This window comes from Leopardus geoffroyi, chromosome B2 (genome assembly GCF_018350155.1).
Source record: "Leopardus geoffroyi isolate Oge1 chromosome B2, O.geoffroyi_Oge1_pat1.0, whole genome shotgun sequence".
Lineage (NCBI taxonomy): Eukaryota > Metazoa > Chordata > Mammalia > Carnivora > Felidae > Leopardus > Leopardus geoffroyi.
This window is the reverse complement of record NC_059332.1, coordinates 36,281,417-36,423,553: the sequence shown is the minus strand read 5'-3', so window position 1 is coordinate 36,423,553 and position 142,137 is coordinate 36,281,417. Positions and strand designations below refer to the sequence as shown.

The following is a 142,137-nucleotide window of genomic DNA, read 5'->3' as shown; positions in this document are numbered from 1 at the left end:
TACACCCAAGGAACATTACCCTTCCTGCCTCATCCTGCCATGGCACCACTATAAGGGAAGAACGTTCATAGTCAACCAGCATGTACTGAGTCTTTTCTGGGCTCACTGTCATAAGCTATTTTATTTGATACCTTTCTATAGCACCCTGTGTTGTAGATAGTAGCATCCCCGTTTTACAGCTGAGAAAACCAGGGTTCAGAATAACTTGTTAATAAGAGAATGAGAACTTGGACTTTTCAGTTTGGAGCTTGGCGTGTATTCTGCTGTAAACAACTTTGGCGGAAGTCAGAATACGGGTTGCCTTGGGTGGGGGATATGGTGGGATAGAGTACTCGGGGGTCTTCTGTGGCTCTGAAGGGCCTTATCTTGATTTGGGACATCCACGTATGCCTAGGTAAAAAGTCCCTGAGCCTTACATTTAAGATTTATGCAGTTTATTGTTTGTAAGCCATACCTCATTTTATCTTATTTAAAGTTCATTTATTTTGAGAGAGAGTGAGGAAGGGAGGGGCAGAGAGAGAGAGACAAAATCCCAAGCAGGCTCCATACTGTCAGGGCAGTGCCCACCATGGGGCTTGAACCTACGGGGCTCAGATCATGACCTCAGCTGAAATCAAGAGTCAGGCGCTTAACCGACTGAGCTATCCAGGCGCCTCTGTACCTCATTTTAAATAATGCAAAAATAAAAGCCCTGAACAGACACAAAAAACCCAAAATACTATTTGACTTCATTTATGTGAGGTATCAGGAGTGGTCAAACTCCTAGCAACCGAGAGTAAATGGTGATTGGCAGGGAGAGGGGGGAGTTGATGGTTAATGGGCACTGAGTTTCAGTTTTGCAAGATGAGGTTCTGGAGGTCATTTGCACAATAATGTGGATATAGTTAACACTACTAAACTACACACTTAAAAAAGGTTAAGATGGCAAATTTTATATTACGTTTGCCTTATCACAAAAGGAAGATTAAAAAATTAATCTCTCAAAATTTTGCTTTGAGATGTTCCACAGATTGAAAAGGCACTGTGGGATCAATGCTTGCCCTTTGAAAGTGCTAACCGGCGATTGGCCTCCTGAATGAACTGGCTAGAACTTTGGACGCTTGAGGTCAGAGAAGGCAAGCCTTCCCATCTCGTTCTTGAACTCTCTCCTACAACATCCTTGCTAGGTGGTTTCCAGCCCACACCTAAACACCTTCTGGTTTCAAGGCGCTCACTCCATCCACACTCAAGACCAAAGCAGTAATACTAAATAATGATGGAAACTCTCTAGTTGAATGAAACTCTCTCCCCTGCCCTTTGGTTTCTATTCCAAACCTTAGGGCTGTAGAGAATGAATGACATCTTGCACAGGACTGCCCTATAGGGTTTCATTTTGTTTCCTGTTTTGTTTTGTTTTTGTTTTTTTTTTTTCAACATTTATTTATTTTTGGGACAGAGAGAGACAGAGCATGAATGGGGGAGGGGCAGAGAGAGAGAGGGAGACACAGAATCAGAAACAGGCTCCAGGCTCTGAGCCATCAGCCCAGAGCCTGACGCGGGGCTCGAACTCACGGACCGCGAGATCGTGACCTGGCTGAAGTCGGACGCTTAACCGACTGCGCCACCCAGGCGCCCCATTGTTTTTGACTCCGTATATTCACACTTGTTTTCTTCTCCATTAGTCACATACTTCCAATGTCAGGCATACAGGACACACACGTATGGACTCTGGCCTTCTGACTCCGCCCAGTTATGTTACATTGCTGAATGGATGGAAGGAATACTCCTGAATGTCACCCCTGCACCAGGACAGCTAGCAATAACACAGCTATGACGTGGAAGTGACTGAGAATCAAATAAACATGTCCACTACACCCATCCCAAACTTAACCTAGTTTCTTCTGAGCTGGATCCCATAAATGCCCACAGCCACTAGGATACCACATAACATGGAGGAAAATGTGAGGAGGGGAAGTCAAAGTGGAAAGAGAAGGGGATCTTAACAGGTTAGGATTAAAATATCTATGTTTGCAGATTTTACAAAGCTATATGATCATGTGAACGTTTTGTCAACTCCCCTCTGAGAATCTTGGAAGGGCCTATTTAAGTGAGGGGCCCTGAAGCAGCAGCCATATCAGCTCCATGGTGAATCCATCTGTGTCCATGGGTTATGATTTCCCAGAGGGCAGGGCAGCCTGGCAGGTTTTTGAGGACCCTGACCATTCTCCCCTCTTCCCCCTCTTCCCAGGCTTCTATTTTGCTGGTTAAATACGGCCAGTGTCTTCTATGGTTCCTCAAAGACAGGTCCCAGGTTCTTATCCGAGCTGGTGTCAGTTTGTCTACATCTCTCTCTCTTTTTTTTTTAATGTTTTATTTATTTTTGAGACAAGGAGAGACAGAGCATGAACAGGGGAGGGTCAGAGAGAGGGAGACACAGAATCTGAAACAGGCTCCAGGCTCTGAACTGTCAACACAGAGCCCGACGTGAGGCTCGAACCCACGGACAGCGAGATCATGACCTGAGCCAAAGTCGGCCGCTTAACCGACTGAGCCACCCAGGCGCCCCTGTCTACATCTCTTTAAAAGGATCCAGAACTGACTGACAGGCTGTTCATATCACCTGCCAGGGTAGGACACCTAGGTCTGCACGTACACTGTTTCCCCTACAAGGCCTGGGGGCCAGGCACAGTTCCATCCTCCAGTGCAGGATTAATTTAGCAACTATTTCTGAGTGCTTTGTCTGTGCCGGGCTCTGGAGTGGGCCTCGGGATCCAGTGGAGGGCCCCTGTTCTAGGGGTATTTACACCCTCAACTTAAAAAGTTAGCTTTTAGCCCCAGTCACAGGGCCTTCCGCAGATCCTTGACTCAATTTCATCTTTTTTTTTTTTTTTTTTTGACTCAATTTCATCTTATTAGATTTGCTTCACTTGGCCATTCTGCCAAAATCATTTTGGATCTTGCTTCTGTCATGCCCTGTCCCCTCTCTCCCTCCCGGCTTCGTGTCGTCTGTGAATGTGATAAGCCTGTCTGTTATGTCTTCATTGCAGTCTGGGATAACAGTGTTTGACTTCCCAGGACAAGGACAGAGCCCAGAGGCATTAGGAGTTTCCCTCCAGGTGGACATTTATTCCTTAATCAGCACCCTTTGGGGACAGTGGTTCAATCCACTTAATTACACGGTCACCCAGCCACATTTGTCCATCTTGTTCACAAGGACATAAGATGCCTTGTCACATTCCTCAGTGAAGTCCAGACGCACTATGTCTGACACAGTTTTCTTGCCATCAGTCTGGCAACCCTGTCAAAAAAAGAAGAGTGAATTCTGTTCTCCAGCCACAGACACCACACTGTAAAAAAGAAAAAAGAAAGAAAGAAAAACAACAACAAAAAACTTTTTACTGAAGCATGCATTCAGAAACAATGCTAAATCATAAATGTACAGCTCTCGGTTAAAGAAATGGAACAACCCTGCCCCCCCCACCCCCAAGCCCCCTAAGTTCTCCTTCTGGTCACTGCTACCTGCCAAGAGTAACCCCCTTGTGACTTCTCACACCATAGATTAGCTCCTCCCAGTTTTGAATTTCATGTAAATGAATCATAGAGGATGTATGCTTTTGTATCTGGTTTCTTTTGCCCCACACTATCTGTGAGGCTCACCCATATTGTATATAGTTGTGTGTGCTCATTCTCATGGATACGTAATATTCCATTACACAAATACAGCACGATTTATTTATCCTTTCTACTGCTGACGATTGGAGTTGCCTCCAGTTGAGGCAGTTATGAGTAGCGCTGCTATGAACATTCTGTTATTTATCATCTAGTGCACAGATGTACTTGTAGTTTGAGTCTATCCCTAGGAGCGGAATCTCTGGGTCATGATGTATACATTTTATAGATTTTTGCCAAACAGTTTGGGAAAGTCGTTGTATGATTTCATACTCCCACCAGAAACATATGAACATTCTCACCAACATTTGGTTTGTCGATCTTTTTAATTTTATCCCGTCTGTGGGTGGGATGTGGTGGTATCTCATTGAATTTGCATTTCCCTGATGCCTAATGATGTGGAACACCTTTTCTTGGGCTTATTGGCCATTTGTATGGCCTCCTTTGTGAAATGTCTGTATAAATATTTTGCTCATTTTTCTATTGGGCTGTCTGCCTTTTTCTTATTGATTTGTAGTAGTTTCTTTTTAATTTTTTAATTTTGAGAGAGAGTGCGAACAAGCTGGGGAGAGGGGCAGAGGGAGAGAGGGAGAGAATCTCAAGCAGGCTCCACACTCAGCGGGGCTTAATTCCATGACCCTGGGATCTTGACCTGAGCCGAAACCAAAGGTCAGCTGCTCAACTGACTGAGTCACCCAGGCATCCTTGTAGTTTCTTTTTTATATTCTGGATGTGCACCGACTCTACTCTTAACTTCAGCCAATTATTCTTTTGCAGATGAGTGTATCTGATGCTCAGAGACAACTGGAAGGGAACGACTATCCCTTTAGGTGATGTCGGAGCCACACCACCGAGGGGGTGACGTCACAGCCGCACCACTGAGGAGGGTGACGTCACAGCCACACCACCGAGGGGCTGGTAGCTCCAGTTGTCAGTGTTCTGTAATCAGGTTGCTATGTTGCTCTTGGAAAGTGGTGAGGCGAGGTTGTGTGGAAGATGAGAGAGTCCGGAAGCCACATGTGGAAGGGAAGAGGGCAGAAGGGGCAGCCCCAAAGCCTTGGTGGGGGACTTGGAGGGTCCTTGTCAGAAACCCTGAACATGGGCACTGGCCCCACCACTTCTGAAGGTGTTATTTCAGCTAAGCCACTTAGTCTTTTGGGGCATCTATTCTCTCCTCAAGGAAGTACAGACAATACCTATTTCACAGGGTTTTCTGAGGTTGAGAAAGCAGTTTATCAAATGTAATATTCCATGCAAACATCATGTATGTCTTGGAGTTGGGAGGACTCCATGAGCCTGCCTTAATATAGCAGCTGCTCAATAAATATGCATTGTTGAGTGCCTGCTGTATACTAATCTGGCAGTCTGGTGGTAAAGAGGCTCTGATGTCAAATTACTCAAGTTCAAATGCCAGTTCCATCACTCACTTAGCAATGTGTCATTAAGCAAGTTAATTAGCATCTTTATGCTCCAGTTTCCTTATTGATAAAAGAGGGATAGGCTAGTACCTAACCACACAGCGTCAACGTGTGAACTAAATGAGATAATTTAATAAGCAGTGGCTTTATTTTTTTTTTTTCAACGTTTATTTATTTTTGGGACAGAGAGAGACAGAGCATGAACGGGGGAGGGGCAGAGAGAGAGGGAGACACAGAATCGGAAACAGGCTCCAGGCTCCGAGCCATCAGCCCAGAGCCCGACGCGGGGCTCGAACTCACGGACCGCGAGATCGTGACCTGGCTGAAGTCGGACGCTCAACCGACTGCGCCACCCAGGCGCCCCCTAAATGAGATAATTTATGTAAAGACCGGTACCAGGCTCATAGAAAGCACTCCTGTTATAATCAGGAGTTTACATATGTCCTCTCACATAGTCATCCTAAAGAAGCAAGGTGTGCGTTATCATTTCCATTTTATAGGTGAGGAGAGGGTAAGAGAATTGCCAAAGTCATGTGCCCTGTAAGTACCAGTGCTGGGATTTGAACCCAGGCTTCTGTGGGTGTGTTGTTAATCTAGTGCATCTAACTGTACTGCCATCCAGCTCATATTTGTCTGTCCTATTTCCAAAGATATTTGGAAAACCCTCGTCAAATGCTTCCCTGGATTTTTGGGGTTGGGGGAAGACAGGCCTGAGCCTCTGGATGCAGCCACGGGGCAGGTTGGGCCTAACAGGCCTGGTGTGCAGGGAGAGGAGAGTGAGGCTCTGTGAAGTCCAGATGCACTGTGCTGCAGAGCCATCGGGACGGGGAGTCTGCAGTGGGTGCTCTCCTGAGCCCCAGGCCAGGCAGCAGGGAGAGCGTCAGAGCTTTCTGTAATGAGTCTGCCACACGACTGGACAGAGACTTATGACTTCTGGTGGCTGGGCTGCCTCCTCCCACTTGTCCTCCCTGGTTATTTATCACATTTGTCCCTCTGGAGAGGCAGGGACATTGCTTACACTGTCCAGAACAGGAAATGCAATAAAGCCAGTTCTGCAGGAGGCCCTGAGCCCTGTCCCCTTCACTGAGGGGGGGAGGGGCTTGAGGGGCTCTCCTGGTGGGGGGTGGGGCACCAAAGCCAACCTGAGTCCAGCTTCCCAGAAGGTCTCCAGCAGCGTCTCCAGGACCACAGTGATGAACATCATTAGCTGCCACAGCTAAGCTGGCACTAACCAGACCACTAAGCACCCCAACCCCCACTCATGGTATCGTCCCTCCCACCACCCCAGGCACTGCCACCACCAGTAAGACTAACGTCATCTCCAGTGACACCACCTTGAGCTGCCACAGATGGAGATGATGTCACTATCACCAGGATCACTGCCATTATCACCAACAGGAAGATAATTATCAGCCTGGCTTCATTACCCACCCTAGCTTGGCTCAGAGAAACAAGGTAATCAGAGTTTTATGGCTGTTTCTACCTCTGCTCCTGACCTTCATGGCTCCTGGAAGAAGTAGTCCTTCTTGTCTGGCTTTCCTGGTTATATGGAGATAGAATGGGGTCATGAAAAAAGCTTAGCTCTAGACAGACTTGACCTTGAACTCGTCTGTTCAAGGTCAACAGATGAGAGGCCCAGAGCCAGTAAGATGCTTTCCTGTGCCTCAATAGCCTTATCTGTAAAGAGAGGATAGTAAAATTCACCTCACTGTAGGGAATAATTGTAGGGATACCGTAGGGATAACAAAGTGTCTGGACCACTGTAGGTGATCAATACATGGCACATTAAATAACTATCATAATTATCATTACTACAGGATGAAACTGTTTTCTTAGAAACTGCCACTTCCCGGGGCACCTGGGTGGCTCAGTCGGTTGGGCATCCAACTCTTGATCTCAGCTCAGGTCATGATCTTGTGGTTCATGAGATTGAGACCTGTGTTGGGCTCTGCGCTGACACCATGGAGCCTGCTTGGGATTCTCTCTCCCTCTCTCTGCCCACCCCCCACCCCCCAGTAATAAATAAACTAGGAAGGAAGGAAGGAAGGAAGGAAGGAAGGAAGGAAGGAAGGAAAGAAATGGCCAATTCCCAAAATGGCAGGCTCCTTGTGTCTGTCCAGAGCATCTCCTGGACCTCCCATCCTGGACACCTAGCCCAGGACAGTGGCTTCCCTCTCTCCATCCTGCTGCCTGACCCAGTTTCTGTGAAAACCCAAGTTTCTCCCTAAGCAGAGGCAGCAGTCACATCTCCAGGTCTCATCGTCCTATTAGGACAACATCAGTGTAAACATTAGTTATTCACAAACCCAATTACATTTTGATTGCTCTGACCCAACCGAGATTGGGGTTACTCTCAATCCACATTTATTTTTTGGCACAAGCTTCCTAAGGTGCGGGAAGAGGAAAACAACCTCCCTCCTCCTCCGCTGCACCAGGCAGGAATCTTCTCCTGGGCTTCCTCATTCCTTCTCTGTCTGTGCTCCAGAATGTGACCGTCCCTGGGCACTCTGCTGTTGAATGGACAGCAGGAGGGGCTGGGCCAGGGAGAAAGGGAAGTCCAGATACCTTTGGAATTTCAGTAAGAAGGAAAGGAGAGCCTGTAACAGGGAAGGGGGAGGAAGCAACAGAAAGGGCACAGGAGGATGTCTTTGGCCAGCTAGGGGACTGAGAGAGGAGCTGCCTATGTTTGGGGTGGGGGTGGCAAGCTGCTTCCCAGCACCTGGGACACCATGCTCCCACAATCTAGGCTGCACCCTTCCTTAACATGTCCCAACTTGAGCTCTGGATCTGCCCCCCAAAACCTGCTTCTCCCAATGTTTTCTCCATCCTTGTAAGGGATGCCCGGACCAGTTGCCTGGGCCAGAAACTCAGTCCAATTCATTAGCAAATCTTGTTGGCTCTACTCAAAATATGTCTAGAACGTGGCGGTTTCTCACCGCCTCCCCTACTCCCAACCCTGGTCCAAGGCACCATGGTCTCTTGCCTGGCTGACTGTAATAGTCCCCTAAGTGGTATCCCCTTCAGCTGTAGTCTATTCTCAACACAGCCACCAAAGCAGCCCTTCTAAACATGTAGTTGACCAAGTCATTTCCCCATTCAGAATGCTGCAGTGGGTCCCCGTTTCACTCAGAGTAAAAGCCAAAGTCTTAAGTGCCTATCTGACCTGACCTGGCCTCCGGCCTTCTCTCTGACTCTGTGTCTATTATTCTCCCCTCACTTGCTCTGCTCCAGCCACAAAGATGCCAAGCACAGTCCCGTCTCTGGCATTTGCATTTGCAAATGTTTCCTGTGCCCAGGAATCTTCCTTCCAGATATGCACATGGCTTGTTCCTTCATCTCCTTCAGACCTCTGCTCAAATGTCACCTTGTCAATGAAGCCATCTCTATCTGTCAGGTCCCTGCAGAAAACAGATGGCACGCTCAAATTCAGATCCTCTGAAGAGGCTTTACAGAGACGTGGGCAGGGGGGTGGGAAACCATACGGATAGTGCAGGAGCCCTAGGCTATTCGCAGTGAAGAGCTATGACCATCCCAAGGCGAGATGATGGGATACTGCGGTTGGTATGGCAGTTAGGTTGGAGGGAGGCAGCCAGCCCACATGTTTTCCGCCTTCCCTCTGATCTCCTGTGGGGCTTCCGATTGGCCACACTTAACAGACACCAGACAGCAGGGGGTCTGGGTGATGCAGTCCACATGGGTCAGCCTCCAGGGGCACAGCACTAGGTGAAGGGTAGAGAAGGGTGGAGAGTGGGTCTGGAGACGCAAAGGGATGATGGTTAGATCATCACTCATGACTGCACTACTTACATATCACTCCCAGAATCCTGTCCTTCTTCCTGCTTATTCTTCTGTATCCCACTTATCACCTTCTAAAACACCATATAATTTTTGTTTGTGTTTACCCACTGGATTGTAAACTCCACGAGGACAGAGATTTTGTCTGCTTTCATCCACTAATGTATCCCCAATACCTAGAACAGAGCCCGGTAAATCATAAAAGGTTACTACATACGTGATGAAGAAGTGAATGAGTGCGTAAAAGAGGGGAGCAGCGTGGGAAGGGCTAGGTGAGATCCAATGGGGCCTGAGATCCCTGGATTTCACCCTGGGAATTGCCATCTGTAATGAAGAAAGAATGCATTTGTTGTTCAAGTAATTGGTAGTAACTGATGGTAATTTCAAGTAATTAAACACTAATTAATTCAATGAGTCAGTAATGTATTTATTTATGGTATCTGTGTTTGTTTCCTTATAAATATTGGTATTACTTTTGTCACGTAATTACAATTCACTGGGGAAGTCAGTGAGGTTCCCGGGGGTTACAGAGGCTTGGCTTGGTCTGGAATGAGCAGTGGGACCAAGGTTGGGTGAAGGCTGAGGCCGGAGCTCACTTGGTGTGGGGTGGGCCAAAGCAGGCACTGGTAAGGGGTTTTGCACTTTTGGCTGATGTTAGTTTGGGTTTGGGGATAAAGACACTTAACCACAAAATCTTTTCAAACTTCATGACTTCTTTTATTCCCCTCCACAACTCAGAAGTATTCTTTTCAGATTGGAATACATGAGGTCCATGGGGGTCATTGAGTATAGGAGGTCTTTCCCTCCCTGGACTTCTTTTCTAAGAGAACAGCAGTATCTTGAGCTCTTGGCCTTCTGCCTTGAACCCTGATCTCCTAGGCATGAGACCAACTAGTTCTGGGCTGGACAGAAGGTGGAGAAGGAGAGGAAAAGGGGATACCCCAGCTTGTAGGCCCCAAAGGACCCAGAGCAGGATCTGAAGGGTTGAGAAAAATTGTATGGGGGTGAGTGGTGCTGGGGGAGAGCACAAGCTCATAACAGGCAAGTTCAAGGCTCTGGGGGGTTCTCGATGACTTTGGGCCAGGCAGGTATAAGTATCCTGGTCACACAGATGGACAGACACGAAATGACACAGAATGATGGCACCCATAGAAGACACTGCCCTCATTTTTCTAGATTCCCAGCCCACATTCCTCATCAACCTCAAACTGGCAGTGTCCAGCCTTAGGCCAAAATGTAAACCTCCCCTCCCCCATTGTACTTTGCTTTTTAATGTTTTTATTTAGTTTTGAAAGAGAGAGAGACAGACAGACAGACAGACAGAGCATGAGCGGGGGAGGAGCAGAGAGAGAGAGACACAGAACCCAAAGCAGACTCCAGGCTCTGAGCTGTCAGCACAGAGCCTGATGCGGGGCTCGAACTCACGGACTGTGAGATCATGACCTGAGCAAAGTCGGACGCTCAACTGACTGAGCCACCCAGGTGCCCCCATGTACTTTGCTTTTTAGACCCTCAATGGCCACTGGGCAACTTACACTTATTAAGGTTAGAAAAAAGACAAACGGGCATGAAGAAAGCAGAGAAAGAAGTGGGGGGGGGGGGTAAGGGCTGGATGTCTCAGAGGCTATAGTATGTAAGAGATCTCTCTCTTCACGTGCTTTCTCCAACTGCTGCCCTCCTTCCCCCTCCAAAGTGGCAGCAGGGAGGTGTTCAGGCACAGGTTCTGGAATCAGATGACATGGGGTTAGATTCTGGCTGTTTTACCACTTCCTCTCCATATGATGTGTTGGACAAGTTACTTAACATCTCTGAGCCTCAGTTTTCTTATCTGTGAAATGGGGATAATAATAGTATCTCTCCCATAAGAGATGTTTATAATGTTATATATTGCAGTGTGGGAAGGGCAATATATATAACAATACATTGTTATAATGTTTAAATACACTTATGCACATAAAGCACTTAGCCCGTGTAGCCTGGAAGGCAGAAAGTGCTTAATCTGCCTTAGTTATTAGAATAACTAATGTAGGTGTCCAGCCACCATGACTCACTTTTTGAGTTCCAGCTTGGCCTCATCTGTAACCACAAAGAATCTCATATCCCTGTTGGTGCTGACCGGCCCTAAGAATTCTCCTTTCAAGGGCTCGGATGAAAGAGGACTATCCTTCGAGATCTGACCTGGGCATCTTTTTGCAGCAGACCTATGCTCATGGCTCTGCTTTACGCAGAGGCCTTTCCTCTACCCCTGCTTCTCTCCGGCAGCCCGGCCTGTGGAGTAGCCCCAGCTGTGGAGTGACGTCCGGCTTCAGGTTTCTTACTATGTCTCTGTGACTCACCACCATGGCAGTCTTGTTCTGCCTCACTGCCTCTGTCTCGCTGTCTCTGACCCGGTCCTGGCCTCTCTGGCCTGTCTTTCATTTCCCCTTCTCCGTTCCCCCTTTGTTCTCTCTGTTTGTCTCCCGTAATTAGCCACACTTTGGAACCGAAGTGTTTTTATTATGTTTTATTTATTGAATGGCTGTACGTTTCCTGTTCTTAATTTAAAAGGCAGATCGATAAAATGCTTTATAGTCCTTGCTTAAAACAAAACAGAACTAAGTTAAGTTGTTCTTGGTTCATAGGACTCTTTCTTGCCTATTTCTTTTTTCACAGGAAGAAAACGTTCCTCATCCCTATTCCCTTAACTGACAAGAACACTTAATTCACCCACTGGCTCATTCATTCCGTTAATTACTCATTAAACAGCTATTGAGCCCCGTCTGTGTGCCAAGCACTGCGCAGGACTCAGGTGCCACGCAGAGACTTACCAAGCCCTGTTCCTGCCCACAAGGGGCTCCTAGCTCACTGGGGAAACTTGTTTGGGCACCGGCACGTGCCAGGAAATGTTAGAGGTGCCGTGTCAGTGTGTGATAGCATTGGATGTGGCACAGGTAGGGAGTGGGAAAGGCTTCCTGCGTGGGCAGCAAGCTGGGCTACGAATTCAAAGATGAGTCGATGTCCTGATTTGGGCTCTCCCAGAAGCAGACCCGAAGACCAGAGAAGGAGTAGAGGTAGTTAATTCGGGAGGATCCCAGGCTGCACTAGTAGGGGAGTCGATACAGGGGACACCAAGGAGCAGGTTACCACTGTGGGCAACGGGGGCGCCCTCCTTCCAGAGGCTCTGGGAGACGGTGCAGAGCACATCTCCGAGTTGTCTCAACTGAGCAGTGAAGGAGCTGGAGTATTTATACGCCTGTCGACTCCCACCAGTCATTGGTGTGGGCCTCCCTGTGGAAAGTATTGATTCCTCCACACTCCTGACAAAGTGGGCGCTGGTGGTCAGAGAGAGCCGTCACGCAAAGGATGTGGGTTCTGGGAGTTGGGGGTCAGGCTGGTGTTCACCGAGGCGATGAGGACAGGGTAGTGCAGTGGGGCACCAACATCATCTGATACAATAGGTGTTGGGGGGAGGGGAAGGGAATGCTAGTCAGGTGGTAAGTGTGAACACACAAAGCGTGGGGTGACCCTAGGAGCCCACACGTAGTTCTGCACGGATCCATATTTCAAGCCCGGAGATTCTGGCATCGTGTGGCCTGGGCCTCAGCTTCCTCATTTATAGAAGGGGATATAGAAACACCTTCCCTCCTCATCCGAGATGATTTGCACAGACCTCCCAATGTGGACCCTGCAGAACAGGGCCCACGTCAGCCCTTTCCTTGAATTTCTCCACCGTGCCTCCTGCCAGCCTCCGAGGCTCTGGATATTTGAGGCTATTTATGATGCCCTGTCGATATCTGTCTTGGCGGAGGAGCCTGGAGGGGGACGGATGGAAGCTGGGGCCCTATCCATCAGTCACTTGGCTGCAATCTCTAAAGAGATTTTAATTGTGAGCTCAGATTTACTCCAGTCATCAGCAGTGCCCGCCCGCCTCTTTACTGGCCGAGAGCGGGGCCCGCAGGCCCGCTGTGGTTTGCCAAATGGACGTCTTGTAGCAACGTTGAGGAAATATTTGCTGCAGTGAAACAATGTGCCTGGCGGAAAGCAATCGTCCTAAATCGCCCCCTGACAGTGCGCCAGAGCTCTACCGGGGGCTCCTTCCACTGTACTCACAGCTATTTTTCCGGAGCTGTATCCCTGCTACCTGCCCAGAGAACAAGGACAACCGTCTCAGACTGAATTGGAGGGAAACTGAGGCAGGGAGCATCACTCAACTTCTTCTGGGCCATGTGCAAGAGGGGACAGTAGGGGAACAAGGTGGAAGGGGGTACACTGGGGGTGGCATGGGAGACAGAGCCCTGGGTTAGGAAGACCTGTCCCAGGCCCAACCTGGGCAAAAGAGATAGTAAATGTTATCCCCACTTATAGCTGAGGACACAGAGGCCCGAGATTGCACAGCAAGTTATGATGGAAGAAGATGGGAATCTTGAGCATTGGTCTTCTGGGGTTTTGCATAGGGTTTTGTCTGTGGACCCCTGAGTGTCCCTTTCTGAACTCCTTTTCCTACGCCTCAAGGCTTCTTTGCTCCCTCTTCAGAGGACCTGGGCCCTTTCACTCTCAAGATTTGCTCTGGAGCAGTGACCTGCTTCCAGGAGCTTGTCCCTATCAGTGTGTTTAAGTGGCCATACCCCGGATGTGGTCAAGTCTTCTCTCTGCCTGTGGGGTACGCCTACTTGTATCTTCAACGTTTATTTATTTTTTTGGGGACAGAGAGAGACAGAGCATGAACGGGGGAGGGGCAGAGAGAGAGGGAGACACAGAATTGGAAACAGGCTCCAGGCTCCGAGCCATCAGCCCAGAGCCTGACGCGGGGCTCGAACTCACGGACCGCGAGATCGTGACCTGGCTGAAGTCGGACGCTTAACCGACTGCGCCACCCAGGCGCCCCTACTTGTATCTTGATCAAAGGAGAACCTCTGGGGGAGAGGAGAAAGAGAAACTGGAGGAGGAGGAGGAGGAGGAGGAGGAGGAGGAGGAGGAGAAGGAGGAGGAGAAGGAGGAGGAGAAGAGATCCTTCCTAGATTGTGAAGTCACCCAAATAAAACCTCCTATTCTGCTTTCAGGGCTCAGGACTCAGGAGCAGGTCTGGCCTTGGTGAACATTCCCTTTGACCCAAGCCTGTTGTTGCAGAATTTATCCAACAGAAAAAAAAATGCCCACAAGAATCTCATACATGATACCTACTGTCACAGTGCTGGTGATAGAAAAAAAAAAACTAGAAAAATGAATGTCCATTAATAGGAGAATGGTTGACTAAATCATGGTCCAATTTGGGAATATCCTGCAACTATCAAAAAGGAGGAGGGGCAGCTGCTGGCTCAGTAGGTTGAACATCTGACTCTTGATTTCAACTCAGGTCATGATCCCAGGGTTGTGGGATCAAGCACCTTGTTGGGCTCTGCACTGGGCATGGAGCCTGCTTAAGATTCTCTCTCTTCCCCCATTCTCCCTCTGCTCCTCCCCTGCTCATGCTGTCTCTCTTAAAAAAAAAAAAAAAAGAGAGAGACAGAGAGACAGACCTAAAGGTTGACTTGGAAATTCACACAGGAAAAAATCCAGTTGCAGAATAAAGTGTGTGTTTGAATTTCATCTTTAAAAACTTGCATACGTTTGTATTTTGGGGGTTAGGTAAGTAAAAGCATTTGGAGGGTTCAGATAAGGATCAGGTTCAGTTGTGAAAAATAGGAAAAAAGACCACATAGCAATAGTTTTTTTTAAAGTTTATTTATTTATTTTGAGAGAAACAGAGACAGCATGAATGGCTGTGGAGCAGAGAGACAGGGAGACAGAGAATCCCAGGCAGGCTCTGCATTGTCACTGCAGAGCCAGACCCGTGGCTCAATCCCACAAACCGTGAGATCATGACCTGAGAAGAAACCAGAAGCTGGATGCTTAACCAACTGAGCCACCAGGAACCCCTAGTTTTGGGGTTTTTTTTAAAGCTTTCTTTCTTCTTTCTTTCTTTTTCTTCCTTCCTTTCTTTCTTTCTTTCTTTCTCTCTCTCTCTCTCTCTCTCTCTCCTTTCTTTCTTTCTTTCTTTCTTTCTTTCTTTCTTTCTTTCTTTCTTTCTAGAGAAAGAGAGGCAGAGTGTGAGCAGGGGAGGGGCAGAAAGAAGAAAAAGAGAACCCTAAGCAAGCTCCATGCTGTCAGTGCAGAGCCCAATGGGGTTTGAACCCATGAACTGTGAGATCATGACCTGAGCCAAAGTCAAGAGTCAGATGCTCAACCAACCAAGCCAGCTGGGAGCCCCAATAGTTTTTTTTTTAAGTTTATTTATTTGTTTTGAGAGAGAGAGTGAGCACAAGTGGGGGAGGGACAGAGAGAGAGGGAGAGAGAGAGAATCCCAAGCAGGCTCTGTGCTGTCAGCATGGAGCCCAACATGGGGCTCAATCTCATAAACCATGAGATCATGACCTGTGCCAAAACCGACTGAGCCACCCAGGTGCCCCAAAACAATAGTTTTTTTAAACAGGATAAAGTTTACTTCTCTCTCACTTAAGAGTTTTGGAGGTGGGGCGCCTGGGTGGCTCAGTCGGCTAAGTATCCGACTTCAGCTCAGGTCACGATCTCGCAGTTCATGGGTTCGAGCCCCGTGTCAGGCTCTGTGCTGACAGCTCAGAGCCTGGAGCCTGTTTTGGATTCTGTGTCTCCCTCTCTCTCTGACCCACCCCGTTCATGCTCTCTCTCTGTCTCAAAAATAAATAAACATTAAAAAAAAAATTTAAAAAAAAGTTTTGGAGGTAAGTGGTTTAGGACTGGTGTGGTAGCTCTGTTCCTTGAAGTCCTCCAAGTTTCTTCTAGCCACCATGAGTGGCCTCCATTTCCATTTCTTCATCTTATCGCCCAATATGGCTGCTTTAGCTTCAGCCATCATTTCAACATCCTAACCAACTGAAAGGAGGAAGGCACCAAGAGTAGCATGCCTTCTTCACTTAAAAGGTCACTTCCTCAAAGTCTCATATATTAATTTTGGTTACATCCCATTCACCAGAACCTATTCTCATTGCCACACACAACTGCAAGGAAGGCTGGGAAATGTAGTCTTCATTCCCAGTGGCCACCTGCCCACCTAAAAGTCTTTTAGGAAGAAGAGTATACATATAGGGGATTGCCTTTGCCCAGGAGAAGGAAACTTGATATTGATCACTTTAGGGAAGAGGTTTGGGGCATGGAAAGTAGTCAAATATTAGGGTTTTTAAAATAATCTACACTTAATGCTTGACCTATTTGAGTTATTATTAAAAATGCATTACTTTATTGCTTTTGTAACAAAGAATCCCAATAACATATTTCTTTTTTTTTTTTATTTCTTTTTAACGTTTATTTATTTTTGAGACCGAGAGAGACAGAGCATGAACAGGGGAGGGGCAGAGAGAGAGACACACACACAGAATCAGAAGCAGGCTCCAGGCTCTGAGCCATCAGCCCAGAAGCCCAACGCGGGGCTCGAACTCACAGACCGTGAGATGGTGACCTGAGCTGAAGTCGGACGCTTAACCGACTGAGCCACCCAGGCGCTCCCCCAATAACATATTTCTTAAAAACCTCTCTGATTGGGCGGCTCAATCAGGTGAGCATCTGACTCTTGTTTTGGTTCAGGTCAAGATCTCACAGTTTGTGAGTTCAAGTCCCACGTCAGGCTCCACGCTGTCAGCTGTCAGCCTGCTTGGGATTCTCTCCCTCTCTCTCTGCCCCTTCCACTTCTCATTCTCACTTGCTCTCTCTCTCTCTCTCTCAAAATAAATACATAAACTTTAAAAAAAAAAGTTAAAAAAAAAACCCTCTCTGATTGCTTTGTTTCTTTTAGAATAAACTCAATCTCTTAGCATGGCATTCAGAGCCCTCTCAAATCTGCCTAGGCCACACTTTGCAACCTCTTCTGTGCAACTTGTTATGGCCACACTTTTTTTTCTGTGAACCACCCCCTTTTCCCTGTGAACTCCCTCCCTCTGTGACTCTGTATATTCTGGTTCCTCTTCCTACAATGACTTTTCTGCTCTTTGTCTCATCTTTACAGATGCCACTCAAGGAAATCGTCCTTCCTTGCTCTGGGTGGTCGCCCCTCTCCTTGCACCTCTGCGGCCTTCAGTCTCCTTGTGAGCACACACTGTGCCCTCTGGTGATTCATCCCCTCTGCATCCACTTTCCCCATTAGACCAGGAGCCCCTCAAGGGCAGGGGTAGGGACTGTCACTCATTTGCTCCTATCTTCTGGCACTTACTTACAATGGTACTTGTTTCATAGGAGGTGCTCAACGAATGTGCCAGAGATTCCCTGCAAGCATCACCTCATTTCATCTTCATATCAACCTGTGAGGTCAATACCATCATTCTCCGTTTTACAGGAGTGGGTGGCAGTACTGCAGAGTGGTTACAGACAAGGAGCCAGGCAGGCCTGAGTTCATGTAATAATACCTGGGTAAGTTACTTAACTGTCCAGTGTTTCCCCATCTGAAAATCAGAGCTCATGATATAGGTCAGTATACAGTAGACACTCAATAAATGGCAGTAATTATGGACTATCAGATGGCTGGGGCTAGGATCTTTGTCTCTTCCTTCCTCTCTATAGCCCTCCTCCACTCAGGTGGAATCATACCGCCCACATCCTTCGCCCAGCCCTGTGGCCAGGTCCAGGACAGGTCAAGTCCACCCCAGCCTATCCTCTCACCAGCCCTGATGTGGAAGCTGGAGGAACAAGGGGGCAGAAGCTTGATGTCCCTTAAGTGATCATACTTTCTTCCCAGTGTGTTCTCCTATGGCTTTTCCACACCTGGCTCACCAGTCTGGGCAGAGTCTTTGCAGCTGGTTCTGGTTCCCTCCTCATTTAAAAAAACATTTTTTTTTAACGTTTATTTATTTTTCAGACAGAGAAAGACAGAGCATGAACAGGGGAGGGGCAGAGAGAGAGGGAGACACAGAATCTGAAACAGGCTCCAGGCTCTGAGCTGTCAGCACAGAGCCTGACGCGGGGCTCAAACTCACGGACCGTGAGATCATGACCTGAGCTGAAGTCGGACGCTTAACCGACCAAGCCACCCAGGCGCCCCTCTCTCCTCATTAATAAGAAGGGACATTCTCTGTCTGCAGGACCCTGAGTCACCCTTCTGGAGTTGAGAAGGGACATTGGCAGATGTAGTTTTCCAGAACCCTGAAAAGAGCAGGTGCCAAATGGGGGAAGAGACCCTTACCCCATCACCCCCATTGTCGGTCAATACCCACCCTGGCAGCCTGCCTGTACAGCTTCTGGCTGGGCAGCCCTCCCTCCCTCCCATCCTTTGGCACCCATTCCCTGGGTCTGCCACCCCAGGAAGAGAAATCATCCTAAACTGTGGGAGGAGAACAAAAACAGGCTTCCCATGCAGAGGAGCAAGATTCTTCTAGCCTAAGCCTGGGAGCCCTGTAAATTCAGCCTGTAGATGACCTTAACTGGACTATACACACACACACACACACACACACACACACACACACACACACACACTCACACACACACTCAGAGGCTAGCAGTGGCCTCCCTGGGGACCCCACAGCTCCTCCCCAGAGTCCTGTGTGGTCAGAAATCATCAAACCTTCTACCCCATATGTCTAACTATGGCCCCATAGTTAGAGGCCATGCAGAGAAGAAAATGTCTGCCCCTCCTCGTCCTCTGGCTTCTGTTAATATCCACAACCACTAGCTCATCCAATGATACCTTCTGTACTGAGCCAAGTGGAAGTCAGAAAACTGTTGAACCAGTCTCTAACTTTGGTCACACGTGCACAAACAAACATGAGCAGAAGCATTTGGGAGGGGGAAGGTCAGGGAATGAGCACAGAGGATTCTGGAAAGATCTACCATGAGCCTCCACAAGTGGATGATGGTGAGTTCTATGGCTGATTGCCGGGAGGGAAATCTGGGATTCATTCTCCTGTCTGGGTGGGGGAGGTGAGCCAGTAGGCAGAGGCAGATGACCTTTTCCCAGGCAGACCAGGTGACTTCTGGGTTCTGGGGTCTGAAGCCCTGGCTCCCACACCTCATCCTCTTTTGCCACTTGCCTCTTTTGCCACAGCCGCTGAGGCTGTGTGTTTCATGACCAAGTCCTGACTTTCCCTCAGCCAGGTGGGAGCGGGGTAGGTGCAGAAACCTCAGCCTCCATCACCAGAAAGGGGCCTCCTGAAGGCCAGAACCCGTGTCCTCCAGCAGACACGGAATGACTTCTCCTGTCACAGCAGGTACTGATTCCAGAGGATGGACCCTGCCTCCCGCCACCAGGCTGGGCACCCAGCTCTGGCCTCAGCGGCCCTCAGCTGGAGTGGGGGGTTTGGGCAAGAAGAGGCGGCAGGAGGAGACCTCCTGTCTCTGCCCTCTGCCCCCACCCCAAATTGCCTCCTTCACCTTTCCCAGGTTGTGTTTACCTTGGCCTCCTCCTCCTGCCCTGTTCTCCCAGCCGATCTGATTGCTGTAATTAGTTAATCAGTAACTGGCATAATTTCCTCCTGATTAATGCAGAAATAATCACCCGCCAGGGCTGCCAGCAATTTGCTTATCAGAGTCACTTTGAAACAGATTTGAAAATGAACGATTGGCACCTTCCTTGGGGTTAAAATTAGAGCCTGAGGAGCCCGCCCTGGGCCGTGGGCGTCTGGGATATTGGGAGGGGCCCACAGGGGAGCCCCCACCCCACTCCCTGTGCAGGGGCCTCCCCTCTGGTCGGGGGCGGGGCAGGCACACCCTCGGCCTCCGGGGTCTCTCTCGGTCTCACCGGACTGACCTGTGAGCGGTCAAGGTCCTCCAGGCTGCTTCCGGTTAGCCCTGGGCTCAGCTGCACCCCAGGGCAGCACGGAGCTTCCGGAGCTGGCGAGCGCGCCAAGGTCCCCACGGCATCTGGCTCCAAAAATGTTTGCCCATTGGATGGAGGAGAGATGCTGTTCCTGCCACCGCTCCGCCTGCTACACGGGGCTCCCGGAGACACGGGGAGGCAAGGTGCGCTTACTCGCTCACACCTTGCAGCCAGGCGGTCATTTGAAGGGCGGGTGGCGGGGTACTGCGGCGCCTTCCGGGAGGGAGCTGGCAGGTGGAGACCAGGCATGAGGCTTGTCCAGGAGTAGGAGGCTGTTGGCAAAGGGACAGGGCAGGGCGATGGCCCAGAAGGAGGGGCCTGGCCTAGGTGGCAGTAACAACAACAACAGCAATGATAATAATAATAATAGCAGGAGTGAAAGACCACCACCCAACCTCTTATGGAGTACAGGAATTGTGCTACATTCTTTACGCACATTATGTCATTTAATCCTTATGAGATAATAATAAACACTTAATGAGCACATAACTATGTGCCAGTTCTGCTTCATTTTTATCAACTTACTTTTACTTATGGAAAATTTCAAGCAAACACAGAGAGAATTGTAATAGTGAACAACTCCTAGGTACTCAACGCCCAGTTTCTGCAATTTATTAACACTTTCCTAATCTTGTTCCATCTCTTCCACCCTCCATTCTTGTACCTGTTTGAATATTTTAACACCAGTGCCGGTTCTATCGTTTCACCTGTAAAATGAGATGCAGGTAAGGAACATGATCCTCACCGGGTTGTTGAAGGATGTAATGAGATCGTGCATGCGTAGGTCTTAGGACACATATGCACGCCAGAGATATTGGTTATTATTATGTCGAAGCGAGGGAGTGTTAAAATCTCATCTACATCTGTAAGGTCTAGAGGGGAAGCAACAGACAGGGCTGGGGTGTGAGAATCTCCAGGTGCTGGTGCTGGGGTTGTTGAGTCAGGTCTTGGGGTTTGGGGCAGGAGAGGCTGGCGTGGTTGTTGTCAACGTTTCCTGTGTGAGTGAGTCACCTACAGAGCTGCGAATGGCAACTGCGTTCGTGATCACAGGGGCTGCTGTGGCCTTACAGCTGAGCTATGGCCCCTGGGTGTTCTTTTTGGCTCATCAAATGCATGACTCTCTCCCCAGGTCTCCTCTAGTAGCCTGAAGAACTGAAGGAGAGGGGCAGGTGGGTAGTCAGAGGCCCTGGAGGACTCGTTCCAATTCTCTCAGAAGGGGGCATCGTGGCATCAAGTCAGGAGAAAACGGGGCAGTCCCTAGAGTACCTCTATATGCTGGGGCGCTGGGGGTGCTGTGTTGTTGGTCCCAAGTGCGCTGCTGAGTAATGAGGGATATGGGAAAGCGGTGGTGGAAGCCGCTGTCCCCGGCCATTAGGAGCCCACAACCTGGTTGGGACACACTGAGTTAAACGATAATCTACAAGACGCACAACTGTCACATGGTGTGGTGTGATCGTCCAGGTCAGTTCCCAGGCCCGGCCTGCTGGGGACGTCCGAGCACACCTTGGACTCACGCTCCTGACTTGCAAATGCGCGGTCCTGCGCACACATTGTCAAGGGGACACCTGTCACCGAGAAGCTTTTGTCAGGGTAAGAAATAAGCCAAGGTGACTACAGAAACATTTCTCTGTCAGACACGTGGGACTGTATGACTAGCTGCATTAAAAAAAATAGCTCCACAAAAGATTAAAAAAAATTTTTTTTAATGTTTATTTATTTTTGAGAGAGACAGAGACAGAATGCGTGTAGGTTAGGGGCAGAGAGAGAAGGAGACACAGAAGCAGAAGCAGGCTCCAGGCTCTGAGCTGTCAGCACAGAGACCAACGTGGGACTCGAACTCACAAACCATGAGATCATGACCTAATCCGAGGTCGGACGCCCAACCAGCTGAGCCTCCCAGGCACCCCTGGCTCCACAAAGGATTTTTAAAATGGACTTTGTTTTAAGTTTATTTATTTATTTTGAGAGAGAGAGAGAGAGAGAGAGAGAGCGCGCGCACACGCATGCATTCGAGCAGGAGAGGGGCAGAGAGAGAGGGAGAGAGAGGGAGAATCCCAAGCAGGTCCCACACGAACCCAATCCCACGAACCCTGAAATCATGACCTGAGCCGAAATCAAGAGTCGGATGCCCAACCAGCCGAGCCACCCGGATACCCCTAAAATGCACTGTATTTTTAAAGAATCAAGCTGTTTTCCATGCTTGGCAGCTGCCATTGGTCAGTTTGCAGAGAGCACCGGTAAACAAGCTTGAGGGATCAGGCATAGGAGGGGGTGTCTGTATTTCTGAAGGTGAGGCTGCAGCCCCCTCCCCTTGTCCTCCTTGTCACCCTCTCCCCGCCCCTTTCTGGGAGCAGGGTTGGCCTCCTCCCTTTGACTGGCAGTGACACTTTGTATCCATCTCCTTCCTTCTTGCAACTCTCGCTCCCTCCATTTTGCTGACACGGAACTTAGTCACTTCTCCTACATCTCTGGCGGGCCCTCCTCCTCCTCCTCCTTTGCTCATTCCTCCCTCTGCCCTCCCTTTACATGCAGGCAGCCCCTCTGAGACTCCTTCCCTGGCAGAGTTCCATTCTGGCACCACCTGTCCCCGCCTGGTGTGAGCTCTTTGATTCTCTTGTTTTCAGCTCCTGTATTGCCACCAAGCAGACTCCCAAACACATCCCCATCCCTTATCCTGATCTTTCTCCAAGGACGCTGGCCGGCGTTCCCCTCGTGTACTGGACACCTCCACTAGGCTCTCCTGCTGCGACTTCAAATTCAATTTGTCTTTATCAATTTGTCATAATCTTCTTCTGCAAATTAGATTACCCTTCTGCAATCCCTAAACCCTCAACGGGCACCACCGCCCTTTCAGTGCCTTTATCCAGAAGCTCGGGAGTCACACCCAGCCCCCTAAGCATAACCCCCACCCCATAACCATGTGGGTCCAGGGGCTTCCATCCTGGATCTGTCTTCCTCCTCCCTTCTCCTCGCCATCCCCCACTCCCCCACCGCCACCCTCCTGGTCCTCTCATAGGGACTCTGCCTCTCACTGTGTTCTGTCTCTCCTCCACCCTTCAAGCCATAATCAGGGTATAAAGTCCGGACTACTCAGGGAGGCACGTGTGAGCTCCCTGTGATGGGTTCTAACCAGTTCCTTCCACTGCACCTCCCTGTGCTCGCTTCCCTCACCCTGAACCCAAGCATCACCCTGGGTGTGGCAACGTCCACAGAGCAAACCAGGCACTTGCATACATTTGTCCCTCACCCTTCCCAGCCCCGTCTCTGATTTCTACCTCTCCCGTTCCTACTCATTTTACTACTTAACATCAGGTCCAGCTGCAAATAAGAGAGACCTCAAATAATAATGCCTAAAGTTAGATGTTCTTTCTCTTTTATGCAGAAGTCCACATGGAGTGTTGCTTCATCAAGTCCTCAGGGACCCAGATTCATTCTAGTGTACTGGTTTGCCATCCCTAGGATGGCAACCTCGCGATCCAAGAGGACAGCTAGAGCTCCAGCCTTCACCTCTGTGTTCCATGTAGCAAAGAGGGCAAAGGGTATGGGGGGACCTGATCAGGTGGGGGGCAGCGGTGCGGGTGGTGGAAGAATTCGCCCAGTGTAGAAGAAAAGAGAAGTTTATCGAATACACCCCAAAGGAGCAGCCGGCAGGACAGAGAAGGAGAGACTGCTTGGAGGGGCCACAGCTATATGGCAGATTGAGGGGGTATGGGGACATACGCAATTTTCCCTTTCTTGGTAACTGTGCCTGGTTGTAAGTAGCCCATTGCTCAGTTAGGGCCTATGGTTTTCGAGGTGGGTCGCTTCCTGAGCCTGTTTGCATTCGGCGTAGTGGTCAGTGGTCACTGCGGGTCCTTTTGTCTTACTCAGGTTTCCATTGCTCAAGCCTGTTGCCTAAAAGTGGCCTCTATGAAGGGCGTGTGTGACTGTGTTAAAGGAAGGCTCCCAGAGGTACTTACGCTGCTTTTCCATTTATATCCTCTTAGCCAGCTGCAAGGGAGGCTGGGAAATTTATTTTGAATCATGTACCTGGCGAAACCTCTGATCTTGCAATATACTGTAGAAGAAAAGGAAAGAGGCTATTGGGGGAACTATTAGAAGTCTCTGATACCATCTGACAGAGACCCATTTAAATGCCTCTCCTTCAAGTGCTTTCTCAGAGCCCCACATGGAATTAACCACTTCTTCCTGGGCCCTTGCCTACAGTACTTCTCAGAAATTCTCTCCACTGTCTATTGCAGTCAGTGGTGGAGTTGGTCTCCCCTCCCAGACCGTGAGCCCCTAGAGGCAGGGGAAGTGTCTCCTACAACCTCGAGCCTCCTCATGGCCAGTCACGAGTGCGGCAGAGCGGGTACTTGGGGAGCGCGTGTTGACCAGATTGAGCCCTTGAGCACCTCACGTCCTGCCTCCCTGGGGAGCAACAGCATGGTTTCAGAGGTGCCTGGTTGTCGTCAGGATCACAGCCTGCTTGTGGATCTACCCTGTGGCTGTGTTTGTTTGCTTTCACATAATGGCACTTTACTGGGGTGTAATTTATATACCTTCAAGTGCCCTAATCTTAAGTCCAAATCAATGACTTTTGACAAGTGTACACACTCATGTAACCACCACTCAGAGCAAGAGATAGAACATTTCTAGCACCTCTAAAGGCACCCTTGTGCTCCTCCCTAGTAATAGCCCTTGCAGAGGTAACCGCTGTCCAGGATTTTTGGTGGCTGTGGTTTTATGGGTGCTTATATTAACTTCAGCAACAATTGGCTGCTTGGTGGCTGTGTAGAAAGTAGGAACTGGGGTTGGGAAGCGTTAATGTCCCTGCTCCAAGTCTTCTCCCATCTCTCTATGTGCCAATCATACTAGCCTTTAATTTCCTTTAACTCACACAGCTTTCTCTGGCCCCAGAGCCTTTGCACATGTCATTTTATCTTCCTGGAGTATTCTTCCTATGCTCACATGGCCTATCTTATTCCTATTTGATCTTCAAGTCTCAGCTCAAACATCACTGCCTCATGAGGCTGTCCCTACCTTACTCAGACTGGGTTCTACATCCCACAGCACCTGGCACCTTTTCTTTTGTAACAACCATCACCATTGTAAGTCTTTAATTCCTGCATGGCAGACATACCCCAAGATAGCCTCTCACTGAGTCACCTATCTGAGTCACATATGATTTGTTTCTCATCAATAGACTATGTCAAGGGTTATAGGATTTCACGGTGCCAAATCAATTGATTTGGGGTTAATAAAAAATTTATTGTAAGTTAGCCTTACTTAATCATGTTAAATCTCCTACAAAAAGGACGGGGGACCTCCTTGAAGTCAGAGACTTTTCTCCTGGATTCAGAGAAGCAAGTTACCTGGAGTCCCACCTCTATGTTGAAATTCATTTGGTTGATGGAGCTTGGAAGCAGATCTCTCTCCAGTTAAGCCTCTGCTGAGAATACGGCCCAACTGATGCCTGGATGTAGCCTCGTGGGTCTGTGAGTAGAGGACCCAGACAAGCCACGCCTGGACTCTGGGCCCACAGAAACTGTGAGATAACAAATGTGTATTGTTTTAAGCTTCTAAGTTTGTGGTAATTTGTTACATCACAATAGATGACTGCCTTTACTAATACATCTGCCTTGGGGTTCCTGGATGGTTTCCTTGGTTGAGTGTCCGACTCTTGATTTTGGCTCAGGTCATGATCCCAGGGTTGATCTCAGGTCACGAGCCCCATGTTGGATTCTGCACTGAGCAATGGAACCTGCTTGGGAATCTCTCTTTCTCTCCCTCTCTTTCTCCCTCTGTCCCTCTCCTCTACTTACACTCTCTCTCTCTCTAAAATAAAAACAAAAATCCAAAACTAATACCTTTGTCTGCCTCTACCTCTAAACCATGAGATCCTTGGGGGCAGGGACCTTGTACACTGTGGCTATCCCTGTCTTCTGATGTAGAGGTTCTCAAAGTTTCTTGGTTCACAGTATCCTTAATGTCTTAATTTTTTTTCGTGGTGTCTCTAGATCAAAAATACTAACACTTCTGTTAATTCGATAGCTACACCAAACAACTTAAGTATTTCTGTCCTAACAACTTAGTAGCCATTTGCAAAAAAATAATGCACACAGATTAAAAGAAAAATTATATTATTCTATTCTTAACTGCAATTATTTGCTCATAGGACGTGTGTACCTGTCGGACACTGCACAACTTCTCCAACCTTGGAATCAGAGTCGACACCACCACACCACCCTCATCCTGGTTTCCTTTTCTACATTGATTTTCACTCATGGAGTGAAAATCTATCTTCGTGACATCATTGAAAGGAATGTAAGGCAAACTAATAGTTGATGTGAATGTGAACCAGCTCAAGCTAGTAGCTTGCATGATGTACAACAGGTGTTGCTGTGTTATCTTTGAAAACGTCAAATGGGGCACCTGGGTGGTTCAGTTGGTTAAGCGTCTGACTCTTGATTTCGGCTCGGGTCATGACCTCATAGTTCGTGAGATCGAGCCCTGCATCCAGCTCTGCGCCGATGGTGTGGAGCCTGCTTGGGATTCTGTCTCTCTGCCTCTCTCTCTGCCCCTCCTCTGCTCAGAGGTGCATGCTCTCTCTCAAAATAAATAAATAAACATTAAAGAAGAAAAAGAAGAAGAAGAAGAAGAAGAAAATGTAAAATGTCTCACAGCTCCCCTGTGAATTGACTGAGATGCCCCAGGGCTCCTTGACTGGCACAAACCATAAACCTGTATGTGGAAGGGACTCAACAAATGGTTCATGAACTGAAAAGCGACTGACTGCCTGAATGGGTGAAGCATGGTGGGAGGGGGGAGCCCAAAGAAGAAATAGAGCTTTGAGTGAAAAGGCCCCGTTCTTCTCCCCTAGCACAGTGGCTCTAGAGGGCTATCAGTTAGAGTCCAAACAGGAAAGCAGAAGCCACTCTAGATGTTTCAAAGAGGAGGAACTCAACACAGGGGATTGGTTATACAAGTGGTGGAGGACCAGAGAAGATGGACAAGGGCTGGTGAGGTGACTCGGAGATTGGTGAGAGCTGGAAACTGCTCCTACCCTCAGGCTGTAGACACATAGGAAGGAGGGTATTACCCACAGCAGGCCTGTCAGACAGGAACTGGAGCCATGAAGGAGACACAACACTGCTAAAGATGCCAACCGAGGCGGGGGGTGGGGGGGCGGGGCTCTCCCTTCTAATTGCCTTCCAAGCTCTCACCATTGGCCAAACCCAGCAAGACGCCAGGTGGCATAGAGCCTGACAAACACAACCTGTAGGGGTCAGCGCCTGTCAGAGAGAAGAGTGGGGGAAGAGTAAAACAATAGACCTCAGAAGGGGCCCAGGAACTGCTCAAGAGAGGTGGAATGAATTAACTGTGTCTGGGACAGAGACTGGGCTGGGAGGAGGGTCCCTTCACCCTGGCCCTTACCCTGGCGTGGGAACAAGCAGGTATCATTCTGAGAAGGGTCAGCATGTCCAGGACTGGCCTGAAATGGACACCTTCTGTTCTCCTGGACGCCGGGGAGGCCCCTCCTCCCAAATCCAGAACTGAGACCAGGCCCACTATAGACCTTTGGAGACAGACCTGTTGCCAAGTGGCTGAGTGACTTCTGTCAGGTCACTTAACCACTGGAGTTCTGGCCTTCTCACTGTAAAACAAGGGCTCGGACAAGATGACCTCTTGGATTCTTCCTATCTTTAGGATCCTTCGACACATGACTAAGCCAGACTTTGAAGAAGTTCCAGAGGGGCCATTTGTAGATGGGGGAAGGGGTAAGCAAGAAGGTGGGGCCAGATTCCACGCATTTATCTAGGGAAGCAGGGGCTAGAGGCAGGTCACCAGCCTCGCTGGCAGGATCTGGGGGAGTTGCCTTCTTCCTGGAGGTACTGCCCGCGCCCAGGAGCTTTCTCCGGAGGGACAAGAGGCCCCAAACAGTCTACACTTCTTAAAGGGTGGAGAGAACTTGGTGTCTGGGAGAGAGGATCATCTAACTCTGGAGGCATCTGCAGTGATCCCAGGGAGGGGAATAGAGCTTGGGAGATGGATTCAAAGACCCAGGAAGATTGGAGCAGGACGAGGAGGAGTGAACTGGACCAGAAGTTGTCAAGTGACTCATAGACCTGGAGAATGTCAGAACTGGAATGCATTTGACGTATAACCTAGTCCAGTCCTGTTGCTTTCCAATGAGGAGACTGAAGCCTAGAGAGGGAAAGTGACTTGACCAAGACTCCTCATCTATTACTAGCCAGCCTCTGACTCCCAGCTTGGGTCTTTTCTGAAGCATAGCTGCCTCCCACATCACACTCACACCAAAGCTGACTTGATCTGGGTCCTCCTCTCTAAGGACTCTGGTCTGGACTCTTTGTTGCTCTAGAAAGTGAACTGAGCAGTGAGTTTTCATTAAAACACAAGTTTAATATGCAGTCCTACTAGAATGTCAGCCCCATGAAGGCAGGAATGTTACCTGCTTGTTTTGCCTACTGTACCCCCAGCGCCTAGAGCAGCGTCTGCCACGCTGTGCTCCCACTCGGCAGTCTCAGTCCGCCGGGACGATGTTCTGGGCACAAAGTGTAACAAATGGTGGATATTTCCAGGCTTTGGTTGGGGGAGCCGTTTGAGATCCCCCCCCCAACTCAGGAGTGCTATGCTCCTCATGCTCGCTCTGAACAGCCACCCCATGGGCCCCAGGGGAGACTGTTCGAGCTCTCCTCAGCTCCCCCTGCCAGTTTTCTCATCTAAGAATATCTTTAGCCGGATCTGCTTGGTCAGTCTCTCCTCCTTCCCCTTCACTCCCTCCTTCCGAACATCCTGTGGAGCCCCGTGCAGGGGATTAAGAGAACAGTGCCTAAGACCCTCCCTCCCTCTTGGCCCCAGCCTGGCATCACCCGCGGAGCTGTTTAATCTGAAGATGTTTTCTCAAGAGCCAAGCTCACATTCTCAAATGCTCAATAAGCATTTCCTCCTGGATGGTCATCATGGGTTGAATTGCGTCCCCTAAAAAGATTTATGAGGGTACCTGTGAATATGATCTTATTTGGAAATCATGCCTTTGGCAGATGCAATCGATACTAGATCAAGATAGGCTCGGAATCCAGTGACGGGATGTTGTTTTTACGAAGAGAGAAATTTGGACACAGATGCAGGGAGAATGCCATGTGTCAAAAGAGACAGAGATTGGAGTGATGTGTCTACAGGCCAAGGAACACCCAGGATTGCTGGTCAACACCAGAATCTAGGAAGGGGCAAGGGGAGTTTCTTCCTTAGTGCCTACGGAGGGAGCATGGCCCTGCCGCACCTTGATTTTGGACCTCTAGCCTCCAGAACGGCGGGAGAAAACGTTTCTGCGGTTCTAAGTCACCCAAGTGTGTGTTAATTTGCTACAGTGGCCCTAGGAAACCAATACAATGGTTTACTGGTGCCTCAAACTCAACAAACATCCCAAACAGAGATCACCACCTTCCTTGTCAAGGCTGTGCCTCTGGCAGCCGCCCTCCACCCACGCTTCAGGTCTGAGCTCCGTCTCGTCCCATTCCTTGGCAAATCACTGCCAACTGTTGTGGTCTGCCCTGTCCCTCTGTCCCTCTCCTCTCCCCCCACCTTCTTAGTTTACGCCCTCATCTGGATCTTGTGACCCCTGCCTCCGATCCATCTCACACAAGATTGGATGATTAATATTCCATCATGCAGCTATCCCATGATACCCCACTGCTCTCTAGCTAAAAATCCAAACAAACCTCCTTTGTAAGGCACCCCGCTGACGGCCCAGCAAATCCCCTTCATTTGGCATGTGCTCTTATCCCCCAGCTGTTGTGAGCATTGACTGACAATAACTCACAACCGTTCCTTCTTTGGAGAATTGCCCTGGGCCAATGGGAGCCATCTTTTCCAGGAGCTATGTCCTCTGTACCAAGGGCAGCCCGCAGCAAATGACTGACTGATTCAGGGGCACAAAAGGCCAGCCCCCTTGCCTCAAAGCAGGGCTAAATCTGTGGTATAATTCATTCTCCAGAGCTTCCTGGGGGATCAGGCTGAAGCCAGACTCTGGGCAGAGACCATATCCTTCCTTGACCCCTTCCCCTGCCCTACCCTGTTCCCCAGTTTCTCCTGAGAGTTTTATCTCCATAATCACATCACTGAATATGTGTCCCGGGCTTTGCTTTCAGGGAGCTCCCCTAAGATGACCCTAGGTAGAGCAATGGCATTTCTTAGTAAAATCCACACCTTTTTACTTGGCATTCAAGGCCCTCCATGATTACACCCAGAGCACCTATGTTCCCCCCTTGAGTCCCCTCTTTCCCCGTCCCTTGTACTATGCTGGTGCTAAGCATCAGGCGTTCCTCTATTTCTCACCTCTGAGCCTTTTCTGACCGTCCTCCTGCTGGGCCTCCCTACTCTGCCTCCCTCATCCACACACATGGAAGCACTTACCAACTCTTCAAGAATTGCCTTCACCAAGTTTTCCCAGCCCACGAGCAGGAAGTCCCATTTTCCTTCTTTGATCTCCTAAGCGCGTCCTGTCTCTCTCCAATGACATGAATCACTTTCTGCTCAGGAATCGTAGGGTAATACCAAGTTAAGTGGCACAATTTCTGTCTCAGTTGAGGCCCCAAGTTACCAGGTGCCAACTGGCCCATATCCAAATTGGGGTGCAAGACCACTCCAGCAGGACCTCCTTTGTAAAGGAGGTGGCCGAGAGCTGGCCCTCACCTCCAGGCCATCGGACAGATGGGGAGGCTGAGAAGTCGGAAGTTAGGAGGGGCGAGCTATTGGTGAGCTGAGTCTCATGATGGCAGATGGGTCAGCATTTGCAGGGGTTAAAGATGCTGAGGATTTCCCATGGAGCATCTGGGCACCAACTGGGATTCTTTTCAAAGGGATGGTCTAGCAGATGCCCAGAGAGGGGGGCAGATGAAATGACAGCTGGAGAGTGCCACACCCATGTCAGGGAACAACCACAGGTGAGAAAGCCCGGCAATGGGTTCCCACCAGAGGAAGAGGCAGCTTTGTGCACCTGCTGAGCCCCTGGACCCTCACACTACAGTATGTGACAGAACCAGTCAAGCAAAACCTTTCCTGCCCCAAACCTGGGGAGGACAGAAGTGGCCTGGTGATTGGGAAAGGGAAAGGGGGGTCTATCAAGGAAAAGGAAAGGAAGCAAGTGAAATATGTCTCCCCCCTTCCCACAGCAGAGTGAGGCCCCACTTGGGGCAGGGAGCCAGGGAGGCGCTTGAAATGTATGGGACAGTGCCTCTCTGTGGACCGGACTTAAAAAAACACACAAGCTGTATCATGGAGAGTTTCAAACATACCCCAAAGTAAAGAGAACAGTCTACTGGATTCCCACTCGCTCTGCTTCTGTAGCCCGGTTTCATCTGCACTCCTGCTCTTTTCCCTTCCCCTTAATGGACTAGATGTTTTCATTAGCAAACGAAAATTTGCTTTTGTTACACCGGCAAATGAGAACTTACTGCCTAAGAATAGTTTTGGCTCTGTGTGGCCTTGGGATAGTGGTTATAATTACTATAGTGCTATAGTCACTGTGCTATAGTTACTGCCAGGGCATGATCTCCGTCCTTTTTTTTTTTTTTTTTTTTTTTTTTTTATGTTTATTTATTTTTGAGAGGGAGAGAGAGAGAGAGAGAGCAAGCAGGGGAGGGACAGAAAGAGAGAGGGAGAGAGAGAATCCCAAGCAGGCTCCGCACTGCCAGCCCAAAGCCCGATGTGGGGCTTGAACTCATGAACCGTGAGATCACAACCTGAGCCATAAACAAGAGTCAGACGCTTAAGCGACAGAGCCCCCCAGGTGCCCCTGATCCCCGTTCTTCTGACCTGGAAGATGCAGGCCAAGGAGGTCCTCTGGGAATGATTGCATGCCGGGTGGATGGCAGATGGTGATGACAACAGTGGTGACTAAGAGGGTCAATGGATGGCGTGTGTGGTTGGAGTATGGGTGACCCGCGGTTGGGTGGCATGTGGACAGATGCTGGATTCGTGGTAACTGGTTGGAGTGTGGTGACGTGTGCGGGCACACGGCTGGCATGTCTGTGGCATGTAAGTGGGAAACTGGATGATGTGTCGGTTAGCACCTACATGGCGTCCAAGCAAGGAGGTGTGTGGGTGCCAGTTGGTTCGCTGTGGGCTCAGGGTATGTAATGATTTATCTGATTTGCCCTCCGCTGTGCCTCCCCTCCCGGCGGCTGACTGCATCTCATACATACAAAGGTTCTTATCACATCAAGAATTCATAATCATCCCAAAATATTCAATGGAGACATGAAATATTTACACACGAGGCGCCAGACGATGAAATGAAACGAGCCTGTCCCCAGACCCTGATAGAAACCTCTCTCCTGCAGGGACAGGAATGGGGCTGAGAAGCGGGGGCCTCTTCATGGGTTCCTGTTTCTCTCCCAGAGCTCTGGGGCCCACAGGACATATACCATATGTGCCCTTGTTTGGTGGGGGAGAAGCAGATCTCCAGACTCCTCCCTGTTCCCTGTGTGGGCAGGGGATGGCTGCGGGGGTCGTGGGAAAGCCGAGAGCCGCCAGTCCTGTATCATAGGAACCCAGAATCTTGGAAATGGAAGCAATTGCATCATTCATTCACCTTCTCCACAAAATGCTGCAGGGATCCTCATTTTATCTGCTTGCTTAACTCCACCAACAGGAAGTTCAACCCTTATTCAATAGCTAGTGTGACTCATGATTAGAAAGCTCTTCCTTGTATTCCAATGCCTGTAAACTCCATTTGCCAGTCTTCTTCAGCCTGACGACATTTCAGCTCCCTCTGTGGGTCACCTTGTCCATCGCCCTGCCAGCCTGGTCCTTAGTATCTTGAGGCCCCCAGCCCTGCCACCCGCCCTGGGATGGCCCAGAGCACAGATAGGCCCCTGAGCAGCTGTAATGGCATCGTCTGTTTAATTAGCATGCAATTAGCCTAATGCATATTTTAACATCACACCAGAGCTGCTTATCAATCATCTGTAGCCAGGGACAGACAGACAGACTGGGGATCTGCAAAGCTAGAAGAAAGGAGATCTTCTCAATGACTTTTAGGGGCACAGCACCCCCAGAGGGTTACAGAGAAGCCTGAAGGGTTGTGCCGTGTTAAAAGACCCAAAGTCCTTCCCTCTGGCATCCAGGGCAGGAAGATGATGCTCAGGCCTCAGTTTCCCTGGTTGCAACTCTACCCTCACTTAGGCCAGCACTAATGTCAACTTCTTAAGGATACTATCTCCGCCATCAGGCCGGAAATCCTTGTCCTCTTTGAGGACAAGTACCCTGTCTTCTCTTTCCTCCCCTGACCCCTTCTCACTCCGCCTGGAATTCCCAGCTAAAAACTATGATCCAGAACAGAAAGAGCACCGGACTGGGAGTCACTGGATGTGTGTGTTATGTTGACCAAGTTGTGTCTTCTGGCAGAACCTGTTCACACCATGGTGGGGTAGAGACAACAGAGGCTTGCAAGCTTGATCAGTGTTTCATTTCAGCTCTATCACAGGCTAGCTGGGTGACCTTAGGAAAGCGTCTTAACCACTCTGAGCATCCGTGTCCTCAAATGCAAATGGCTCATAATAATACCTACCTTATGGGGTTGGTGGGAGAATTAAATGAGTTAACACAGTGCCAGCACTTATAGTACCTAAGACATGATATTTTCCTCCCTCCCTCTCTCCCTCTTTCCCTTCTATCTCATACTGTCTTGAATTCACACATTCCTCCAGGGTTTCTGGCCACTTTGCTGGTGGGGAGGTGAGACTGGATCTCTGGGGGACAAAATAACCCTTATTGTCTATAAGAGCTCTTGGGTGGAGCCCTGAGTGGGGAGAGCTGGGGGTGGTGCTGAGCAGGCAGAGGTAGCCTTAGATGGGTGAGGCAAGGCATTCCTGACTGACACCTTTTCCATGAGGATAAACTGGAATGTGACATTGTTACTGCCAGATCCTGAGTGGCAGAACACAGAGGAGCCTAAATATTTCATGGTCAAATTCATCAATAATGGAGACGGAGACTAAATTACATAACTGTCACCTTTCTGTTAAATAGTATTTTCTGGAAGGGGTGGGGGGGGGGGGTTGGGAAGGGGCCATGGAGGCCTTTACTGAAAATCATGAATGATTTAGGCCAGCAAATAAAAGGGATCAGGAAGAAAGGAAGGGAGAGGGATTTTCTAGGACCACCTATCTCATCATCCAGGGGTAGCTGGATGGAAGCTGAAAGGTGTGAGGGTCTTGGGGGAGAGGGTACCGGGTATAAGGCTTTGGGGGTTGGGTCACACCTTCCAGAACAGAGTGGGGTGATTCACGTGCTAACCTGAGTTTGACTGTCACTAGATCCTTTTTCATGGAGGTGGACAGAAAGAAGCTCAGAGACAACTATAAATCAGGGTCTCTGTCTCCCCATCAAACTGTATTCTGAGTGTAGGCGCTTGTCTCCATCATCAGACCAGGGACTCCCCGAGGCAAGAGCTTGTCTGTCCCATCGAAACAAGGGCTTCCTGAGGGCAACGGCTGTTTCTCCTTCTTGAAGGCAGGAGCTGTGTCTCACCCCATGAAAAGGGGTTCCCAAGGGCCTGTGCCTTCCTCATCAGAGATCTCCCTGCAGACAACAGCACGCCCTCCTCAGCAGACTTGGAGCCCTCGAGGGCAGGAACTGTGCCTTTCTGACAGACCCAGGGCTCCCCCACCGCATGGGCATGTCAGATCAGGGGTTCCTGGAGGGCAGGCATCCTGTACCCCCCGTCAGAACGGGGCCCCTGCAACCAGGAACTGTGTCTTCACCATCAGACTGCACGCTCCCTGAGGGAGGTAGCTCAGTCTTTTCCTCACCTTCGTTCTTTGTTCAGCAGAATAGGGAAGGCATGAGGCCAAGCGCCCGGCATCTCAGGGCCTCGGCAGCAGGGTGCCCCTCCCCTCCCCAGGAGGGAGCCTCAGTGGGCGTGTGTGCAAACTCACCCTGCACCGTCAGCCCTTCGTGGGAAGGGTGAGGGTTGGGAGCACTATGCCCGCTAAGTGTATAATTACACAGTACTTGGGGTAATTTTCCTCTTCCTCAAGAAGCGCACGTTGGCCCTGATTTTCCTATCTGCAGATTGTAAGCTCGTAATTAGCAGCAAATTACCCACACAAGTGACAAATTTTTGTGCTTTCAAGTAAACAGACAAAATACCCACAGTTCATAAATTGCCTCTCGGTGCCGCAGCCACCTGGCTCCCGGCAATGCCCAGCCTGCCCACACGTGGCAGAGAAGGGGGGTGGAGAGCCAGCGTGAAGGCCAAGGCTGCAGTCAGAGGGATGACGAATACACCGGCTCGCTTTAGAATCAGTCCTTCCCACTCACCAGCCAGGGTGGCGGGTCAAAATCCTTGGTCCAGGTCAGCTTCATGGTGCTCGCTATGGATGTGAAGCACTGGGGTAGCAGCACCAGCCTGGAGGGTAAGAAATAGGTCCCCAGGCCGCCGTGTGTCACCCAGGATTTCATTGAAGCTGACCCCGTGTCTTCTCTCAGCCAGTATCACCTTGTGTAGGTCACACAGGCCTGCTGAACATGGCCTCTTCCTTGTTTGGGAACACAAGTCTTACCTGTCCGGTGCCGTGGATTCTTTGGAGATGGTAATTAAGGTTGAAGGAGGCCACAGGGTGGGGTCCTAATCTGATAGGACTGACATCCTTCTAAGAAGAGGAAGAGACACCAGATCTCTCTCCTTCTCTTTCTCTCTCTCTCTCTCTCCACCCGACCCCCTCCAAGTGCACGCAGAGGAGAGGTCAGGTGAGGACACAGGGAGAAGGCGCCTGATGTAAAAGAGATCCCACCAGGAACCAATCCTGCTGGCGCCTTGATCCTGGGCTTCCAGACTCCAAAACTATGAGACAATAAATGTCTATTGTCTAAACCACCCAGTCTGCAGAATTCTGTCAACGGCAGCCTGAGCAGACTAACATACCACGTGGCTTCTCTGAGCCTGTTTCCTCACAGGCAAGACAGGGGTAAACCGTGGAGCCTCACGTAGGACTGTAAGGATTAAATGAGACAAGGTATGTAAAATTCTTATCAGCATTCCTGGTCCACGGCAAGTGCTCAATTGCTGTGCTGTTATGAATGTAGCAGGATGCTAAGCCCATCAGCAATGACCCCCTCATCCTACAGTGACCTCATGCCCAGCATGGCCCCCTCGCCAAACTTGAAACAATGAGAACCGGGGCTGGCCTCCCTCTTCCCTGGTCCCTGGGAGAAAAGAAGAGTAACATTTACCTTCCTCCTAATTTTGTCCTTTTCAAATGTCAACAGGGAAGGGAGGGGATTCTGTTCCTGTCTCAGCTCCACACGGGCCCTCCCTAGCAGAACACTTCACTCCCTATCTCCTTGTCTGCTTCCGTGGGATGGGGGAGGGGTGTGAGGGCGGATGTCCTCCGGATCCCTGGAGGATCAGGGTGGCTCAGGGGCAAACGAGGCCACCCCTGTTGGGGTGCAGAGAGCTGGGGCGCTTCCTGGAACCAGGTAATGTGGAAAGAGATGTGGAAGGTAATGAGACAGTGGCAGGGGACACAGGTCCATCTGGCCCTTTGCCTCAGGATCGATGGTAGTTCTGCCTATCGACGCATCGTAAAGTAGCCCAAAACTTAATAGTTTAAAACAATAAACGTTTTATTTGGTCACAGTTCTGTGGGTCAGAAATTCAGACAGGTTATGCCAGGGGTAGCTCATCTCTGATCCCTGTAATGTCTCCTTGGGCTAGAATGTCTATGGCCTCTTCATCCACAGGTGGGAAGGCTGGAGGCCAGTTGGAATGTCTTGACTGGGTCGTTTATCTGGCTTCCTTGGTTCTCAGCCATGTAGTCCTAGGGTCTCTTCTCCCCATGGGGCTTTTCCAACCTGGCGTTCTTTCCTGAAAGGTGGCTGAACTTCTTATGTGTGGTTCAGAGCTCACAAGAGTTCAAAAGTGGACGGTATGGGGCGCCTGGGTGGCTCAGCTGGTTAAGCATCCAACTCTTGATTTTGGCTCAGGTCACGATCTCATAGTTCGTGAGTTCAAGCCCCGTGTCGGGCTCTGCGCTGACAGTACAGAGCCCGCTTGGGATTTTTTCTCTCTCTCCCTCCCCTCTCTCTGTGCCTCCCCTGCAGGCGTTGTCTCTCACGCAAAACAAATAAATAAACTCAAAAAGATAGATCCAGAAGTGGAAGCTATCGGGCAGTGGTGTGCTGGTAACGAAACTGGCTTTACAGGAAAAAAAAAGGGGGGGGGATGAAAAAGGAAGGAAGGGAGAGGGAAGGAGGGAGGGAAGGTCCTTGGTTTATAGTATTTGCCAATTTCTGCGGTATACATACTTCCACCAAGACTAATTTCAAGCTACCAACTTGATGTCGATCAACTCATAAAATTCCTCAAAATTTAACGATCAGCTCTTGCAAGCTAATACAGACCAGGGGTGCACGCAGGGCTTCTTAAGGAATTTCAGCCAGGAATTGAGCCAACATCCCTTCTGCCATATTCTACTGGTTAAGGCAGGTCTCGGGTCTGTGCAGAGTCAGTGTGGGAGGGGAGTACACAGGCCATGTTGCATGGAGGTGTCCTCCTTTGGGGACCACCAAAGTAGCAGCTCACCAGGGACGGTAACACTGATCACAGCTATCATTTCATTGTACCAGATGCTCGGGACAGGTATTTTGCAAATATTACCCCTTTCCGGCCTGAGGAAGTATTTAAGATGAAGGCCCTGAGATCAGAGAGGGTGGCAAAGTGCCTAAGCCTTAGATGCTATTGCCTCCAGCAGGGAGGCATCTCCTCTCTAGGAGGGCAGGGATGTTATAGTTATTAGATGGTATTAGGGAGCTTCAGAGTCTTGGGGAGCACAAGAAACAGATTCTTATTAAACGAGTGTTGTCACGTCTGGGAGTACGGTGGGGAGTGACATGAATGAACATGAAGGGGAGGGACAAAGAGGTTATGAACTAACTCACTGAAACCCTATAATATAAAAGAGGTTACCAGGAACAAGTGTGGGGGCAAAACGAGGGTGCCCTCTCCATCCCATCCTAGCACCCCTGCAGCTGGGTAAACTCAGGATTCCAACCAGGGGCGATGCCACAGGTCTGCCGTGTTTCCAGATTTCTGACAGCTACTAATTGGAATCCTGAGAGCTCTTGGAAATTCCTAAAAGCACAAATTATTCTGTATTTTCCAGAACACGATACTCACGTGTTTTAAATGAGCGACAATAAATAACAAACAGCGAATCCTTTTTCTGTCATAGGGTTGTGCTAAACGTTTCAGAGGTCTTTTGTTTCTAAAAAAAAAAAAGATATAATGTTAAATGCATGGCTTATTATTGCTATGAACCAATATATTTTGACAAGATTATATATTTCAATAACATGTAAAATTGCTCCCTACCTGAAATTGACACTTGATAAGAGAAAACATTGAATGAAGAAGATGTAAATATCAACACAAAATTAATGATAAATAAAAATCATTAAAAATTGAAAGATAACAGAAATATTTAACATTTAAAAATTTTCATTCTTGGGGCGGCTGGGTGGCTCAGTTGGTTAAGTGTCTGACTCTTGGTTTCGGCTCAGGTCATGATCTCACAGTTTGTGAGACAGAGCCCGGAGTCTGGCTCTGCAATGACAGTGAGGAGCCCGTTTGGGATTCTCTCTCTCCCTCTCTCTCTGCCCCTAGCCTGTCCTCTCTTTCAGTCTCTCTCAAAATAAATAAATAAACATTTTTTTAAATGTTCATTCTTAAAACATTTTTATTATTTTTTTTAAGTTTATGTATTTATTTTGAAAGAGAGAGAGAGAGAGAGAGTGAGCACAAGTGGGGGTGGGGTAGAGAGAAGGAGAAACAAAATCCCAAGCAGACTCCACACTGTCAGTGCAGAGCCTGATGTGGGGCTTGAACTCTTGAACTGTGAGATCATGAGCTGAGCAGAGATCAAGTCAGATGCTAAACTGAATGAGCCACCCAACCTCATTAAAATTATATATATATATATATATATATATATATATATATCATTAAAATTATACATATATCATCATATATATGATGATAAATATATATCACCTATATCATTTTCATATTTATTTACTTTTGAGAGAGAGAGAGAAAGAGAGAAAGCGCGGGGGAGGGGTAGAAAGAGAGGGAGATACAGAATCCGAAGCAGGCTCCAGGCTCTGAGCTGTCAGCACAGAGCCTGACACATGGCTCCAACTCATGAACCATGAGATCATGACCTGAGCCAAAGTCAGATGCTTAGCCGACTGAGCCACGCAGGTGCCTAAAATGATATTTTTAAAACACACAACACATTATTTGATCTGACAGTCTTGATCTTTGTTTTACAACAAATATTCCAGATACAGAAAAAAAAAATCGTTTTTGTTGACATTATTTGAACCATCAAGCAAATGTTCAAAGTATTTTCAGTTTGGGTGTTAGGGCACACGGTGCTTCATATGTGCTCTCTCTTTTTTTTTTAAACAATGAAAATCTTTGTGTGCCTGCCCTGATTTTTTTTTTTTTTTTTTTTGCCATTGAAATTGATATTGCTTTTGCTCATTCAGATTTTAGATCAGTTTCTAATTTCATGTCTGAGAATTCCACAACATTCCTATTTCCTTCTCTACATTTCTTCCACAGTGAGTAGCTAAGCACAGGCAAATGCCAGTGACCATCCCTGGTAAGTACTTAAAGACGGTAACATTCATATCCTAGCAAGGTTAACAGCACTTCACATATCAAAATTGACAGTTTAAGGGCTTATTTTGCTTCCAAAATTTATTTCTTAGAGTACTGATAATAGGATTTATATGAAGTATACCATGCATATAAACTTCTTAACATTTATTTTACTTGTAACAATGTCTCACCATTGGTAGCACACAGGGCCACAATCACATCTTGATATAATGGCAATAGCTATGAGCAAGTCTGATTGCTTCTCACCTATGAGCTCTTGTCCCAGTTCCCAGAGATGTTGACATTAACCTTCAACTCCATGGTGAAGGACTGTTTCCAGCTCTTGTTTTCAGCTTGACATCAGTTGATCCTTACAAACCGGCAACATCTCTATGCTGATTATGAAGCTTTAGTTCCTGCAGGGGAATTATAACACTTTTTTTCCATTTTTCAGTTTTCTTGACTTTTCTTCAGATTTTGAATTCAAGAGAGAGAATTTCTGAGAAATGCTGGGAAGACACTACTGTGTTGTAACGCTGGGTCTATAGCATGGCTGAAGGGATGTGAGCTCTATCCAAAAAAAGTGAAGTCTTGACATGCCTACTCCTAGATGGGATGTTATGGCCTAGAGGTTGGAAAGGTCATTAAAGAGAGGGCTGGACTCCAGTAGAAAGACCACCCAACCGTGTGGGCTCCCCAGTGCTCTGTCTCCCCTGCTGGCCTCTTGCAAGGCAATGTGCCCCAGGGACCTGTTTTTAGCTCCTTTCTTGTCTTCATCTTCACGCTCTCTGGGGCACCCCATTCATGATCTTGGTTTCGTTGTAATGATGAAACCCAAATTCACATCTCCAGCCCAGACCCCTCCCACTTTTCTACCTAAAGATCCATTTGCAAGTTTTTTGCTTCCAACCACATGATTCCAGACTTTACTGGTTTAGAAGTCAGAATATCCAAGGTAGAAATGCTTCTACGAGGAGAAAAAAATGGTTCCACTAAACTGGAAGTTGAGTTGTTACCAGGCCCTTTTGTTTCTCGTGCATAAAAGGGATTATAACGCTGGTTGGGGCAACTCTAATTATCACTGGGAACCAGTGGGACAGGGAGGTGTTTGGGGCATTTCCTAGTACTTCTAGGTCAAGTGGTAAACGTTAATGGAAGACCATAGCAACCCAAACAGGCAATACCATCCAAGTCTCAGCCTTCTCCAGACAGAAGGTTAAGATTGCCCCCCCACCAAATGAAGAACTCTGAGTAGCTGACATACTTGTGAAAGGCAAATTGGAGATGGGATAAAATGACAAATATGAGCTATGGTCTTGTGATTAAATGCAGAAGTGAGAACTATAGTATTCACCCATATTGTACTCCTTGTTTTGAGATGGATATATTGATCTATTTTATTTTGACAAAATTTCCTTCTTTCTCCCATCCTGATATCCTATTATTTTTATATAGTGACATTTTTGATGGTTCTATTTGCAATTTGTTGGATAGGTTATAGAATATCAAGATTGGATCATGATGGAATTAGAAAAAGAATGTGTCGTAGACTCTGGGTCTGGAGTTCTGTCTTGTCCAGTGAGAGAGTGGGACACAGGATTAACATGCTAGAGAGGCTAATGTCCAGGAGGAGACAAGAGCCCCAAGTAAGGGTCCTTGCTCTGTTTTTGTTAGGATCAGAAGGCTTACAAGAGTGATGGGCATACACAAAGAGACAATGAAACTGTGAACACTAACTCATGGGCGTGGGGGAAAGGGGGTTTTGAAGATATGTGGTCTTAGGGGTTTAGGTTAATATAAAACAAAATTCTGGTGCTGGGTGGAAGGTTGTTTACAGCAGACATGAGGGCCATCTCTGTTTACCTAAACTGCCTAGGGGACAAGAAAGACAGAGCATGCACTTCAAGGTCAACAAGGCACCTTTCTTTTGCTAATTAGGTACCTTTCTTTTGCTAATTAGCTCCACTCTTTGCCCTGTTGTGGCCTAAAGTCCTGTTTACCTATTTTGGTCCTTCTTTCATGTGAAAGTAGCTTTCTGCTATTGTACTAAGCTGGGGGGAGTTTCGCCCTGAACACCTAATCTTGTTTACCTCATTTTTGATGCTTTCATCCTGAGGCTTTTCTATTCTTGTATCTTTGTCCTCTACTGGGGGCCTTTGCCCTCTTTACCTAATCTTGGGTGTGTTCATCCTGTCGCTAATTCTTTATGCCTTGTTAACCCTTTGGTGCAGGCTCAGGGAATTCCTAAGCTTATTCTCCACAGAATGGACATCCCAGTTATCCGGGTTGAATGACTGATGTAAATTTGGGTTGTCCCCCTTTGGGGAGAAGGGTTAAGTTTTCATTTGTGAGGAATTAATTACATTCCATTAGGCAGAAGCAGGTTATGATGGAGACTGCTCATGGTGGGTAAGTTTAAGAATGGAAGAAAGGGGAGGGCCTGCATGGCATTTGGTTAAGCGTCCAACTCTTGATTTCGACTCAGGTTATGATCTCAGGGGTCATGGGATCGAGCCTCGTGTCAGGCTCTGCACTGATAGTGTGGACCCTGCTTGGGATTCTCTCTCTCCCTCTCTCTCTGCCCCTCCCCTGCTCGAGCTCTCTCTCTCTCGAAATAAATAAACATTTTTTTTAATTAAAAAAAAAAAATAATGGAAGAAAGGTGTATGTTGATGTTGGGCAGCCAAAACAGGGATCATAGTGGACCTCTGCCATTCTTCTTGTCTGCCTATATCTTTTAAACTTTCTTCCTTTATCTGGGACTTCCTTACCCACTTTTCCCCTGAGTAGAAGGCAGTAGAGCTCACTTTCCCAGGATGCCTTGCACCAGGCATCTAACTTAATAGCTAACATTTTTTGAGCACTTGGATTGTGCCAGCCACTGTGCTAAGAACTTTTCCTGCTATACCTCAATACTTACAACTACTTTATATGGTAAGTACTATAGCTTCATATTGGAGACAGGGAAACAGACTCAGAGAGGTTAGGCAACTTGGCCAGGGTTAGGTAACGGTCTGACTGCACTGACTGTACTCTTAACCATCTGCCTCCAGGCAACATCTGCGTTCGGTGGGAGAACACACAGATTAATGTCACGATAATCTCAGTGTGTTGAGGGTATTACTCTGGGAGCAAGGAGAAGCAACTAGTGGAGATCCAGGAAGACTTCTGGGAAAAGGCATAACCTGAGCTGAGTCTTGAGGGATGTGGGGAACAGGTTAGACAAAGGGGGATGGGCAGGGCACTCCAGACTGGGAACTGCATGTGCAAAGGCCCAGAGGAATAACTGGCATGACTGCCGTAGCCATATTTCAGTGTGTGGCAGGGAACAGAGGCAAGGAAGGCAGAGTCCAGATTCCTCAGAGTGCCTTGTGCTAAGCTGAAGAGTCTGAACTTGATCCTGGAGGCTACAGAGGGCAACGAAGGGATTTGCAGTGGATTTGTGATTTGGAAATCTCTGGCAGAGCAGCAAGATGGCTTGTGGGGTGTGTGGGCTGGAAGCAGGGAGCTTGAGGAGGCCTTAGCATAATCCAGGTGAGAAATGAGCAGAGTCACACGAAAGAAGCCGCAGTGGTCGGGAGGGGAAATGGACAGAGGGGCTGGATATGACAGACACGGATGAGGTAGAATCTGCAGTTTGGATGTGGATTCTAAAGGGAAAGTTAGAGCTCAGGTTCAGTCCCAGGTGCCTGCCAGGCTAACGGGGGAAATGGTGAACCGTTCACTGAGATGAACACAGGAGGAAGAATGGGTTTTTAAATTTTAAGCAGAAAGGTGGGCAGCCTCAGGGAGCCTCGGGGAGCCCAGGGCTGACGATGCACCTAATAACAGCTAACAATGACTAGGTGCCTACAGCACGCTGGGCTCTGTGCCAAGAGTCAACTTTACAGGGATGTGTAAAGATTAAATGAATTAATACACATGATTAAATGAATTAATATGTGTAAGGTGTTGAGAATAGTGCCTCTCACAAGTAAGCACCCTGGAAGAATTTGCTGTTATTATTACTATTAGTGGCCTTGATTTAGAGGGCTTAGGGAAGTGAGGTAGCTTGCCCAAGGTCACATAGGTAAGGAGCAGCCATCTGATTCTAAGGGCCATCCCCCCCCTCCCCCCCCCCCCCTCACACCTTGCTGTCTGCAGGTCAGAGTGTGGATGCTGATCAGAGCCCCGGGGCAGATGAGCTCACAGCGGCTGGGTGGGTGGGGTGGGCATGGAAAGGACAAAAGCGTGGGCTGATTGCTGAGGCCCATAGGAACACTGATAAAGCTGTCCTCAAAGACCCTCAGCCCATTGCATGCCCTCAGGACCCCCTGGTGCCTGTGCTTTAATGCACACACTGCTCACCTCTGGAACATTTAAAACAATTTTTTTAAACTTTATTTATTTTTGAGAGACAAAGAGAGACAGAGCACAAGCCGGGAAGGGGCAGAGAGAGAGAGAGAGACACAGAATCTGAAGCAGGCTCCAGGCTCTGAGCTGTCAGCACAGAGCCCGACGCGGGGCTTGAACCCACAAACCACGAGCCGAAGTCGGACAGTTAACTGACTGAGTCACCAGGCACCCCATGGAGTGTTTTAAAATAGTATGTTCCTAGCATATTCCTGCGCCCCACCCAAGAACCTCTGCCTCGGTCGTTCTGGAAGAGCCGAAATCCTGGACCGACCTGGAGAGACCCTGAGCTCACAATGAACTCCGTCAGCACAGGAGGGATGCTGAGTACCCTCTGCTGAACGGTGCAGAAAAATGTAGTACCTCTTAGAGGGCTGTGGTGAAGGTCGAGATAATGTTGTACATGTACTCCATAAAGTTTAGTCTTTATTATCATCAGCCATTATTATTATTGCTGTTGGTGCTCAGGCTTGAATCTCTGGGGTTTAGCACAGCTTCTAGGACTTAATACATAACTGCGTAATAAATGTCTGGATCAGAGCACCTCGGTTCTGGTTCTAGCTTCCCTTTGGGTGAGTCACGCAGAGCCTCAGTTTCCTCATCTGCAGCCTGGAGACACTGACCCCACCTGGCAGGGCTCCCTGGCATTAAATGAGAGCACGCAGGTCTGTATTTTGAGGGCTGAGAAGCGTTCCACAAAATGCAGTGCAGTGTCCCTCTCTCTCCCCTCCCTGGAGGTGGCTGGTGACAGACCAGGGGAGGTGAGTGGGAGGCTGCCTTCAACCGGTGGGACGCTCTCGGTTCCTTGTGAAACAAGTGGGGTGAGGCCAGCAGGGTCCTGGGAGGATGTGGGCCAGACGTGGGCCGCCACTGGCTCACCAGGTTCAGGAGGAATCATTGAGGCTAATGGACTGTGGCCTCCCTTATGCCTGGCGCAGCTCACGTCTGACGGTCCGGCATTCAGTGGTGCTGCGTACTAGATGCATGCTTACCTCTGCACACGTGTGTACACGTCTGCACACAAGGCGTGCACACTTAGGGAAGCCTCAAACATCTCCCAGAGCGAAGGGGTGGCAAATATGAAATCTTTGAGAAGCCACCTCTCACATGCAGTAGAGATAATTGGATTTGGATTTGGATTTGTCTGGGTGTCTGTCCTGATATCCGTAAGCCAAACATGTGCACACATGTCTGTGTGAGCTGCTAAACGGTGCCGATGAGGCACACGTGGAAAAATGAGGGGCCAGTGGTGATGGTGAGGCCAGCCCGGTGGCTAATACGCCGTGGCTTACACTGGTGGTAACAATGTCGGTGGTGTTGAGGGTAGGCTGATGCTGGCCTCTTGCCTGTCCCTTTCACACACTGTAGACATTTTCCTTGTAGGTTAGGCCTTTTCTTGAGAAGGAATGGTGATGAGGAGGAGGTTAGGAGGAGGGGAAGGGAGGAGACGCATCCTTAGCACTTAGCACCCAGTGTTCAACCAGCAGTCTCTCCCTGACAATCCAGCTCTTACAATATCAATTTTTTTTTGCGCTAGAAAGCAGTGCACTTTTGCTATGTAATTAGGAAGGTAATAGGTGGGAGCAGCCCCCCTCCTGTGGCATTAAAAAAAAGTTTTTTTTTAATGTTTATTTATTTTTGAGAGAGAGAGACAGAGACAGAGACAGACTGTAAGCAGGGGAGGGGCAGAGAGAGAGGGAGACACAGAAACCAAAGCAGGCTTCAGGCTCTGAGCCGTCAGCACAGAGCCTGATGCCGGGCTCGAACTCACAAACCGCGAGATCATGACCTGACCCTAGGTCGGATGCCTAACCGACTGAGCCACCCGGACACCCCGTGGCATTTTTATCTGGGTGGAATGAACATACTCTGCCTGGGTCTTCCTCTAGACCTTTGCTCAAACTGCTTCCATTACCCAGAATACCCTCTGTTCAGGCTGACATCTCACCCAGCCCTAAAGGCTCAGCTCAAATGCACCTCATTTGTCATGTGATAGAATTAAATTCTCTCTCCTTGCTACTCCTTGGTTGCAAAGATGACTGTATAGTGGTTTTGTGTGGCTCTGAGGCCAACAAATCCAGGTGGGCCAAAGTTACACTAAAAACGTGGTCAATGTCCTTCTCTGGTTTAGACCATAAGTACTTGGGGTCCAGACCATAAGTACTTGGTGTGGCCCGAGACACCAAGGCCTGATACAGTGGTATATTGGCAAAGGTAATGTTTAATAACCAGGTATCTTGGGAGCGGGGGAAGCCCTGATTTGGTCTACTTGCCAATTTCCATGGTATAAATACTGCCACCACATTAAAGCTACCAACGTGGGGCGCCTGGGTGGCGCAGTCGGTTAAGCGTCCGACTTCAGCCAGGTCACGATCTCACGGTCCGTGAGTTTGAGCCCCGCGTCGGGCTCTGGGCTGATGGCTCAGAGCCTGGAGCCTGTTTCCGATTCTGTGTCTCCCTCTCTCTCTGCCCCTCCCCCGTTCATGCTCTGTCTCTCTCTGTCCCAAAAATAAATAAACGTTGAAAAAAAAAATTTAATAAAAATAAAAAATAAAAAAATAAAGCTACCAACGTAACACCACTGCAGGTGTGTTTGGGGAAGAGCTGTATACCATCAGCTCTATGAGCTCGTATAAACTGGTTTCAGTATACAATTGCTGATTCATGTCCTTGCTCCATAAATGTTGACATCAGCTAGTGCCCAGCACATAGTAGGCCGTCAATACATGTTTGAATGAATGGACAAATCAGTGAATACAGAGATAAATGAATGGCTGAAGAACCAGTTGAGTGGGTGAAATTAAATCAGGCGGCTACAGCGGTGGTGACTCATGGCTGGCTTTGGCAGGGGGAGGTAGGAGTAGAGAAGAGGTTGTGTCTGTGTCTCAGGCAGGGGCACCTGCCTGGTGGCCAGCACCAGGAAGATCCAAGGGGTCTCGGTCCCCGCCCAGAGGGTCTTCCTGCCTCCCCCAGGCTTCCCTGCAGCTGAGACTGCTTTGCATTCTCTCATAAATAAACTGTAATGCCGCTGAATTCAGTTTTCTTGTTGGGTCTTTGGTTTCTTCAATCATGACAAAAGCTGTACTAATGAGTTATTGGAAAAACCAAACCCTGCTCCAGGCCAGAGAGGCTGGGTGAGCACAGAGTGGGGGGGGGGGGGGAGGTGCAGAGCACAGCAGCTCAAGCAGGGCTGGAAGCAGAGCCATTCCCCGAAGAGAACTTGCGAGTGCTAGAGAGGGGATTTAAAAAGCCCTAAGAGCTCATATGTGTCCAGGGCTTTCCAGTTCACATAGACTATCTCAAGGAATCCTTCTCCTCAAGCTGCTTGGGCAGGTGTTATCGCTATGCTGCCGCTCAGGTGTTTCCAACTCAGGGCCTTCGCACTTACTGTTCCCTCTGCCTGGAACACCCTTCACCCTTGAGGCCAGATATCTACTGGTCTCCCTCCCTCCCTCCCTTCACTCCGGTCCTTGACTGAACTGCACATCCCCTTAGAGGGACCTTCCCCAACTACCCTGTCTAAAATGATGCCATCCCTTGTTCCCTACCTCCTTATCCCTTTAAATTTTGTTTTCATAGCACCAACTCTAATCCGATGTCTTGGATTGGATTTCCCCAGAGCAGACCCAAGACAAGTAGTTGAGGACAAGTAGTTATTGGTGACTCCAGGAAACATCCATGGGAGAATGGTGAAGTGATACAGGGAAGGGAAGGAAGCCAATAAGGGGCATTTTTGAATCCAGTTACTGTGGGAACTGGAGCCCAATCCTGCTAGGTACTCTGGGAGCTAACGTGGGACACACACCTTGGAGAAATCCTGCCTGAGGGGTGAGGGAACCGGGGTATTGATTGCACCAGCTCTGGGAGTCCCTGGCCCTTCTAGCTGTTATGTGGGTAGGCAAAGTAGACCTTGAGCAACGGCACCCCCTCATCGGGTGGTGGCCGTTAGAATCAGCCAGAGGGCACCGCAGTTAGCGTGAGACGATGTGGGATGAGCACCCACAGCACCTACTAGACCCAATATGATACAACAGTTTTCTCGTTGGTCTTGGAGGGACTTCGTCATGTTCCCTGGTCCATCCTCTGTGCCTGAACAGTGTTTGGTAATCATGACATAGTTGTTGAATGAATGGAGGCCCATTGTACAGATAAAGCTGGTGAGGCTCAGAGGCCTGAAGGACTGTGCCGAGATTAGATTCATGCACAAGAGAATTATTTACTGAGCACCTATTTTGGGTCTAACACTTTAGACGCTCTGACTCCAATTCCTGGGCTTCCCCTTAGGAACTCCCTTCCCCAGCCTGGGTCCTAGGAAGGGGGAGGTGGAATTTTCGTGACTCCATTCCACATCCCTGGCAAGGAAATGCTCGACTGCCTCTGTCTGACCTCATGAGGAGAGGTCTGAGAAGCCATCACTCAAGGCATGAGTTGTATAACCAGGATCTATACTGAGATGTTACTGGGTGTTTTTCCCACATCACTTGGATGACAGACATCTCCCCTCCTCCATCCCAAGAAAAGAACCAAGGTCAGTGTCTTCTTTCTGGGCTTTATTTATTTATTTATTTGCCTCAAAGAGCTTTGGGTTTTGTCGTCAAAGCAGCAGGGGACCACCCTCTTCCCCCAGTTAGGTTTGGGAGGTGGAGGTCTCCTGAGAGGGGGTGAAGAGAGAGAGAGGACTGGAGAGGGATGAGGAAAGGTGGTTTGACTAGGAGAGAGAAGGGAGATGGGCTTCTCCAGCCAGGGGGAGGACAGAGATTTGGGGCCTTTGTCTGGGGCCTTGTGTCCCTCTGGCCAGAGGTGCCAGATGGGGATATTTGTGAAGGCTGGATGCTAAGCACAGAGGCCTGGACGGTGTCCAGGGCCTACTTGTGGTCATTGAGAGGGATGCCACGGAGACCCCAGAGCCTGTCTGGGGCAGCTGAGCCCAACTGAGGTGTGGCTGGGGGTTCAGGAGCCAAGGTGACAGGAGTCAATTACCACGGCAATGACAAGGCCTCAGGCCTCTTTTCCTGGGTCCCAGATTCTTCTATGACCTGAGACTACCCCCCCCCCCCCCCCAAACATAACTAAGGCTGATTTCTCAGAACTCTGGCAATTGGAGACTTGGGATCAGAATTTATTTGACTTGAAAAAATAAAACAGTATGACATTTATTGCATGTGGATGTTGCTGAGTAAATTCAAACCCACTCCAGTGCAAAGGGACCTGAGGGCTTTTGGATGAAGGGCACACACAGGCCTCCTGTCTGCTGACAGGCCTGGCCAGGCAAAGCCAAACCTCAGGGCAGGCCTCCTGGGTGTTTGGAGGGCCAAGGAGGCCACAGGGGAAACACTGGAGGAATTTAATAAAAAAAAATGTATTTGAAAATCACGTTTGTTTATTTCTGATTATAAAAATAATACATACTGCTTGTCGGAAATTGGGGAAAAATAGAAACATATGAAGACAGAAATGCAAATCACCCATAATCCCACCGCCCACGATAATCATTAAAATGGCATTATCTATCCTGCTCATCTTTCTTCTGTATACAGCTTTTTACATAATTGAGACCATATTAATATTATTTATATAATTTATATTCTATCTATCATGGACAACAGGTCCCTGAACTCTGCACAGTGAACGAATGAAGAACACACATACACAAATACTCCCACACAAACACACACCTGTTAATTTGCATAGACAATGGAGAATGGACCAGGAGAAAGGACACTGAATGGTACTCACAAGTCCCTACCCTGCTATTAACCAGCATCATGACCCTGAAGAAATCACTTCACCTTCTCTGTGCCTTACTTTCTTAATCTGTAAAATGGAAGGGTTGATGAAACCCCATTTAACTGCCTCCCAGCAATTTGGGGAGGGTCAAACGTGAAAGTTCTTTATCAACTGTAGTGGTACCATTAGGCCTCGTAAAAGAATTAGGAGCTCCTGGCTTTTGCCATTTAATGTGCTGTGTGGCTTTGAGCCAGTTCCTTAGTTTCTGTGGTCTTAGTCACCTACTTAGTTACATGCAGGGCTGGACTAAGATTCCTAATAAGGAAACTAAGAATTTTTAGAACAATTTATTTTGTGCCAGGCACTGTACTGAGCACTTAGGATGCATTTTCTCACTTAATCCCCCTAATAGCTCCGTGAAGTCAGAACTATTCTTGCCACCCTTTTACCCACAAGGAAATAGACCCAGAGAAGTTAAGTGACTTGCTCACAGTTGCTCAGCTAGTAAGCAGTGGAGCTGGGGTTAAAATTAAGGACTCCTGAATACCGCTGTCAATTAAACCCCTATAATGGTAGAAACAGTCTCTCTCCCTATTGTCCAATAGGGTGGCCACTGGTCATGTGCAACTATTAAGCACTTGAAAAGTGGCTACTGTGACTGAATTAGCTAGTGGCTATGTGTCAGCCAGCGCAGCTGTAGGGTGTTAGCCTTAGGCCCTCTTCTATGTCAGAGGCAGCACCAAGTAACGGTGAAAAGAGTGTGGACCCTATAGCCTCTGGAGCCAGATTATCTGCTTTGATAATCAGTTTTGCCACTTATTAGCTGTGTAACCTTGGGAGAGTGACTGAACCTCTCTGTTCCTCAGTTCCCCTATCTCTAAAACGAAGATGATAAAGCTCCCTGCCTCCTTTGATGGCTGTAAGTCCTGGGTTAGCCGACCGAAATGGAAATGGAGAGACGTGGGGGTACACTGGCCTCACAGGGCTGAGCGGGAGGGTCCCTTGGGTACCCACTCCCATTGCGGGGGCCAGATGTGGCTCCTGAAGGCCCGGGCTAGTGGACTTGGACGATCCCTGAGGAGAGCAGGGAGAGCCAGATAATGAGCCGAATTCATCAAAAAGGCAGCAAGTCTCTGGGGCTCCCACTGTGTGCGGAATGGCGAGCCTGCGAGCCTGCGGGGAGGCCGGGACCCCTTTTTCCCTGACTGCGTCCTGCGGGGGTGGGGCGATTAGGTCTGGCGTGACCCGGAGGGGAGGGGGCGGAGGGTGGGTTGGAAGTGAAAGGGCGGGGGAAATGAGGCACAGGATGGGTTGACACCAGCTCGTCCTGGGGTTGGCTCCGAGCAGAGGGAGCTGAAGCGGGGCCACCACTTCGTACACTGGGGTGGGAGGTGGGCGCCATTCGTGTTGTATTCTGTGTAAATGGCGCCCCCTGGAGTTTATGGCACGCGGCGGTCCTGTCCCTGTGCGTGCGTGGGTGTGTGTGTATGTGTCTATGATTATTCCACTCCAGATTTCCTGCCTCTCACCCCTTTACATGGGTCAAAAAGAGGTGATGACAAAAGGAACGAGAATTTGCTGGGGGAGGTTAACCAGGAAGGAAGGAAGAAGAAACACCTGCCTGGTACCTGGGCCCAGCCCTGGCCCTGTTCCCTCCCCTGATTTCAGCTTCACTCCCCGTCCTGCCCTTTCCTCCTTTCCCCACACACCCTAGCCTGACTTTTCAAGCTTGAGAACATTTGATCCGGCTTCCTTCCGAAGAGCTGCCCTGGAGAAGGTGAGAAAGACCAGCTCAGCGAAACTCGATGCTTTCCTTTGGGGCTGCTGGGGCCCTGGGAGCAGATGCCAGAGGACAGAGCCCTCTTCAGCCTGGCAGAGCCCGGGGTCTTCAGGAAACCCACCAGACCCCCACTCCCACACCCCTCCTAGAAAGCATCCCAGAATGAGGCAGAAGTGGAAAGTCACTTCCCCTGCCCCTTGTTTACGCAGGATTTCCCAAAAACTTCTGCCCCTTGCTTGCCTACTTCCCTAAGAATCTGCTTCCCCTCAGCCTGTACATAACACAAATAGTTCCTCTTATATATTTATTATTTATATTTGTCCCTAATCTACATATTGTCTGGATAGTTTGGGTTTCCCTTATCCTGGTAATTCAGGTCTTGACCAGAGCCTGTTTTTGTTTGAGTTAGTGTAATCCAGATCAGCTCATTTTAATGAGCAGGCATCAAGTGGTTACTGGGTGCTCAGCCCTGCACTGGGCTACCTAATAGGAGCGGGGCATCCACCCTGCCCTCGAGCTCAAGGCACAGGTAGAAACAGAACACATGACATGACACAGATGCCACCTTGAGCCTGGGGTCGGAGGTGACACCCATGAGACCAGGTGGAACCTTGGGAGAGTTGATCTCCAGGTGTTCTGCAATCCCCTCGGCCAGATGTGTCCCTAGGGAGGCTAGTGGACTGAGGCGGGGATGGGGTTTGTTGCTGGGCTGGGGCCTGGCCCCCAGAGAGAGTGGGTTTTCTTCCCTACGGGGGCTGACGGCTACATGCCAGCCTCACAGTCTTGCCTCCAAACAGGCCTGGTTCCCAGGAGCCCAGAGAGACATTTGCATTAGGAGAAAATACCCAAATAAAACACCAGGCTGCTTCCCCTGGGCTTGGTTGAAACTTGGAAGGCTGCAGGCAACCAGGCTTAAAGCAGGGAACAATCTTGCAGTAAGAGCCAAGAAGTCAGTGTAACCAGCAAGATGTCTTCCTTGTTCCCTATCTCCTTAGCGATTACTTTATCACGGTTACAACATATCTGCTCCTAGATCTATATCCTGACTCCATTAAAGAAATTTTTTTTAATGTTTATTTATTTTTGAGAGAGAGACAGAATGCGAGTGGGGGAGGGGCAGAGAGAAAGGGAAACAGAATCTGAAGCAGGTTCCAGGCTCTGAACTGTCAGCACAGAGCCCGATGCAGGGCTCGAACTCACAAACCACAAGATCGTGACCTGAGCCGAAGTCGGATGCTCAACCGTCTGAGCCACCCAGGTGCCCCCTGACTCCGTTTTTATAGCAGGATCTGTAACTCCATAGTAGCAGTCTCCTCTCTCAGACTGGGGCTCCCTGAGGCAGGGCTGTGTCTCCTCCCTCAGACTGGGACTCCCTGAGGGCAGGGCTGTGCCTCTCCCCTCAGACTGTGTCTCCCCCGCAGACTGGGACTCCCTGAGACAGGACTGTGTCTGTCTTCAGACTGGGGTCTCTGAAGGCAGGGTTGTGTCTCCCCCTCAGACTGGGGCTCCCTGAAGGCAGGGCTGTGTCTCCCCCCTCAGACTGGAGCTCTCTGAGGGCAAGGCTGTGTCTTTATTTGTTGATATCTCCAGCAGAATACCCAATATGATGAAGGCACAACACCTGGCTCAAGAAATATCTGTTGAATTAATAAACAGTCAAGAGAACCCAACTTTTTCAGCCTGTTCACCCCCTTTCCAGACCAAGCCAGTGGGGAAGTAGAACCAGGTAAATCAGTGCTCCTTACACGCACTCAGAGTGGGAAGACCATGAGTTTTCCAAGCCGGTGTTAAAACGAAACTACTTTTGATCCATTGGAACATCAGATCCAAAAAGTTAAAACTCCCCTGTTCCAATGTTAGTGTGGACAAAGGGAGCTTGGGACAGCTTAGGTGACCCTCACCTGAGAAGCACTGGCATCCAGATAACAGGCCGCTGACACAGCTCACAAGCATTTGGAGTTTGGGCTGGGAGCAATCTCAGGGGAGGCGGGGCACATCTGCTTGTTGTGAAAATGTGAATTTGGAGCCCAGAGATGGAAGGCCACACGGTGAGGCATGACACGCTTGTGGAAAGGTGGCCAGACAGGGGAAGGGACTCCTATGTCTTTTGTGTCCCCACCCCCACCATTCCAGGACTGGGATTTTCAATAATTAATTGTTAAGCCGGTCAGCAAATGTCTCTTTGGCTCAGTCTTCATATCTGTGAAATGGAGGCCACATGTCTTACCTCACAGGCAGGGTAGTGGGTGTGGAATTCCTTGGAAAGGTCAAATGTGAGGGTACCCTTGGTGGTTGTAAAATAATTTACAAGAGGACCCATATAAATTGGACTTTCAAAAGTGATGTTTCCCCGTCTCACAATCCAGCCCCATCAAGTTTTATGTGCCAATTCATATGACAAGCATTTATTGAGCACCCACTAAGTGCCTGGCACTATGCCAGGTGCGAGGGATACTGTGGTGCCCCCTTTAGTGAGTCCCTTACACAGAGCCAGAGTGAGCCTGCTAAATTCAAGTCAGATCCTCTCCCTCTTCTGATCAAAACCTTGCCAGAGCTCCCATCTCCTGGGAATAACACCCAATCTCCTGCAATGGCCCTAAGGCCCAAAAGACCTGTCCCCTTAACCTCTGTGATGTCAGCTCCTACTACTCTCCGGTCACCTATTCAACTGCAGCCAAATCCTCTTTCACCACTGCGGGGCCTTTACACCTGCAAAGCTCTTCCCCCAGATATTGGCACAGGTTGACCCCCCCCTCTTCTTCAAGGTCATGACTCCAGTGTCAGCGGAATCTAGTCCAGATACCCTCTCTCACATTTTGGCCCTCCCACTGCCTCCTCCTCTTCCTAGCTGTAGTATTTCCTTACTATGTAAATACGATTTCTTTTCCTTATTTATATAGTCTTTTGCCTGTCTCTTCACCAGAAAATAACCTCCCTGAGGGCAGGCTCTGGTCTGTTCCTTCACATTGAATCTGCAGTGCCTGGAGCAGTGCCTGGCACAGAGACGGAGATACTGGTTAAGTGAATGAATGGTGAACAGACAGGCTCCCAGAGCAGAGGATCTGCCAATGAGGAGGGAGGGGAGGGGCTACAGAACCTGGGTGTCGGAAGTCTCCTCCTCTCCAAGGGTGTCATTGCAGGACTGCATTGTCACTAGTCTTGAGAAGCACGTTTTAGAACGGGAGTTAACTGCTTACTAATTAGCAGCTGGAACCACTAATTGGCTATTTGTTAGAGCCTGAATTAATAAACTGGTCTTCCTGCGAGGTCATAACTCTGCTCATTCTTCACCCCTCCCAGTCAGCCTTCACCCCACCTGACCAGAAAGTGTCTTGCCCTGAGATTGAATCGATACCTGCCACTGTATGATTTTCAGAGACAATCTCCCTCGCAAAGGCGACAACACCATTTCCACAAAGACTTCCTCTCCCTCTCTCTCCTCCTTCTCTCTTCTCCCAGGCTCTAACTTGCCTAAGGCAGGAGGAGATGGGGGAGCTTTCTAGGAAGGAGCTCTCACAATAAAAGCCCTCAGCTGCCCTGCTTGGCCAAAGTCTGGGGTTCCTGGTTCCCTGGCCTGTCACACACCGCCCCCCCCCCCCCCCCCCCCCAATCAGCAGCTAGTTCCTGAAATCTCTTGGAGTCCAAGGACTGGGGTTTCTCCGGGGCAGAAGAATAGGGTTTTCCTAGAGTATCTTGGGTGGAACTCAGGAGTTGACATCAGGTGCTACCCACGGAGCCTCCAGGCAGCCCAGCCTCAGTTGGGCTCAGGTCCAGTGGTCTAGAGCTCATATCCCCACCCCTTAACAGCCCATTTGGGGCCCAGTGAATTGTTCTCTGTGTGTGAGGAGAATAGGAAACATTTCTTGTGAAAACATTTACTAGGCACCTAAGCCCTTTTCAGTATAGAGCAGTGGGAAAGAGCAGTGTCATGGAGCCCAGCTACCTAGGTCAAAGCCCGGTTTGGCCACTTAGCTGTGTGAGTCACTAAATCGTTCTATGTTATTCTATGAGAATAACAGCCCCATCTCACATAGTTGTTATGAAGATTAAATAGTTACCGACATGTAGGGCTTAGAATAACTCCTGGCCCATGGTATCAGCTCTTATTCACTCCTGTTTCTCAACCACTCTGTGAAATAGGGATCCTACTCACTTTACAGCTGGGGAAACTGAGGCCTAGAGAGGTTAGGACTGGAACATCGGGCTGATGGTTCTCAAGTCTAGTACTTTTTCACTTCTCCGGGGTTGCCAGACAGAGGGCCGTGTCAGAGGCAGCAGACCAGGCACGCTTGGGGGAGGAGATGGCTGAATCTACAGGCACACGCAAACAGGATGTCAAGGTATTTACACTGCATACAATTAGCTGCAGAGTATTCACAAGTGAATTAGCTACAGCAAATGTCCAATCCCAGCCTGGCTCCCCCACCCCCCACCCCTCCTCCTGGTCTCTCCCTGACCATGAGTCTTCTCTCTCCTTCAGGCCAGTGTGTGTTCAGGGAGGGCAAACTCAAATGCATGTCAGCTGAGTCAGTGGGGTTCCCTGCCCCTCAGTAATACATCCCAAGGCCAAAGAGGAGCAATCAACTGCTGTCTGGGGGTTGGACCAGCTAATTGGAAAATAGGAAGGCAGTCTCCTATGACATGGATACAAGGTCATTTAATTCAGAATGGGCGAAGCCAAGGAGAGCGGGGGAATCACCCTGAGAGCTTCCTGGAGGCGGTGAGGGTTTCTAGGAATTTTTGAACAACGGGGAAGGAGATGACAAAGATATTCATCATCACACCCTCCATCGATGCCACTTCCTTTTCAGACTTCCCGTGGAGCAGGAAATGGATTTTTCTCTTTGGGGTATTGGTTTGGGGTGGAGCGTAGAAAGGATGGCTGTACGGAGGGTATCCTAAGTCTGTGGTCTCTGGCCTTATGATGGGTATCACTCATCCATTCATTTAGCAAATCTTCAGCTGGCATATGCCAGGTGCTCAGCACTAAACTGGATCCTCTTATTCAGCCTTGGATCCACAGGAAACGAAAGAGAGAGAAGGGGGTGGGGGGAGATGAAGAAGGAACAATCAGTTGGAGGGGGGCTGAAAAATAAGATTCTTCAGATGTTTTCGGACTTCCCAGGATGGACCGAAAGGGAACTGAGGAGGTGCCAACTGATGGCACACCCCCAGTGGCGGCCTGGCATTTCTCCCAATACCTCCCACTGCTGCCCGGTCACGTTCTCCGGTGAGCAGTCCCTTGAGGGTCAGGGGAGGGGGGGACCTAGCAGGAAACGACCTGGGGAAGGGGTGGGTTTTATTATTTTTTAAAATTCATGTTTTAATTTCCATATTGAAAAATTAAATCTTTTTGGTGTAAGTTCTTTGAGTTTTGGTAAACGCAGAGTCGGGTAACCACCATCACAGCCCAGATACTGAACAGTTCCGGGGAGCCGGGGAAGGAGGGTTAATAATCTCCCCGCTTGTTAGCTGCTGCGGTTGTCCGCGCTCCCACGGGCCGCCCTGATACAGTCCTTGCGCACAAGCCGAGATAAATAACGGCGACAGGTGGAGCAGGTGAGATTAGCAGGACCGGGGTAGGGGGACGCGACCGGAGGCGCAGCGGAGGCAGCCCTCCCGGCTTCCCAGCCGACGCCCCCTCCCTGCTGGCGTTTGGGAGGAGCGCTCTCCCCACCCGAGCTCTTGGGGGCGGGGTGAGGTAGCGGAGTTCCGGAGTGTCTGACGCCCGCAGCTGGAGGGGGCCCCGGGCTTGGCTGCCGGAAGAGAGTGCGCCCCTGGGGCGCTTGGGGGCGCTTGAGGTCCTAAGGAGAGGCAGGATGGGGAGAGACAGGGGCAAGCCGGGGAGAATGTGGGTGGCCTCGGGGAGCTCCGGTGGCGGGGTCCTGCGGACAAACCTGTTGGCAACCTGTGGGCCGAGGCAAGGGCTGGAGCTCTAAGCGTGCGCTCTCCGCCCCCGGCTCAGCCAGCTGCTCTGGCGGTGGCCCCCACGCCCTACGCAGGGAGAGGCCGAGGCTGCCTGGAAAGGGGCGGGGGCTCGGCCGGGGGCGGAGGGACTCCGGGGCCGCGCAGACAGCCCTGCAGACCGACAGCAGGCGGCCGGCTCGCGCGCCTGCAGGACCCCAAAAGACGCGGGCCCTTGGCCTTTCCCTCCGACCTCCGCTGTAGTTCCAACCACCAAAAGTGCAAAACATTTACAAAGTGTGCAGTGCCCCGCAGGCTTCGGTCCTCGGGGCGAACGGCCGTGCTTGCCCCGCGAGGGTACTGGAATCGGTGTACCCGGCTCGGCAGCCAGTCTGGGTGTGCAAGGGCGGGCGAAGAGCGAGCGTGAGAGCGTGCGAGCGCGCGGCTGCAGAGCCCGCGCCGAAACCCACGTCCCTCCGCCACTGTCCTCGGGATAGATGGATCCATTTCTGCTTTCTGACATTTTCCTGCCGGGGGGTGGGGGGGCGGAGAGAGGGAAAGAAGGGGGAGGGGCAGAAAGAGAGAGAGAGAGAGAGAGAAAGAGAGGGAGAGGAGAAAGCAGGCAGTCTGCTTCCCCCAGCCCTGTTTTGTTTTCTCTAATTGGTCCTGGGGGAGGCGAGGAAATTGGACAGAGGCTGGGCCGGGCGAGCTGGGCTGCCTTTAATTGGCTCCTTTTTTTAACTGGAGGGGAATCAAACAGGAGAGCGAGCGACAAAGGGTGGGAGAGCGAGAGACCGAACGAGGAGACGCGAGGAGGAGGGAGGAGGAAGGGAGGGAGGGACGGAGGGAGGCGGGGGAGCGCGGAATGAAAAGCTCCGAGGGGGGAAAAAGCAGCACAGCGAAGCTCAAGTTGCCGAGCGAGCGGAGCGCTCCCGCGGCCCCGAGCCCAGCGGCCGCCGCGCCCGGGAGCCCGGCCCGGCCCCGCCCGCTCGGGGCCCCCGCTGGCCGAGGCCGCCGGGCGGGGGCGGGGACGACCAACTTGGGGCGCGGCGCAGCCCCACTCTCCGGAGAGCATCGAGACCGGGAGCGCCACGGCCGCGGCCAGACGGCGGGAGCGAAGCGCGACGAGCGGAGGCGGCGAGCGGCGCCCGCGCCGCAGCCCCGGCCTCGCCGAGAGCGCGAATATTTTTCAAACGACTCAAACTTTCCTCCTTTCCCCGCTTTCCCGGGTCTCTCTTGGCTGGAATTGCTCTCCTGATTCCCGCGGGGCGCCGGGGCGCGATTCCTCCCCGGGGCTCCTCGGTGGCTCGGGTAACTTCGCGGACCTGGGGACCCGTGGATCTCGCCCCTTGGCCGAGCCCAGCCAGCGCTTCTCCCCCGCTCAGGAGGGCCGGGGCCGGGGCTCCTTCGCCTTTGGGAGGGCGCCCAATCCGGCCCCCTTGGGTCGGGCTACTGAGACCCCAGGACCCGCCGCAGGACTGGAGACAGCGGATTAACCCGAGCGAAGCCCGGGCCTTCCAGCCCCCACTCCGCGGAGGGGCGTCCCCTGGGCGGGGAAAAAGACAAGTTTGTCAGTCGTCGGTGGCCTGTTGGATCGAAGAGCCCCTGCCGCCGCAGAGGGGTCCCTGGCGCCCAGCACACGGAGCAGACAGCCCTGGGGACCCGGGGCAGATCGGCGGCCGGGCTCCTCGGGCCGGGGCGCTGGCTGCTGCGCCGGGCGCGCCAAGGCACCCGGGGCCGGGCCAGCGCCCCCTGCGTCCCCACGCGGGCAGCGGCCCCGCCGGAGGAGAAACCCGGGTCGCCGCCGCAGCCACCGCCGCCTCCCCAGTCTCCCGGTCTCCGTCGCCGCCCCCTCTGTCGCCTCTCGGGGAAAGGGGGGACGCAGGGGGCTTCGCGGGGCCCCGGCGGATGCGCCCCCCGCCACCTCTCGGGCTGCGCCGCCTCGCGGGGATGAAGCACCGGCCGTGAAGATGGAGGTGACCTGCCTTCTACTTCTGGCGCTGATCCCCTTCCACTGCCGGGGACAAGGAGTCTACGGTAAGATCCCGCGTCCCGCTCCACGCTGGCTTAGCACCGCGCGGAAACTTTGCAAGAGGCGCAAAGTGCGCGCTGCCGGGGTTTGGTGGGGACCCCGGCTCGGACTCTGGAGTGGATGCCCGGGTCCCCGCCCTTTTCAGGGCGCGAGGAGATCGAGCTCGCCGTTTCAGAGCACGGAGACGGGTCGTAGGGTCTGGCGTGAAGCCGGGGATGCCAGGGGGAGGCACACACTTCCTCAAACCTTGCCGGGGGCCGGAGTGACTCGAAACCGTTGAGAGCACCCAGTGGGCTCGGGAGATCCCGACTGACCCCAAACCCGAGCCTGGGGCAGCGACTTGCACAGAAACCTAGTCCTACCCTGGCTCGGCCTCCGGAGTACAAGCCGAGCGATGCACGATCCGGAGTTGCGCGCGGCTTGCGGGTGAGCTGGCTGCCAGCACGGCGGCGGGGCGGCGGGCTCGCCTTCCCCGCTCTCGCTGCGGCTTCGCTTCTTTTACTCGCTTCTTAACTGCCAGAGCGGATGCCAGCATCCCCTGGATTGGGCACCTAAAACCCCGGCATCCGTTTTCGGATCTAGCCTGAGCCAGTTCTTCCCATCCCCGGTTCCCAGCTACAAAACCCCAGCCCCACCTTCTTTCTCCCTGAGCGCATACACGGACGCATTCAGCCACCGTCCCCAGGAAACGCAAACACGGCACGCACCCATCGGGCTACGTGTTCAAACTCTGCCTCCTGCCACGCAGCTTTGCTCCTGCGTCCCTACGCCTGGCTTTCCGGCGCTAAGGGGACTCTGGCTGGTTACCCCCTTCTCCTGTCTCTCCCGTGGGTGTTCCTGGGGAGAGGTCCTGAGAGCAGGCATCAATGTCCAGGATCACCCCAGGGCTCACCACTCTCAGGGACCCTCCTTCTGAGTTCTAGTAGGCTTCAGTGCCCTGACCTTACAGTCTCAGGGCCTAGTGGCCCTTACTCTGCCTTCTGACTGCAGGATGGTCTGCACAGATCACTTTTTAATATTGTATAGGTGGGGTGGGAGGGTTCCCCGTCCCTCTATCCTGAGTCCAGGGCCTAATTATTCATCTTCAGATCAGGGGAGAGTTTGACCTGTTCTGTTGGTGTGGAGGCAGAGACATTGTCCCCCCAGCCACCAGCCTGGGGCGCAGATGTTAAATGCTTCCTTCTGGGGGTGGCTGGCGTTGCCTCCTGGTACCTCGCGAGAGGCAGGGGTGTCCTGAGGGGTGTCTGGGAGGTGACATGCTCCTGGCTCTACACAGCTAGCTGGCTTGGGCATAATTCCCTGGGGAGGCCGGCCCAGGCATCTGGCCAAACTCTGCTCTTAATTAGTTTGTGTGTCTCTTACTGCCTGGCCCTTTACATAGGCCAGAAGAGGAAAAAAGAAGGAAGAATGTAGCAGGGACCTAGAGAGGCTGGGTTGTGGGGAGGAGGCCACTCAGCTAGCCCCAGAGGCCTCCCCGGGGGCAGAGGAAGACACCAGAGGTCTGGGGTGTGTGTGTGGGGGGGGTTCTTTTTCTTCGTTGTCCCCAAGGTTTTCTTGTAGCTTCACTGCCTCCTTAAGAGGTGGCCTAAGGATGGATGTCACTGAGGTCTTTACCTCCTCACCACACCCCAGGGGCTCTGAGGGTGACAGAGAACCCTCACTATTCCCTACTGTCCTCTACTCTGCCCCTCCCCCCTAAGTGTCCTTGGGCAGATCTGGCGAACTATCTCCTGGTCATCCCTCTCCTTGGTCCCCGCCAGCTTTTCCAGACTTCTCCAGGGCTGCACAGGGCCCATGTTGGGGAAGCCCCTCTGAGCCTAGCCTGGAAACCCCAGCAATAAGGGCAGGGTTGGGGTCGGGTGGGGGCTATGGAAGCAGTGTCTGTAGACCCTGATTTCAGAGTCCTAGGGGACCAGGATTTAGCCATTGGCTTATCTGCCTCTCATTTTCTGTATTTTCTCCTCCCTCATGTGCCTGGATCTCACTTTTTGTTGCTCTCCACTTAAAGCAAACCAAGGCGCGCTGGGTGTACTGGGGCCAACCCCAAGGCTCTAGGGTGAGAGTCTTTGCATCTTCCCTTTGAGGTGTTGGCTCCAGGGCAGGCTGGGGCCTCAGGGAAATTGTAGAGTGAAGCATTTTTATTGGGATAGATGGGGAAGAGGTTAAGATCTAGTATGAGAAGGAGGATGGCAAGAGGCTGCTGAGTTCTTTGTGATGCTAGAAGCTTTGGCCAGAGACAGCAGAAGGGGGAACTATGGTACTACCGTAGTTCTTCTGCCCACCCCCCCCACCCTGGTTTCCCTCTCTGCCTAAAGCAGATGAAGCAGCGTGAGAAAGAGTAGAGTGTAGGGGTGAGAGATGGCCACTTGTGTCCATCATTGTATCCTGGCATCCAACATGGTGCCGGGCACACAGCAGGAGCTTGGCAAATGTTTGCTGCAGGAATGAAGGGCCATGGTTGCGGGTGGCGGGGCGTGGGGGGAGGTTGAGGAAATGCTTTTTGAAATTCTTTCTCCCCAAGAAGTCTGTCTAGGATGTTTTCCAGCAGGGTAGTGGGGCACACTCTGAGGGTCTCTGCTTTAGGGAGAGTCACAGAGTCCTAGACTGGCAGCTGTAGGAGACCTCAGGGAGGAGGAGAGAGAAGAGGCTGAAAGCCCAGTGCTGCCTTGGCAGTGAGGAGAGGCCGGTTTTAGTCAAGGCACAAAAGAAAACAGTGTGTCCTGGGGAGGGAACCCGGCCCCTTCCCCTCTGCCTAGCCCTGCGTGGCTGAGGGAGGGGTAGATTAACATGGAAGCTGAATCGAGAGGGCTGAAGAGCAGGAGGGCAAAGCCGGCAGGATCTATCTAGCTTGGGCTGTGGGTCTCTGTTGAGGCTGGTAGGAGGCAAGTGTCCAGAGCCTATTGGCTGCTTCCATCTGAGGGTCCTGTTGCCGGGGTCTGAGGTCTGCTGTCTGCAGCAGGGCTGGGGAGGTGCTCTCAGTCCGGCCAGGTGGTTTCGCTCCTTCTTTGGGACACAGATGCTACGGCAGCCCCGTGCTGGACCAGATGGTCCATTTGGAGCTGATCCCCTCTTCCCTCCCTGCCTCCCAATCTCCTGGCCCAGTTTGTTGTGCTCCGTGGTGGATTCTGCAGTCTGTTTGCTGGCCGGCCAGGGGGGTGGGCTGGCCCCAGAGGCCTACTCCTGGGCAAAGACAGGAGCCAGGTGATGGAGGAAGGGCATCCCGTGTGTGGAAAGCATCAGAAAACACCCGCTCCTCCATCCTGGCTGCCGCTTCTCCCCGTAGCTGCCGGACGCCCGGCCAGGGCAGGTCAGTGGGATTCCACTCCCTTACAAAAACACAGCAAACCTCTGGATTATTTAATATGCAGGAGTAGGAATTGACATTATCCTTAAGACAGGTTGTTTGCAACTTACTGGTGGAAGTCAAAATATTTCACCAAAGGTGTCATCAGAAACTACTATCCTATGCTAATTTTTGTGGGAACATGAAGACAGATGTTGAATAATTTGACAAGAGCAACATAGCTTACAGAATTATCACCAAGTCAGGTTTTTTTTTTTTTCCCCTCCTCTGAGGGGTGCAGAGAAAGAATGTCAGGAAGTGTGTCTCCCAGTGCTGTCTTCTGGGTGTTGATCCTGGCTGTGGGCACTCTTGGGATTTCTCCCTAGAGTTTCTACCACAAGTCTTGAGTCTGGCTGTCCAGATCTAACCCTGCCCCTGGAGAAGGCATGCCATCAGAAAACTGGTCCCCTGGGGCTAATGGAAGGCTCTGGGGGTTTCTAAATGTCCTCAAGAAGGTTCCAACCTCTGTTCCTTCTTCCTTCCCAGTTATGGAAACTGCATGAGAGAGAGACGGAGCCTTGTGCCCACAAGTCAGGCTGGTTTCTTTGCCTTGCCAGCATTGTCTTCCCACCCCCCTCCACCTTTCCCTGCTGAAGTTGATGTTGGCCCCTGAGCCAGCCTGAGGACTCCCCAAGTCCAGTAGCGAGCCTGGAGAGCCCCACTTAGGGTCAAGATCTGCATGGTGCCCCATCCTACACTGCAGGCAGGGAATCGGTGTTTCATGGGTGGTGGTGGGGCCCCGGTGAGGGGGTGGTTAGAGAGGATTTTGTTAGCCAGGAAAGCACCCTTGAGGGAGTGTGCTGGGGACATGCCAGGGGCCCACTTGTAATTGGCCAGGCTTGGCTGTGAGTTGCTGGGGCCGGGCGGCAAAGCTTCCTTTAGAGCCTGGTATTAGCTCTGCTTTGCTAGAACAGGGAGGGGGGGGGGGGAGGGGGCGGCTGTTGGCGGGGGGGAGTGCTCCGGAGGGAGAATGGAAGGAACTAATCACGGCCGCCAAGGCCCCGCAAATGAATGATGCAGGAAATCAATACCTGGGGGCGGGGGTGGAAATCTGGGCAGTGGTAGCAGCCCCAGCGTCTCTAGCTGCCCAGGAGGCACGGGTGGGCCTGGGAGTAGTGAGACAGGCTGAAGTGTGAAGGACCCCTCTCTGCCACCTCCTCCCTTCCTCCTTCCTCATCACTTCTCTGCCTTTCTTCTCCCCCACTCTTGTCTTCCATCTCCATGTTGGGTCAGGCAGTGCTGCACCCCACAAAGGCAAGGGGCCTGGGAGAGAGGACCTTGGGCCTCTCAGTCCTGCCAGGACATTGCCCTGCCCCCTACCTGCCGCTGGACACCTGAGCCTGACCAGGCCCCAGGTGCAGGGAGCGGGCGTAGCTGCCCAAGGACTGTACCTGATGCTGCTGGCACTGCCACTCCAGATGTGGCCAGCAGGGGGAGGGCTTGGCCACCACATTGCCTTTTCTGGGCTCCCTGGGCCTCAAGCCTCCCGGTGGGATGAGTTATTCCAGTTCCTCAGCCCGGGGTCTATGGGAGCTCCTTAAGGCCTTCTGATGCTCCAGGCCACCTCCACCTCCCACATACCCAACCCCCTGTCCCAGGGCATTTGCCTGTGGCCAAAGCCACACTTGCTGCGCCCCATGCCGCAAGAGAGCTCGGCAGTAGGACTCAGCTCTGTGGGATCCTGCCCAGGTGGGGCGGTGTGCAGAGCTGGGACTGTATCCGTCACAGCGCTGCCTCTTTGTGAACCTGGGGTGTGGCCCCTGTTCGTCATCTTCCTCCCCTTCTCAGAACACTCTGCTTTGCAGGCACACGATCTGCCCATGGCAGGAACTAGGTATTAAGGGACCCTACTGCATTTGAATGCCGATACAGGAGTCGAGACCAATGCTTAATAGCAGAGGAATCTTTTTTAAACAATGGAATTGTTACCCCCACCCCCACCCCCTCAGTCAATGAGTAACACGTGCTCTTTGCAAAACAATCAGAGAATACAAAACATTATAAGGAAGAAAGTAAAGCTCACTTGATATCCCACCCTGCATTTGGTGATGGTTCTTTCAGGTGTCCCTTTATGCAAAGAAGAATGACTCTTTTCGAGAGAATCATTGGTTATTACAACAATCCCTCATAGAGAGTAAGTGTCATATGTCTTTACCCAGTGCTCGTATGCCTCTGATTCCCGTAAGGTTCTGAGAGGTTAGCATAGCATGTCCTATTGTCCGCATTTAAGAGAAGAGGTGACAGACACTTAAGTGACCTGCTCAAGGTTGCACAGCTGGTAAGAAGTGGCCACGAGGCTCCATCGCTGGGGACCTTCTGATTTGGAGGTAGGAAAGATGGGGTTTCCTCCCTCAAGGAGAAGGGGAGAGGAGTTACACACAAGATGGTTCCTGAAGATCTTGGTAAATGCCATGTGGCAAGGGCAGATAAAGGACTGAGGGAATTCAAAGGGTTAGGAAGTTACTTCCAAGGTCTTGTGAAGGGGGCGTTTCAACTGGCTCGATGAATAGAAGTAAGGGCTGAGGAGAACATCACAGATGGAGGGCTCACTGTGGCAAAGGCATGGAGGGTAAAGAACCTGGTCTGTGCAGGGAGTAATGAGTTGTTCCGTCGGGCTGGAACATCGGTTGAAAAAGAATGGGCACTTAGAGTTGGCACAGCAAAGGAACAATCATAACAATGGCTTATGTTTACTGCCTGGGCTGAGATCACAAATGTGCACTCACTACAAACATGTGGTCACTACAACCCTTGGAGTGAGTCATTTTCAGCCCATTTTACCAAAAAAGTAAACTGAGGGCTCAGAAAGATGAAGTCACCTTTCCAAGTGCTGGAGCTGGGCTCAAACCCATATCGGATTACGGAGCCTGTGTTTGGTGTAGGAGGCTGGAATTCTGGGTCTGGGAGAAGCTGTCAGGAAGGTCCTGAGCAGAGAAATGCGTTGATGTCAGCCATATTTCAGGCTGCTGTGCAGCTGTGTGTTTTGAAGAGGGTATATACGGTCAGGAGGGGGGAGACTGGTTGGGAGGTTCCGTGGTTGTCTGGGGAATTCATAGGGAGAACTCCATCCAGGGTGGTGGCTGTGAGAATGGACAGGAGGTCTCAGGTACAAGAACCACAGGGAGTAAAGGCTCTGTATGGAACACAAGATATCTGGCGAGGGAAATAAGCTCTTACTCTCTTAGAGTTTGCATTCACGCTGAGGGGAGACAGACAGTAAACAATAAACAAGTATAAAATGCATCCTATGGTGATGGGTTCGATGAAAAAGGGGGAAAGAGCTAAAGGGACAAGGAGGGGTAGACTGTGGTTCAAGTTCACATACAGTGGCTGGGAGGCTTCCTTGTATAGGTGCCACCAGAACAGAGAGCTGAAGATGTGGAGGGAGGAAGCCCAGTGGATATCGGCAGGAAGTATATTCCAGGCAGGAGATTAACCAGTGCAAAGGCCCTGGAGTAGGAGCCTGCCTGGCGTGTTTGGCAACAACGAGGAGTCCAGTATGGCTGGAGCAAAGTGAGCGATGCAGGGGGCGGGGGGGAGGAGGCGGCGCGACAGAGTTAGTGGGGCCTGGTTGTTTGCAGTCTTGAAGGCTATGTAAGGATGTTGGCTTGTATTCTGAGAGGCGTGGGGGAGCCATGGGAGGCTTTTGAGCAAGAGAGAGACATGAGTTGACACCTTTTTAATAGAATCCCTCTAGCTGCCATGTGGAGAATAGACTGTAGGGGGTTGGCCGTGGGGGAAGGGATCTGGTTAGAGATTGTCGGAAAACGCAAGAAATGAGACTGTACAATCATTAGGGTCCAAAGGGGCTTCAGGAAGAGCACAGGCAAGAGCTGGGGCTGAAAATGGCTCTGAGGTTTGGCATACAACGGCAGAGCAAAGGCCACAGGAGTCAGGCAGGTTTAGGGCAACGGCGTGACGTAGTTAAGAGCTTGGAATTCGGGGTAAGAAACCAGGGCCGAACCCCAGCTCTGCCCGGCACCAGCCACGAGAGCCTGGAAGGTTACATCAGCTTTCTCAGGCATGGCTTTTCCGCTTGTCGGAATGTTTACTGCCGACAGTAGTGAACTGCGGTGGGTAGTCGAGCCCACCGCACGGGTTTGTGATAAGCACTCCATGAGACCGTGCTGGGGAGCCCTGGGCACTGGGCTCGGCACTCAGCCAGGCCTCAACACATCGCTTTATTCTAATGACGACGCCTGTGCAGTTTTGAACTTTGTGGGATTGTGGTGTGGGATGTGTGGGAGCCCTGGTGGTGGGGTAAGTGGACACGAGTGTTCATGCTCAGGAGAGAGAGCATTCTGAAAGAGGCAGATTTGCACACGTGGATTTATGTGCACAGAACAATGTGGGTTGAAATCATGAGTGGACTGAAATTGCCAGGGAAGAGAGAGTAGAGTGAGGGGCACTGGGCTGAGACCAGCACCCTGGGGGTGGAAGGAGTGAGAGGAGACAGAGTAGAAGGCATCAGGGAGGAAGAAGGAGACCTAAGAGGGGACAGGGATCAGAAAGCCAGGAGAAGGGCCGGGGTCTGTGGGAGGAAGGGCCATCTAAGGTGGAGGAGGAGACAGAGGAAGGGCCATCTGGGGACTAGGAGGTTGGCAGAGAGGCAGCAGGGCTCCTCGAGATCCTCTGGGGACTTGGGGAAACCTCAGATGCTGATTCAGTGGGTCTGGGGCTAGGCTGAGATTCTGCATTTGTAACGAACTCCTCGGCGTGATGCCCATGCTGCTGGTCCAGTCGCTCTTTGGATAGCAAGGGCATACAGGAAGGAGGTTAGGCTCAAGCGGCAGACTTGGGATGGAGGGCCAAGTAGGTGGCTTGCTGCCTGTGAGGGGCTGTGGCCCAGTAGCCTCACCTCCGAGCCTCAGTTTCCCCATCTGGAAGGCCGGTTTAGGCATGCCCGCCTCTTAGGATTCCAGAGAAGCCCAACAGTGACAATGCTTTGCAAGCTCTCAGGCGAACTCTGGGGACTCTTTCGCGAGAGCAGAGGGGGTGGCAGGCAGATGGTAGGGAGCCCCGGGTGTGGGTGGCCTGTTGAAGCAGGAGGTGCGGGCTGCGCTTTTGAGAAACGTGGCGGGCCAGGGAGGGCCTGAACAGCAATGCCTGCTCCCCTTGCCTGGCCTTCCGCCTGTGGGAAGCTGGGCTGCAGGGGTGGGCGATCTGGGTCAGTGGGTGGTGACCTGGGCAGGCATGAGGACGCTGCTTGGCCAGCTTTGGAGATTCCACCCCGCGCTCTTCTGGGTTCCTTTCCAGTCCAAGAAACTCTGCTGAAATAGACTTTGATTATCTGGAGGGCTGGAAGCTGCGTGGAGAAGTGGTTCTCAACCCCAGGGGCATGGCAGAACCACCTGGAGAGCTTTTTCAACGACAGATGCCCGGCTCCACCCCAGACCTCCTGAATCAGAAACTCTGCAGGTGGCATCAAGGCAGCTGCGGTTGTAAGAGCTCTCCATTCGATTCTCGGGCACAGCTGGTGTAGACAGTGCATCCGAATGAGTCAGGCCCAAACAGATGTCTTCTTCCCCTGGGCTTTCTGAGGGCATTTCTGGGTTTTCTAGGTCACCGCCCAAGCTTTGTTTCAGCCAAGCTCTGGACCCTGGGGTTTTAAAAAAAAAAAACCCTATGCTTATTATTCTGTAAATTAGGAGCAGGGAGGCTTTCTAGTTTAAGAGTTCTAACTGGCAAGTGCAGGTCATGATCTTTGGGAGACTGGCCCCTCCCTCTGCTTCTGACCACGGGATTTCCAGTCCCGAACCTAGAGAGCCTGAAAGAAACTGCCCCAGAAATGCTGTTTTCATTGATTTTCAGTAGGTAAATTCTGTTACCATGTTGAAACGTTGCCCTTTTGTTTATTCTTTTCTCTTTTTGGTTTAGAGAAAAATGAAAATTTCAGAGCTGGACCACATCACAGCAATTCAGTGTAAACCAAGCAAATATTTAATGAATATCTATCTGCCGAGTGTCTGGAAGGGTAGTGGGTGCTGTGGCTGCAGGGGTGAAGGGCACCTGCCCCCGGGGAGCTCACAGTGGAGCAGGAGAGTGCAGTCTTTTCCAAAGCCCTCATTTTGGAGAAGCTTGAGTGATTTGCCCAAGGCTGTAGGGTTAGCAGGTAGTGGAGTAAGGATTTGCACCCAAGCCTGCCCAGTGCAAAGTCTAGGGTCTGCCTGCTGCCCCACATGTGAGGTTCCTGAAGGAAGTATCTGGCCATTTTTTGTTCCCCAGCCTGTGTTGTGGAGGATGGGTTGGCTGAGGACCCTCAGTCTTATATCAGATAGACATCACATTCTGTTGCTAGAAACAAAGACTTGGCTACAGAGCCGCCAACAAATTAAAGCTGATTTTCTTAAGTCGAGAGGTAGACTATCCATGACTGCTATGGTGACTCCCTGGTCAATGGAGATCCATTCTCTTTCCATCTTATTGCTCTGCTCTCTTTACAATGGGGCTTCTCAAACTCTGCCACGTGTTAGAATTACCAGGTTGGGTGCTTAAAAATCCTGATGCCTAGGTCATACCTCATACCAGTTAAATCAGAACGTGTGGGAGTAGGAACCAGGCATCAGTGTGTGTGTGTGTGTATGTGCACGCACACACACACACACACACACACACACACACACACACACACACACATATGTTCAGCATAATGAACTCCAGCCTTAGAGCATTTTGCTTCAAAGTCGCCAAAGGGCTGCTGGGGCTCAGCCATCATGACACATTCCAGGCAGGAGGAAAGGAGGAACATTTAAAAGGGTGGACCTGCCAGCTGAGTCAGCTTCTATTAAAGAGCTTTTCCAGAAGCCCCCTCCCAATGACTTCTGCTTGCATCCCATTGGCTATTCTTAGCTGCAAGGGACGCTGAGACATGTAGTCTTTTAGATGGGCACATTGTCACCTAGGAAAATATCAGGTTACGTTAGAAAGAAGTGGAGAATGGGTATTGGGCAGGTAATGAGTAGTCTTTACCACAAATCCCTACCTTGGGGCCAGTTGGCATTTCTTGAAATGAGAGAGGATTTAGATGGATGTCAGCGCTGCTCTCACCCCTCCCTGCCAGCCCTGCTCAGGGGCTCTGGCTGCTCTGAGGATGCCCAGAAGAGACATAGGGAGGAGAGACATAGGGAGGAGACTTGCTTAGGGTCACCCAGACATTCATGAGGGGTCTAGTTTCCCATCTGCCAGTGCTCCTTTTTTTTTTTTAAGTTTATTTATTTATTTTGAGAGAGAGAGAGAGAACACGCACAAGCAAAGGAGGGGCAGACAGAGAGAGAGGGAAAGAGAGAGAATCCCAAGCAGGCTCCGAGCTGTCAGTGCAAAGCCTGACGCGGGGCTTGAACTCATGAACGGTGAGATTATGCCCTGAGCCGAAATCAAGTGTCAGATGCTTAAGTGACGGAGCCACCCGGGTGCCCTGTATCTTCCAGTACTCTTGTTCCTTCCTCCCCACCCCGGCACCATTCACACTTGCCTGAGGTTGTTCATTTCTGCTGGTCGATACCCCTTTCCACTAGCAGGTAGCTCTTTTTGCTCACAGCCACCAGGAGGGCGCTGTGGATTTTTAGACCAGAAACTGAAGGTCCACACTAGAAGCCAGGGACTGGAGAGTGCTGTAGAGGTGATGATCTAGCTCATTTTCTCCCTCTCAGGCCCACACCCATCTGAGACCAGGCTGCTCCATTGCTGTTTGCTCAGTGTCTCTGGTCCTTGTTGCTGGAAACTTCTCATTGTCTGACCCTATTTCCACTCACCTTAACATAATCTCTTATCAGAAAGATTCGGGAGCTGAGGCCTTTGAGCTGAACTTGAATATCTCTTTGGCCCTGAGACTTTCCCTATGTGATTCTTAAGGAACTTTTAATGAAGGCACCTTTTCCCATGTCTGAGAGGGACATCAGGAGGGTAGAGGTAGGGAGCTGGTTTCTGGTGGCCCCATCTACCTGTGTTTGGTTCTGGCATTTCAGTAAAATGCAGAGGGACCTTGGGGGAGATCACTTTAACTTCCAGTAAAGTACATAAGCCCACAAGGCAAGCTGGAGGTGGCAAGGCCTGGGTTTACTCTCCTTTCAGGAATAAGGCCACAGAGCAGACAGAGGGAAGACCATGAGATGGGGTCTCAAGGTGTGGCAAGGAGTGAGCTCATCTGCCAGGCAGTTGCCTTAAGTAGTGGCCCAGAAGCAGATCTTTGAGATTCAGTGCAAGAAGAAACAGACCAGTGAAGGTAAGTGGCTTGCCAAGGTCACACAGCAATGAGGTGTCAAAGCTGAAGTTAAAAGCCATGTCAAGGGACTCTACAGCTGCATCTTTCTCATTCTCCAGTATCACCTCGTAGGTTGAAGGAGAAGCCAGGACCTGTCTACATGGTATTTACAAACTTTTTTGTGTTCACACCTTTATAATTCTCCCCTCACCCCTGTGAAGGCTATGTCTCATTCCCAGGCCTCATTGCATCTGGACCGTAGGATCTGGGGCTCATTCTGGGTCCAGGGCTCCTGCTTAGATGTTAGAAGTCCTTAATGGAAATGTCAGGGAGGCCCCCCTTGTGGGTAGAGGAAGCAGTTGGCTTGGCAATGTGAACTGGAGTTTGCTGCCAGTCCCCACCAGGCCCAACATCTCTGTCACACTGCCTGAGTCTCACCTTAGAGTTATTGACAAGTTAGCCAGCAGAAGCATGGTCTATGTTACCAGAAGGTTGTTCTGGGAGTACCTGGCAGCCCTCAAGGCTTTCTCCAGTGGCCCAGGTTGGTTGATCAGATGAGTTGGATCTTGAAGTGTTGGTATTCATGCAAGGAAGTTTCCAAGGAAGTCATGGGTGGAGGTAGGGACGCATGGTAGGTTATGTGATGTTGGTGGGTGTGATTGTGAAGCAGTATGAGGGTCCTGGGTTGTGGCCATGTGAGAGATTTAATAGTGGACACCATGATGATCAGGATTGGCTTGGGCTCCCTGTCTTAGTTTGGGCTCCCCAGAAGCAGATGCCGAGATAAGGAGCCAAGTGAGGTAGTTTATTTGGCAGGTGAGCTTGGAAAACTCTGGTAGGGAAATGGAGATGTAAGACAGGGAAGCACAGGGAACCAAGAAAAGGTGCACCGTCAAGCCAGTCACTACTGTGTCCCATTGGGGACCTCTGGGACACCATGTAAAACACTCTCCCACCATGGTGAAGGAGCTGGGGCATGTATACACCAACTCCTATCTGTGTTGGTTGAAGGCTGCTCCTGGGGGTATTAATTTCCTGGTACTTCTAGCCCAGTAGGCATGGAATGTAAGCTCTAGTGGCCAGAGATGGCCTCAGGCAGAGAGAAGCAGGTTCTGGCCAGTGTGCAATGAGGTGGTCAGGGGAGAGGATGTGGTGCAGAGAGGGGAGGCACCAACAGCTGTACGACATCCTGCCTAAGCCATCGGTCTTGCTTTTTCAGATCCAGCCTGTTTTGCTGAGCTCTTTGTTCTTAGGTCTTGTCTTCTAGATGCATGTATAAGCCCTGACTCCGGGATAAAAACTCTCCCTTGCGGCCATCAGACCTGTGAGCTGCTCATTTACTTCCTAGGATTTTGTGACCAGAACCCCAGCACATCGATTTCCCCAAGACCTTCCTGACAGAGTCCAGGCTCTCCCTGATGGATTGAAGGGGGCCTTACACTTGGGGAGGGCAGGGTTGCGGGATCGCTGAGGACAAACTCAGAGTCTACAGGTCTTTTGGGCATTGCCACGAGAGGCATGATCTTTAGCTACCCACCTGCTGAATTCAAAACTAAGAAAGAGGTGGGGACAGTCTCTGAGACTAGCTCTCCGCAGGCAGAATTCTGTGTGGGTGAAAAGTAGATTGCTTTCTGTCCACCTCCTTCTCCAGGAACCAAACCTCCTCCCGTGGGCAGACTAGCCTGTACCCCTGAACATCCCTGGGCCTAATGGGTCCAGATCAGAGCACCTCCATCCTGTTGTGGATTTTGGTGTCTCTTCACTACCCACCTGAGATTAACTAATTAGTCAGATATTTACTGAGCACCCCCTATGTGTCAGACACTGTTCTCAGCTCTGAGGATACGGCAGAGAGCAAGACAGAGAAGATCTAGAATCACAGGCTTGTAGAGTCAGAGCCAGGAGGGATCTTAGGGCATATCTGATCATTTGTCGGGAGAGAAACCTGAGGCCGAGAAGGAGCAAGAGAAGCCTTCATGCCACAGAGCAAATAGGGAGCCCAGCCTGGAATCATGGAAGGTCAAAGATAATGGGCTAAGAGGTCACTTTTCCCTAACTGCTCAGTTTTTAGAGGCAGAAACCAGTGGCCAGAGGCAAGAGTCACACCAAGCTAGTGGCATGGGTTTTGCCTGCCAGTGAACACAGCATTCTCTCCTGCATCCCTTCCAAGCCAGACTTGGGCTCTGATGTACTGAAGGGAGTGTGTGTGTGTGTGTGTGTGTGTGTGTGTGTGTGTGTGTGCGCGCGCGCACGCGCGTGTGCATGCATTGTGCCTGTGCCTGTGTGGCTTTACATGGGCTAGGGCAGCCAGCAGGAGATATGAGTGGCTTTCCTGTAATCAAGACATCCCACCTCCTTCTGGGACGTACAGTGAGCTCTCCCCTCCTGCCTCCTCTAGCTCTCCCATACAGCCATGGCCCCTGGCACTGCCCACTGCCACAGTGACCTCGGGCAATGCTGGGAGGGTTCAGTCCTGCAGGATGCCCTGATGTGCCCGAAGCATCAACATCCCTGACTGCCTCACTCCCTTTTTTTGGAGCTGAAGGAGCAGAGGCTGTGAGGCTGTCCAGGGCAGGGGTGGGATGCGTGCCTCCCAGTCTGCTCCCCCTCATTCTGTTGGAGCTGGGGCAGGTGTAAGGAGTGGCTCTAGAGAGCCAGGCTGAGAGGCAAAAGGGGAGGTAGTTCTGTGTGCTGGTAATCAGTGTGTGTGTGTGTGTGTGTGTGTGTGTGTGTGTGTGTGTGTAGGACCATTGGCATGAGATAAACTGCTCCCACTGGAGCTAAATACCTTGATAGGAGCTAAAATACACCCCCTCCCCCATTCTCTCTACCCTGTGCACGTGCACTTTACATGTATTTTTTGTGTACCCATAAATACACCAGGGCATACATGTGCTGAAAGTGATGGTGATGTACAGAAGAGCCTGCGTACAGGGGACCAGATGTGTACATGTGGGGAGACTGCTGACCTCTTTCGGGGGCCTTCTCTGGGTCTACCTTTATCCCACTGCCTCTCCAGGCAGCCCTTGGCTCCCAGGCAGGGGGCAGGAGCGGGCATCCAGCACTCTGGGCCGCCAGCTCAGTGCTTATATCCAGCCTGGGTTATGGCTCACCTCCCCCCACCCCGCTTCTAGGAGACCTGAAGTGGGGGCCAGGGGCAGGCCGAGGCTGGCCTGGAGCTCCTGGCTAATTTTCCCCGGCCTCCATCGATCCAGCAGCTTCTCCTGAGTCTATTAGCAGTCGGCGAGTGAAAATATCCCCCATTGCGAGCCCTGACCTGAGACAGGGAGGAATCCATAGCAATTTGTTCAAACAGAGGAAAGCGTTTCCTTCTGATTTGTATTCCAATTTATTCTAGGCAGGAAGGGGGTCAGGGTGGGAGGGGTGAACCCTGGCTCACCAGCGCTGGGCCCGGGCCCATCCCCCTCAGCCCCCCATGCCAGCCGGGGTGGCAGCTGGTGCTCCCCATGGTTCCTGGGGTGGGGGCCGAGGAGGGGAGGGTGGGCCCCAGCAGGGGGACGGGAAGAGAGGCCCGCCAGCCTTCCCAGCAGGCCCTGCTTGGCTGGAGAGCTCAGTTGTGGATTTGGTTTTCACAAAATACAAAGCCGCCTGCTCGGAGCCTCTCTCCCGGGCACTGGGGCCTGTGCCAGGCGTGCGCTCACCCGCTGCGCCCGTGCCAGGATGGGGGCTGGGCCGGGCCCATGGACAGTGGCCCCAGCTGGGCTGAGTGGCAGGAGGGTCTATTCTTCTCCTGAAGCCACCCCCACAGCCAGCCTTGCGGGAACAGAGCCGCTCAGGCTCTGAGGGGAGCTGAGACTTTGGAAAAGCTGCTGTGCAGGGCGGAGAGCCCCTCTCCACGGGAGTCCCAAGTGCACCTTCCTGGCGCAGTGCTCAGGCTTCGAACCTGGTCTGAGCGAACTGGGGCGCACTGCTGTCCTGCCCAGGAAGACTCGTTTGAGCGCTTACGATAATGACAGCTCTGACTGACATTCATTAAGTGCCTACAGTTTGCCGGGCACTGGGCTAGTACTATTGAGTATCCGGTTCTTGCAGGTGCCAGGCCGCCTCGTGTGCCTCAGTTTCCCCCTCTTCCACATACTTCTGTCACCCCGCCCCCCCCATCTCTGCTCAGTCTCTCTCACTTCCTCCTGAGAATCACTTCTCCCTTCCCCCTGAGTACTGACGCCTCTGCAGCCCCCTTTTCCAGAGGGACCCCGTGAGCAGGCTAGCTCCTTTTCTTCCAGGTAGCTTTTCTTTGGCCCCACCTCACCCTCACCGCCAGGACCCCGGCCTCTGCAGAGGTGGCACCATGGCAACAGGAGACAAGGATTCTGGGAAGGGTCAGCCAAGTGGTCCTACAGCCACCCCCCTCCACTGCTTTCCTTCCTTCTTGGGTCAGTGCCCGCAGGGAGGGGAGTAACCAGAGACGTTCTTCACACCCAGGTGTCAGCGACTCGCAGCTCTGAGGTCAGCTGTTGCACATGATTTGCCAGGCTCCATGACACCACCAAGGTCTAATTTCAGAAGCCAGCAACTAAATATACCAAAGCTGATGAATAATCATCTCTCTCAGGTGGGAGCATGCGGCCTCAAGGAGCAGAGGCTTCTGAAACAGATCTGGGTTCAGGTTCTGCCTCAGCCGCTCCCTGGCTGTGCGATCCCGGGCAGGTTGTGCTCTGTGCCTCATGTACAAGATGGCATTATAATAGCACCTTCCTGAGGGGGCGGTGGTGAAGAGGGAGTGGGAACGCGTGGGAAGCCATTCTTTTTTTTTTTTTTAATGTGTTTGTTTGTTTATTTTTGAGAGGACGAGCACGAGCAGGGGAGGGGCAGAGAGAAGGGGAGACACAACCCCAAGCAGGCTTCGTGCCATCAGCGCAGAGCCCGATGCAGGGCTTGAACTCACGACCTGAGCCAAGATCAAGAGCCCGACCCTTAACCAACTGTACCACCCAAGCGCCCCTCGAAAGCCATTCTTTGCCAGTGTCCGGCGCATGGGGAGTAAGTGACGGTGACCGTCCAGGGAAGGCCCAGCTAAGTGAGTGATTCCAGTGCCTGGGCCTGGCTCAGGAAGCTAGTGAGTCACAGAGGCTGCCACCAGGGAAGTGGCATGTGAGGCTCTGTGTATGGGCATGTGACGCATTATCCAGAGAAAGAGGGAGCAAGACGGAGACCCTGTTCCAGGAGAAGGGGTGGCAGAATTCCAGCCCTCCTCCCATCTTCCTCTTGGAAGTTTATGGCAAGAACGTTCCCTTTCAGCCACTTTGTAGGTGGGGAGACAGGTGTGTTTTGCCCCCAGCCCTTTACTGCACCACTGCCTATTCCAGACCTCAGTTTCCTCCTAAGAGGCAGCACCCCCCCCCCCCCCCCACCCCTCCGAAGCCCCTGGGCGCTTCCTAACAGCAATGACTTTTCTGTCTCTGGCTGTGATTGAACTCTGGTCCAATTGGCCTCCCCCATCCCCAAGTTCTTCACTTTTCTCCCCCGACCTACTGGGTTCCAAATCATTTACAAGTTGTTCAGAGGCTCAGCATTATAATCAGATCCTACGGTGCAAGCCACTTACGTGGTTTCTAAAATTTTAGCCAAAAAAAGGAGTGAAACCCTTCAGTGATGGAGAAAAAAACAATAATGAGAATACTTAACAGGGGGGCAGGTATTGCATTTCTTGATTTATAAATGTACTCAATGCTAAAGAAAATATGTTCCCAAACTTTATGCTTCCTGAATTGACTCTTGGAAGAAAGGAAAAGAAGATTGTTCATCCTTTTCAGGGATTTCACATGCTTTCCCTCCCAGGGGTGTTTGCCTTTTGAAAGGGACACAGAAAGAGAATAAATGAGTGACTGTTTAATATGCAAGGTGTCGATGAGTGTTATGAAGAACACAGCAGGGAAAGGGATTGAAAATGGTAAAAGTGGGGGCAGGCATGCTGTTTTAAATGGAGTGGTCAGGGAAGGCTTCTCTCTCTCGAAAGAGCTGTAGGAGGTAAGGGAGAGCGAGTTCTGGAAATCTGGGGAAGAGCAATCTGGCAGCAGGGGCTGCAAGTGCAAAGGCCCTGAGGTAGGAGTGGGCTTGGCCTGCTTTGAAGAACAGCAGAGAGAGCAGTGTGGCCACAACGTGGAGTGTAGTAGAACCTAAGGGAGCAGATGACAAGGTGGCATGGTAGCCTGTTGAAAAGGCATTGGCTTTGACTCCACATGAGATGGAAGTCATGGTAGGGAAGAGGAGAGGAAGCAGAGGAAGGATGGGACCTTAGTGTTGTAAAGGGATCCCTCTAGCTTCTTGCAGAGAACAGACTGAACCGGGCAAGGGAAGGGGAGCAGACCTATCAGGAGGCTGCTATGGTAATTGGGGCAGGAGGTGGTGACGGCTAAACTAGAGTGGTATCTTAGGGGTCAGAGTTAGGATCAGTTTTTTGTTTTCAAATTCATTTTGAGAGAGAGACAGTGTGAGTGGGAGAGAGGCAGAGAGAGGGAGAGAGAGAGAGAATCGCAAGCAGGCTCCGAGGCAGGGCTAGAACTCATGGACCAACAGTGCAGAGACTGACACGGGGCTTGAACTCATGAAACCATGAGATCATGACCTGAGCCGAAACCAAGAGTCAGATGCTTAACGGACTGAGCCACCCAGCCGCCCCTTCGAGTTGGGAATCAGTTTTGAAGGTCAAGCTGAGAGGACTTGCTGATGGATTGGGTGTGGGGTGTAGGAGAAGGAGAGAAGTCAGGGAGGACTGTTTCTCGCTGACAGCAAGGGACAGAGTGTTTTCACTAATGGGGGTGGGGATGAGGAATGGCTCTTCCGCCTTGGAGTCCTGGGGGGCGGGGGAAGTAAGTGCTGTCCTCCTGAGGTCACTGGATGTGGAGAGAGGCGTAAAGTGAATCAGGCCCTTACATCTCTGCTCCCTGATTTTTAAACCTCAGAGCTAATCTTCCTGCCCCCTCTGAGCTGGGGTGAAGGCCAGCCTGGAGGGGCTGTGAGACATTTGAAGCAGTCAGGTTGTGGCCCACGGCTGGGTGGGATGATGCCTTGAAACCCACAGCGGCCTGGGGCAGAGTGGGGGTGGGGGGGGGCGTGGTCAGACTGCTGTCTGGCCGTGGTAGGCTCTCCAGAAACACTGTCCTTCCCTCCCCTGCTTTCCCATCCTGGGGTCTAAGGCCCCACCTGCTCTTAAGCCACAGGATTGATTTTGCTTTCAGGGTTGTTATTGTTATTATTACCCACTTAAACAACTTCATAGGGGAAAAAAAAGGAACCCAATGACCATCAAACATTAACCATTCATTCTAAATTCCCTGCCCATACCTGTCAATACATTTTTACATAGCGGTAAACAGTCGTCTGTTCTGCTTTGTCGGCTGACTTTATCTCCTACACACGTCTCCTGGTATTGACTGAGACTTCGGACCTGTCACTTTAATAGCTACAGGGCACCCCCTGCATCGATACTCTGGAGCCTGGTGACCATCTCTCTGTGGCGGAGTGTTTGGGCAGGTGCCAATTTCCCCTTCTTCTGAATAGCTCTGCCGTGAATATCCTTATGTGAATTACTTTTTCCTTTTAAATTATGTCCTTGGGGCCTGTTCCCCAAAGTGAGATTGCCTAATAGGTCATAGGATAGGAACAGTTTTATGGTTCTCATTTTGCACCGCCGGGTCGTGCGACAAAGAGTTTGAGCCAGCTTTGCACACAGCCCAGCCGCAAAGGATTTGATCTTCCTAATTTATTTTCACTGGCTTAATAGGTGCATTATGGCTTGTTTCTTAACTTCCAATTTTCACTTCCTGAAGCCACGTTTGGGTCTTTGAGCACCCAATAAGACGTGATCTGTGCAGAACTTCATAGTTTACATGGAACTTGCTGATATGTCACCTCAGTTAATAAGGCGCTGTGAGTGTAATATTATTGGCTTCTGTTTCGTAGGGCAGAATGGGAGTTTAGTTAAGTTAAGTGCCATAGCAAAACCTCCAAACAGTTCTTGCGGGTTTGTTATATAGGATTCCCACCCACCTGTCCCCATCCCATTCCTTCTGTGGGCCCAGGATCCGCAGGTACCCATTTCAGCCCAAATTCAGTGCCCTAGCCCTGTTGTCTCCCATCGGCTCCCACAGCCAGCGTGGGCCAGGCCCCAGCCAGTGCCCTGCGCTGCCAGGTTGGGTCTCAGCTCCGTGGGGCTTAGAGGAGGCCTCTGCATTTGGGGGTCAGGTGTGGCTTTGGGGGTCCTTCAGCAAAGCCATAACTCTTTCCATTGCCTGGCCTAGGACTGGCCCAAGCTCTGTGTTCTGGGTTGGGGGCCTAGACCTGGCAGCGTGTCTCTGGTCCCACCCAGGATGTGCCCCAGGCCCAGTGGTGTACCTAACACAGGTGCACTGGAGCCTCGGTGCACCTAGGGACAGGGCCACTCAGGGGGCTGTTGGGCTCTACATTGGAAGCTGTAACTCTCAGACCAGGGGCTTCTCATGGCAGGCACACTTGAATTGTGAGTTTGGTTTTATTTTGCTCCCTTCTAGCTATAATTCTTGAGTATCTACTAGGCAGCATGCACTGTGCTTGGCGGATGGCATTCTTACCGTATTTCACACTCACAATAGAGAGCGCGCTTATGCCCATTTTACAGTCAGGAGACTGAGGCTCTAGACTAGAGGGTTAATGATTTGCCCCAGGCCACACAGCAATTACTGCAATGGCCTGGACAAGAACCCCATGCCCAGGGCTGTCTCTACTCCAGTAGGTTTGGATCCTTCCATGGGTTTGGGTCAATAGGTGTGGGGGCTTGGTCATATCTAGTGTCCGGTCTCCTGCCAAGGTGGGGAGCCAAGTGAGCGACAGTGATGGGGTCCCCAGGACTGGCAGAGCTTGGCAGGGCTGGGTAGCTGGGACTCAAGCAGGAGAATTAACACGAGTGACCCCGTGTCCCTGGGCCACACATCCCTGGGCCCGGCAGCTGAGGTCCTGGGTTCTAGAAGCCATTCTCTGCCCTGATGGGTGGCAGACTCTCTCTCCCACCGTCGTCCTGTATGTTCTCTTGGGGAGATCTTTCCTTCCCATGATTACCTCCGTTAGCCCACCTCGCTGTTCTTATCTCTTGAGATCAGGGCTCTTGGCATTCTCCCTAAAGTAGACCTCTTCATCCAGTTTTACATTTTCTTTTCGCAGGCCCTTTGAGCAGGTTCCCGAAGAGTCTCGGGCTATATTATCAAATGGAAAAGGGACTAACATTTGTTAGTACCTACTAGATACCAGTCATTGTGTTACGGACCCAATGTACGTCTTCTCATTTAATTCTTGCAACCCAGAAGTTAGTTATCTCCCCTAGTGCCTGAGATGTATTTTCTCCATTTGCAGATCGAAGAAATTGAGGCTTCTGTTTCTTATAGTAATTAGATGAGAGATGGAGTCCTGCCTTCGGCCCCTCATACCACACCATCCGGGCAGCCCCCCAGGCTTACATTTACAGCCTGAGATCAAGCAGAGCCAGATTTAGGGCATGCGCCTTTCTCCTCTCTTCCCTGAGCATCCTGCCTTCACTGCTTAGAGTTGCTCTAGGTCCTCTCACTGTTGAGAGTTTTGATCCTGGTCTCCTGTGACCCAGAGAGAACATCTCTTATAGCTACCCTCAGGGACCTCAGAATCCCCGTTTAGAGGGCTTTCCCCATGGCCTGTCCCGACATCCCAGAGTTCCCCAAGTGGTGTGCCTATCACTTCTGTTGATGCACAATGAAGAGTCCAGGAGGATAACCTGGCCCCCTCAACAACTATGTGCCTTCTCATGAGGCCAGGATATAGGTGCAAGGGTGCTGAACGTTCTCTGGGTCCGGGGCACAGGTGGACTGGCCACCACTTCCAGCAGAGGAAGTGTGTCAAGGGCACCAGGCTGTGCCAATGGCACGAGACCCCACCCCCAGTATCGGCTCCTGAAGATGGAACCAGGCCCTGCAAATAGTGTCAAGCCCTGCCTCTGACCATGGAAGCAGACTTTTCATGCTCAGCCGTGGTGATAGGGCGGCAGCCTGTGTGCTGATCCTTCCTGCGATGGCTGCTCTCGTATTCAGTGACAGCACCTTGTACTTGGAGGTCAGAGACAGATACGCTCGGGTCGGGCAGAGATTTTTGTGGTCAGAGAGGAGGTCGGCTGCATATGGGTTTGGTTCTGATGAGCAAAAAAAGAGCTTGCGGTGGGGAGCAGACTCTAATGTGGTCTGCCGCAGAGCGAAGACAGAAGTTCCTCACTGAGGATGGCTCTGCCTGATTCGGCTCTGATTCTGTCCGGTGCCGGGACAGGACATTTCACACAATAGGTGCTCAGGAAATACTGCAGAACAAGTCGATGAATCGATGGCAAATAAACAGGCAATGTGTGTGTCTTTGAAGCGTTGGGAGGCAAGGAACGAGAGGGAGGGTGGCGAGGGAATCAGCTTGCACTGAGGTCTAATGGCCCGAGAGAATGACCGGAGTGTGAAGGTGCTTCCCCTCAAGATGACCAGCATTAAGGTGAGGCCAGAGGAGATGGGGCGGGATGGAAGAGACTGTTTCAGACTGGTTTTCCCAGCGTAGAACTGGAGCCTCCCTTAGACTTGGAGTGCTCCTGAGAGGTCACCTGGTTCATTCTGGATGGGGAACAGAGGACAGGTATTAGCTTGCTCCACAGACAGCCAGGGCTAAGGGGAGGGCAGGGCAAAGCCCTGCTGTGGAGAGCACAGAAGGGCTAATTTTCCCAAGAGGTCCATGTTTGATGGCCCATGGTCTGCTGAAGAGGTACAGAGCATTGTCCCGAGCAGAAGGATGCCCAGGCCGAGCTGGCCAGGTGCCCTGCCCCGAGAGCCTCCTCCAAGACCCTGGCCACCATTCTTTGAGCGGCTAATTAAAAGAGAAAAACCTGTTAATATTTCAGCACTGTTAACTCTGCTAAATTATTAAGTGTCCATTTGCATTACATGTATAAAAGGATCAATAAACATGTGCATACCAGGAGCTGGGAGGGCGAGGGAAGGATAGCTTCCAAGGATGCTGCCTGGGACTGGCCCAGGTAGCGACTTGGAGACTGTGCCCTGCACCCTGAGCCCTAAGTCCTCAGCACTGTGTCAGGCACTTAGGACCTGGAAATGCATGGGGCTTGGCATAAGAGTCAGAGAACCAGACTCTAAATCAGCAGGGCATCCTTGAACAACGTACTTAACCTTGTGAGCCTCTGTACACGTCCCTAGTTCTCCCTGGCATCAAGCTCAGCACCTCATATCCATAAGGATGTGTTGACGGTCTGATAGAAGGAAGGACCAGAGTGCAGATCCTGATTCCGTATTGCCTGGCCCAGAGCACTCAGGGTGCTGTGGGAGGCCGTTAGGATGATGGCATTCACCCTGTCCGCTGGTAACTGGGCGGAGAGAACCAACTCCAGGCTGGGAAGTCTGCAGCCTGCTTCCTTTCTCTTGTCCCCACCTCCTCTGCAAGTGTCCCAGGCCTCCTGCAGACACACACTTTCCCTGAAAGAGTCAGGGGCGGAAAGCATGACAGCAGCCCATACCTGACTGTGATTAATCTTTTTTTTTTTTTTTAATGATTAACCTTTCTAAATGTGGGGTAGGAAACCTGAAGGAAAGCTGATGGAGCTTTAAATTAAGGTTTTCCAGGGGCATGTGGCTGGCTCAGTCAGAAGAGTGTGTAGCTCCAGATCTTGGGGTCACAAGTTCGAGCCCCACATTGGATGCTAGAGATTGCTTAAAAAAAAATAATTTATTAAGGTTTTCCTATTCATTTTGCTATCTGCCTGCTTTATATGGCTCTACGTCTTACCGTCTCATCCTTGTGCATTTGATAGCACCCTCTGTACCCTGGCTAGTGCCGGGGAAGAAATTCTCTGATGAGGGATGAGGTCCTTGATGAAATTTCCCTTCCAGGTTCCGGTGACAATTCTCTTCCAAAGCCCAGTGGGCAAGTTGGAATTCGTCTTACCATGAGTCCTTGAGAGTTTGTGGCTTCCTCCCTGGGCCTGCTGGGTGCTGGCTGTCCCTTCCCGCCCCTCACCTGGAATTTGGGGTCTGTGTGTTTGTTTGTTTTTTTTTAGGGGAAAGGAGTACGCAGATAGGCCAGAAGCACTCCACCAGGGACTCACTATTTCTGCCTCAGCTGAACTCCTTACGATGTTGCCCGGTGGGGAACATCTCTCATGCTGGCTTGGCTGTTCTCGGACACAGGCTGGGGAAGGCCATGTTATTTGTCTCCATAGCCATTAGTTTTATGCTGAGCTTTGAATCAACATTTCTCCGCTCGTTTTACACAACGCTTCTAGCTGTCACGACACTAAGAGATCCTCTGTGAAGAAAGCACTACACGGTCAAATTTATTTGGAAGGCACTGGCTTAACACCAAGTTACATAGGTGTGTTTACTGCAGGACTTTTCAGAGCCTTTAATAATACACCCTTGGGTGCCGACACACTCTGGGAAGGAGAGAAGACACAGCATCAGCATACTTACTCCGCAGAGGACTATCAATCAACACCTTACGGCACACAGCTTGGGAGACACCATTTTCCTTTTCCATGGGGGTTTGTGGCTAGAGCTCAGGAGAGTGAAATAGGAAAAGTCTCATAGACAAGAGGCAGGGAAACATACTTGTTTCCAAAATCCTGCCCTATTTTCTACCGACGTGGTGTCAAGCAGAGGGGATCAAATCTAGCCTCCCGAATTTCCAAGAAGCTTGTTACAAATACAAACTCTGAGGCCCGTCCCTGAAGAGTCAGGGCTGGTGGTCCTGTGCTGCGACAGGCTCCCTGGTGACACAAGGCAGGGGTAGGGGAGTCCGTGGAGGACTGGGACAGTGAATGGAGTGCCAAGCTAGCTGGTGAAAGGCCTGGGTTCAAGTCCCAGCTCCGCTCCTGTCCTGTGTCAGTGAGTGACGTGGACGGGGCATTTTCTTCTCTGGGCCTCGGTTTTCTCCTCTGCCGAAAGAGGCTAAATAGGACTTGCTCTTTCTGCCTCTCTGAACGAGGTGAGGAGCTTGGAAACAGACACAGTGGACCGCAGGAATGTATCACTCCTCACCATCTGTGGCCGATAAGGCAGGGTCCTCTTGTGCAGAGGGCTTGCAGGCCCCCAGGGAGGTGGATTCTTGAAAGGAATGCAGGATCATTTCTAGAATAATGATGCCAACATGTGTGGATGGTTTACGGTGTGCCAGACACTGTTTTAAACACTTTGTGTGAGTTACTGATGTATTCCTCACAACAACCCCGTTTTACAAATGAGAAAATCGAGGCTTAAGTAACTTGCTAAAGTCACAAAGTAACTTGCCGAGAGCTAGACGTGCTGGATGCTAAGAGGGATGCTCAGAGGGGTCCCATCCCTCCCCTTGCTCCCAGCTCCTCTGAAGCCATGCACAGCCCGCAACATGAATTTTAACATATTCGTGAAACATCCCTGTCGGCTTTATGTCTGTTTTCAGTGTCTCCGTGCTGGGATATAGAGGGAGCCACAGAGGGTGGTCTCCTGTCCCCATCTCTTGTCTCTATTTAATCATCTCAGGAACTGTCATTTATTTATTTATTTTTTATTAAAAAATTTTTTTTGATGTTTATTCACCTTTGAGAGACAGAGAGAGACAGAGCATGAGCGGGGAAGGGACAGAGAGAGGGAGACACAGAATCTGAAACAGGCTCCAGGCTCTGAGCTGTCAGCACAGAGCCTGACGCAGGGCTCAAACTCACAAACTGTGAGATCCTGACCTGAGCCGACATGGGACACTCAACCGACTGAGCCACCCAGGACCCCCTATTATTATTATTTTTAAGAGGGAGGGAGTGGGGAAGGGGCAGAGAGGGAAGGGAGAGAGAATCTTAGGTAGGCTTCATGCCCAGCATTAGCCCAATGTGGGGTTCGATCCCACGACTGTGACATCATGACCTGAACCAAAATCCAGAGTCAGGAACTCAACCATCTGAGCCATCCAGGCGCCCCAGGAACTGTCATTTATTGAGGGAGCATGTCTTCTTTGGCCAGATGTTTTACAGGTCTTGTATTAAACCCTCACACAAGCCCTGGAAGAAGGCATTTTTGTTCCCATTTTATGAATGAAGAGGCTGAGGCTCAGAGAGGTTAAGTAATTTGCTTAATGTCACTCAGCTAGTGGATGGCAGAGCCAGGAATTAGTCCCAGATTGTCTGCTTTTCCCATTTCTCTAAACCATGTCTCTCCTCTGCTGTCATTGTTCCGTGACGCATCCCCTGCTCTAGAGTAGTCTTAGCACTTACAACACTCTGAAACCACCCTGTTCATTTCTGTTCCCTTGTGTGCTATCTGTCTCCCCAACAATGCTCTTTTCATTGTTTGCTTTTCATGACAGTCTCTCCAGCACCCAGCACGGCAGCCCCCGCTCGGAGCATTTGTTGTTTGACAGACTGAATGCAGGGATTATGATGTCATGGTGCCTCTTGACACAGGCCCTGGCCTAGTTGCCTTTGGAACCGAAGATGCTACTGCTGGTGGTGCCTTCCTGGGGTGTGTGGAGCGGGAGGTTAAGTGGGACAGAGTCCCATTAGGGGCCCGTGAGTTGGTGGGGACTCTGTTGGTTCAGGGTCCAGATCACAGTTGTAGCCACTCCAGAGGTGACCAGAGTCAGAGAGGCTGATCCATGTTAACGAAGCTCAGTGGGAGGTGATGGGGAGATTGAAATGCCAAGGCCAAGGGGGCCTGGGCACCACTTGCTCCAGAGGGAAAATCTGCACTGTGAAGAAGTCAGCCACGGGAGGCAGCTCATCAAGGAGTCAGAGTGAAGGGAGTGGGTAGGGTAATGGTTAGTGCCAACAGAAGGAACTGGGTGATCTCAGTGGGCAGGTTTTTAAAACTGAAGTGTAACTGAGGTACAGTAAAACCTTAAGCAAATAACCTGACACATTTTTACATCTCTATCCACTCATATAACCACCACCCAGATTAAGATGTAGACATTTCCATCCCACCAGATGGGATCTCATCTTCTCCCCAGAAACTTCTTTTGTGCCTGTCCCGGTTAATAATCCCTATCCCCACCCAAGGGCAACTACTGTTTAGATCTCTGTTGCTTTAAGATGGGTTTTTTCCAGTTTTGAATTTCAGATATATGAAATCACATACTCTTTACTCTTTCGTCTCTGAGTTCCTCCACTCAAATTGTGCATGTGAGATTCAACAATGACGTTGTGTCTATCAGTGGTTTTTTTTTTTTTTTAGTGTAATATTCCATTGTATGATTATACCAGAATTGATTTATCCATGCTAGTCTTGATGGACACATGGGCTGTTTCTTGTGTTTAGCTATAATGAAGAAAGCTGCTATGAATATACTTGGACCTATTGTTTGACTGTTGTTTTTAAAAAAAAAATTTTAATATTTATTTATTGTTGACAGAGCATGAGCAGGGGAGGGGCAGAGAGAGAGGGAGAAAGAGAATCTGAAGCAGGCTCCAGGCTCTGAGCTGTCAGCACAGAGCCTGACGTGGGGCTCGAACCCACAAACTGCAAGGTCATGACCCGAGCCGAAGTTGGACGCTCAACTGACTGAGCCACCCAGGCGCCCCTATTGTTTGGTTGTTATAAGCACTCGTTTCTACTGGGTACAACCCAGGAGTGGGATTGCTGTGTCATGGGGTGTAGCCTTGAACAGCTTGAGTAGGTACTGCCAAATTCTCTTCCAAAGTGGTTCCATCATTTTAGAGTTTGACATTCTTAAGAGTCAATGTCATCAAAGGGAGTTGGGTAATCTTCATGATGTCATCATCCATGATGCCCCATCTCCAGTGAGGAAACTTGTCAGGTGGCCAGAGGCCTTCTGTCTGCTGGCCAGGCCCCGTTTTTTCCTGGCCTGTGCTGTCCAGACCCTGAGAAAGTGTGGCTCTCCAGCTCCTTTTCAATATTCCTTATCAGTCACCAAACCTTCTGTTGTGACAACACTGCCTGGCTATTGGAGAGCCACAGTGTCCGGGATTCCAGCTTATCTTCCATTGGAGCCTGTTAAATCAATGTCTTCCTTGTTGAGAGGCACGCCAGGCTTCTTATAGACATCCACGCGACCTTCTGGTCTTATCAGCAACTGGCATGCGCGTCCTGCATTGGTGGGTCATTTCCTGACGAGATTGCTGGGGACCTTGGCCACAGATGGCTCTCTCTTCCATGGTGTGGTGATGTGCCTGCATTTGCATTGCAGGGAGGTGTGTGGGTGACAGTTTCAGACCCATTCCCCAGACTCTAGGGTGCATCTTCTATATGGACTATGCACTGATTACAAAATTCATAGAAAGTGTGAATTGAAAGGGATCTCAGAGGTCATCTAAACCCACTCCCGTGCTATATAGGCCCAGGAGGTCTGACTTGCCCAAGGTTGCGTGGCTTATCCCCTGACGACTAGCCTAGGTTCATTTTTCTGTGGCAGCCTGGTGGTCCAGAAGGTTGTCTGGACACTCAGACTCTGGGTTCTTGGCAGCTGCCACTGTTTGCAGGAGCCGCTGCTGTTTGCAGAGACTCTCCTGGTTAAACATGGCCCTGGGTTGCTCCCTGTTGCTGCCCCACAAGCTTCTTGACCTACAGCTGGGCTGCTTCTGTGGACCCACCTCTGTAATTAGTTCCTGACTGCCCCAGTGGTATTGGTTGGAGAGGTTCTGTTAAGGTCTACTTGCGGCAGCTCTAGAACACATTAGGGGTCTCCTAAGCACTTGTCATTTTGCCTGTGTTACTGTCACACCCACCCCTGTGAGTTCTCAGGCCTGGCAGCATTCTCTCTGTTTTCAGAGATGAGAAAATAAAGGTCCAAATACCACTAAGGATTTACTCCAGGTAATACGTATTAGATGGGACTCTGCCCGGTCAACCTGCACAAAGTCCCTTGTTCTCTGAGGCCTGGTGAGAAGGCTATCTCTTCCATAGAGCCTTATGTGATTCTTTCTCTAGCAGACAGTGCTCTCTCTCTCTCCTCTGACCTTCTGGGCCCTCTCTACCTCTCTTACAATGCTTAGACACATTGCCATGGGATGTTCTTGTAAATTCATTCACCCAACATTCACTGGGAACATCAAGGTGAAACTCATGGTTGGGTAGGCAGAAAGACAAGAATTCTGAATCTGGCAGACACACAGATTGATGCTTTGTTGTTGTACCGGGATAGTGATGGATACAGAAGGAGGGAGGGTGCAGGTCAATCATGGGATGATTCCTGGAGGAAGTTACACATCTTATGCACAGGCTTTATCGCATCTTTGTACATCTCTTTAGGGCAAGGACTCTGTTTTCACCCCCTTGTGCCCCGGATTAGCCTTCCTACCTCCATTTTCTCTACCCTCAGCTGAGAGCAGACAGGTAGGAGCTTGGGGGGGTCTTGCCCTCCTTTTCCAAGCCCAGACATTGCTGGGCTAGGGGCTAGACACTTAGGGAGGGACTGTGTACTTTCCCAATCCAGTCATTTTCCCTTTGGGTGTCCCAGCCACATCCTAGCCCTGGTCCCCCAGCCCTGGTCACGTGAGAAAGGCCAGGGAGGAGCCAGTCTTTTGGAGGCTTCCAGGCCCCTGGAGAGAGCTTCTGTCCCTAGAAGAAGAGGTTGGCCTGCTCAAGGAGCAATGGGGGAACAGTAACAGGCCTTTGGGTGAGGGCAGTGAGCAATCTGTGGGGCTGGGAAATATGTTAGTTAAGCTCTCTAAAAGTAAAGGCTGGATGGTTGATGGGGTATAGTTCAGGCAAGTGATTTGCTGGGAAAGTGCTCTCAGGAGAAACTGGATGGGGAAGCAGACAGACAGAAATGTGGTTCAGTTGTTTTAGCCTCAACCTATTCCCAGGGGGGCTCTGGAGTGCAAATGGCACCATAGTCATCCCACCAGGAGACGGGGATCTGTCAGCCATTGGACTATGTGCATATGCACTAGGGGAAGGGGTAGAGCTCCCAGGCATTTCTGGCTCAGGCAGCTCCCACTGGTAAAGGATAGTTCCCAGGGGAAGGTGAGCTGTATGTGCTTAGCAGCTGGGGGATGGATGTACCCGGCAGGTATGGGGACCTGGGGGAGCGTCAGCAGTCTCTGCTACAGAGGCTGCTAAGACAGCGATGCTCACAGAGGGATGACCCATCTGTATGGATTACTGAGCCCCTCATACTCATCAGCTCATTGAAAACACAGGACTCTTGCAAGGAGAGTGGGATGAGGAGGAACTGCCCCTTTCCTGAGTCCTTGACCTTTCTGGGCCTAGCCTGGGACCCTGGGAGTATTCTTTCCAGAGCTCCATAGGTCAGGCCTCTAAGGAATGGCGTGGAGAGTTCTGGGCTGACATCTCCCCCTAACACACTCAGAGGAGGGAGCCTTAGACCCCCGCTGGCCTTGGTGCCTCTTACCTAAACCTGCCCCCTCTCCCGCCAGCTCCCGCCCAAGCTCAAATCGTCCACGCGGGCCAGGCGTGTGTGGTGAAGGAGGACAACATCAGTGAGCGCGTCTACACCATCCGGGAGGGGGACACCCTCATGCTGCAGTGCCTTGTCACCGGGCACCCTCGGCCCCAGGTAAGCCCCACCCTGGCCTCGCACGTGCCTCCCCTGCCCTTACCTCCTCACTCCGCGCCCCACTCTGGGCCCAGAGCTAGAGAAGAGGCAGCAGGAGCTGGGGGTAAGAGGTGGATGTTGGCCAGTAAACCCAACACAGAAGGCTGGGGCTAGGAAAATAGCTGGAAAATGAACGCGGTAGGGAAGGGCTGGAGTCTGTGAGCTTATTCACCTGAAAACATCGACGACTGAGGGAATAATTCAATGTCAGTTGTTGAATTCTACTTCATTCCCATTGTATCTGTTGTGCAGACGCTTCCTCACATGCACCTTCAACCTCCGTTTGAGGGAAGACCACGTGCCAACACTGTGCTAGGTACTTCCTCCAGTGTTTTCTTGTTGGAGCCTCACGACCATGCTGTGAGGAAGACATTAGGGCATCCACTTCACAGCTGAGGAAATCAAGGCTCAGGGAGGTTGAGTAAACTCCCAAGATCACACAGCTCCTGTGAGGGTGGAAGCAGAATTCGAATCCAGAACCAGCGTCCGCTGTAGCTTTAGCACACCTCCTCCCAGTGTGTCCATCTTTAGGTTGGGGGCTCCAGGAGTTACCAACAACATATAATACATTCTCTTCTTCGGGAGGCTTCAGGTAGGCAAGCCCCACGTTCTTGATGGTAAAAGCCTGAAAGCAATTAGAAAGCAGCAGAAGATGAGTAAATTTACCAGAAGCCAGGTAAATTTTGTCACAGACCACGTATATGGTTCCGTCAGAAGCGTTGGCCAGTTCTCACCGAAGCTGGTGGCAAGAGGCAGGAGCCAGGCTGGAGGAATGATGGAATTTGCTGGTGAGCTGCCGTGGCATTTAAGAGCAGCAGAAAATTTTTCATTGGATCCTAGGGAGGACAGTGAAATGCAAAATAGGTTTTTGGGATAATCTTGGGAAGAGGGATGGCTTTGATGGGTTTGGCCCTGAGACCAGCAGATGGACAAGGAGACCCCTAAAGACTCAACCTAAAACCATTATCACTGCTCGCTTCTTCTCAAAGTTTTGTTTAGAAGTGACAACAATGCTGCCAGCCTTCAGGTTGGTGTTTGTATCAGGTGTGACATCGGGATGGTCCTCCCTAATGCCAGGGAGGCAGCTGGGCCATCTCTCCCTAAGGCTGCACTGGCCATCTGTGTGTGTCCCCTTGTGCATCGCGTTTTTGAGTCGTTCGTGTCTGTGGCTGTGCGTGCACACACTCTTTTTTCTACTTCCATCCATGATTTCCTTGTTCCTCCTGCTACCTAGGCTCAAACCCTTGGGCTAATATTTGACTCTGCCTTCTCATTCCCCACATCTAGCCAGCCTCTGAGGCCTCTGTTTTTATGTCTCCCGCATGGGTCTTCTGCTTCTATTCCTCATTACCTCTGGAGGCCAGACCTTCAGTCCTATCCCTTGGACCACTGCAATAGACTAACTGGATCCCCATGCTTCTGCTTCTGTTCCCCATTCCCAGAATCATCATCTTCAAACCTGCTCTGTCCTATCACTCCCCAGCTCAGACACCTTCGATGGTTTACCTATTACCTACCAGACCCATTTCAGGCTGCTAGAGGTGGAAGTGAAGACCTCCCACAGGCTGACCCCACCTGCCTTTCTGCCTGTCTGACCTCCACTGCCATCCTCCTCACACCCTGTGCTCCAGTCACACTTGCCCAAGTACACCCTGTTCATTCCTGCGTTAGCCACTTCTGCTCCCTTCTCCTGAAATGCCGTCTACCTCCTTGTTTGCTCAGTTCATTACAACAAATGTTTATGGAGCACCTGCTATGTGCCCAGCACTGTGATGGGTCCTAAAGATACAGTTACAGTTCCGTTGTCATGGAGCATCCAATCTAGTAGGGGAACAGGGAAGCAGCATCTCCTGGCCCACTTTAAGGTCAGGATGGGGGGCTGAGTGGGCATGGAATTCCCCACTCCAAACAAGTAGCAACAGAGAGGGAATCTTGAGGGCCAAAATGAAGGATCTATAGCAATGGCAGTGAGCAGAAGGTGAAGAACTCCTTGGAGGGGCTTGGACTGCGTACTCACCTCAGGGATAGTAGTATTAACACACACATGGGGGATATGAGTTGAGGCCACAGGTCCATCTATGCTTGGAGGTTAGACCTAGACTCTCTACCTAAAGCAGGAAGCTGGACAAGGGCATCACCTGTGAATGGGGATCAGAAGAGCTCTGTCCCACATCCTAGAGTCACAGCAGGGATCAGATTCTGCTTCAGGGCATGGGTATAAACAGAGTCACCTACGAAGGAGCACAACCCTTAGGCTGTCTGTGTCTTGCACTATACAAGTGGTGAGGAAACCCTAAGCTGAGAAATTAATATAAAAACTAGTTGGAACCTGTGAACCTATGTGTCTTGGGCATTGGAAACCATAAAAGCTATACCACAGACAGGCCTGTGAGGGCCTAAGTGGGACTTCTGTGGAAGAAAACTCCCATGAAATGCAAGCCTGTGGAGTAAAGTTTCCAAACACATTTGAAAATACACTGCCAGGAGAGCCAATCCATAGACCCCCCCCCCGCCCCCCCAAAATTGAGCAATCCACATCTGAGGAAACAGAGATAACAGAACAATCTGAAAGGATCTTTAAAATAAATATGATTAAAGTGTTTCAAGAGACAATGAAAGGAATATAATCCACAAGACATTATACAACCTGATCAGTTAGATATGGGGGGAAAAAAACAAATAGAAATCCTAGAGATAAAAAATAACACAGTCTTTTTAAAAACTTGGCCTCTGTGCATAGAGATAGCTAAAGAGAAAATTAGCGAATTGGATGATAGATCCAGGGAAATCAACTACAGTGTGGTCTGGAGGAGACAAAGAGATGGAAATGTGGAAAGGAAGCTGGGAGGCATGGAGAATAGAATGACAAGCTCCAACGTAAATGTAGGCATTCTGGAAGGACAGACTAGAAAAAACTGAGAGAAGACAACATTCGAGGAGGTAAAGACTGAGAATTGTGCTGACCTGAAGAAAGGTACAAACCCTCAGGTGGATAAAACAAAGCAAATCCAAAGCAGTTTCTAAACACATCCCATCTAGATAAACACAGTAAAACTGCAAAATGTCAAATGTAAAAGAAAAGATATTCTCATGGCCTTGGTTTCTCTCCAAGGCACCCTCTGACCTAAGTGTGAATTGCCTGAAATTGCCTATAGCCTTCTGCAGGTTTTGTCCCCTCTAGATCCCTGAGGGAAAAGTTGAGGGTGGCGGGGGGATGACAGTAGCAACAATGAGGCCTGCAGTGACGCTTCTCTGAATGAGAAGGTTGCCCTTCACCCACTTCTCCTGAGCCTTGCTGTTTTTGTGGCCTATGGCCTGACCTATTCACCAGCATCAGGCACCTTGCCCTGTCTCAGTAATAAGCAATTCTCCCCAACTTTAAGGTGGAAACTTCCCTACCCCATCCCCCAGTCCTCAAGACTCAATCATCTGGAACCGATCAATTTTTCTTAAACGTCTGGTACCCTGAGGAGTAGCTCCAGTTTCTTGTGTGATCCTCAATAGTTTCCCACAATTTAGGGCAAATATAATAATAGGAATTTGTTGAATGACTAATATGGGCCAGGGGCTACCTCACAATGACTCTGCAAAGTGAGTATTATGCTATATGATAGTTACAGTTATCTATTGCTGCATAACAAATGCTCTAAAATTCAGGGACTTAAAACAATAGACACTTAGTGTCTCATAGTTCCTGTGGGACCAGAATCCAGGAGCAGCTTAGCTGGCCAGTTCTGGCTCAGGGTATCTCAGGAGGCTGCAGTCATTTGACTGGGGCTGGAGGACCCACTTGCAAGCTAACTCCTGTGGCTGTTGACCTGAGGTTTCCATTATTTCCCTGTGGACCCCTGCACAGGGCTGCTCGTGACAGCCAGATGGCTTTCCCCAAGATGGAAGTCACAGTCTTTTATAACCTGGTCTTGGAAGTGACATACCATCATGCCTGCTGTGTTATATTGGTCACACAGACCAGCCCTGGTACAAAGTGGGAGGGCACCACAGAAAAGGACTGGAGGCAGGGATTACTGGGGCCATCTTGGAGGCTGGCTACCTCAGAGACCTCTTTCACAGATGAAAAATCTGAAGCTGAGAGAGGAATAGCCTACCCAAGGCTACTAAAATTTTTATCAAATTCTTAGTCTTACAGGCACTAAGGCACATGTAATCCTCCCAGTAACCTTAGGAGGGCATAATGTTCTCTATTTTACCAATGAGGAAAGGAAGGCAGGAAAGGTTGGGTAATTTGCCCAAATCCATGCTCTTAACCACTGCACTACACAGCCTTATTTAAAGCCTCCTCCATCCGACCCCAGATTTCCCAGGCTCTTGCCTGAGGCGTCCTACCCCATCTGTGTATCCCTGGGAGTCTGTCTGGGTTAGTTTCCCAGGCCCGGGTGTGCCCCCCACCCTCACTGCCACGTCTGACTGTGTCCCACCCTGCCGGTCCAGGTGCGCTGGACCAAGACTGCGGGCAGCGCATCCGACAAGTTCCAGGAGACGTCAGTGTTCAACGAGACGCTGCGCATTGAGCGCATCGCACGCACACAGGGCGGCCGCTACTACTGCAAGGCTGAGAACGGCGTGGGCGTGCCCGCCATCAAGTCTATTCGTGTGGATGTGCAGTGTGAGTTGGCGCCGTGGGTGCCGCCGCGTGCTCAGCCTGGGAAGAAGGAGGCGGGTGGAAAGGAGGCTGAAGAAGCAATAGCTCCATGGAAGAAGACAGTAGAGACCTTCTTATCTCTCCCGGACTAGAGGGGCATATCTGCTGTTCCTCCAATGTGCATCATCCTATACAATTCACACATATCCGTCCGTAATTTGTATGAACCTTGCAACGTCCCTCTAAAGTGGTCAGGGAGGGGCCTCTGGGTGGCTCAGTCATCTAAGCCTCCAACTCTTGGTTTGGGCTCAGGTCATGATCTCACTGTTGGTGAGTTCAAGCCTGTGTGGCTGTCAGCGCAGAGCCCGCTTGGGATTCTCTCTCTCCCTCTCTCTACCCTTCCCTCCCTCTCTTGCCCCTCAAAATAAATAAACTTAAAAAAACAGTGGTCAGGGAGGGCAGGACAGTTTGGATTATACTCTTTTTCACAGATGATATGAGGTACCAAGGGTTTGTGTTTGTGACTTGTTCACCTGCAAAGGTGCTCTTGACTCTGGCCCAGTGCCCTTCCCACAGGACCTCATATCTCTGCTTTTGTCCCAAGGGTACCTCTGAATCTTCCCTACCCCCACCACCTACATAACCAAGCACTGTTCAGTCCTTGCTGCTGGTTGAATGAGAAGCCCCTAGTCCCTACCTACCTTCCATGGAGATACCCCATTAACCCCAAGAGGCTATTTTACGGCTTGCCACCTGCCTCTGTGCTCACCCAGGCTGATCCTAGGTACCCAGAAACCGTAGAGCCAACCCAAGGGGCCTCTCTGGCACCATCTTAATTTCTGCAATGATTCTACCCATTAACTATGCCTCACGCCCCCCAATGAGACCCCCAAGTGGTGACCACTGGAACCTTAGACCCTTCTGTCTCCCATCAGCCACCCAAGGGCCTGCCAAACCCTGGGGCTGAGGATCATTTTTTGAGTTATTGGTGCTGGGAGGGGCTGGCAGGCATGGCTTAGGTGTCATCAATGCCTTACCTCCACCCATGGTCTTTGTTATGACTTCTGTCCAAGGGGGCTGTGCAAGGAAAGAGTGACGGGATGTTGGAATGCCTCTTGTGGGATGTTAGACTGTGGGTTGTTGATTCCTGTGGTTCACAACACTGGCTGTACATTAGAATGTCTAGGGGCTCTTGTTTTGGTTTAATGTTTATTTATTTATTTTGAGAGAGAGTGTGTGTGTGTGAACAGGGGAGGGTAGAGAGAGAGGGAGAGAGAGAATCCCAGGCAGGCCCTGTGCCATCAGTACAGAGCCTGACATGGGGCTTGATCCCAGGAACTGCAAAGATCATGACCTGAGCCCAAGTCAAGAGTTGGGCACTTTACTGATTGAGCCACCCAGGCCCCTCCTAGGGGATCTTATAAAGAAAATACTGATGCCTGGGTCCTACTTCCAGAGATTCTGATGTAATTGGGGGTGGGGCCGGCATCGGGATTGTTTTCGTTTCTTTTTTTTTTTTTTTTAAGTTTATTTATTTTTGAGAGAGAGAGAAAGCGAGCACAAGTGGGGGAGGGGCAGAGAGAGCAGGGGTTGGGGGTGGGGGGCGAGACACAGAATCTGAATCACGCTCCAGGCTCTGAGCTGTCAGCATAGAGCCTGACGTGGGGCTCGAACCCACAGACTGTGAGATCATGACCTGAGCCAACATTGGATGCTTAACCAACGGAGCCACACAGGCGCCCTGGGATTTTTTCAACTTTTTTTTTTTTTTTTTTTTTTTATTGAGGATTAACTTACATCCAATAGAGTTAACTAATATTTTTTTAAATGTTTATTTGTTTTTTAGAGCGAGAGACAGAGTGTGAGTGGGGGAGGGGCAGAGAGAGAGGGAGACACAGAATCCAAAGCAGGCTTCAAGCTGTCAGCACAGAGCCCGATAAGGGACTTGAACCCACAAATCGCGAGATCATAACCTGAGCCGAAGTTGGACGCTTAACGAACTGAGCCACCCAGGCGCCCCTAGAGTGCACTAATCTTAAATGTACAGTTCAATGAATTCTTATGTGTATACCTATGTAAACACCATCCAGTTCAAGAGCATTTCCAGGACCCCCGACAGTTCCCTCATGCTCCCTCCCAGTTCAGTAATCTCCTTAGAGGCAATCATTCTTGTGACTTCTGACACCATCAGTGAGCTCTGCCAGGCTTTGGCATTAAAAAAGAAAATCTCCATGTGATTCTGTCATGCAAACAGCGGTGAGAACCACCAATCGAGTCCAGTTTACCAGTGAGGAAAGAGGCCCAGAGAGAGAAGGGACTTAGGCAGGCCACACTGCAAATTAACAGGTAACCTTGGATTTGGACAGTGCCCTGATTTCCAGTGTGCCCTGCTTCCTCCATCCCATGATGGGAGGGTGAAGGTAGACAGCCCCATGCAGTTCCTGTGAGGGACAGCTAGGAAGCCATTAAGTCCATTCCCCTGCCTCTAACAGGTTGGTCAAGCAAGCAGGGCTGGGATGGCATCTGGCTCTCCAGAGGCATCCCTTGAGGGTGGCTTAGCTTTCCTGGGGGGCTGCCAGGAGCCCAAGCCCCCCCACCGTGGGGGTCACCCAGCCCTGACCTCCCTGGGGCTGTGTCCTTGCAGACCTGGATGAGCCTGTGCTGACGGTGCACCAGACGGTGAGTGACGTTCGAGGCAACTTCTACCAGGAGAAGACGGTGTTCCTGCGCTGTACTGTCAACTCCAACCCGCCTGCCCGCTTCATCTGGAAGCGGGGCTCCGACACCCTGTCCCACAGCCAGGACAATGGGGTCGACATCTATGAACCCCTCTACACCCAGGTCAGGATGGACAGCAGCTGGCCTGTCTCCTCACGGCTCCCCCCACACTCTTCCTTGGGCACCCAGCAAGGGAGGGGAACGTGGGGACTGAGGCCTCATGATCTGGTGTTCGAGGGGCTGCCCTGACTCTAATGATTCTGTTCTGACCTCAGAAGCATGCGTTCTGATTGGGCTTCAGAAAACTTGGGCCAGATGAGATCAGGACAGAAAGGTCAGGGAGCAGTGGTGAGGACAGCAGAGTCCCCAAGGCGGCGTGTCTTCCTGGAACATCGCTTGTTAGAAAAGGCACCCCCGAGGGGCGGATGTGTCATCCCTGCATGCACATGGCGGGGGGGCGGGGGGGGGGGGCGGGCTCCTGGGCAGGCACAGCAGGAGTTGGGGAGCAGCACATGGGGAGCGCTTCCCATGGGTCCCCTCCAGTCCCAGGAGATGGTGATGAGTCTGTCCTGCCAGGGGAGTCTTTCAGAGGTGGCTATCCCTGGTGGCTGTCAAAGCTCCCCATGTGGACGTGGCCTGTGGGCCAACCCCGTGTCTGTATAGGTTGTAAGACAGGGCAGGATTCCTTCCTTATGCTCCCTTTCCCAGAGGGGGAAAGCTGAGGCGTGGTCCTGGCTGTGTGTACCAGGACATCGCATCCAGAGACGCTCAAGCTACGGAGAGCGCAGTATCCATCCCAGGCTCAGGCTCCCTGGGGATAAACGGTGTGGAGGTTGGCAAGATAGGAATGAAAATAGGAATTTGCTTCAGCCACTGGTGCTGGGTGAATGTGTGCGGGATCCCCAGAGACCCAAGCAGGCCCCTCAGCCCAGTGGTGTGCTCCTGCCCTAGGGGGAGACCAAGGTCCTGAAGCTGAAGAACCTGCGGCCCCAGGACTACGCCAGCTACACCTGCCAGGTGTCTGTACGCAACGTGTGCGGCATCCCGGACAAGGCCATCACCTTCCGGCTCACCAATACCACGGGTACAGGACTGCCCTGCCCATGCCCTTTGCCCACCTGGCTCACTCCCCTGCCAGGAGAAAGTGCCCCACCCCACACAGGACTCCAGGCACGTCACCATTAGTGCGTCCCCTCCTCCCCCACGCCTGCTCCCTGACTTCTCCCCTCTCTTCTCCCTCTAGGCCTTCTCCAACCCCATGGTTTCCCTGGACCCCACCCCTCCCCCAGCCCTGCCTCATGGTCCCCTAAGACCCCACCTCCTTGTCCTCTTAGCACCACCAGCCCTGAAGCTGTCTGTGAATGAAACTCTGGTGGTAAACCCTGGGGAGAATGTGACGGTACGGTGCCTGCTGACAGGCGGTGATCCCTTACCCCAGCTGCAGTGGTCCCACGGGCCGGGCCCGCTGCCCCTGGGTGCCCTGGCTCAGAGCGGCACCCTCAGCATCCCTTCAGTGCAGGCCCGGGACTCTGGCTCCTACAACTGCACAGCCACCAACAACGTGGGCAATCCCGCCAAGAAGACCGTCAACCTGCTGGTGCGATGTACGTGGGTCCAGAGGGGTGGGAGGGAACTCGGCAGGCAGGCAGCGTCCCTGTCCTCCAGGCACTGCCAGTGACCTAGGAAAGGGGCCTGTCTGCTTCCTTTCTGGGGATGAGGTATACCGAGGAGGCGTGTTCCAGGCACTGTGATTTCCCCGCAACTCAGGCGTCTGCCCGCGGGCAGCAGGACCACGATTTGTAGAACGTTTTATTTATAATCTCCTCTCCCAAATATCATCTCAACAATGGAAGAAGGGAGGAGGGCTGGCGTTGATTACCTACATTTTTTTTTAGATTGGGAAACTGAGGCTGCGAAAAGCTAAATGTGGACATTCCAGTCTGCGAGAGAAATTTCTTCTCTTCCCGTACAATGGTTTCTACCTTTTTATTTTTTTATTTTTTTAATTACTTTTTTAAATGTTTATTTATTATTGAGAGACAGTGAGAAATAGAGCATGAACATGGGAGGGGCAGAGGCAGGAGGAAACACAGAATCCGAAGTAAGCTCCAGGCTCCGAGCCGTCAGCACAGAGCCCGACGCGGGGCACGAACCCACAAACCGCGAGACCATGACCTGAGCCGAAGTCGGACGCTCAACCGACTGAGCCACCCAGGCACCCCTGGTTTCTACCTTTTTAATGGAGTTAAAGTGAAAGTAACATACATTTGCACATACCTCATATGCAAATCTTTATTAGCAAAGCATGTCAGTGAGTCTGAAGGTAATTAGTAAATGTAAAAATGATACAAAACTTGGGGGCGCAAATGAAGTACAAACACTTCCCTTATGAAACTTCAGCCTCATTAGCTGCTCCGTATGATCTTGATTTTGCTCATGTGCTTTACAGAGAGAACTTTAAATTCTTCTGACTTAGGAGTAACCTTAGGTTGTTTGTTTGTTGTTTATTTGAAAAATTTAAAGATCTAGGCTTGATTCCAGCTCTTTAGCACTTGAAAATAAAGTACAGCTTCTGTCAAATTCAGTGGAGAATCTTCTGATGAAATGGACTTTCCGTTTGTTCTTCCCTCACCAACCAGTCTCTCTCTGACTCTTCTCACAAAAAGAAGCTAGCTCTCAGTGACTTTTTACTTAACCAGAGCAAGAAACACAGTAGCCAGATTGTTGCTGATGACTATTTCTTCCTCTGATGGTTCTTCTTCTGTCAGATTATTTTTCTCCACCTAATTACATTCGGGGCCTTTAAAACCTGGGTTCGTGAGATTGCAATTTACATCAAATACTTACGGTTACCTCTTAGGGTGACATACAGCCTGCTTTGCCCGGGCCAGTCCTGGTTCATGGCCATTGTACCACGGTCCTATTGAATCAGCACCCAAATATTACGAATGCTGTCTACCTCTTGGCTACGTCAGACAATATTCAGGTTTTTCTTTTTCTTTTTCTTTTTTTTTTTTTAACAGACTTTTCAAAAAAGGCTAGACCTTTCATTGTTCTAAACTCTGTGTTTTTATGTAACGTCATGTAAAATTATCGTGTTAGGCTTTCATTATAAAAATTACACAAACTTATTGCAAAGAATCAAACAGGACAAAAGGATAAAATGTGCAAATTAAAATTTCCCCTCAGTTCCACTCTTTAGATAGAAGTACTAGTACATTCTGGCACTTCTTTCCAAAATTTGTATTTTGCATATTCAAGGTTTAGAAAAGAACAAAAATAAAGCAGCACAGCCGTTAAGAGCGTAGGCTGAGTCTGAATTCAAGGTTGGCTACTTCTTCGGGCAAGTTCCTTAAACTGTCTGAGCCTCAGTTCTGTCCTTTGTAAAATGGGGACAGGAAAGTGCCTCCCTCAAAGACTGTGGGACGGGTTAAATGAGTCAACCCATGTAAAGGGCTTAGAACAGTGCCTCTCACATAGTGGATGTTCAATCAACAGTGGCTAGAACAATTACTAAACCTACTTTTCTACAGCCAGCTTTTTTGAACTTTTCAAAATGCATCTGAACAAGCAGAGCAATTTCCAAGTAAAGTGATGGTTTCTCTTGGGGGTGGGATGGGGTTGTAGCCCCCAGCCTGCAGGGAGGGCTGGTTCAAGGAGAGAAGCTGGGTCTGGATGGGGGTGGGACATAGAGCCTTGGCTTTGGGCCAGCCCCAGCCACCCTTCCCTCCCCATCCACCTGTAGCCATGAAGAATGCTACGTTCCAGATCACCCCAGATGTGATCAAAGAGAGTGAGAACATACAGCTGGGCCAAGACCTGAAGCTGTCGTGCCATGTGGATGCGGTGCCCCAGGAGAAGGTGACATACCAGTGGTTCAAGAATGGCAAGCCGGCACGCATGTCCAAGAGGCTGCTGGTGACCCGAAACGACCCTGAGTTGCCTGCCGTCACCAGCAGCCTAGAGCTCATTGACCTGCACTTCAGTGACTATGGCACCTACCTCTGCGTGGCCTCCTTCCCAGGGGCACCAGTGCCTGACCTGAGCGTCGAGGTCAACATCTCCTCTGAGACAGGTGGGCAGCTGAAGCAGCATGGGGTGTGTGTGTGAGGGAGCTGGAGAGGCCCACAGAGGGGAGGTGGGGACAGTAGCTTGAAAAAAGGAGGCCACAGTGAGGGGAACACCATTTGTTCACGTTGCACACATTTATTAAGCACCTATTATATGCCAGGCATTGTGCTAGGCTCGGGGGTAGAGTGGTGGGCAGATAAGCTCTGCTTACATTGAACTAAGTGGGAAGGCAAACGTTGTTCAGATAGTCTCACAGATAAATATATGACTGCAAACAGTGATACGTGAGAGTCAAGAAAGAGTTTCCTCAGAATGTTTGATCTGAGATCTGAGGGAGGGGCAGGTTTTACTAGGCAAAGGAGAACAAGGGAGGGTGGAAGAGAAAGGCAGGCCAAAGAATCAGCACGTGCAAAGGCACTGGGGCAGGTAAGCGCATGGGCCATTTGGAGCACCCAAGGAGAGTGCGACTGGGAGAATGGAGTGAGATGTGAGAGAGTGGAGGGGCCAGCAGGGGCAAGATCATGCAGGGATTTGGGTCTTTATTCCGATAATAATAAATAAGAATAATGAAATAATGACTAACATTTATTGAGTGTTTACTATGTGTTCTGATGATTTCATATTGATGTCATTTACCTTCATGGTTTAGCGTATGGGATAGTTTATCATCAGTTTTGAGAGATGAAGAAACGGGCTCAGAGAGTTTAAGAGACTTACCTAAGGTAACAAACAGTAAGTGGTGTAGCTGGGATTCAAACTCGAGCAGTCTGACTTTAGAGCCACACCTGAAGGGTGTTCATTTTATGCATGACGGAAGTTTGGAAGGGATAATTTCGGAGAGAGTTCCTAGAATCTTATCTCCAGCCCCTAGCCCCTTGCACGGAGGAGCTGGCTGACTTTGACTAAGCCTCTTTAATTCTCTGGGCCTCCGTTTCACCTCTGTGAGACATTGAACCAGATGGCCTCGGGGGTGCCTTCGAATCCTGACTTTTGCACAGGGAGACGACTTCGTGTCCGGGCAGAGTATCCCTTACAAGGGGATCCCATAGCTGGGATACGGGACGAGAGAGGGAAGATGAGGTGGGAAAGGCAGAGACGGGAACAGGACCCTTGGGTTTGCAGACGCGAGGAGTTTGAGTTTTAACCTGAGGGCACTGCAGCCCCAAAGCGGGGAGACAACAGCCCTTTAGCGTGTGAGGGCACAGAAGGTTGGGGAGCTGGGATGTTTTAGAAACAGGGAAATCAACGGGGCGCAGGGCCATTTCCTCCATTTGGCTCATCAGCCTGATGCCTACGGCACGGAAGCTTTTTAAGGGCTTGTGGCAATGATTCAGACCCGGAAAAAGAAATTAATTGGCTCCAAAATACAAAGAGAAAACTGTAAAATTAAAGCCAACACATGTATAAATGTTTCCAGAGTATAAATTATGCTAACTAGGTAACTGGACCTCAGCTTGCCTTGTAGAGTTATTTGTAATTCATATTTGATGTCGGACATTTTTTTTAAAATTTTTTTTTCAACGTTTATTTATTTTTGGGACAGAGAGAGACAGAGCATGAACGGGGGAGGGGCAGAGAGAGAGGGAGACACAGAATCGGAAACAGGCTCCAGGCTCCGAGCCATCAGCCCAGAGCCTGACGCGGGGCTCGAACTCACGGACCGCGAGATCGTGACCTGGCTGAAGTCGGACGCTTAACCGACTGCGCCACCCAGGCGCCCCTGATGTCGGACATTTTAATTTGGTCCATGTCATGTGGGATGGGACCCATGGAAGTCTTTAAAAGACTCTCCAGTTGGGTGATGTGCTGGGTTGGATTAGGTTTGGCGGTGAATAACAGAAAATCCCGAAATGCTACTAGTGGCTTAAACGAGGTAGATGTGTACTATTTTTTCTGGTAAAAGTGAGCAGTCTGGGCTGGAATAATGGCTCTGCTCCACCAAATCCTCAGGGCCCCAGGCTCCATCTTGTCTTGTTACCCTTAGCGTGTACCGCCTTGTCCACAATGGCAGTCCCAGCTGCAGCCATTAATCTGCATTCCAGCCTGCAAGGAGAAGGAAGGGAAGAGGGGCACAGCCTCTCCCTGTGAAGAACCTTATTTTCTGTCCCATCCCATTGGCCAGAACTTGGTCACATGGCCACAGCTAGCAGGCTAGGGGACATCATGGTTATTCTGGCTGTGTGCCCTGCTAAACTCCAGACATTCTATTACTTTGGGAGGAGGGGTAAGGATGTTGGAGGACCGACTAGCGATCTGTAATAGCACTCCAGAAGACAAGATGGAAGCTTTAATTAGAGCAGGGCCAGTGGGCAGGAGAGAGGGGGTTGAGGGAAGGCATCCTTTGGTAGAACTGTTTAAAAGTGGAACCCCCTTTTGTTGGGGTAAAGGGAAAGAAGGAATAGGCCAGGATGACTTCAGCCCTTTTTCTGAGTTGGGAGACCCTCGGGGGTGCAGGAGGTGGGGAGAATGGGGGGAGGCGAGTTGTGCTTTGGAGATGCTGAAGGATCTTTGGGACATCTGGGATGCGCGAGGGAGGCTCCTAGGGGGAGGGGAGCAGAAGCCTCACGGCAGAGGCTAGCGGGGAGCTCTAACCTTGCTCCTACCCGCTTCCTCACCGCAGTGCCGCCCACCATCAGCGTGCCCAAGGGCAGGGCCGTGGTGACAGTGCGGGAGGGCTCGCCCGCTGAGCTGCAGTGTGAGGTTCGAGGCAAGCCGCGGCCGCCGGTGCTCTGGTCCCGCGTGGACAAGGAGGCAGCGCTGCTGCCCTCGGGGCTGCCCCTGGAGGAGACTCCGGACGGGAAGCTGCGGCTGGAGCACGTGAGCCGCGACATGAGTGGGACCTACCGCTGCCAGACGGCACGGTATAATGGCTTCAACGTGCGCCCCCGCGAGGCCCAGGTGCAGCTGAACGTGCAGTGTGAGTCCCATCGCCCCACCTGGACCACATCAGAGCTGTCCCTCCCGATTCGCAGCCTGGCCTGCCCCCCTCTTCACCCCTTCGTACACTCCAGTCCAACCAGCCCCCTCCAAGTACTGCGGATACCCCTAGAACCTTGCCACCCCCCCCGTGTTCTAAGGTGGGAAGTCTGACCCTTGTCACACTTCCAATACCAAGTGCCCCCCACCCCCATCTGCATTCCCAGGGACCCAGTGAGCAAAGAAATAACTGATTTTGACAGGTAGACACGGGAGTTTGAAAGACTCTCAAGGGAGCACGTTGTGTCTGAGACTATAACGATGAGAGTTAACTCACCTTGTGCCAAGCCCTACTCTAAGAGCATTTTAATGCATGAACTTATTTAACCCTCCACAGCCCTATAAATAGACTCTATCGTTCCCTTATTTTTACAAATAGAGAAACCGAGTCCCAGGATAAGTAACTTGCCTAACGCCTCGCTAGCTAGTTTGAGGCAGGGCTGAGATTTGAACCTAAGGCAACTAGCTCCGGGGATCATGCTCTAAACCCCGACGTTATGCTGCTTTTTCACTACACGGTGGGGTGAGGGGACCCTTTGAGGCTAGACTAAAGGCCCAGTCTGGGAAGCACGCTGGAGGAAATGGCCGGGAGGGGGGTGGGTATCTGCAGGTCAGGGAGTTCTGAGCGTGGCCATTGTGTTATGTTGCGAGCGTGTATCCGCTCTGAGATCCTTCCAGGCTGCGGGGTGCGGGAGCAGGGTCGAGTGCGTCGCCTTCAATGGGGCCGCTCCTCAAACCCCACTCGGCCCCGCTGACCGCCGCCCCCGCCGCCCCCACCCCCAGTCCCGCCGGAGGTGGAGCCCAGCTCCCAGGATGTGCGCCAGGCGCTGGGCCGGCCCGTGCTGCTGCGCTGCTCGCTGCTCCGAGGCAGCCCCCAGCGTATCGCCTCGGCTGTGTGGCGCTTCAAAGGGCAGCTGCTGCCTCCGCCGCCGGCTGTCCCCGTCGCCGCCGAGGCTCCCGACCACTCCGAACTGCGCCTCGACGCCGTCACCCGCGACAGCAGCGGCAGCTACGAGTGCAGCATCTCCAATGACGTGGGCTCGGCCACCTGCCTCTTTCAGGTCTCGGGTGAGCGTCCCGTGGGTCCCGCCCCACCCAACCGCGCCCACCTGGGACCAGGCTCCGCCCCAACTCCAGCCCCCGCCCACTCCCGGACTGGGCCGCGCCCCTTTCCAGTTGCCCGTACTGGGTTCAGGCCCCTGCCTTCCCAACACCCGCCCATGCCAGGTCTAGGCCCCGCCCATGCCGCCCGGACCTAACCGTGACGTCGTTTACAGCCAGGTCCCCTCCAGACAGGCTAGATCCCTTCGCCCACGCCCACTCCAGGTGTAGGTCGTCTCAAGGTCCGTTTGTACGTGTCCTAAGCCCCCCTCCCCCCGCCCCCGTTTTAGCTCAGCCCCGTTCCTTGGCCTCGGACAGCCCTGCCTCTCTCAAACCCCTCCTTCCCCGGGTTTAGGCTTCTCCCCTCCAGCCCCTGGAGCACCAAGTTTGGGCCCTTCCCTCTAAAGACCCGCCCACACCACGCCTAGGCCCTGGTTGCCAGAAGCATAGGCTCCACCCCTTCTAGCCTCGTCCAATCCCAGCTCTCCATTTCTTGCTTTTTTTTTTTTTTTTTTTTTTTTTGGTAGCAGGTAAGCTCCAGCCCCACCCACACCAGGTTTAAACCCGCCCACTCAAGACCTGGGCACCGCCCCATCCCAGCCATCACGTTTCAAGCCCCTCCTCTTTAATCCGTGGCCCCAGAAGCTGCGGATGGGGGACTCCCTCTTTTCGTGACCCCAGGCCCAATATGAGGGGCCAGAGCTGTAGCTTAGAGGAGAGAAGACGACCCTCAGCAGCCTCTCTGGAACGTCGTGGGTGGCTCTAGTCCTGCCAGCACACATTTCCTGAGCTGTCACCCCACAGATTCAGGCCCCTCGGTACCCAGAAATCCCTCTCAGCCCATCTCATCATCAAGTCACTCCCGGGTGGGCTGCTTGGGGCTGCAGGCGGGCCTGGATGAGTCAAAGGGCTGAGGTGAGGGCCGAGGGGAATGCATAGTGGCCAAAGGAGTTGCTGATCCCCCCCCCTCCCCCCCCCCCCCCCCCCCCCCCCCGTCTTCATGAGGGAGAGTTGGTTCCCACCGCTAGACCTGGTGGCAGCACCCCAGGAGGAGAGCCACAGTTGTGCCTGTGCCCTTCTGCACCCCAAGCTCTCCCAACAGCCCCTACTGACTGGGTGCCCCTTTAGTCCTCATTTGGATTTCCTCACTCAACAGCAGGGGGCCAGGACGGGTCACTTCCCAGCCCTTCCCCACCCCACCCAGCCCTGCCAGCCAGAGGCCCCTGTGACATTTCCCACCTCCTTCCCCTCTCCCCTGTTCTCCCATACTTTCCTTGTCTCCCCACCTTTTTGTCTCTCTCTGTCCTTCTCCTTTCTCTTCTCTTCCTTGTACCTCAATATCCTTACCCTTCTTTGTGTCTTTTTCCCCATCCTCTTTCCCTGTGTCCTCTCTAATATCCCTCCCCCGTGTCTTCCCAAATTTCTCTTTTCTCTGGCTTTTCCTTGGCCTTTCCTCTCTGTTCTCACCAATACTACCTCTTGGAATTCCCAATCTCCCTTTTCTCCATTTCCCACCTTCCCTGGGACTGCACCTCATTCTCCCAATCTCCTCCTCTCCCACCGTCTCCTCTTGTCACTCTATTCCCTTTCTCTTTGTCTCCCCATGCCCTCTCTCTGTTCCTCGCCATCTTCTTCTGTCTCCCTTTCCGGCACTCCCTCTCTCTGTATCTCTCCCCATCCCCCACCCTCCCCGGCCCCACGCCCCCATCCCCATCCTCTCAGCCAAAGCCTACAGCCCGGAGTTTTACTTCGACACCCCCAACCCCACCCGCAGCCACAAGCTGTCCAAGAACTACTCCTATGTGCTGCAGTGGACCCAGAGGGAGCCTGACGCTGTCGACCCCCTGCTCAACTACAGACTCAGTGTCCGCCAGGTGGGCCAAGGGGGACAGGGGCCCGGGTGCAAGCTGACCCTGGGAATGTCCATCAAGCCGTGGGAAGGGGTTGGAGGCAGGGCCTGACCCCCTTATAGACAACTCTTCAGACCTAGAAAGTGTTCTGGACACAGCAGCAGAAACTGGGAGGCTCTAGGGACCTGCCCCCTCTGGACTCCTGCTCTGGGCACAGGCTTGAGAATTGGGCTGGGTCTGCTGGATTCAGACAGGAAAAAGGGCAGAGCCACCAGCTGTGTTCCCAAAATGTAGAATCTGCTCTCGGGTCAGGAGCTTTTCCTTGGCCTTTCCTTACGTCAGGAGCTTAAGGTGGGGTGTGGGGTCAGTCTCGTCCACAGGATCTCTAGAATGCAAGGCCAGAGCTTTGCAGATGTTTTGTATAGTCTCCTTCAGTTTAGTTCTGCCCAAGGGGCATTAGGTGTGGAGGGTAAAAGTGTGGCTCTGGGGCAGACTGCCTAGGCTAGAATCCAGCTCTGTATGAGCTAGGGCAAACTGCATCTGTTTGGCCTCAGTCTCTTCATCTGTAAAATGGGAGTAATTATAATGTTCCACCTCATAAAAGTGTTATTTTGAGGAGTAAATGAGTTAATAATGGCAAATTACTCTGCATAGCGCCCAGCACACTATTGTTGTTTAGTACGTGTTGCTATCGCTTACTAAGACAGCCCTAGGAGGCAGGCAGAGAAGGAGTGATTGTCCTATCTCACAGATGGGGAAACTGAGGGTCTGGGTTCTTAGTCCTTTATGCTTTCTGCTCCCTGACACTGCCCCCACCCCACCCTCCAAGTCTCACCAGGGCCTGGGCTGGTGCTCTGGTGGAGGGTGTGGCCCGCTGGGCAGCTGGGAACTCCCTGTATCTACAGTTGAATCAGCACAATGCCATGGTGAAGGCCATCCCAGTGCGGCGCGTGGAGAAGGGGCAGCTGCTGGAGTACATTCTGACCGACCTCCGTGTGCCCCACAGCTACGAGGTCCGCCTCACACCCTACACCACCTTCGGGGCTGGTGACATGGCCTCCCGCATCATTCACTACACAGAGCGTAGGTGGTGGTGGTGGTAAGGGGGGGCCCATCCCATACCCTGGGGACCCCTTCCAACCTCACCACATGGGTCCAGAGCTTGGGTCCCCCCACTGTGTCGTGTTCTACTCTGTCACCCCTCTGGACCCCAGTCCTGGTTTCGGGAACCCTGTCCCCTGGTGCCAAGCCTGGGCACCCTCTGTGCAGTCCCACACCTCAGTTCTGACTTGGTTTTCCTACTTTCTTTCTCAGCCATCAACTCTCCCAACCTGTCAGGTGAGACAACTCCCTCCCACTTCTTCTTCCCTTTGGGGACACAAAGACTCCCGTGGTGGGAGGAAAAGACCCTGAGAGATACTCAGAAAATGGGTGGAGGCCAGCAGCTGGAAGGAGAAGCCAAGGGGAACAGGGCTAGGCTTGGAGACATGTATATCCAGGATTTATTCTGGGGCTTACAGGTGGTTGGGGCGGGGGGGTCAGGGGTGGGAGACGTCTCGAACTCAGGGCCTTTCCTCCTCAGTCAGTACCATTCACAGTCCTTAAAAGAAAAATAGAGACCAGGCTAATCCACGTCCCCTGTTCTCTCTGGCAGGGGTACTTAATCTGAGACCCAGGAAGCTGCTCCCCACAAAGGATCTGTATATAGATAGAATTCAAGGGGGTCCGTGATCCTGGAACATGGAAGGGCATACAATGACTTCTTCATTTTCCCTAACTTCTAGCAGAAGTTTAACATCTCCTTCAGTGATGAACGTAGGCGACAAACCGCAGTAGTAACATCACTACCTGTGACTTTGTCATCAGTACAAACCTGGTGCTTTCACATCACCTTAAAGTTGTTACAGCTATTTCTAAATATCATTAACATTCATTAGAACTTCAAAATCACAGCAGTTATTAGACCCAACACTAGATCTTGTTATTTAATTAGATAATAAAGAAGCCCACTTATTATTATTACAACACGGATTTGTGTTTTAAATATTTTGACAGCTGTATCTCAACATAATTGATTTCCTTTGTGACCCTGTGTATTTCATTTTATGCATCTAAAATTATTATTCTGAGATGGAGTCCGTAGCCTTTACTAGATGACAGAGGGTCTGTGGTGCACAAAGTGTAAGAAGTTCTGTTCTGGGAACAAATTTGTCAGGGGCCCAGTTGCCTGGTTTCTCAAGCCCTGAGATCCTGGGTCCACCGTTTGGATGCACGGGACCTGCCTTGGGGTGGCCAGGGAGGGCAGAGCTGGACCAGGGGACCCAAGGAGCCTGACCCTCTTTGTCTCATCCCCACCCTCACCCCAAAGCAGACAACACCTGCCACTTTGAAGATGAGAAGATCTGTGGCTACACCCAGGACCTGACAGACAACTTTGACTGGACACGGCAGAACGCCCTCACCCAGAATCCCAAGCGCTCCCCCAACACCGGTCCCCCCACTGATATCAGCGGTACCCCTGAGGGTGAGGACATGGCCTGCTGCAAGGAATGAAGGAGAGCTTCAGGGAGGGGTCTAGTGCCAGGGAGGCCAGTCTGAGTGGGGGGAACACAGCCCTTCCCTCAGGGAGACCGCGTCTGAGGGGAGACAGCGCCCTGCCTCAAGGAACCCTAATTTGAGGGGGAGACACAACTTTGTCTTCACGGGGATTCGGAAGAAGAGAGAGTACAGTAGAGCTCAGAACTGGCCCAGACTCCGGTGCCGTGCCGTGAGGCAGGGAGGACAAGGTGCCATGGGGGTCAGATGAAGTCAAGGCAGTGAAGGGATCAGAGGGGAAGAGGCCTGTGTGGGGTGAGGCGGAGGCTGCTGGTGCATCTGCCCCTTCCCAACAGGCTACTACATGTTCATTGAGACATCAAGGCCTCGGGAACTGGGGGACCGAGCCCGTTTGGTGAGTCCCTTGTACAATGCGAGCGCTAAGTTCTACTGCGTCTCCTTTTTCTACCACATGTACGGGAAGCACATTGGTGAGTCGGAACACCAGGTGGTCTGCCCAAACGTTGCTGGGCCTGGGAGGAGAGAGGGAGTCCACAGGAGGCTGGGTATTGGCCCATGTGAAGCCTGGGCTTCCCAGCTTAGCTGAATCACATATCCTTGGAGGGGGTGTGGGCAGAATCTGGGCAAGGGAGGAAGGCAGAGCCAGCTTGTCTGAGGTTTTGAGATGATGAAGGCTTCCCGAGTCTGCAAAGAAAATGGCTCCAGCCGGACAACATGCAAGTCTTGGAGGAGACGGAGAAAACAGGTAAGAGGTTGCATGTATTGAGTGCCTGTCAGGTGCCAGGTGACCTCCTGGGAGCTCTGTCTCCATGGTCTCATTATCTCTCACAACCAACAGGTGAGGGCGGTGTTACCATATAAATCAGAGAGGTTAAGCATTTTCCCTGAGATCACACAGCAACCCGAGTTGTCTTCCTCCCCCAAGCCCTAAACACAGAATTGGGAGGGTGCTGTTTTGTGAGCAATGAGGGGAAGTCCTGCTTCTTAAGTGTGGGTGTACATTTGCCCTTGGAAAGAGATGGTAGGAGAGTCACATTAATCAACGAACTCATCATTCAGCCGTCACTTCCAGAGCTCCTGCTCTGGGGCCAGGCATCAGGTGCTGCTATGAACAGGACCGACCAGTTCCCATCTTCGGGGTCCCCGAAGTCAAGTGGGAGAGACAGGCATTGAACAGCTAATTGCAGCAGATAAGATTGAGCAGCCACTGTGACACATGTCCACAGCAAGACAGGGGCCAAGACAGCTGGTAACAGGGACTGACTGTGGGGGCTGAGTTATGGAAAACTCTGCTGAGGAAGTGACAGTCTTTAAAATTTTTATTATTTGTTTGTTCACTTCTTTAGGGGACAGGCCATGTATTTTGCATGGGTCAAAGGTACAAAAGGTACATAATGAGAGCCCCCTGCTCGTCTCAGTCCTCCTGCTGCCTAGAACCCTTCCCCACAGGCAACCACTGCACTTAGACTTGGGGGCAAGTTTCCAGAAACACTTTATGCCTACAGAAGCCAGTACATGTGTGTTTGATTTTGCCCCCTTTTATACACACTGTTCTGTGTCTTGCTTCTCCCTCTGAACTGTACATCTTGGGAATCATGCCTTATCAGACCACAGAAAGTTTCACAGTCGAGGAAGTGACTTTAAGCAAGAGTAGACCTAATGGCTCTTTATGGACAAGTCTCCCCAGCTAAAGTAGTGGGTCATGCTGAACTGATTAGCCAGGATGGGGTAGGATGGAAGGTTCTGCGTCCACTGGGGCCTCCAGACCATCCACCCAGACCATTGCACTCGTGGCTGGGTCTGGAATTTGTGGGAAGATTCCTGTGGGGTAGGTGGGTTGGGTGACCAGCCCTGCGCTGCCCAGGCCTGTCGTTTCCATTTGGCTCCTCATTTGGCCTTCCTGAGGAAGACTCTGTAAGCATCAGATCTGGACAGGAGGACTTTCCAGTAGGGATGCCATGGAGGGGCCCCCTGTCCCATGTCATGTTACTGCCCTGCTCTGCCCTCTTCATCACCATATTTTCTAGGCCTCCAGTACATGATCCGGTCCCTGCCTCCTTCTCTGACCTCATTTTCTGCCACTCTCCCCCTTGGCTCCTACTCAGCTTGAGCACACTGGGCTCCTTGCTTTCCTTTAAATACTCAGGGCAGGTTCTTGCCTTAGAGGACTTTGCTCATGATGCTCCCTGGACTGGAACATTCTTCTCCTCCCCTCATTCAAGGTCTCCTCCTCAGAGAGGTCCCTGAAAGCCCCAACTGAAATACCTCTTTATTCCTTTCCCTGCCTTATTATCTTTATCATGCCCATCACCAATAGAATGTAAGCTCCAGGAAGGCAGGGGTCTTTGTCTTATTCACTGATGTATCTCTAGTGTCTAGAACAGCCCTTGGCACATAGTGGTGCTTCATTAGTTGAACGAGTGAATGAGAGGGAGGTCTGAGATTCATGAACCCAAAATAACTTCTAACCATGAGGCTCTATGAAAGTCCTTTTTCAGTTGTGAGGATAGTCATGAAAGGTTCTTCAGTCAGCATTTAATTATTGAGACCCAATACCAGTATGATGCAGACTTTCCCTCAAAGAGTCAAATGAGGAGGAGATGTTAATCCCAATAACCATCACACCACAGAGCAGAGAGTGGTCTGGGCCTGGAGGGCTGCAGTTGAAGGACCCAGGGTTCACAGGACGCATAGAGAGCTCCCAACTCAAGCCTAGGAAGACTTCTTGGAAGAGAGGACATTGCAAGAAGGATTTGGCCAGGGGAATGTGGTAGGGGAGGGAGTCTCAGGCAGCTGGAAAAGCCTGAGCAAAAGCCCAGAGGCTGGAAAGCTGGGGTATGTCTAGGCTCCAGCGTGTAGTCCGCTTTGGCTTTGCAGGAGGCAAGGAAGATAGGGAAGAATGAAGTGAGCAGGCGCACCATTAAGGGAGGCTGAAGGTCTTGGGCCCTGGCTGATCCCTGTGAAAGGCGGTCCGGAAGCCCCCCGAGCAGGGGAGATGCTGGAGAAGATGGGGTGCTCAGGGGAGAGGACAGAAACCCGATTTTTGTTTAAGTAGTAAAGAGGAGGGGTTCCCCCATTAGTGTCCCGGGGGCAGGGTGGTGGAGGAAGAAGAAAAGGTGGAGATTGAGGGGGATAGGAACAGGGGGAAGAGCTCCAGGACAGGGAAGAGAGAAAGGCCCCTTTGGAGCTGGTGAGGAGCCTGAAAAGTATTGGGGCTTGCCTCCTGGCCCCCTGGAAGCTTGCTGCAGCCCTGTCGTGGCCCCATCTGTCGGTGAGGGTCCCCACCCAGGCCTAGCTGTGCTGCTTGGGAGGGGGTGTTTCTTGCTGTCCAGTTCCCTCCTCTTCCTTCCTCTGCTACCCCACCTGGCAGCTCTGGGCACCAGCTGTCCCCAGACCTTGTGTCTCGCTGGCTCTCCTCAGTCTAAGCCAACTCCTTTCATCTCAGGCAGGTAACATTTGGTGGCTCTCTCCCACCGGGGGTCTGTCTATTTGGTGTCACAGATGGTGTGCCTTTGTCTGTGGGCAGCGCCATGGAAATGCCAGCCACCGGGCACTGTCTAAGATTGATTCCCCTTCCCTCTGAGCCAGGTCTGTCACATCACTGGGGGCTTGAGGTGGGCCGGAAGAGCCAGGAAGGGGCATGACATCGCCTGGGTGCTCTTAGCCAAGCCATGATTCCCTCCTTCTTTTCCGGGGCCCCCAGCACCTCCGGAATTCCAGGCCTCTGTGGCTGTGGGCAATGGGCCTCAGCACCCTCCGTCTAATGCCCCCAAAATTTTACTTTCACTGTGCTTACCATGGCTGTGTAGCACAAATACTAACATCTCTCTTTAAAGAAACTCACTCCTCTTGTCTTAGCTTTGTCCTAAGCATCGGTATTAGAGAAGCTGTGAGTTGGAAGGACTGGCTTTATTCGTTTCTTAAAACATACATATAAGGGGGCGCCTGGGTGGCGCAGTCGGTTAAGCGTCCGACTTCAGCCAGGTCACGATCTCGCGGTCCGTGAGTTCGAGCCCCGCGTCGGGCTCTGGGCTGACGGCTCAGAGCCTGGAGCCTGTTTCCGATTCTGTGTCTCCCTCTCTCTCTGCCCCTCCCCCATTCATGCTCTGTCTCTCTCTGTCCCAAAAATAAATAAACGTTGAAAAAAAAAAAAAACATACATATAAGTATTGAAAATTTAAAAATTTTAAAGTCCATCCCTATGCCTCCAGAAATCATCCCATGTATCATGCCCTGCCGGGGGTATGCACTGTGTGCTTTGGGAATCCTGCTTTGTGCTCAGTCATAGGCCCTGCTGCCCTGGGATAACTCCACTGTTGAGAGGAGGAAGGTGTGTGTGTGTGTGTGTGTGTGTGTGTGTATGTATGCCGGGGTGGGGGGAGGATTAGTTGACTAGAAAGGAAGGGGAGAGGGGCACCTGGGTGGCTCAGTTAAGTCCAACTGACTTTTGGCTCAGGTCATGATCTCACAGTTCATGGGTTCAAGCCCCGCGTTGGGCTCTGTGCTGACAGCTCAGAGCTGGCCTGGAGCCTGCTTCGGATTCTGTGTCTCCCTCTCTCTCTGCCCCTCCCCTGCTCACGCTCTGTCTCTCTCTCTCTAAAAAATAAATATACATTAAAAAAAAAAAAAAAAACAAAGAAAGGAAGGGAAGAAATGAATGAAAATTTGCAAGTTGTCCCAATGAATTGAAGCCGTGCTGCTGTCTTCTCTTTCCTGTGTGGAGGTCCCTCCCCCGGGAAAATGGGACAGTGAACCAGTCTGGGATGGTGCTGTGGGCAGTGGCAGAGAGGAGGGTTTGGGGAATGTGGAAGGGTAGGGGTGTCCTTGTCCAGACCTCACTGCCCCCTCCTCTTCATACCCACCACAGGCTCCCTCAACCTCCTGGTGCGGTCCCGGAACAAAGGGGCCCTGGACACGCACGCCTGGTCCCTCAGTGGCAATAAGGGCAACGTGTGGCAGCAAGCCCATGTGCCCATCAACCCCAGTGGGCCCTTCCAGGTGAGTCACCGGGTGTGGGGGCCCCCGAGGTTCTCCCAGCCCTTGGGCCATTGCTCTGACCAGGGAGCACTTAGGAGGACTTCATGCTCTTTCTGGGGAGCTGGGGAGAAACTCAGGCAGGGTAGGGGGGGCTTTCAAGTGGACTGAAGGGAAGGGATTGGGGGCTCTGCCTGGCAGAACACCCCTAATCCCTGCTCTCTGACCCCGCCCCAGATTATTTTTGAGGGTGTTCGAGGCTCTGGCTACCTGGGGGATATTGCCATAGATGACGTCACGCTGAAGAAGGGAGAATGTCCCCGGAAGCAGATGGATCCCAACAAAGGTGCCGGATGGGAAGGGATAGGGGGAGCCGAATCTATGGGGAGCTGTGTAGGTAGACACCTGTCCGTATCAGGAGAAGGTGCTGGTGTCTGAATGGTGGTTCAGAGTGACTAGGTGGTGGGATGCGTGCGTCAGTGACTATGTGAGCAGGTGTTGATGTGTTGGTACCCACCTTGGGCTCCACGTTGGCTCAGGTTATGGGGCATATGTAGGGCAAGGAGAAGACTAAACTCTGCCCTCCTGTGAACCTACTGAGTTATTTACAGTACCCGAGTGCCTCCTGTTTCTGCGTCCAGGTATGTGTGGGTGCAGATGTGAACGTGTGCCCCACCCCCCAGGGCCAGGTGTTTGCAGTTATAACAGCTGGAATTTTTTGAGTGGTGACCATGTACCAGGCAAAGTACAAAGCCCTACATGTATCTGATCTCATTTAACCCTGATGACGGCCCTCTGGGGTAGCACTTACTATTAGACTCATTTTACAGATGGGGAAACTGAGGCCCACTGAGGCCAGTGAATTGCTCCGTGTCTTAGTGAGCTGCAGAGCCAGGATTTGGACCCTCTCAGGCTCAAAGTTAACCCCCACCCCACGCCACCGGATGTCTGTGCTTACAAGTATGTCTGTGCACAGTGAGGGCAGTGTCTCACTTTAGGTCCCCCAGAGAGAGGGGGAAGCCTGCTAGTCCCTGACATGCTGAGCTGATCAGAGCCCTGGCCTGTCTCCCTTTTCTCTCCTGTCACAGTGGTGGTGATGCCAGGCAGTGGAGCCCCCCGCCAGCCCCACCCACAGCTGTGGGGGCCCATGGTCATCTTCCTCTTGGCGTTGCAGAGATGATGAGAGCTGCGTGGCCCCCCCACCCGGCCCCCGGCACACCAAAGTGTCCGCATCGTACCAAAGACTGACCCCCGCCAGCCGGGGTGCCCAGGGGCAGGGCCGGCCCGCCAGGGAGGGGGCCTGCATTGGCTGCGAGGATGAGCAGAGAACAAGGACAGAGGCCCGGCGCTGAGGCCCTGGAGACAGTCGTTTGACACACGCACACACTCACACACTCACACTCACACACACAGAGATATATTAAAGCACAAGTTTCTATCCAACCTGCCAGCACCTTCTTTTCTGCGGAGACAAGGGACTCGCCCGAATGGCGTCCACCACCCCAGAGACCTCGGCGCCACATAGGCCTTGTCCAGCTGCACCTGTGGCGTGTTTCTGACCTTCCCACATTCCTGACTCAAGGCTGAGCCCCGGCCCGGTGGCTTTACCAGACGGGAGCCAGCAGAGGAGCAGACTCAGGAGCCCCACCCTTGGCTGGACTCTGGGACTCCCTGGGATGGGGGAGGCCTGGGTCAAAGGAGGCCAGGGGGCACTTTGTGAGCTCTGTGAATGTCCCCGTGCGGGTGATGGCGAGGGAGGTCAGGCACCTGTTGCACGCACCTCTGTTTGCAGGGCGACAGCTGGAAGGTGGAGATCCCAGGTCACCCTGATCCCTTGACCTGTTCCTTGGACGTCATATCTCACGTCGATGTACCCCTTTGAAGGGACCCAGCACAGGGTCCTGGGCCTGGGCAGTCTGAAGACTGACACCTTCCCTTCTACCCCATCCAACCCCCACCCCACCCTACGAGGAGCTGGATTCCTGAGAGCACAGTCCCCACCCTAGTCAGCTGGCCTGAATTCAGCACCCACCTGCGTCTCCGAGGAGCCAGGAGGGGTGGAGGCCGGCTGTTTTCTGGGGCGAGGCTTGACTTTGAGAGGGGCAGAGGAGAGAGCCTGCTTTTGTGAGTTTGTGCCCCCATGGCATTTGGGAATAGAGTGGAAACTTCATTTCTTATATACTTGGCATGAAGGAGTGCCCTGGATAGGAGGGTATACATAGAGGGGGTGCCCCTGCAAAGCACTGTCTAGTTGGCTGCTCCCTTCCCTGCCCAGGGTCAGTGAAGGGGGTGTGTGTGTGTGGTGGTTTATAGAGCAGCAGCAGAGGGTGGGGCAGTTGCCGGCCTCCATGTTGCCTGGGAGCCGAGCTCATGCCCTGATCCATGAAAGGGCTCCCTGTCCTGGGGTTCTGGGATGGGAACCTAGATGGGCAGGGTGGAATCTAGACCTGTCCTTCTCAACATCACCCGTGAGACCCCAACCAGCCGTCTATGGGAGAGATGAGGACCAGCTCTTTCCAGGGTGAGCCTTCACGCTTGCGTACGTGTGGCTGTGTGTGCGCGCACATGTGTGCACGTGCGTGCACGTGCGTGGGCCGATCTGTGTCTGTGTAGCACTGTGGGGACGTCTCTGGGCAGCAGTGTGTGCGAATATGAGTCCGCATGTGCAATTACACATATGTGTCTGTGAGGCCGGGTCTAAACCCTGTCTCAGTGAGTGCCTGTGGATGTCGGCATGCACGTCTGCCTTCAGGAGGGACACGAGTGTTTGTAGGGGGCTGGTGGAATATACCACTTCCGGCCCTAGTCTGTAGTCTCAAGCTGCCTGCCACCGCCTGAATTTCTACCTTTCATCCCCTCTGGATGACAAAGAGTTTACAGATGACCCTATTGAAATGCAAGCACCTTTGGTGGGGGTTGTCACAGGGATTCGCCCAGAGCATTCTGCAGGGACAGTTGCCCAGAAGGGGTAGCACTGCAATGCCAAGAGGCAGGCAGGGGACCAGGGGACAGGCCTGTGTGATCATCATCACCCACAGCTGGCAGGGGGCTGGGCCAGGCCTGGAGCAGGGCCTTCTGACGCCTGACCAGCCCGGCTGCCTTCTTGGCCCAGCCGAGGCCTCGGTCCGAAACGAGTGGCTCCAGGTTCCCAGAACACACTTCCATCGCGCCGGCTGGGTATTGTTCCTTAATTGTCCCATCTGTGCAGGGTCTGCTGCCCCGACTAGACTGTGAGCTCCTCCTCTGAGCCTTCCAACCTTCTCCCCCACCCCCGCTCCCAACCTCAACGCCCAGCACAAGTGGGCCTGTTATGGAAACCACAGCAGGCTTTGCCCAGCGGGAAGGATGATATTAATCGGTGGTTCCCAGCCCTGGCTGCAGAAGAGAACCACCCGAGGGTCTTTTAGAGAGCCATGATGCTTGGGTCCTACCCCCAGAGGTTCTGATTTGATTGGACTGGTGTTCAGCCTGGCATCAGAAATGTTTAAAAGCTCCCCAGAAGAACCCAGGAGTGGGAACCAGTGGCCTATCACCTGCCAAGTGCTTCCTTTGTGCCCTTGCTGGGGTGGGTATGGAGATCCAGGGATGAAAAGCACCAGGTACTTCCTCCTTGGGACACTGAGGTCCTGGGTCCTCACATGTGGATGGGTGAGGCTGGTGTGTCTGTGTGTGTGTGTGTGTGTGTGTGTGTGCATGCAGGCAGGTCTGCAGGGAGTGTGGGTGTCACTGTGTATTAGCATTAACAGTGTGTGATGAGAGCACTTAGAGTGTGTCAGTCAGTGTGTGGGGGGGGAGGGCGGGGGGAAGATGGGGTCTGCAAGGAAGAAGTGTCTTTGTGCATCTGTGTGTGCCTGTGATTCAGCACCTCTGTATCAGTGTCACTTGTGCTGTGTGTGTCTTTGAGTGCCTGTGGGTGTCAGCACCGTTGTGCTGGTAGGTGGCCCATCAAGACCCCCAGCCCAGGGGAGACCAGGCTGGCAGGATCCAGTGCATCTCCCGCTGGGGCAGTCTCGCCCTCTGGGTCAGGGTGGCTGAGGCATTTTGTGGCCTTAAAACAGGGAGTGCAGGGTCAGCCCTCGTGGTGTTGGGGTTTGTTCAGCCCTGTTGCCCCTGATTTGATGTTTTGGGGAGACCCCTCGGGCCCGGTGCTGTGCAGTTAGGAGAGGGGAAGTCTCAGCTTGGCTGTCCTGCCCCTGGGACCACAGACAGCCCTCCAGGGTGCCCAGCTAAGCCTGCGGACCACACGCCCATCTCCTGGAATGCCCCTCCCACCTTGCCTTCTCCGGGATATTCTGCCACCTCTTTCCCTTTCATTCTTTCTCCCTGTGCTCGCTGGCCAGGGTGGGCCTCAGAGGTCTGAGCCCCTCACCTTGTAAATGGATAGGAGCAGGGGTGGGGGGGCTGGCCCAAGGTCACATGGCTAGTTGGGGTGGAGCCAGCCTTGGAAGCTGTGCTCTACAGCCCCGAGGGTGTCACACTGCTGGCCACTGCCTCCTGCTGGCAGCCAGACTGCCCTGTCTCTGGGTGCTGGTACGGATGTGACTGGGCACCTGCTCTAGGAAAGGTGCTCCCTCCCTGCCCCAAATTCTGGCCTCTCATCCCAGGCCACCGCCCCTCCCACCCCAGATCAGGCCTGGGTGCCCTGTGAAAGCTGCATCCCTCTGCCCACCCAGGCTTTAGCTACTACTGCCCAGGTTCCCAGACAGAAGGGACTGTTTCCCCTCCCTGCCCTCTGTCTTCACATGAGCCTGGGCTCCGAATGAAGGTCAGTGTGTCCTTGTGTCCTCATCCTGTGGACTTACCCCTAAGGACCAGGAGGGCAGGGGTGAGAGTGTACAAATTCTTGTATTTTCTTCTCCCTGGATTCGAGGGGGTTGGGGGGGGGGTTTCCAAGATCTGTCCCAAGAAATGGGGTGAATGAGCCTGCACTGGGGAGTCCCTGTGGGGCCCCTGGTTGAGGTTCTGGGCTCTGGGGAGCCCTCCTCATTTCCACAGGCAAGATAGCACGCCCCTTTCTGTTGAGTCAGTGCTATGTGTGAGGCTGTGTGTCTGTGAGGGTGAGGGTGGGGGGTGTGCATATGAATGTGTGTGAGGGAATGTGTGAGTGAGGCGTGTGAATAGGTGTGAGGGTATGTGCTGGAGTAGAAGGACCACTCTTTCCTAGAGATCCCTGGACCCTTAGAGCTGGAAAGGACCTTAGAGACCATTTAATCCAGTGCCCACACTGTACAGGTGAGAAAGCTGAGGTCAGAGAGATGGCACTTGTCCACCATCACCCCTCCCTCATGTCACCTGCATTCGTTTCCCAGGGGTTCCGCTAGACGTGCCCTCCCTCCTGGCACCTCCCCACCCCCCACCACCGCACCCATAATCACAATCTCAGCTCGACTCTGCAGGGCCCTCTGCCCCTGTGGCCTCCAAGCACCCTTCCTGCCCCAGGTTGTCAGTTCACCAAGGCCTTTATCCCCAACCCAGAAGGGGCAGGGGAAGGAGGGGATTGCTCCAGCCTTGAGGCCTCATAGACTTGAGAGAAAAGCCAACCCCTCCATGCCCAGGCTCACCCCACCACCAAGGTAAAAGCACAACAGGAGACCCTCATTATTGGGTGAAAGGTATTGGGGTCGTTGTAGTCACACGACCCCGTCCTCACCCCTTTGCCTTGCTCTCTGTCTCCACCCCAGCCTCTGTCCCCCCCTTTGTTCCTCTTTCACCCCCAAGCCCCCCGAAATGTAACCTCTAGTTGCGGACGCGGATGTTTCAATAAATAAAGCTGCAGTGTTCTAGTGCTCCGGGTCCGGCTGTGTGTGGGGCGGCAGGTGGGCCGGGAGGGGGCGCTAGTGAGCTGCTGGGGTTCTTTTCAGGTCAGGGGGAAGAGCCTTTCTCTTTGCCACCTGCCGTTATGGGTCCTCCTCTGCCTCCCCGACAGTGGGAACCTGCGTTCCGGTCTCCAGCCCAATGAATTCAGTGTCCTCACTCATTTATTCCTTCAAGAAACACTGGCCAAATACCACCTTCGTGGAAGCTTCTGCTAAGTGGGGGAGATGGACACTAATCTAATCATTACACCAGGAAGCACATCATTATCAATACAACTAAGGCTGTGAAAGAAAGTAAGAGCATGTTCTTATTTGGGTTGGAGATTCAGGGATGACTTCTCTAAAGAAGAGGCATTTAGGAGACACCTAAAGAATGATTGGGGTTGGCCTACCAGGGCAGAGCGGGTCTTCCAAGCAGAGGGAACACAGCATGTGCAGGCCTAGAGGGCTGAAAACCATAGAAGGCTCAAGGAAGGGGGAGGAGGATGAAGAAGGAGGAATAAAGTTGGTCAACCACCGTATGAACTTGACTTTTTGCTTCTCGGCACCCCGGCCTACCGTCCCTCCTCTGCTCCCCTACCCGATCCCCTCCCAATCCTCCCCTCACAATCTCTGGGTTCCTTCCTGGCTCCATCAACCCCACTATGCACTCCAATTGGGGCTGCCTCCATCATTCACCACCAATGAGCTGCCCACTTGCCCCTGAATCATTTTGTACCAACCTTGTCCTTTTTCCCAGACCCTCCCAGAATCCTAGAATTTCAGAGCTGAGAGGTCCTTAAAGGTCACTTAATTTCAACCATCTATCACTGTTTTCCTTAGGAGAAATAGCTTGCCTACATCACAGGGGCAGGAAGTAACGAGGAAAATTCACTCTCCTGTGCACATTTGTGCAGTGACTCCAAATCAAGGGCATGGGTGTCATGATACAAACTACAGCAAGATCAAGCAAATGACAGGAAGAGTCTCACATTACTTGGTTACAATGACTCAGGTGAGTAGAGCAGATAGTTTCACTTCCATGCTCCAGATGGGGAAAGTGAGGCTCAGAAAGGTGACAAGACTAGGGGTTCCCTATCCCAGCTTTATCAGATCATATCTGGGATAACTTTTTGTTGCCATACTTGGGATTTTTCTCCTAAGAGCCGAGGACCCACCACTTGGTTAGGTTGGTCCATTGTGTACAAGCAAGAGAGAGACCCACTGTAGCTCACTCAAGTACAGGAGCATTATTGTAAGGACATACATAGTGAAGGGGACAGCCACTCTCAGAAATCCAAACACGAGAGGTGTGAGAGGGATGGGATTCTTGAACCAGATGGCATTCTGGATTCAAGGATGGTCTAGGAGTTTATGACCCTTCACCTGTAACAATGGCCACAGATCCTTATCCTACCTACAGAGGGGAAGTCTAATTCCCTTCTTCTTGAATCTGTATTAGTCTTAGTGGCTTCTTTGGCCAGTAGAATATGACATTGTGAGATGAAGATGTCTTGAAGCTTCAGCCAAGGCCCCTTAGGACATTCTCTCTGGGAGCACTGAACTACCACATAGGATGTCCAACTCCCCTGAGACCAACATGCTGGGGAGACCACATGAAGGGCTCCAGTTGACTGTCCCAGTAGAGCTCAGACTTCCAGCCATCCCCCTGTCCCCTCAAAGCACTAGCTATGGGAGTAGAGCTGCCTTGGACCATTCAGAACGGACCTTCCACTAGCTGAATACCTTTGCCAACGCCACAAGAAACAGAAGACTCGTCGAGCCAAGCTTTGCCCAAATTCCTGACTCACAAAATCAAGGGCTATAAATAAAATAATTATTATTTAAAGCCCCTGAGGTTGGGGGTAGTTTGCTACAACAGCAATAGATAAGCACCCTGGAGTGATTCAGCCACTTTCCTTTCTTTACTTTCCGCTTGGCCCACATGGTTCCTCTCCTGACTTTCCTACATTAGCCTCTCCAGCTCCAACTGTCCTTCACAACTTTCCAATGGCAGCTCCCCTTCAGTCCCGATCACTGACTCAGCCTCTCTAGAGAAAGGGCCGGTTGGACTGGCCCACCATTTTGTGCCTAGTCATAAACGCATCATTGGGCAACCAGCTGACTGGCTACCCTGGGGTCAGCCCTGGTCTCATCAGCTGGGTAGGAGGAATCATGCATATAAAACATGACTGCCTATGGCCTGCTGCTTCTAGAAAGGCTGAGACTTGGCCCCCTTCAGAGGGGCAGTGGCTGGCAGGCACCATAAATGTACCTCCTTGGTCCTCCCCTCCGTCATCTCCCCTCTGGTGACCATCTGCTCCCAGGGGCACAGTTGTACAGTGTGTAAACTATGAAAGTGACCCCATCCAAGGGCAAGTCCTAGTGTAAACTATACAGGTAGGTCAGGTAACTTACAGGAACAGTGCGTGCCCTGTATTACACTTATGATAAGGCAGATATATTTATTTTTGTGTTAAGAGATGGGGAGACTGAGACTCAGAAAGGTGCTGTGGTTACCCATGCTCATCAACTTAGGAAGGGGGAGAACCTGGAGACAAAGCTAGAGGTTTGACTTTGGGTGCTGCGTCCATTCACATCAACCAGATTCCCTCCTCTTCTTCCTCCCCATTTGGGGTCATTCTGCTTTTCTCACCAGCTCATCCCCAGGGGCTGGGAGAAGCAGGGCCCTTTTCCATGCAGCCCTCCACTTCAGATGGAAATTGTTCCTGGTCCTGACTTTCTATTTCTAGCTGCCTGACCTTTTTGCATATGTCCTTTGTGGAAAGCTACTATAACACCTTTTTAGAAGGAGGTTGGGTATAAATAAATCCAAGAAAAAAGTCGAAACTCTTCTCCTTGAAGTCACCCCAACCCTGAGTGGAAGCATCTCTCCATACTGCTTCCCAAACCCCCTGCTCCTAAATTCATCTTTCCTGAGCATGAGGCCCTGGCAGCACCCAGCATGTCTCCCTGCCCTGAGGTCAGCTTGGCAAGCCCCCCAAATGCAAATCTCACCACTGAATCCATCACCCTGTCTCTTTAGCAGTTTTTGGTCTTTAAAAATGTTTTGAGCCTTCCACTTCCCTCAGGCCCCATGAGACCCAGCCAGAGCTCAGCTGAGTGGACTCAGCACTTTGCAAGGCCTCATTCCATCTACACAGGCTGCCCTAAGTGGAATCCTGCTCTCAGGTTCCCCATCCCCCACCCCCCCAGAACCACCCACCAATCAACTCTCCTCTGCGAGGCAGCGAGAAGAAGAGTGAAACATGAGTCAGAGAGGCCCAGAGTGCCAAATGTCCCCACAGTGGGTGTCTCGGCTGCCATTTAGAGATGTCCATAATACATTGCTGAGACAGAAGGGCAGATAAGGAAAAAAAAATAGGCCTAGTACTATTTCATTTTTTCATATAAAAATATCTGTGTGTATAAGTGTGTGCATTTTTTTAAGTCCAGAAGAATATTCACCGGATTATCTGTCGTTATCTCAGCGATGAAATTTCAGATGCTTCTGACTCACGTTTTTAGATTTTTCTGTATTGCCTGAATATTTTTATATGAACAGGTATTATTTTTAATAACCAGGAAAAAAAAACTATTTTCTCTAGAAAAGCAAAGCCAGAAGTCATCAAGGACTACAGATTAGAAATAAAGGTCACTTTCTGTTCTTAGCATTATTTTTATAACCGTACATCACAGAGATGGGGAAAGGGCTTTGAATTCAGGCCTTGGAATCTTTTCCTGCTGATTGTTCAAATAAAAGTACGCAGACAATTGGGAGGAAGAAGGAGGATGGGGTTGTGTTGACCAGGGTTGGAGGGGGGGGGTAACAAGCCAAGTCGTGAGGAAGAGAAAGCCCAGGCAGAGCTAACAACAAATGCTAACGTTAGAGGTATGCCCGACACCGGTGTGCGTGGGGAGGGGTGCAAGCCTGCACGGGGGCTTGCATTCCCGTGCAGGTTTGTGCATGCCCTCTTTGGGACACCTGTGTCATTGGCAGGCCCTGTGCAGCACTGGTGTCTCCCTCCCTCTCGTGATTTTAATGAGGCCTCACTCCAGCCAAGGTGAGTGTGTGGGCGAACGTGTCACATAGTGGGAAGCGGGAGGGCTGTCTTCGGCAGCCAGGGGAGGGCCTGGACGGAGGGGCAAGATCTGTGGCTGGGTCCTTTGCAGGCTCCTCCGCAATCCTCCCCCCACCCCTGCCCCCCATCGGATAGACAGACCCCCTTGGAAACTCAGACTCTTGATCAGAAGCCTCCAGGCCTCTGCTGATCGTTGCTTCCACTGGTGAGCGGCAGAGAGAAGGGATTAAGGGAGGTGGAAAGTCACAGAGCTGGAGCCCACTGGAAAGAGCACTCTGAGGAGAGACAGGGATGCCTGGGCCCAAATTCCGGCTTGCGATCTGGAATAAGCGGACCCATCTGGCCTCAGTTTCCCTGTGAAATGGGGGAGGTGTGGGAGGTTTGAACTTGAACATTCTTTCAGGCCTGGGATTTAAAGAAATGAGGGGTTGAGGTATTCCTAAGCAATGCAGAGAAAGGGGACCCCCCACACACAAAAGAAATGGAAACCTCAGTGACATAGCCCTGTTTCTGTTTGTGGGACTGAGCCTCTGTCTGGTCTCTGTCCCCCTCCCCAGCACTGAGGCCACCGGGAAAGCTGGTCAATCTGGTCTCTCCACACCTCAGTCCCTCAATTGGGTCCCACCCCCGCCTAGAGGTGGGCAGGTGGCACGAACGAGCCCAGCTCGAGCCCTGGGAGTCCTGGCCAGGCGCCCTGCGGTGGCGGCGGGGCTGTGGGTGTGGGCGCACAGCCCGACCGCGGCTGCTGAGGGACCGCGACGGAGAAGAAGGGGGCGCCGGGCTCCGTGCCCAGGGGCGGGAAGCCTGCTGAGCAGGCCTGGGAGATGAGTGGGACTGCGAGGGGCGGTGGAGGGGGGGTTGTTCTGGCTGAGTCCTGAGGCCGAGGGGTCTTGACAGTGTCGGCTGGGTGTCAGGATCATCAGAGACTGAACCAAAGACAGAGGAGAGACCCACAGTCTGCAGAGAGGATGGCTGTAGGGTCCTGGAAGACTGCAAGCCGGCCTGGATGGTGGGGGGTGGCAGCTACTAGGACAGGCAGGAGGGTCCCGCTCTCCATAGCTCCCAGAGGCATCAGGAAAGTCCTGTTCAATCTGGGCGGCGAAGGGGGGCAGCCCTGTAAATCCAGAAGGTTCCCAGAAGGTCGCTGGCCAGCCCCGGACATCCTCTCCTGGAGTGAAGGTGAAGGAGGTTGGGAGGTGGGGTCTCAGAGATGTCGCTTTGCTCCCTTTACCCCGAGTCCAGAGATAGGGACAAGATGAGGTGCTGTGGGGTGCAAAGTGCCCCTTTCCCTCTTTGATGGGAATTTGAGGCCCTTTTCTTTGTCTAAAATTTGAAGAGCAGAGTAGTTTCTAGATGCTATTCCCCTGGGGACTCTGGCAGGAGGGGTGTGCTGCATTCTGGCGACTTCTGGCCTGTGGAATGGTGATGGTGGGGCCAGGGGCGGGGGTCCAAGTCTCTTCTCTCAGTTCAGATCCCCAAGCTCTGGTGGGTAGGCCTGTCTCTGAGGAATCGGTGCAGCCTCTCCTGTTGGCCTGGACTGCCCCGCTGCCCCTGGGGCCTGCTTGGCACAGGGCCACACCTTGTATTCATGAGCAAAACACATATATATAGATAGCTATAGCTATAGCTATAGATAGACATATAGATATATAGATATAGATAGACATGCCGATATATAGTTAGATATAGATATAGACATATGATAGATATATAGATAGATAGATCTAAAGAAAGTGAGAACAGATACGAGATGAAAGTGCCAACTGTATCTCGTATCTGTTCTCATTCATTCATCAAATTCATTCATCAAACACGTATAAATACATACTGTGTGGAAAGCACTGTGCCTCGTGCCAAGGCCCCAGATTTCAGGCTGCTTATGGTCTAGTGGGAGAATAACATGAGTCTAGACATTCAAATCCAACAAACTTTTGGGAGTGCCTGCTCTGCCCAGACACGCACCCAAACTGAAAAGCAAAGAGCACCAATGACATTACATTTGGTGGGCCATGGGTCGGCCCCCCGGGCTCCCTCTTCCCCCAACTTCGTCTGAGCCCAGGCGTATAGGAAGGAGGGAGAACAGTGACCATGGCAAGTGAGGGCCTGACCCTCAAAACAAATCTTTGCTTTAGGTTCTAATGGGAATCCTGCCTGCTGAAGTGTACATTCTTTTTGTTCTTCGGTGTGATGGGGAGCGGTACCAGCATCTCCCCCGGGGACCCCCTTCTGATGCCTCTGAAGAAAGGCTGTCAGTCTCGCACCCTCTGGGTAGTCAGCTGGCTCATTTCCTTTGGGAAGCAGAGAATCGTGTGAATGGTTCTCACCCCGTACCTGGCACACAGCGAGTATGCCACAGGAGTTTGATAAACGGATGAAGAATCGAGAAGTATGTGGTAGACTGTGTTTTCCAAAATTGGCCTCAGTAATATTCCTGGTCCTGTATTAGCTCTTCCAGAACCTGACCATCCCTCATCAAAAGGTGGATCTCTTTTCTCTCTGACTGAAAGGTGGTTTTGTGACCGCCTCTGCCAAAAGAATGTGATACGGCTCCTCCTGGGTCTGTTTCTCTGGATGCTCACCCTGGGAACCTGTCTCTATGCTGGGGGAAAGCACAGGCCACGTGGATGGACCCCATGAAGGTGCTCTGGATGGTGGTCCAATAGGAGGTCTCAGCCGATAGGCAACATCGACTCCCAGGCACATGAGTGAGTGAGCCTCTGGTCACTTCAGCCCCCATCCTTCACGCCACCCTGGCTGGCGCTGGGTGGAGTGTGATGGCCTGTCTCCACCAAATCCTGCCCAAGTTAGAGATTCCCGAGCAAAAGATAGGTTGTCATTGTTTTAGGCCCTAAGTTTTGGGGTGGTTTGTTATGCGGTGAGAGATAACCAGAACGACGACGTGATAGATTTTAAATGGCCACAGATTCTCTGCAACTCTTCCCACCAAGAGATGGAGTCTACTCCCCAGCCCTCCAATCTGGGCTGCCTTTGACCAGCAGAATACAATGGAAGTGATGTCACATGATTTCCAAGCCTAAGCCTCAAGGGCATTGCCGCTTCTGTTTGCATGCTCTTAGTGCCTGGAGACTCCGTGAGCAGGAATGAGCTATCCTCCTAGATCCTGGAGACATGAGGTCCAGCCCACAGGCAGCACTGACCTCCAAACACGTAAGTGAATCCATCTGCAACCATCCTGACTGCGGCCACACCAGGGGCCCTAGGTCAGAGCCCAGTCCAAATCACTGACGCCCAGTCCTGGGCGTCAATGAAACGGTTCTTGTTTGAAGCCACTGCGTTTGTTACACATCAACGGATAATACCTGATAATACCAGCTTTTAATTTCTGAATCAACATGTGGAACCGAGAGGTGTTTTGGGTGCCCAGTGCCGCGTGGGGATGGAGGTAGGACACAGGATTCTCGGCTCTAGGAGCTGATGGCCTCGTTGAGTCACGGGGAAAATGAAGTCTCACACCGGAGTCAGATCCCTCGCTGACAGCTCAAACCCATCCTCCCTTCATCATGGGGATGGCATCGTGGCTCAGCAGCACGTGGGTACCCAGCTGCGCCTTGTTTCCTAGCCTCCTCTGCATCAGGATTTGTCACATGACCCAGCTGTCTCCAATGGGATGTGGGAGGGAGTGGTGAAGGGCACGGGGGGGGGGGGGGGGCGTCAGAGCCTATAAGGACAGTGGGGCTGTTTTTCCTCCCTATGGGAATAAAAGGAGCCAGTCTCTGCTTTTCGGTGACGAGAGCCGCTCACCACCCTAGCCAGGATTGTTGAGAAAGTTCTAATCCTCTTATTTATGCTTTGCGTTCTCTGTTGTAGGAGGTTAGCTTTATCCTGTTTCCTACTGCCAGCCTCTCCTGCGTCTTATGTCCAGACTAGAAGCTGGGGGCTGGGGTTGGGGGAGGTGGGGGGCGGTTCCTTCCTTAGACTGTGAGCTCCCAGAAAGCAAGGATTTCTGTCCTTTTTGTTCACAGCTATGTCTCCGGGCCAGTGCTGGAAATGGAGCATGACAGATAGATGCTTACTAAGTGTTTGTTGATTAGATGAATGAACCAGGGAAGGAGAAGTATTTCCTAGTAGTTCTGGAAGCTTCAAAAGGGCTTAGGTCGGGGGGGGGGGGGGGGGGGGCCTCAGACGAGACCCCCTGAGGGCAAGGCTCCCTGCACTTTCTCAGGCTGAGAGCAGCTCTCTGGGAAGCTGAGACCAGTGCAGGGCAAGACTCTTGGCTGTACCTCCCTGGCCTCCCAGCCCCCTGTGACGTGGCAGTGGCTATGGCAGGAGCCACAGATGGCATCCAATGATGCCAGAGGGTGGTTAAGCACCCTTGGAATGAAGCTTAGCCTCATTACAGCTTGTTTGAAAGAAGAGCCAATTAGGGAAGCAATTTTCCTTGAGCAGTCTGAAGAATGGAGTAAAACGATACCCAATCAGACAGGAAGCCAGCAGCCCCCACACCTCAGCTGGCTCTGTGGAGGCCCCCTGTCTGCCCCCTCGCCTCCTAGGAGTGCCCCCACCCCACCTCCCAGCCACCTGGATAGAGCCAGTGGGTAGAAAGGGGCAGTCGAGCCCCACCTGCTGCCTCAGGGCTCCAAAAGGCGTCTTGACCAATCCCCTCCCCCATCCAGCACTCAACTAACTTAACTTATCGTGGATATGACCACTCCCAGCTTCTAAGAGCCTCATGCTCCTGGCACTAGGAAGTTCTTGATCACTAAGTGTCCTCTGGGGCTGTGATTTCTTTTCATCATATTCTTTGTGGGGAAAGAAAACAGGAAGCACACTTAGGAGAGGCTCAAAGGCCCCTTCAGAACCTCCCTTCTCCATCCAGGAAGGCCTGTGCCTTCTGTCACCAGCAGATGACAGAAAGATGGTTTGCTGGGACTACTACATCGACCAGGACTTGATGGGGAGCACACGACAGAAACCCAGCTTAAGTGATTGAACTAAGGCAAAAGAAAAAAATGGGGGCGGGGAGATTTGTGGGAAGGATTTGGAATATCTCTCCTAATCAAAGGACAAGCATGAGAACCTGGGGACCACTGGAACCCAGGACTCAAACACTGTCACAAATTCTCTCATTTCTCTCTGGTCTCTACTCCTCCACCGATTGGCCAGAGTCTCTCTGACCCTCCTCCACGCGGCAGGCACCATGGCTCTTCCTCGTGTCCCACAGCATTTCCGCCAGGAGGTGCTGAACCTCTCCCAGCTCCAGTTTGAAGAATCCCAGGGAAAAATTCTGGCCCAGCTTTGAGCACGGGCTCAAGCCTCAGCTGATCATCGATGGCCAAAGAGTGGGAGGCATGATAAATGCGCTCTACTGGGGTCAGCTGGACAGGTGTGGGCAGCTCCCCCAAAGAAGGGGGAGCCAATCCCAGAAGGAGGCTAGGGGCCGGGAAGGCTATATCATAGTTCCCAGTTATGGGGACACAGCTGTCTCCTTCGCTCACTAGGTACCAGCATCTTGTCAAATACTCTATCTCATCTCTATTTCTTTTTTTTTTTTTTTAATTTTTTTTTTTCAACGTTTATTTATTTTTGGGACAGAGAGAGACAGAGCATGAACGGGGGAGGGGCAGAGAGAGAGGGAGACACAGAATCGGAAACAGGCTCCAGGCTCTGAGCCATCAGCCCAGAGCCCGACGCGGGGCTCGAACTCACGGACCGCGAGATCGTGACCTGGCTGAAGTCGGACGCTTAACCGACTGCGCCACCCAGGCGCCCCTCATCTCTATTTCTTGAAACAAGCATGAGACAAGGTTCTAGTATCATCCATGATCTACAGATGAGGGCCCTGAAGCTCAGAGAAGTGAAATAACTTGCCTCAGGTGACGTAGCTGTTAAGTGAGAGAGCCAGAACTTGAACCCAAAACTTTTGGTGGCGTAAGTCGGAGAGGGAGGGAGGTCCAATCCATATAAGCTAAAGCTTGGACACGTGAAGTGGAGCTTATAATACCAGGCGGGCTGTGCCATGTGTCCGAAGCAGAGTCTACACAGAGCTGAAGGAAGCCAGACCCAGGGGGCAGAGTTGAGCAGGCACCAGCAATCAAGGTAGGCTTCTTAGAGGAGGTGGCATTTGCCAGCATAGTAGGACAGTTTGGATTGCTCCAGAAAGAGCACGCAGACAAAGAGGCACAGGTGTTGGCAGTTGGAAGTTGGGCTGCTGCACCACAGTGGGTAAGGGTGAGGGGACATGCGTGGGCTCAGCAGCATCTGTTTTCATCGGCCACGTCAGGGGGTTGTGCAGCCCAGGTCAGAAAGGTGGGCTGCAGAGGCCCCGTGAGCAGGACTGGCAGTAGAATATTGTGACCTTTTTTTCGGGTTAAAATGTCCTTATTTTTTTCACAAGAAGTTTTAAAATGTGTGTGTGTGTATGTGTATTCAAATTGTTACTTAAATTCTAGTCCGTTAACATACAGTGTAATATTGGTTTCAGGAGTAGGATTCAGTGATTCATCGCTTACAACAGGCAGTGCTCATCCCAGGTGTCCTCCTTAGTACCCATCACTCATTGAGCCCATCCCCCACCTGCTTCCCTCCATCCACCCTTAGTTTGTACTCTATCTTTAAGAGTCTTTTATGGTTTCTCTCTTCCCCCACCATATGTGCTTTGGTTTTGTTTCTTAAATTCCACATATGAATGAAATCAGGTGGGTATTTGTCTTTCTCTGATTTATTTCACTTAGCGTAACACTCCAGCTCCATCCACATCACCACAAATCGCAAGATTTCATTCTTTTTGATGGCTGAGTAATATTCCATTGTATACATATGTATACCACATCTTCTTTGTCCATTCATCAGTTGACGGACATTTGGGCTTTTTCCATAGTTTGCCTACTGTTGATAGTGCTGCTATAAACACCGGGGTGCATGTGTCCCTTTGAATCTGTATTTTTGTATCCTTTGGGTAAATACCTAGTGGTGCAATTGCTGGGTCGTAGGGTAGCTCTATTTTTAACTTTGAGGAATCTCCATATTGTTTTCCACAGTGGCTGCACCAGTTTGCATTCCCACCAGCAGTGCAACAGGGTTCCCCTTTCTCTGCATCCTTGCCAGCACCTTGCCAGCACAAGAAACACAACAGTTTCTTGTGTTGTTAATTTTAGCCATTTTGACAGGTGTGAGGTGGTATCTCATCAGGGTTTTGATTTCCATTTCCCCGATGCCGAGCGATGTTGAACATATTTTCACATGTCTGTTCGCCATCTGAATGAATGTCTTCTTTGGAAAACTGTCTGTTCATGTCATCTGCCCATTTCTTAACCGGATTATCTGGGTTTTGGGTGTTGAGTTTGAAGAAGCTTTAAAATGTTTAACTGAAGTGTAGTTGACATGCAATGTTACATTAGTTTCAGGTGTACAACACAGTGATTCCACAAGTCTGTACATTATGCTGTGCTCACCACGTGTCACCATACAGCCTTATTACAAGACCCTTGACTGTATTACCTATGCTGTGCCTGCCGTCCTCGTGACATTCATTCCATGACTGAAAGCCTGTATCTTCCACTCCCCTTCTTTGCCCATCCCTGCCTCTTGTTCTGGCAACCGACAGTTTGTTCTCTGTATGTATGGGTCTGTCTCTGCTTTTTTTGTTTGCTTGCTTGGTTTCTTAGATTCCACATATGAGTGAAATCATATAGTATTTATCTTTCTCTGGCTTATTTCACTTAGCATAATAGCCTCTAGGTCCATCCATGTTGTCACAAATGGCAACGTCTCATCCTTTTTTTAATGGCTGAGTAATATTCTAGTGTGTGTGTGTGTGTGTGTGTGTGTGTGTGTACCACATCTTTATCCATTCATCTATTGATGGACACTTGGGCTGCTTCCATAATTTGGCTCTTTTAAATGCTGCAATACATATAGGAGGGCACATATCTTTTTGAATTAGTGTTCTCATTTTCTCTGGGTAAATACCCAGTAGTGGGATTACTGGATCATATGGTAGTTCTATTTTTAGTTTTTTGAGGAACCTCTGTTTTTTTCTCTTCTCTCCACGGGCTGCACCGATTTACGTTCCCATCAACAGTGCTTTTTCTCCACATCCTCTCCAACACTTATTGTTTCTTGTCTTTTTGATACTAGCCATTCTGACTGATATGAGGTGATATCTCATTGTGGTTCTGATTTGCATTCTCCTGGTGATGAGTGATGTTAAGCCTCTCTTCATGCATGTCATGGTGAATTTTAAACAGACATGCTGACAAGAGGGAAAAAGCATTTCTGGAAGATGGGTCTCAAATATTTATTGAGCACGGCAATCCACGGCCTGGGCCAAGGGGAGGGACAAGGCCGTGGGGGTTGGAGTCTCTGCCCTCCCTGCACCCCGCCCTGAGGCAGCACAGGGCTTAGACTTGGAAGCAAGGCTTCTGTCTAGCTGGGCCGTCCTGGAGGAGTAGCACCTCACACGGTGTTAGGCACATAGTAAGTGCTCAACAAAGTGGGGTAACCATGACTCAGCCTAGGTGGTGACAACTCCTCTGTCAGCCTGGATGTTCGACGGGGTCTGTGCCAGAGGGCACTCTGGACAGATCAGGCAACGCCCTCTTTGTGCCAGTGCCTTTACCACTCCTGCAGAAGGTGAGTCCCGAGAGCACACTCTTTAGTGTGCTGTTCCCCGGCACGTTGTAGGGGCTCACTACAGATCAATCTACAAGGTAAGCCTCACAATCGCCACTTTACAAATGGGGAAACGGAGGCTCCGAGAACTAGAGGGACTTTTGTCCGGGCTCGTGCAGCTAGAAAGTGAGGGAATCGGGTTCTGCTGATTTCCCAAAGCCATTTTCTCAACCAGCAACCCCAGCTGCCTCTGAACTTGATGGATAGTAGCCAGGCAGAAGAGGGGTGGGGGCAGGCTTCTGCCTCCCCCCTCAGACTCACTGAAGAGAGGTTTTTTTTCACTTCCCCTCTACCCTTACTAGGTCCTGCTCAGGACTGGGGCCAAAGGACACAGGGGACCTGCAGAGGTCTCGATGGCTTGGGCCCGTGCATACCAGCCACTTCCCGGGGAGTCTGAGGGAGGCCGCCTCAGCAGCAGGGGCAGCCTGCTAATTAGGGCGCGGTGTTCATGATTCACTATTCCGAGATGTCATTTTCTAGACTTGGGGTTGGGGTGGGAGTGGAGAAGGCACACACGGAGTTGTTTTTAATTACATTTGGTTTGCTAATTTCTGATAGAAAATAAATATTTACCGGGAGCCATATTTCTTCATTTCACGCCGGCTGACTCCTGAGTTTATCGGGAGCCCAAACAGGCACCTCCCGCTCACCTCCCGCCCCCACCAAGTCCCCAACCCCCCTCACCGCCCCCCTCCCCCCCACTGGATTCACACACCAGAGCAAGAAGGGAGGGCAGGCGGACAGGGGGGAGAGATGGGAGGGAATGGAGAGGCGGAGGGGGTGGGGGCCCGGCCTGGCTTCTGTGGGCGGCAGGCCCACTCTCCAGTGTGGACAGAGGGGAAGGGGGCCTGAGGAGGAGGAGGAGGAGATGTTCACGTAGCACAGGGCGGGGCTCGAGCTGGAAGCCTGGAGGCTGGGGTGGCCCTAGCTCTGAGCCAACCAGCCAGGAGCACGCCTGTTTCTACTTATCAAGATGATCTCTAAGGACACTTCTGCATCCTATGTGTGCTAGGTCTCTCCGAGGACTAGCTTTGGAGGACTTTTTGGGGATGGGGATGGAAGGAAGCTTTGAAGGGCCGTCTTGTCCACTCCTTGGCCTCCAAATGGGCTCCTGCAAGGGAGAGGGAGCAAGAAGCCAGGAACATGGGGAGGAGGGAAAGGGAGTGAGGGTGAATCCCCCTGGTGGGGGTGGGGATAGGCAGCCTCCAGAAAGCAGGGTCATCTGCCTTTCTCTCTGCTGAGGGTTGAGATCTTGGGGTTTGCCGGGGACACCTATAAAGGGGGATGTCTCCCTGATGGTGGAGAAAGGAGAGGAAACTAGAGACCCCTTAGCTGAGGGCTGGGGGCCTCTGCAGAGTGGACAGTTAGAGCAGGGCAGACTTTCTCAGCCTCAGTACTATTCACATTTAGGGCTGGACAATGCTTTGCTGTGGGAGGCTGTCCTGTGCATTGTGTCCCTCCCTAGTGCCTCTAACCTACTAGATACCAATAGCGCCCCACCCTGCTAGCTGTGATAACCAAAAATGTCTCCGGACATTATCAAATGGCCCTTGGTGTTTGTGTGTGTGTGAGTGCAAAATTGCCCCTGATTGAGAAGCACTGTTGGAAAAACCTTGGGTGGGGAAGAAGCCTCAGAAAGAGAGGAAAGAGCTCTTGGGGACTCTGGACTAAGAGGTGATGGGGTCCCCTGAGAGACCCAGAAGAGATAAGGAGATCTGGAGGCTAGAGAATGGAGAGGCCCCTGCCCCCAGCCTGGTTTCCAAATCCATGTTAAGCCATGATTTTTTTTTTCCAATTACATTTCAATTTAGCTCAATTACTTTTCCATTATTGTTCAAGCGACTCGGTTTTAATTGAAGCTGCTGGTTCTTATCTCTCTCATTCCCCTACATACAAGAGGGGAGGGAGGAGGAGGGTTGGGTTAGAGGAAGCCCACATTGGTGGAGTTCTGGGGGCAGTGGGCACCTTGAACAGAAAGATCAAGGCCTTGAGGGGTGGGGCACGCCCAGGAGCTCTCTGGGGCACTCCAGAGTGGCCAAATAAATCTGCAGGTGGGCAGGGGTGGGTGGGCGAGGAGAGGGACAAAGAAGGAAGGCTATTATCACAATATTTATCAAGTACTGGACATTGTTGTAGCTAAGACCAGTAAAGTATATGCTATTATCATACCCGTTTTACGGATGGGAAAACTAAGGCACAGGGAAGTTAAAAATTTGCCCAGAGTTATACGCCTGGTAAGTAGCAGGGCTGGGAGGCAATCCAGCCTGCTGGCTCTTGAATTTAGGTGCTTAACCCCAAGCTATACTCTCTCTCCTTCACAGTTATACCCACTGGCCTCCTACCAGCCCCAGCCCCAGCCCCATCTCCCTGACAATCCCTCTCTCCCAAGCTATGAGGCTCAGTTCCCTCTAGGTTGTTTGACATTCCATCTGTCTCTAATTCCTCCTCAGCCTGCAAGGGCTGGCCTTCACTACCTCTTCCAAGAAGTCTTCCCTGATTGTCCCTGCCCAAATGTACTTCCACAGCCCTGAACATTGCCCATCACGGTGAGGTTGCAGGGCGGTGGGGGTGGAAAAGGCAATAATTTGGAGTTGGACAGATCTGAATAATTAAGTCATCTATGAGCTGTGTGATTGGGGCAAATCACTTAAGCTTAGTGAGCCCCTGTTTCTGTGTCCGTAAAATGGGTATTAACACGCATCTCTTGGGAGCAGGTGATCGGAGGATTAAAGTAAAGGTGATGAAGTATGTAAGATGCCAGGAAGGGGTAAGAGGCTTAAGCAAGATAAGGGGTTTTCTCAGTGAATCGTAATGTTGGCCCTGAGGCACGGGTATAGCGGGGATCAATCTCCCCTTCACAGAGCAAACAAATGAGCCCCAGAGATGTCTCCAAATCCTGCAGGGAGCTGGAACAGAAACTGTGACTGGGATCCCCCACTTAACCCTGAAAGTTGTCAACCTATGTATGGCAGAGGAGACAAAGGATAAGTGTCCACAGCTGTGAACCTTCTGAGCCCATGGGGGTGAGGGGCTTGAGATCTTACTCTTCCCTGACCTTCCTTGTTCTGCCTGTGAGCCCAGTGAATTCACAGAGGGACTACCCCTGTGACTCTGAGGGTGGGTAAGTGATAGAGGTGAAAGTAAGCCCCCTGCCTTACAATTATGGTTTGTCTGTGTTTTTCTCAGTTAAGAGAATGCCACTAGAAGGAATAGAATATTAGACTCAAAGTGGCTTTAAATGGTTTTCCAGCAAAAAGTCTGAAGTGGGTGCTTTCTGGGTTGATCAATGACTGGGCTCTTCACAGATTCCTCTGTTTTGCCACTTACAGCATTTTTCATAGCCTCATGGTTACAAGGTGGCTGCCAAAGCACTATATCACAGCATCCCAAGACAGCATCCAGAGCTGTCTGGAAGGAAAGAGAAGAGAGTCCCCCTCATCCCCTCTTTCCTTTCACTGAGGTGAAATGTCTTTTCCAGAAACTTCCCAGCAGATTTTCCCTATGTCCCATTGGCAAGAACTGAGTCATACGGTCACCCCAGCTGCATGGGTAAAGCCAGTCTGGAACCATTACCCCAAGGGCATACCCTTTGGGGCACCAGCTTGATGGAGGGAGAGTCCCTTGGGAGATCTTGACCTTGACTTCTGTACCCTTCATCTTGCGTGTTCCCTGAACTGAAGCCCAAGTGAGCAAATAACCTCAGGATAAGCAGCTCTGGCCCTCACCTGTCTTGGTTATAAGCTTTCATCTCAAAGTTGGCTCTTTCCTGCTGCCTTTTTGTCTTTTTTGAAGATTCTAATTAATTTCTTAAAATATATTTGCCCAATATATTTTTAAACGTTTACTTATTTTTAGAGAGAAGGCACATGTGAGCAGGGGAGGGGCTGAGAGGGTGGGGCAGAGGATCTGAAGAGGGCTCTGTGCTGACAGCGGAGAGCCTGATGCGGGGCTCGAACTTACGAACTGTAGGACCAGCCCCACCAGAATCAGGGTTCTCTGAGAAGAGGAGGAAGGGAAATGGCTGCAGTGTAGACCGTCAACAGCCAGAGCCACAGTAGCGATCATTACTGCTGAAACCAAAGGGACAGGCACAGGGGACTACAGGAGGCTTGCCTGTGAAATGTGCCTCTTTGCCTATGCTTGGAGATGTATCAACGTTTTCCCCAACAAGCATTTTATTTTTTTATTTTCAAACAACAAACTCACAGAAGAGTTGGAAGTATTCTTCAAAGAACGGTTTACTTTCTGAATTATTTGAGAACGAGTTGCACGCCTAATGTCCGATCACTTCCAAATACTTCAGTGAGTATTTCTTATACACAAGGGCATTCTCCTGCATTCCAAAATCAGGAAGTTAAAATTGATACATTACCACAATCTGATCCTCAGACCCCATTTAGGTTTTGACGACTGTCCCTGTAATTTATAGCAAAAAAGATTCAGTCCAGAATCATGCATTGCATTTTGTTGTGATGTCTCTGACATGTGAAGCTTTCTTCACTCCAAAACTGTTCTCTAATCTTTCCTTGACTTTTGCAACTTCAACATGTTAAAGACTACCAGCCAGTTATGTTGTACATTGTCCCTCAATTTCAATTTTTCTGTTTCCTCGTGATCAGATTCAAGTTATACATCTTTGGCAAGAAAGAATATCAAAGAATTGATGCTGTGTTCTTGCACCCTATCAGGTTTCAACATATACCATTTCTGATGATGTTCACTTCCAACATTTTTGAACGTATGCATATAAGTCATGGCCTTTGGCTCCAGAGTGTCCCACAGATGCTGTCCAGACCTGCACACATAAAACAAACTGAGGCCGAGGCAACCTTGTGCTAAATTGCATGTTTTGGACAATTCCATGGTTTATTCATTCAGAGTGGAGAACAATCAAGGAGGATTTCAAGGAAGAGATCAAGAACGGCTTCCAGGGAAGGGGAGGATTTGGCAGGGTCTGAAGGGAAGAATTAGAAGGTAGGGTGGAGAATGTATGAAAAGGCTCAGAGCTGAAAAGAGTAAAGCATATGTGACAGAGACAATGTCCTGTATTGCTGTGTTGTTTCTCTCGGGCTACAGAAAGACTACATTTCTCAGACTCTCTTGCAGATCAGTTGGACCATGTGACTGAGCCCTAGACAATAGAATATGGATGAAAGTAAGGAACATTGCTTCCAGGCTTCCCATAAATCCTTCTGCATAATCCTCCACTCTCTTTCTTCCCCTTGGAGATTGAAGTTTGAAGATGGCAGAGAACCTGGGTCCCCAAATGATTGTATGGGACAGAACTCTACCTCTCCCCCACTGCCGATCACATCAGATTGTGACATGAGTGGGTAATTATCCTTGTTTGTGATAAGCCACTGGGATTTGGGGGTTATTACAGCAGCTGGCATACCTTGAGTAAGATAGCATGTGATGGGAGACATCGAGGAAACCAGTCTGGTTAGTACAGAGTCATGTGGAGACATGTGAGACATGATAAATCCGGTTTATAGCGGGGCCTTGAATGTCAGGCTAAAGAATCTAGAATTATTTTCAGTAGCAAATAGGGAGCCACTTAAGGTTTATTAGTTGGGGAAAGACATGAAAAAAGTAATGTTTAAAGCGGAGGTGGTTTCTAGGATAGCTTGGGTTGCAGTGGAAGAAGCAGAGAGGACATTTAGAGGCTCTTGTGCTCATCCAAGAAAGGGATGGTACTAAATAGGATTAAGTTCAGACTGACAGAAAACCACAAATAACGATGGCTTACTCGAGGCGAATATTTATTTCTCTCACGTAAACAATGGCTGCCATTGTGATGGGTTCCCTAATGGTGCAATTTCAGACACCAGCAGAAGGAGTTGTATTTTTCTTTCTTTATGAAAATCTGGGTTCTGATTCTGAGGAGACAGAGTAAGCATACCCTCCTTTCTCTCTCCCATGGCATGGAATGATCAATTCTGAATTCAGAGAACCAGTTTCAGAGGATTCTGAAAAATAAATGGTGGCAAGTGGATTAAGGAAGAATTGAAGTTTTATCTCTCGGTATTGCCCACTCTGGACTTAAGGGCAGCCTAAAACTCAGAAGTGCACATTGGGTGTGGACAGAAAGAGCTCCATGAGAAGCTTTCTATCTCTCGATGAAGGAGTGGAAAAGGGGACCCCTATGGGTATCGAGAGTAGGAGAAGTCCCCTGTGTTTTAATTTTTACCTTTTTTTCCCCCTGGCCCCAGCTCCCACAGTGGTAGCAGAGGTGAGGGGTGCACAGTGATGGCAGATTGGGTCAGCAGGGCAGATGCCTAAATCTCTGGAAGAGGGAAACTCTTATCTCTCACCAGAGTAGCTGTGATCCCCATAGCAGAAGGTGAATCCCCATTAATTTTTCCTTTCTCTTTGTCCTCCCACTACTTGGTCCTGGACACAGAGGCAGTAATGGAAGGAATGCAGCCAAGTGGGGAAACTAAAACCCCAAATTTCTGTCTGGAGGTCTGGGAAGGCAGGCTCCAGGGATCTGGAAATAGTCAGGGTGGATCATGGAGAAGAGGGGGAGTCAAGAGAGTAATCCCATCAAGTTGTGTGTGAATTCCAGGCCTTGCCTCTGAGCCATGTATGTCTGGACCTGATCCTAAACAGCTTATCCAGGCTTCAAGAACTGAGCTACAACACAGATCAGACTATCCCAGACTGACAACTGGGTGTCACACACATGGAACTATCCCTCAAAGCACTACAAGTGCTTTGAAAACCGAACTGACTTTGGGCCTACAGCCCACAGAAGGCATATCAGAACTTGCAATCTAAACCCAATTTGATTGGTTGCCTGCTAACAAAAGACCCAAATATACTTCTTAAGATTTATTTATTTTTCTTTAAAAATGTATTTATTTTTAGGAGAGTGCAGTGGGGGGAGGGGCAGAGAGAGGGGGACAGAGGATCTGCAGTGGGCTCTGTGCTGACAGGCAGCAAGCCCGATACGGGGCTCGAACTCGTGAACTGGGAGATCATGACCTGAGCAGGTGTCAGACGCTCAACTGACTGAGCCACCCAGGCCCTCCCACCTCTTAAGATTTAAACAAGACCCAACATGTCTAGGATAAAATCCAAAATTTCTTGGCATATGAAGAATGAGGAAACTCTTAACTGACAAGTGAAAAGCAAAGCAACAGACACCAACCCCAAAGTAACACAGATGTTGGATTATCAGAGACTTTAAAGCAGCTATTATAACCATGCCTCAAGAAGTTAGGCTGAACACTCTTGAAATAAATGGAAAGGTACAGAGTCTCAGCAAAGTAGTAGAAGATTTATAGAAAAACCAAGCATAACTTTCAGACCTGAAAAATACAATGACTGAATTAGAAAATCACTGGATGGGCTCAATAGCAGAGTAAAGATGACAGAGGAAAAATGAAAGAACGTGGGTGATCAATAGTTATTCGGTTTGAACAACAGACAGAAACAAGTTTCCTTCGAAAAGTTGAACAGAAATTGAGGGATCTGTGGGACAGTACCAAAGAGTTGAACCTTTGTGTTAATGCATGTTTAAAAATGGAATTCAAAGCATGGTTTCTGACCACAGCGAATTAGACGAAAAGTTCATAACAGAAAGATAATTGGAAAACCTCCAAACACTTGGGAATTGAACAACACACTTCCAAGCAATTCATGGACAAAGAGGAAATCCCAAAGAGAAAATGTTTTGAACTGAATGAAAATGAAAACAAAATACACCAAAATGTATGGTGTGAAGTTAAAGCAGTGCTTAGAGGAAAATTTATAATATTAATTGCTTATATTAACAAAGAAGAAAGCTCTCACATTAAGAATCTAAGCTTCTTCCTTAAGAAACGAGAAAAACAGTGCAGAAGAAGTAAATAATAAAGATCAGAGCAGAAATCAATGAAATTGAAGCCAGGAAAACAATAAAGAAGAATCAATTGAATTAAGATCTGGTCCTTTGAAAAGATCAATAAAATTGATAAACCTATAGCTAGATTGACAAAGAAAAAACCAGAAAAGGCACAAACTACCAGTACCAGGCATAAAGAGGTAATGTCACTACCAACACCTAGGCATTAAAATAATAAGAGAATACAGCAAATATCTCTATGTCCATGAGCTTAACAGCTTAGACTCAAGGTCAGCAAATTATGGCCCATGGCCCAAATCTGGCCCATCTCCAGTTTTTGTAACCAAAGCTTTTTTGGAATATGGTATACAGGTATGAGTAGCCCCCCTGCCAAATTCATGTCCACCTAGAACCTCAGAATATGACCTTAATTTGGAAATAGGGTTTTTGCAAGTGTAATTAAGATGAGGTTATACTGGACCAGGATGGGCCCTAAAATTAAAAAAAATGACTGATATCTTTATAAGGAAAGGAGTGGAAGATTAGGATACAGAAATATAGCAAGACCCAGGGAGAGGCCACAGGAAGAGGTACAGATGGGAGTTACATGGCCACAAGCCAAGGAATGCTTGGGGCTGGAAAAAGCATGATTCTCCCCTCCAGACTTCAGAGGGGACATTGTGCTTTGCACTTCTAGCCTCCTGAACTGTGAGAGAATACATTCTTGTTTGAAATCACCAAATTTGTGCTATTGTGTTATGGCAGCCCCAGGAAACGAATACAACAGACAGGCTCACTCATTTATTGATTGTCTCTGACTGCTTTTACACTACAATGGCACAATGGGATGGTTGTAACAAAGACTGTGTGGCCCAAAAAGCCTATGATCTTTTCTATGTGTTCCTCTACAAAAAAATGTTTAATGACTTTTGACACAGACGAAACAGAATAAGTCCATAAAGGCCACAAACTACCAAAATGCACCCAACAAAAATAACCAGAATTATCCAATATCTGTTAAACAAGTTGAATTTGTTGTTTCGGTTTAAAAAAATTTTTTTTAAGTTTATTTATTTTTGAGAGACAGAGCGAGAGAGCGCAAGTGAGAGGGGAGGAGCAGAGAGAGAGGGAGAGAGAATCCCAAGTAGGCTCCTTGCTGTCAGCACAGGGCCCCCATAGGGAGTCGATCTCACGAACCCGTGAGATCATGACCAGAGCTGAAATCAAGAGTCGGATGCTTAACCGACTGAGCCACCCAGGCGCCCCAAACAAGAAGCTGAGTTTGTAATTTGAAAACTTGCAAAAGAAATCCCCTGGAGGTTGCCTGGGTGGCACATCTATATCTATTTATATATAGCTATACATGTTATTAAACTTTTGTTTGTTTTTCTCCTATTAAAAAGAAAAAAAATCTTCTGGCTTGAATGGTTTCTCGAGTGAATTCTAACAAATATTTAAAGAAGAAATAACATCAGTTCAACACAATCTCTTCCAGAAAATAGAAGTGAAAAGTTCCCAACTCATTTTATGAAGGTGGCATTACCCTAATGTCCAAACAAGATGAAGACAGCAGAAAACTACTGACCAATATCGCTCAGGAACAAAGAAACAAAAATCTTAAAGAAGATACTGGAAACTTGAATACACAATGGCTATGAAAATAATAATATACCATGACCAAGTGGAGTTTATCCCAAGAATGC

The 142,137-nt window shown here is 51.0% G+C and overlaps 1 protein-coding gene across 4 annotated transcripts; it reads left to right on the top strand.

Annotated features, from left to right (window-relative positions):
• The first annotated feature begins 58,142 nt into the window (after nucleotides 1-58,142).
• Nucleotides 58,143-119,884, top strand: MDGA1 (MAM domain containing glycosylphosphatidylinositol anchor 1). 4 transcript variants are annotated; one of them, XM_045498051.1, is made up of 17 exons: nucleotides 58,143-59,168; nucleotides 89,074-89,213; nucleotides 93,702-93,876; nucleotides 96,497-96,693; nucleotides 97,522-97,654; nucleotides 97,905-98,174; nucleotides 100,316-100,645; nucleotides 103,262-103,558; nucleotides 104,401-104,685; nucleotides 106,493-106,592; nucleotides 107,398-107,651; nucleotides 107,883-107,906; nucleotides 108,937-109,092; nucleotides 109,460-109,594; nucleotides 113,992-114,122; nucleotides 114,336-114,444; nucleotides 115,187-119,884. In XM_045498051.1, exons 1-17 carry the CDS (start codon nucleotides 59,102-59,104, stop codon nucleotides 115,276-115,278), a joined length of 2,895 nt encoding a protein of 964 aa, XP_045354007.1. In that variant the 5' UTR covers nucleotides 58,143-59,101; the 3' UTR covers nucleotides 115,279-119,884. The 4 variants fall into 4 exon arrangements, with proteins under 4 accessions (XP_045354007.1, XP_045354008.1, XP_045354009.1 ...); XM_045498052.1 differs by having other exon boundaries at nucleotides 58,154-59,168; nucleotides 108,940-109,092; XM_045498053.1 differs by having other exon boundaries at nucleotides 58,163-59,168; nucleotides 106,441-106,592; nucleotides 107,474-107,651.
• The last annotated feature ends 22,253 nt before the right edge of the window (nucleotides 119,885-142,137 follow it).

What these genes read in the sequence shown, in the direction of transcription:
- MDGA1 (XM_045498051.1), top strand. Translation starts at nt 59,102, where the DNA reads ATGGAGGTGACCTGCCTTCTACTTCTGGCGCTGATCCCCTTCCACTGC. An exon ending in CCGGGCACCCTCGGCCCCAG is followed by an intron (nt 89,214 to 93,701) that starts GTAAGCCCCACC and finishes CTGCCGGTCCAG; the next exon opens with GTGCGCTGGACCAAGACTGC. An exon ending in GGTGCAGCTGAACGTGCAGT is followed by an intron (nt 103,559 to 104,400) that starts GTGAGTCCCATC and finishes CCCCACCCCCAG; the next exon opens with TCCCGCCGGAGGTGGAGCCC.